Source organism: Crocuta crocuta, unplaced genomic scaffold (assembly GCF_008692635.1).
Source record: "Crocuta crocuta isolate KB4526 unplaced genomic scaffold, BGI_CrCroc_1.0 scaffold133, whole genome shotgun sequence".
Lineage (NCBI taxonomy): Eukaryota > Metazoa > Chordata > Mammalia > Carnivora > Hyaenidae > Crocuta > Crocuta crocuta.
Genome location: NW_027529438.1, coordinates 5,948,168 through 6,090,100, shown reverse-complemented (window position 1 = coordinate 6,090,100; position 141,933 = coordinate 5,948,168). Strand labels below are relative to the sequence as shown.

General features: G+C 41.9%; 7 protein-coding genes across 7 annotated transcripts; 1 reads left to right on the top strand and 6 right to left on the bottom strand.

The window, feature by feature from the left end:
• Positions 1–1,401: 1,401 nt before the first annotated feature.
• On the bottom strand, positions 1,402–2,013 carry OR10X1 (olfactory receptor family 10 subfamily X member 1). The gene is given in 1 exon segment (XM_077760034.1): positions 1,402–2,013. A coding segment is annotated over 1 exon segment (612 nt).
• Positions 2,014–24,392: 22,379 nt separating this feature from the next.
• On the top strand, positions 24,393–25,334 carry OR10Z1 (olfactory receptor family 10 subfamily Z member 1). Its single transcript, XM_077760004.1, has one exon. The coding sequence runs from the start codon at positions 24,393–24,395 to the stop codon at positions 25,332–25,334; it is 942 nt and encodes a 313-aa protein (XP_077616130.1).
• A 5,914-nt stretch (positions 25,335–31,248) lies between these two features.
• SPTA1 (spectrin alpha, erythrocytic 1) lies at positions 31,249–94,865 on the bottom strand. Its single transcript, XM_077760033.1, has 51 exons — positions 94,629–94,865; positions 93,239–93,364; positions 91,107–91,247; positions 90,240–90,386; positions 88,065–88,198; positions 87,366–87,510; positions 85,359–85,513; positions 84,275–84,410; positions 84,073–84,174; positions 82,489–82,626; positions 81,786–81,896; positions 80,218–80,295; positions 79,916–80,071; positions 78,369–78,573; positions 76,772–76,953; positions 75,203–75,446; positions 73,595–73,717; positions 70,203–70,420; positions 69,320–69,412; positions 67,493–67,630; positions 66,153–66,304; positions 65,155–65,341; positions 63,155–63,256; positions 61,990–62,081; positions 61,035–61,179; positions 60,089–60,270; positions 59,320–59,419; positions 59,008–59,205; positions 58,099–58,242; positions 57,349–57,452; positions 56,757–56,919; positions 56,114–56,245; positions 55,486–55,623; positions 55,217–55,321; positions 54,179–54,387; positions 52,738–52,858; positions 52,028–52,149; positions 51,130–51,262; positions 47,112–47,210; positions 46,250–46,412; positions 45,571–45,647; positions 41,942–42,151; positions 38,381–38,677; positions 37,421–37,533; positions 36,250–36,267; positions 35,702–35,753; positions 34,196–34,383; positions 33,243–33,296; positions 32,713–32,859; positions 31,939–32,083; positions 31,249–31,410 (listed from the first exon to the last, which is right to left on the bottom strand). The coding sequence occupies exons 1-51, from the start codon at positions 94,863–94,865 to the stop codon at positions 31,285–31,287; spliced, it is 7,227 nt and encodes a 2,408-aa protein (XP_077616159.1). The 3' UTR covers positions 31,249–31,284.
• Positions 94,866–106,901: 12,036 nt separating this feature from the next.
• Positions 106,902–107,867, bottom strand: LOC144228195 (olfactory receptor 6K2-like). Its single transcript, XM_077760002.1, has one exon. The coding sequence runs from the start codon at positions 107,865–107,867 to the stop codon at positions 106,902–106,904; it is 966 nt and encodes a 321-aa protein (XP_077616128.1).
• Positions 107,868–119,473: 11,606 nt separating this feature from the next.
• LOC144228226 (olfactory receptor 6K3-like) lies at positions 119,474–124,872 on the bottom strand. Its single transcript, XM_077760031.1, has 3 exons — positions 124,846–124,872; positions 122,046–122,138; positions 119,474–120,364 (listed from the first exon to the last, which is right to left on the bottom strand). Exons 1-3 carry the CDS (start codon positions 124,870–124,872, stop codon positions 119,474–119,476), a joined length of 1,011 nt encoding a protein of 336 aa, XP_077616157.1.
• Positions 124,873–126,574: 1,702 nt separating this feature from the next.
• On the bottom strand, positions 126,575–127,524 carry LOC144228194 (olfactory receptor 6K3-like). Its single transcript, XM_077760001.1, is given in 3 exon segments — positions 126,575–126,727; positions 126,729–127,106; positions 127,108–127,524. Coding segments are annotated over 3 exon segments (948 nt in total).
• A 3,692-nt stretch (positions 127,525–131,216) lies between these two features.
• On the bottom strand, positions 131,217–132,167 carry LOC144228225 (olfactory receptor 6K3-like). The gene has a single exon (XM_077760030.1). It carries the CDS (start codon positions 132,165–132,167, stop codon positions 131,217–131,219), a length of 951 nt encoding a protein of 316 aa, XP_077616156.1.
• Between the last annotated feature and the right edge of the window lie 9,766 nt (positions 132,168–141,933).

The following is a 141,933-nucleotide window of genomic DNA, read 5'->3' as shown; positions in this document are numbered from 1 at the left end:
TTACTGGCTCAAAAACTGAGTTGAGGAGTGTTTACTCTTTTCTTTTAAAAAGGTTTTTAAAGTTTTTATTGATATTTGAGAGATTGAGAGGAGAGACAGTGTGTGAGCAGAGGAGGGGGAGAGAGAGGATGACACAGAATCTGAAGCAGACACCAGGTTCTGAGCTGTCAGCACAGAGCCTAATGTCGGACTCAAACTCATGAACCAGGAGATCATGACCTGAACCAAAGTCAGATGCTCAATAGACTGAGCCACTCAGGTGCCCCTACTCTTTTCTATTCCAGGGAAGGTCTGGGTCACTTTTGGCATGACATCCAATTTAGAATTTTGGCAGAGTCTCCTGATGAGGCTTAAAGGTTCCAGTGGTTATTTGTTTGTCTGTTGTTAATGTAGAATATATGAATTAAAATTCTATTTCTTGAGACTTAGACTACTGGTCCCCAGGTCAGCTTTACTGTGTCTTCTCTAGGCATTTTCCCACCTTGTGTAAGTTCTCACATTAATGATTATGAGACCACTCACAGGATTCTCTCATCTTTTCTGTGGGTGTGACCTGAGAAATGGCCCAATTTCATTCCTATGATCCCCTAGTTACATTTCCTGTCACAATTTTTTCATCAGTCTCACCAGGGAACAATATGATTTATTGTTATTTTCAACATTCCACCTTTTGGCTTGTGAGCCAATAGTGTGTAGACTATAATTTATATTAATTTCTGCTCCTGTCTATTCATTTTATTCTTTGCAGTCTTTTTGTGATCACTTATTATTCCTTTCCCAAATTCTTAAGAGAAATGCTTAGTTTATTACTTTTCAACTGGTGAAGGTCTCTAATATGCCTTTTGGAAGCCATGTAAACACTGGAAAGCTATATCTTTTCAGGTTTGGACTGTAGAGTTTTCATTTTCTCCAATTCAAACAATTGTTTTAGGATTCTGAAGATTTTTATTTGATTCATGATTTTTTTTTAGGATGTGCATTTCTTGACTTTTACACATACAGGAATTTTCGAGCTCCCCTTCAGTTACTTATTTCTGTCTCAATAATGAATATTAAGTAGGCAACGGGCAATGCCTACAGTCACCATATCAGGTAGATGTAGGTTAATTGGTCCAAATTCAAGTTCATGAACTGGAGTCTACATTTCATCATTTTTTCTATGCCACCACGAGTGGGTAACTTCTTGGCATCTATCTGCAAGACTTTATGGCTTCCTTAGATTGGATAGTCAGTTCTCAGGGGTGGAACGAAAGTAGAAGAAACATTGTCATGGAGACAGTGAGGATGAATTGAAGAGGGAATATATTCTGTCTGCGCAAGATGGTCCCAGAGAAGAAAATAGGGTCATGGTAAGAGGTAACCATGATCTATATGTGTTAATAATTGTTTAAATCCATTATCTCATTTATNCACTGCCTGCATGTGGCAGAAGAAGTGATGGATGAGGTTGGGGTTGCAGAAAGAGCCCCCGAATATCAGTGCAGTCTCTGTCATAGAGACAAGGAAGCCTCCAGCCCAGGCAGAGACCACCAGTTGCCCACACACCGCATTGGTCATCAGCAGTGGATATCTGAGAGGGTTGCAGATGGCCAGAAAGCGATCATATCCCATCAAAGTGAGGATGATACAGTGAGTACCACCAAGTCCTAAGAAAAAATACATTTGCAAGCCACACCCCATGACCGAAATGCTTCTGTTCTCAGTCAGCAGATCTGCCAGCATCTTGGGGATGATGGTCAGTGTGTAGCAGGTCTCAGAGAAAGAGAGGGCGCGGAGGAAGAGGTACATAGGGGTGTGGAGAGATCTGTCCACCCAAGTGAGTCCCAGGATGGCCAGGTTACCTGCGAGGGTGAGAAGGTAGAGGGCAAAGAAGGCCACAAAGAGGAATCTCTGCACATGTGGGTACAAGGAGAAGCCAACGAGAATGAACTCTTTCAGGACTGTCTGGTTGGCCATCATTGTTTGCATGTGTGAAACCTGGAAGAAACAACAAATAAATATTCATTTCACCATTATTCTTTGAAAACAGTGGTGTGAATAAGATAGATGATCAGAGAGTTACCATTACCAATTCATTCTTCCATTTTTGTGGCAAACCACCATGTGTATGTAGCTTATGTGTTTTTCAAATATTTAATTCATTTCTTATACCTTTATTCAGTGACTAATATCTGATCACCTAGTGGATGAGAGAAGACTTATTCTCACTTATTTTTAAGAGAAGTTTATTGATTGGTATTATGATAAAGGAAAATACTGTAATTATATCTAGATAAAGGAAATTCACATGCATCTAGATTAGGAAATTCCATACCTAAACATGGATTAGATTCAAATACTCAAGCAATTACCAAGTAGCTAATAGACAGAGTCAGGGGCTGACAAATCAACTTCCACATATAATATTGTCTGTAAATATCTAATGAGTGAAGATTCCTAGTATGTTTGTTAGTAACTGGGGACCAAATTTAGACAATGGCTTGTAATTGTAAGGAAGCCCAATGTCATGATCTCTTCTTGCAGGAAACATTCTTAAGTAGTTCTTAAGTAGTTCATTCTTAAGGTAATGAACTTGTACCTTCCTTGTGCCCTGAGGAGAGGGAAGATTGAATAACTCTAGGACCCTCCAGATTAATAGTGATTCATGAGAGGATGTGGATGGTACGATAAACAGTCTTTTTTGCAAGATCAGTGGAGGTGGAGCAGAGATTTTGCCCATTCCTTCGATGCCAAGAACAGCATCTCAAAAGCATAAATGCTAGAGATTCTACAAATTCTTTGATCTTCTGCATCTATTTTAATCTCATCCTCCTCTGAAATCTACAATATGCTGTTTTTCCTTGTTTTAGACACGTTCTGTCAGCTTTGTATTATATTGGCCTACGGTGTTTCCTCTGCCGCAAGTAACTAAGATTTATAGGGTCTACATTTTGCTGGTTTCCTTCTAATGTTTATTGGTTTTATGAGTGACAAAGTTAATGAGAATGTGTAGGACCGCTGTGGAATGTGAATGGCAGCTGAGATTATTTTCCTCATTTTAGAAATAAGAGAGTTGTCTCTATGAAATTTCACATTTCTAGCTAAACCCAATTTTTAAAATTTAATTGTATATTCCTACAATTTATTTATGTATTCTCCTTCCGTAAAGAGTCTATGAATCATATATCTCTGTATTTCTTAGGGTGGTAATATGGAGCATTTTAGAAGGTAATGATATCCAATATATTTGCATGGATAGCTTAGTGATCGCAAAGAGGCTGAATCTGTAAACGTGTTCTGTTTTACCTTGTTATTCAGCACTGGGCAGAATGTTGAGCCTAGAGATAAACAATGTTTCCAGGAGTGCCTGGGTGGCTCAGTCGGTTGAGCGTCCGACTTTGGCTCAGGTCATGAACTCATGGATGATGGGTTCAAGCCCCGCATTGGGCTCTGTGCTAACAGCTGTCTCGGAGTCTGGAGCCTGGTTCAGATTCTGTGTCTCCCTCTCTCTCTGAACTACCCTGCTCATGCTGTCTCTCTCTCTCTCTCAGAAATAAATAAAACATTAAAAAATTAAAAACAAACAACAACAACAACACCAAGAAAACCCCAGGGTTTCCAGTCTTAAGCAGAAATGGTTGAGACTAAGATTAAGCATCTATCAGCAGAGTCAAGCTGGTCACTGACTGAAAAAGAGTAGAAAAATGGCCTGTATCATTATTTTTGGAAAAAGTTGTGAATTATAAGTAAATAATTTTCCTATATAAATATGTATAAATATAAATAAAATAAATATAGTGATAAAATAGTAACATTTCAGAATGAAAGGTGCAGCCCTGGGGACTCTACCTTGGAACTCTCCTTGATTTTTAGTCCTCTTCGACTTAACATGACTTCCATTCTTCCTCAGCCTCTCCTAACATGTCACCAATCTTTCTCTCCAACCTGTCTCCTATCCTGTTTCATGCTTTCCTTCTCTGATTCCACACCCCAACTTTGATAAGTGTGTAATTATATCTCCAAAAGAAGTCTGGACATTACTTTGCCTTCCTGCCTAAGGCTGTATTATGAGGGGCTGTGTCTAAATGATCCTCAGGCCTCCTTCTGAGGCCTTTTACAAAAACTTCCTTAGGATCCAAACTGAGTGTGAAACTCCTAGGGGTCCCCACCCACACTCGCAGATTGTTGGTCCACTTTGCCCTGATGGGGCCTTGTGAAAACTCTGGATTGTGTCAGAAGACTGTCTCCCCTCTCAGAAATACAAGGTGCCATATGCCCTTCCATTATCACTAAGCCATCGGGAAGATTTCCTCCTCAGTAGAACACTGTACTCACTCAAGTATCCAAATTCTCTCGACTCTCCCCAGGAACTCTGTAAGTAGAGCAATTAGATGGATTGTGGAACTAAAAGATTAACTAAGTACCCAAAGTGGGTGAGAGGGAGAGAACATTGGCAAAACTAGTAGTTTTGGTACCTGGGATCCATGGTGCAGAATCCGAGCTCTTCCTAACAGACGAATTGCAGGGCAGTCTGATTCCATACCATGTGCTTCATCCCCTCCTAAATAGCCAGAGAAGTTGTGTCCCCATCCATCATTCAATTCAGAAGCATTTTGAAAATGCAAAGAAGCAGCAATACATATTCCCAGACAACTCCTTCCTTCCCTAATCTCACCTCACTCGTGCGCTACAGGCCTACGTGGTGACACATCAGTAGTAGTGTATGCATTTCAGAATCTCCCCCTGTTCTGGCATACTCTGAATCTGTGAGCATGTACGGGTGTGAGAATATCATACCCCAGTCTACCCTCAATTATATCCGAAGCAGTCTCAAAATCAACTTGTATCAAATCAACTTGCAATATGGATAAACTGGTAAAAAATACACATCCTTTCCTGAATCACAAGGAAATGGTAATTTGGAAAAAGTCCAGGGACAGTTAATCATGAGGAAAACAGAGTCCAATCACCTAGAAGAATGTCCTACCTTGTGTGTTTTACCAGAGCCCCAAGGCCAGTTCAGTGTTAGGGTTATATTCTTCCACGATGGTCTTCACACTGAGGGAAGCATGCTTTGTTTTTCACTCAGAAGACACAGAGATCCACTTAGTATCAATGTCATTGGTCTAAGAGCCTGTGTTTTTAACTTTATCACTTTTAGTTTACTGACCTTAGCAAAGGCCTCATACTTTCTGGATCTAAATTTCCTNTCTTATCCCATACAGAAAAGGACATTCAAAATGGCTGAATTAAATGTGAGACAGGAAACCATCCAAATCCTAAAGGAGAACACAGGCAGCATCCTCCTCGACCTTGGCCAGAGCAACTTCTTACTAGACACATTGCCAAAGGCAAGGGAAACGAAAGCAAACATGAAGTATAAAGACTTCATCANGTTCCTGAGTGATATTTCAATATCCAATTTCTAGTATTTACTGGCTCAAAAACTGAGTTGAGGAGTGTTTACTCTTTTCTTTAAAAAGATTTTTAAAGTTTCTATTTATTTTTAGAGCGTGAGAGGAGAGACAGTGTGTGAGCGGTGGAGGGGCAGAGAAAGAGTGACACAGAATCTGAAGCAGACTCCAGGCTCCAAGCTGTCAGCACAGAGCCCAACATCAGACTCAAACTCATGAACCAAGAGATCATGACCTGAACCGAAGTCAGATGCTCAATAGATTGAGCTACCCAGGCGCCCCTACTCTTTTCTATTCCATGGAAGGTTTGGCCACATTTGGCATGACATCCAATTTAGAATTTTGGCAGAATCTCCTGGTGAGGCTTAAAGGTTCCAGAGGTTATTTGTGTGTCTGTTGTTAATGTAGAATATATGAATTAAAATTCTATTTCTTGAGACTTAGACTACTGGTCCCCAGGTCAGCTTTAATGTGTCTTCTTTAGGCATTTTCCCACCTTGTGTAAGTTCTCAAATCAATGATCATGAGACCACTCACAGGATTCTCTCATCTTTTCTGTGGGTGTGACCTGAGAAATGGCCCAATTTCATTCCTATGATCCCCTAGTTACATTTCCTGTCACAATTTTTTCATCAGTCTCACCAGGGAACAATATGATTTATTGTTATTTTCAACATTCCACCTTTTGGCTTGTAAGCCACTGTATGTATACTATAATTTATATTAATTTCTGCTCCTATCCATTTTATTCTTTGCAGTCTTTCTGTGTTCATTTATTATTACTTTCCCAAATTCTTGAGAGAAATTCTTAGGTTATTAATTTTCAACTGGTGAACTTCTCTCATGTGCATTTAGAAGCCATGTAAACACAGGAAACCTGTATCTTTTCAGGTTTGGACTGTAGAGTTTTCAGTTTCTCCAATTCAAACCATTATTATAGGATATTGAAGATTTTTATCTGATTCATGATTTTTTTTAGGAAGTGCACTTCTTGACTTTTACACATACAGGAATTTTCGAGCTCCCCTTCAGTTACTTATTTCTGTCTCAATAATGAATATTAAGTATTAAGTCGGCAACAGGCAATGCCTCTACAGTCACCATATCAAGTAGATGCAAGTTAATTGGTCCAAATTCAAGTTCAGGAACTAGAGTCTACATTTCATCATTTTTTCTTTGCCACCCTGAGTGGGTAACTTCTTGGCATCTATCTGCAAGACTTTATGGCTTCCTTAGATTGGATAGTCAGTTCTCAGGGGTGGAACGAAAGTAGAAGAAACATTGTCATGGAAGCAGTGAGGACAGATTGAAGAGGGAATATATTCTCTCTGCCCTAGATGGTCCCAGAGAAGAAAATAGGGTCATGGTAAGAGGTAACCGTGATCTATATGTGTTAATAATTGTTTAAATCCATTATCTCATTTACNTTGCAGATGGCCAGAAAGCGATCATATCCCATCAAAGTGAGGATGAAACAATGGGTACCACCAAATCCCAAGAAAAAATACATCTGCAAGCCACACCCCATGACCGAAATGCTTCTGTTCTCAGTCAGCAGATCTGCCAGCATCCTGGGGATGATGGTCAGTGTGTAGCAGGTCTCAGAGAAACAGAGGGCACGGAGGAAGAGGTACATAGGGGTGTGGAGAGATCTGTCCACCCAAGTGAGTCCCAGGATGGCCAGGTTACCTGCGAGGGTGAGCAGGTAGAGGGCAAAGAAGGCCACAAAGAGGAATCTCTGCACATGTGGGTACAAGGAGAAGCCAACGAGAATGAACTCTTTCAGGACTGTCTGGTTGGCCATCATTGTTTGCATGTGTGAAACCTGGAAGAAACAACAAATAAATATTCAATTCTTCGTTATTCTTTGAAAACAGTGGTGTGAAAAAGACAGATGATCAGAGAGATACAATTACCAGTTGATTCTTCCATCAAAACACCATGTGTATTTAGCTTATGTGTTTTTCTAGTTTTTCATTCATATCTTATGGCTTTATTCAGTGACTAATATCTGATCACCTAGTGGATGATAGAAGATTTATTCTCACTTATTTTTAAAGAGAAGTTTACTATTTGGTGTTATGATAATGGAAAAAATACTGTTTTTATATCTGGATAAAGGAAATTCACATGCATCTAGATTAAGAAATTCCACACTTAAACATGGATTAGACTGAAATACTCAAACAATTACCATGTAGTTAATAGGCAGAGTCAGGGTCTGAGAAAGCAACTTCCAGATATGATATTGTCTGTAAATACCTAATGAGTGAAGATTCCTAGTATGTTTGTTAGTAACTGGGGACCAAATTTAGACAATGGCTTGTAATTGTAAGGAAGCCCAATGTCATGATCTCTTCTTGCAGAAAATATTTTGGTCCTCATGTATTAAAAGAAGGTAATGAACTTGTACCTTCCTTGTGCTATGAGGAGAGGGAAGATGGAATACTCTAGGACCCTCCATATTAATAACGATTCATTAGAGAATGTGGATGGTACGATAAACAGGCTTTTTTGCAAGCTCTGTGCAGGTGGAGCTGAGATTTTGTCCATTCCTTCGATTCCAAACCAGCATCTCAAAAACATATGGGCACTTGTGAGGACGAGCACTGGGTGTTATGTGGAAACTAATTTGACAATAAACTATTTGTAAAAAAATAAATAAATAAATTCACATATAAGTGAAATTTAAAAAATAATAAAAAAAATAAGTGCTAGAGATTCTACAAATTCTTTGATCTTCTGCATCTATTTTAATCTCATCCTCCTCTGAAATCTACAATATGCTGTTTTTCCTTGTTTTAGACATGTTCTGTCAGCTTTGTATTATACTGACGTACGGTGTTTCCTCTGCTGCAAATAACTAACATTGATAGGGTCTACATTTTGCTAGTTTCCTTCTAATGTTTATTGGTTTTATGAGTGACAAAGTTAATGAGAATGTGTAGGACCGCTGTGGAATGTGAATGGCAGCTGAGATTATTTTCCTCATTTTAGAAATAAGAGAGTTGTCTCTATGAAATGTCACATTGTAGCTAGAATCTAATTTTTTTTACTTAATTATATATTGTTACAATTTATTTATGTATTCTCCTTCCGTAAAGAGTCTATGAATCATATATCTCTGTTTTTTTAGAGTGGTAATATGGAACATTTTAAGAAGGCAATGATATCCAATACATTTGCATGGATAGCTTAGTGATCGCAAAGAGGCTGAGTCTGTAAACAGATTCTGTTTTACCTTGTTATTCAGCACTGGGCAGAATGTTGAGCCTAGAGATAAACAGTGTTTCCAGGGGCGCCTGGGTGGCTCAGTCGGTTGAGCGTCTGACTTTGGCTCAGGTCATGAACTCACGGATGGTGGGTTCGAGCCCTGCATTTGGCTCTGTGCTAACAGCTGTCTCAGAGTCGGGAGCCTGCTTCAGATTCTGTGTCTCCCTCTCTCTCTGACCCTCACCTGCTCATGCTCTCTCTCTCTCTCAGAAATAAATAAAACATTAAAAAATTAAAACAAAAACAAAACAAAACAGTGTTTCCAGTCTTAAGCAGATTTGGTTGAGGCCAAGATTAAGCATCTGTCAGCAGAGTCAAGCTGGTCACTGACTGAAAAAGAGTAGAAAAGTGGCCTGAATCATTATTGTTTTTGGAAAAAGTTGTGAATTATAAGTAAATAATTTTCACATATAAATAAATATGTATAAATATAAATAAAATAAGTATAGTGATAAAATTATAATATTTCTAAATGAAAGATGCAGACCTGGGGACTCTACCTTAGAACTCTCCTGGATTCTTTAGTCCTCTTCAACTTGACATGACTTCCATGCTTCCTCAGCCTCTCCTAACATGTCACCAATCTTTATCTCCACCCTGTCTCCTTTCCTTTTCCATGCTTTCCTTCCATGTATCCACACCCCAACTTTGATAAGTGTTAATTATATCCCAAAAAGAAGTCTAGACCTTATTTTGTCTTCCTGCCTAAGGCTGTATTCTGAGAGGCTGTGTCTAAATGATCCTCGGGCTTCCTTCTGAGGCCTTTTACACAAACCTCCTTAGGATCCAAACTGAGTGTGAAACTCCTAGGGGTCCCCACCCACACTCGCAGATTGTTGGTCCACTTTGCCCTGATGGGGCCTCGTGAAAACTCTGGATTGTGTCAGAAGACTGTCTCCCCTCTCAGAAATACAAGGTGCCATATGCCCTTCCATTATCACTAAGCCATCGGGAAGATTTCCTGCTCAGTAGAACACTGCACTCACTCAAGTTTCCAAATTCTCTCGACTCTCCCCAGGAACTCTGTAAGTAGAGCACTTAGATGGATTGTGGAACTAAAAGATTAACTAAGTACCCAAAGTGGGTGAGAGGGAGAGGAAATTGGTAAAACTAGTAGTTTTAGTACCTGGGATCCATGGTGCAGAATCGAGCTCTTCCTAACAGACGAATTGCAGGACAGCCTGATTCCACACCATGTGCCTAAACAGCCAGAGAAATTGTGTTCCCATCCATCATTCAATTCAGAAGAATTTTGAAAATGCAAAGAATCTGTAATATATATTCACAGACAGCTCCTACCTTCCCTAATCTCACCTCACTCGTGTGCTAAAGGCCTACATGGTGACATATCAGTAGTAGATGTATGCATTTCAGAATCTCCCCCTGTTCTGGCATATTCCAATGTGTGAGTGTGTATGGGTGTGAGAGTTTTATACCCCTCAATTATGTCTGAAGCTGTCCCCAAGTCAACTTGTATCAAATTTAATTTGCAATATGGATCCACTGATAAAAAATACACATCCTTTCCTGAATCACAAGGAAATGGTAATTTGGAAAAAGTGCAGGGACAATTAATCATGAGGAAAACAGAGTCCAATCACCTAGAAGAATGTCCTACCTTGTGTGTTTTACCAGAGCCCCAAGGCCAGTTCAGTGTTAAGGCTATATTCTTCTATAATGGTCTTCACACTGAGGAAAGCATGCTTTGTTCTTCACTCAGAAGACACAGAGATCCACTTAGTATAAATGCCATTGGTCTAAAAGCCTGCGTTTTTAACTTTATCACTTTTAGTTTACTGACCTTAGCAAAGTCCTTGTACCTTCTGGATCTAAATTTCCCAGGTGGGAAGTGAGGAAAAGGGCCCTGGTTTGGTGCAAACTTCAGCTTTCTGGGGCCCTAGCGTTTCCCACATGAGCTGTGAGGCTGGGCCACACGGGCCATGGTCTGATTCTACCACTCACTGAACCACAGTGGCTAAGAACCTTTTCTTCCACCAGTTTGGAGATATTGTCTGATCACCATTAGGGCTTGTGGTTCCTCAGCTCTAGAGGTTTTGCTCTGGTTAGGAGGCCCTAAGGGATTCGTCTCTTCTTTCATCACGGGGAGCAAGAGAACTTTCTCCGTCACCTTTGTAATTTTCTCTCATTAGTTCCAGGGCTGTTTTGTAACATGTGACCAGGAAAACTCTGTGTGGAACCTCTGGGGATGTAAAACTTGCAGAGTTCATATCCAGTCCTTGCTAATTCCTAAGTTTTATTTGGCAGGGAAGGAAGTTATGCTCTCCCCCTCCCTCACACTGTGGTCCTTTCATCAGCAGCTTCCCCCTGGGTATTTAAGAAGGTCTTACAATCATGAAGACTGTACTCTGAGGAAACTTAGAGAATTAAAAGGAATGGTCTTTTCCTACAAGGAAATTATACCTTGACAAGGGAAAGAAAATGGAGCCAACTTGATTCTACTACACAACTTTTAAAATGTGTTAAAAGGAAAAAAGAAAGGATTCGCCATCATAGTGTTGGTTAAGATTGGAAGTAGCAGAACTCATAGACTACTGGGAATGTAAAAATTATTAAATGTTTAAAAATTGAGTCAAGTATTTTGTCAATTTATTAGCATATTCAATCTATTCAAGTCCAGAGAAAGTGGTCTACATTCCCATTTCTCAACTCCGCCCTCTAAATACAACTAAAAATTGTGGGAAAATCTAACAATCCTAAAATAACCTAAAAGAGGAATCATGGAAGATGGATTGGCCTGGGACCTCAGCTTGAAGAAAACCACCTCTGAGGGTTTCCAAGGGTCTCTTTTCATCCTCCATGTAGTCCGTCTGGGGTGTGGAGAGCCCTACAGCCTGCAATGGGCTAATGACCACAGGCAAAGGCCAAGGCCAAGGCAATCAAAAAAATAAAAACACAGTCTGTTTTCTCTGACAATGGACCAAGAAAGGGGAGACCAAGCAGGGACTTAGTAGGAGACCCACAGCTAAAGGCACTGGAAACCCTATTGGCTGTACCTGCAGGGTCAGCCCCACCTCACTCCAGCCAGCCAGGCCTCATCTGCTCACAGCAGTATCGCCAGCCTTGCCCAGGGGCCCTGGTAACCTATCCTAAATGTCACACCATGATCATCATATCCTGGGCTACAAGACTAACCAGAAGAATTTTCTTAAGTTGTTATTTTAATTCTAGTTCACTACCATGCAGTGTTATGTTAGTTTCAGGTGTAAGATATAGTGGTTGAACACACCCATCCTTCACCAGGTGCTCATCACAACAGGTGCACTTCTTAGTCTATTAACTGCAAGAAATGTAAGGGGAGGGAAATTATACAGAGGACCTTCTGGTTCTCTAACTATATTGGATTCAAGTTGTAAATCAAGTACAGAAGGACAGTAGGAAAACCTGTAAACACATGGAGATTAAATAATATTAAGCTATCTATCCATGGTCATAAGAGAGATCTCAGTAGAAATAAAAATAATTAATTGAAGCAAAATGAAATGACAACATATTCAAATGTGTGGGTTGCAACCAAAACATACTGAAAGGGTGTTTATAGCACATGAGAGAAGAAGAAAGGTCTCTAATAAATGATTTAAATTCCTATCTCAAGAAACTAGAAAAATATAACAATATTAATCCCCAATTTGATGTGTAGGCTAATGGCAATTCTTTTATTTATTTTTTAAAATATTTTTTACAATTTATTTCTAGGAGAGAGAGAGAGAGAGAGACAGCGTGAGCAGGGGAAGGCCAGAGAGAGAGGAACATACAGACTCTGAAATAGGCTCCAGGCTCTGAGCTGGCAGTCAGCACAGAGCCCGACGCGGGGCTCGAACCCACGAACCACGAGATCATGACCTAAGCCAAAGTCGGACGCTTAACCAACTAAGCCACCCAGGCGCCCCTAATGGCAATTCTTTTAAAATCTCCCCCAAAAATATTTTTGTGGACTGGAAATAAGCAACATTTATTATTTAATAACATTTAATATTATTAACATAATAATATGTAGTACATACATAGTTAATATAGTATTAAATAATAAATAATAAATTTATAAATGAGGGAACATAGAGGTTTGTGACTGCCACTGTAAATGCCTTTATTAGACATGTGAGGTTACCAGTCTGACCTCCAGATATATAAGGACATTATATTTAGGCCAGTCGCAGTCATTTAGGAGCTTAAAAATAACTTGATTTGATCTTAGAATTGAACAAAATCTTCTAGATCAGCTCAATCAGAAGTTCAGAAGCCTCTGCATATTCAACGAGAATATATTGTGTTTTTTTAAATTTTATTATTNCCAATTCTGATGCCTTTTATTTCCTTTTGTTGGCTGATGGCTGATGGCTAGGACTTCCAGCACTATGTTAAACAATAGTGGTGAGTGTGGAATCCCTGTCGTGTTCCTGATCTCAGGGAGAAAGCTCTCAGTTTTTCCCCGTTGAGGATGATGTTAGCTGAAGGCTTCTCATAGATGGCTTTTATGATGTTTAAGTAAGTTCTTTCTGTCCCGACTTTCTCGAGTGTCTTTATTAAGAAGGGATGCTGTATTTTGTCAAATGCTTTTTTCTGCACCTATCAAGAGGATCATATGATTTTTATCTTTTCTTTTGTTGATGTGATGTTTCACATTGATGGATTTGCGAATATTGAACCAGCACTGGAACCCAGGATAAATCACACTTGATCTTGGTGGATAATTCTTTTTATGTGCTGTTGGATTCGATTTGCAAGGTCTTGTTGAGGATTTTTGCATCCGTATTCATCAAGGATATTGGCCTGTAGTTCCCTTTTTTTGCTGAATCCCTGTCTGGCTTGGGNACTGATTCGATTTCCTCACTAGTTATGAGTCTGTTCAGATTTCCTACCTCTTCCCGTGTGAATTTTGGTAGTGAGTGTGTGTTTAGGAATTTGTCCATTTCTTCTAAATTGTCGAATTTGTTGGCATATAATTTTTTGTAGTATTCCCTGATAATTGCTTGTATTTTAGACGGGTTGGTTGTAATAAATCCCTTTTCATTCATGATTTTGTCTATTTGGGTGCTCTCTCTTTTCTTTTTGAGAAGCCTGGCTAGNAATTCTTTCAATTTCTGTTTATTTGGAAAGGTTTTTATCTCTCCTTCTATTTTGAATGATAGGCTTGCTGGTTAGAGGATTCTTGGCTGCATATTTTTTCTGTTCCTCACATTGAAGATCTCCTGCCATTCCTTTCTGGCCTGCCAAGTTTCAGTAGATAGGTCTGTCACCACTCTGATAGGTTTCCCTTTGTATGTTAGGGTCCTTTTCTCCCCAGCTGCTTTCAAAATTCTCTCTTTGTCCTTATATTTTGCCATTTTTACTATGATATGCCGTGCAGAAGATCGATTCAAATTACATCTGAGGGGAGTCCTCTGTGCCTCTCGTATTTCAATGTTTACTTCCTTCCCTAGGTTGGAGAAGTTCTCTGCTATAATTTGTTCCAGGAGTCCTTCAGCACCTTTCCCTCTCTCTTCCTATTCTGGGATTCCTATGATACGGATATTGTTGCATTTGACAGTATCACTGAGCTCTCGAACTCTTCTTTCATGTTCCTGGATCAGTTTGTCTCTTTTTTTTCTCAGTTTCCTCTTTTTCTTTAATGGTATCTTCTAAATCACTTATTCTCCTTTCTGTCTCTTCAACCCATGCATTGCACGACTCCAATTTATTATATATCTCATTTATCTCATTTTTTAATTCATCATGTCTATTTTTATGCTCCTGTTGTTTGTAGCCATAGTTTCTTTGATGTCCTCTATGATTTTTTCAAGTCCAGCTATTAATTTTATGATTATTGTTCTAAAATCTTGTTCAGTTATGCTGCTTATATCTGTTTTGAGCAGTTCTTCAGCTGTCAATTCTTCTTGGAATTTTTTTTGGAGGAGAGCTCTTTCGTTTCCTCATTTTGGTTAGTTTTCTAGCTCTTGTTAGTTTTAAAGCGTTTTTATGCTCTCTGCACCTGTGAGCGCTGCTGTACCCAAGAAGACTCTTTGACTGTCCAGGGCCTATCCGTTCAGAAAGTGTTTTTTGAATGGTATCTCTTTGTCTCTCTTGTTGAGACCTTATTTATTTTATTATCCCACACATAGTGGTATTTGGGACTCTCCACCATGTGTACTTTGGCTTGTTTCTTGAGGTAGCCCTGGAGAAGAAAACAGACAGACAAACACAGGGGACAGAGGCACACAAATGCACAGACAAATTGAACAAACATGCAAACCGAGAGGGAAAACGAAAAAGTAAAGAGAAAAGACGGAGGGGGGAAGGCGAAGAATAGAAAATAAAAATACATTAAAAAGTCAAAAAGAAGAAAAGAAAAGGAAAAAAGAAGAAAACCGATAGACAAAGAATGGTTAAAAGCATATAACCAGATTTCCCAGCTACAATTAAATAGCCGGGTTATGCAATGCTGGTTAAAGAGCATAGAGAAAGAGATAGATGACAGATGACAGGGCAAGGATGAGGCAAAACTGTAAATAGAATGAACAGGCAGAAGAGATAAGAAGCTTTTTTCAAAGAGCTAAAGGGTGGAATATGGTTGGAGAGGTGAGAGAAGGTTGCTGGTGTTATCCAGAGAAACTATATAGTCTAATTACTCCTGAGAGAAAGAGATGATAAGGTAGGTAGGTGTAGAATTTACATCTACAGAATGGACTAAATATGACTGTTTAAGCAAGCCGGTGACCAGAATTAATCAGGTCAGTGTTCCAGAAAAAAGAGAGAAAATAAAAAAAGAGGAGGGCAGCTCTCTAGTAGTGATGGGCGTGGTTTGATCTAATGAGACAGGTAGGAGTTTCGCTTTGGCCGTTGTGGGGAGAAGAGTGGCGGAGCTCCAGTCCCTTCTTAAGCCAAGGGCTGCACCTCAATTTTTGGGTGTGTAAACTCCCAGTGCCGGTGGCGCAGCCAACGTGGGTTGGGCTCTTTAACCCAGGCCAGGCCTAGTTTCCAAATCCCAGTCCGCGTGCCCCACTGAAATTGCCGTAGTCACAACCTCGCAGTCGATCCCCTCAGAGCAATTCCAAGCCTCTTGCCTATCCCTGGGAATGGAGCCAGAATTGCTGCTCCCTTCTCCTCCAGGTTGGGTTGGCGAGCAAGGACAGGGGTTAGCCTTGGGGGTGCCTCGGGTCCTGGAGAGGGGGAAACTGGGTCCCTCTGTGTCTCTTCAACCGAAACACAAACTTGTGGGCAAATCTCCCAGTTTTAAGCCCTTCGCCTCCCCCTAGGGGTCCAGCCGAGCCAGGAGCACAAAGGAGCGGTCGGCGCGCGGCCCCTCCAGGACGAGTTGGTGCGCGGAGATTTGGTGCGCAGGGATTTGGTGTGCACGCAATTGTTTTCCCAAGGATTGTTTGGGTCAGCTGGAGCGCCAGCGACCGTGTCCTGTGCCCCGAGCAGAGGTTTTTCTGTTCCCCAGCGACAGGGACCGTGTCTTGAGTAGTTTTGGCCTCTCTCTTTCCCCTCTCACTCCCCACAGAGGGGGATCTCCCCCGTCCCTGGAGTCTCCAATCCCGGCCAGATTTTATTCTCCCCAGTTCGCACTCACGTTAGGAGGCTTTCTCAGTGGATTCTGTGTCCTTTTTCTCCCAATCTCTTGGATTCTGTAAGGTTTCCTATGGCTTCAGATCTTTTCCATGTGAGATATGGTGGCAAGTGCAATGTACGAGTAATGTAAGAGCTCCCTACTTCTCCGCCATCTTGCCCCTCCCTCCAAAAAGATTTTTTGTAGAGAACAACAAACATATTCTAATTTATATGTAAAGTAACAAGTCCTTGAATACATATAACAATCTTGACAAAGAAGAATCAAATGGAAATCACTACTTCCAATATTAAATCCTACATTAATCATCAAGATAGAGAGATATTGGTAGAACTTACTAGAATCTGACTCTACTTTGTAGTTTTCTGACAGCTTTTATACTTTAAATCTCTCCCTCTTCCCTTCTGCCACACAGCTGGGCAAGATGTTGAGAAAGCCTGGTGTCCTGCCCTTGGGTGTCTGAAGGAGGCTGAAACCACAAGTTCTGCATGGAAAGCTTGCCTTGCATTCGCTCCCGAGCCATCACGAAAATGACCAGCCCGTCTCCTTCTGCTGGACATGGTCATTGCAGGTGGCCTGGGCAGTGCCCTACAGGTTGAGAGCTATCTCTATAATCATTTATGTGAGGATATATATATTTCTTTTGTTAAAATAAAGTCACCAAATATGTCAAGTTCCAGAAAGCATATATTGATATTTTCACCCCATTCTTTATAACTCATTAAAAGAAAAGTATTCAGTGCCATTTAGACGCGACATCATTTTGCTGTTTACATCTTCCAATTTAGAAAATATTCTTATTTTTCTCTAAGAACTTCTCTGATATAAGTGCACAAAATTATTTGTTTGTTCGTTTGTTTGTTTTTATACACTTTTGATGATCTCCTTAGCATACGTCTCTGCATCAAAAATCTTTATAGGTTGATTTTTTAAAATGTTTTTACCATAATTTATGTCCAAATAGAAATCTGATTAAATGTGAAAATTAAAGTTTTCAATGTTAGGGGCGCCTGTTTGGATCAGTCAGTTAAGTATCCAACTTTGCCTCAGGTCATGATCTCATGGATTCTGAGTTCAAGTCTCACGTCTGGCTCTGTGGTGACGGCTCAGAGCCTGGAGCCTCCTTCAGATTCTGTGTCTCCTCTCTCTGTCCCTAAAGAACTCACACTCTGTCTCTCTCTCAAAAATAAATAAAACACTAAAAATTATTAAAATTTTCAAAGTAAAATTCTATTTGAATGGAAGTGGTGCTTTAAAAATGACCTTGTATATATCAATGAATAATATTTGTTTTGCAGAAATGAGACAGCTCAGGATCAATTTCATTCCAAAAAATATTTTTTAAGATAAGCAGTGCTACTCAATTCTCTGAATTCTTTCTATGTTATGTTTCATTAATAGCCAAATGATCTATCATCAAAAGTTATTTTTAATAATCTATTGCAGTATAATTTTATCAGTTCCTTTTTACATTTTCTCCAAAACAATGGTATGGATTCTATTTGGCTTGAAAAAAATATTGTTGATTATTAACATTCAATTTTTTCATTTTCTGAAAAGTTTATCATATTTGGGTCCAGTTATTATAAAATGATTATTAGTTAAGATTGTTTGTCTATTAATTATAAACACATGACTAACTTTATGCATTCAGAAGTTTGGGGAAAATAAAAGCAGTGTTGAATTCAATCACCTTGGTCAGTAGATTTTTACTGAAACTTTCTGAGCCTGTAGAATACTGTGGCCGTCTATTTGTTTATCCGTCTATTTAGCTAACTTGAAAGGTTGGAGTTACAGATCTTATTCTGCCTATTTCAGAAACGTGATAAAGCCTAGCTGACAGGAGTAGGGCTTCCTCCTCGGTCCCTGGAGTAGAAAGACCTCACTTATTCCTCCCACTTAGTATAACAGAAAACTCTGGGCATCACACACAAGACATACGGAGACACACCTGAACTCTGAAAAGGATAAGAGCAGCCTGGGCCTTTGGGGACCCAAGAATAATATACTGACAAGCTCCCTGGGTCGTATTGTCTGCGTCCCCCAGTCTTAGAGTTGCTGGAGTCCACAAACTGGAAACAGCAATCAGACCCCCTCCAAACCTCACCAGTCAACGTAGAAACACCCCTGCTGCTAATTCTATCCATGTTCTCTTCCGTCTTTCTCATCCTTATTTACTTCTGCACCCTTTTTTCTTAGTTCCTCCCTTCTGCTGTCTTTGGGTTTAGTGCATTCTTTTTCTAGTTCTGTCAGGTGTGAAGATAGGTTATGTATTTGAGATCTTTCTTTCTTCTCAATGATGGTTATTTATCAATATAATTTTTTTTTTCTCTAACAGCTGCTTTTGCTGCATCTCAGAAGTTTTGGTATGCCGTTTGTGGCAAGTTATATATATATATAGATAGATATATATAGATATAGATATAGATATAGTTTCTCTTGTGAATTCTCCTCTGATCCACTGGTTATTCAGAAGAGTGTTTTTAATTTGTATTTTCATAACTAATCAAATCTGAGTTCAAGACCTGATACTTTCCCATCATTTCAGCAAGTTCCTTGATGCTCTTTTCCAATCAGAGCCACAGGGTTCATCAGGAAGGCCATATCAACAACCGTTATAAAACTTTCTTGTTCTTTGAATTCGGAAATGGAAATATAGTGTTTGAATGGTATTTCTTGTGACTTCTTTTACTCCTCCTAATGCTTCTGAGATTTTCTATGCTGTTTCATGTTTATTTCTTTTCATTTCTGGGTATTATTTCATCTCATGAATATTCCACAACTTAAGTTTATGTATTAACATGCTTATGGTCATTTGGGCTGCTCAAATTTTCAGTAAAGACAAATAAAGCAGCTAAAACATATTTATACAAATCTTTGTGTGGCAAAATGCTTACTAGCTCCCTCTTTAGCTTTGTAGACATTGGCATTTCTTGTTTTGTTGAAGGTTAGTCGGCCATATATTTGTGGGTCAATTTCTGGGTTTTCTACTCTGTTCCATTGATCTATGTGTCTGTTTTTGTGTCAATGACATACTGTCTTATTAACTATAGCTTCGTAATATAGCTTCAAGTCCATAATGTGATGCACTGAGCTATGATTTTCTTTGTCAAGTTTGCTTTGGCTATTTGGGATCTTTTCTGATTCCATACAAATTTTAGTCCTGTTTGTTTTAGCTCTGTGAAAAATGCTGGTGTTCTTTTGATAGGGGTTTAATTGAATGTTTAGATTTCTTTGGGTAGGAAAGACATTTCACAATGTTTGTTCTTCCAATCCATGAGCATTGATGTTTTTCATTCCTTGGTGTCCTCTTCAATTTCTTTCCTAGGATTTCTTTAATTTTCAACGTATAAATCTTTTATCTCTTTGGTTAGGTTTATTTCTACGTAACTTATGGTTTTTGATGCAGTCGTTCATGGGATAGATTTCTCCTCTTTCAGTTGCTTCATTATTGGTATATAGAAAGGCAAAGATTTCTGTATGTTCATTTCACATCCTGTGACTTTGCTGAATTCATGTATCAGTTCTAGCAATTACTTGGTAGAGTCTTTCAGGTTTTCCACGTGGAATGTTATATAACCTGCAAGTAGTGAAAATTTTACTTCTTCCTTGGCAGTTTATACACCCTTTCTTTTTTTTGTCTGATTGATAAGGCTTCCAGTACTATGTTAAATAGTAATGGTGAGAATGGACATCCCAGTCGTGTTCCAGACCATAGGGGAAAGAATTTCATCTTTTCCTCCATTGAAGAGAGTATTAGCTGTGAGCCACAATGAGCTGGGAGCTTGCTTGATTGCCTCTCTCTTTCTCTGCCCCTCTTCCCTGCTTGCAGACTCTCTCTCTTTCATAAAAAAGGTAATTTCTTATTTTTTTGCTAACTAATATGAAGAAAAACGATTGATTTGAGAACTCTCTAAGTGTACTTATTAGATTTTTAACCCTTCTGTAGCTTTAGTAAGATTTTTAAGGTACTCAGCAATGTTATCTGCAAATGAAGGGTTTTATCATCTCTTTTAAATCATTACATCTTTTATATCTGTTTCTTATATTATTACACAAGTTAGGTCTTCCAGTATGCTGTTATATAATGTGGTCAGAATGCTCATCGTAGGGAAAAGAGTTCAATATTTTACAATGTGGAAGGATAGCAGCTTTAGTTTTAAGTAGAAACAGAGGGGATTTTTGCATAAATCAAAGATATTGATTTTTCCAAATAATCTTTGTACAAATATTGAGTTGAGTAGTTTATCTTCTTCCATTAATTTGACTAATTTAGTGAATTATGTGAACATATTCTCAAATAGTAAATCCTGCATTCTTGGAATAAATCCCTTTTGTCCTGAAACATTATTCTTTTTTAAATATTGCTGGAATATATGTTTTTCATTAAATAGTCTCAACAGCATTTTGGAGATGATAGAAGAAAGGACTGATGAATTGAAAAATAAATCAATAGAAATAAGTTGATCTGAAGAAGAAAAAAACAGAGTTAAAATGAATCAATTCTGTGAAACTTTTGAGACAATATCAACTAGTCCAACATTTGTGTAATTGGAATATCAGAAGAAAATGAAAAGATACAGAGGAAGAAAATATTTCAAGAAATATTTCAAAAAGAATATTTTAATAATAGCTGAAAACTGCCCAAATTTTGTGGAACACAATGAGGTAGAAAGTCATGGTGTTCAATAAATCACAAGTAAGAAAAACAAAAAAGCATATGTAAACACACCATAAGCAAACTGATGAAAGCCAAAGGTAAAGAGAGAATATTGACACAACAAGGAACTTACACAGAATAAAATGACAATGTCATTAAGGACAGTATATGCATCAGAAACTATGCAGGACACAGACACTTGAAAATGGCATAGGAGAAGATGAAGAAAGGTACCCTGTGGGCTAGGAATTTTTTATCCAGCAAAGCTATATTTCACAAATGAAAGGAATATGAAGAAATTGTCAGATAAACAAAAATGAAGAGAGTTGCTAACCAGCATGCAATGTAAGGAATACTAAGAGAAGGTTCAAGACAAATGAAACTTATGGTAACTTGGATACACAAGAGAGAATGAAGAAACCTGAAACTGAATGTGAGGTTAAATATAAAATATCACACACACGTGTATAAGTAGTCTCTTAATTTCTTTAAAACAGCATATGCCGGTTTAAAAATGATAACAATGTGTTGGTGGATTTAAGTAAATGGAGCCATGTCATTGCAACTTTTCTATATTTTACTGGAAAGCATTCAATATTAAGTTTACATAGAATGTGTTAAATTAAAAATGCATGCCCTAATCTCTAGATCAACAGATTAAAACGATAACACGTGCTAGAAAAATTGCTAGAAAGTCAATGGTTGTACTCTTACACTAATTTCCACATCCTACTCATCTTTTGGGGCCTTAACTCTTGCTTTTGAGTTTATTTATTTATTTTAAGAGAGACAGAGAGAGAAGGAAGGGGAAGAGAGAGAGAGAGGAAGAGAGAGAATACCAAGCAGGCTCCACACTGTCAGTGAGGAGTTTGATGCAAGGCTTTGAACATCAGAATGCTGAGATCATGATCTGAGATCAAGAGTTGGATGCTTAACTGACTGATCCACTCAGACGCCCCCTCGGACCTGTTTTTTTTGTTTTTTTTTGTTGTTGTTGTTGTTTTTTTTTAGTTACTTGTTTTTATTTTTGAGAGAGACAGAGAGAGTGAGCGGGGTAAGGGCAGAGAGAGAGAGTAGGTGAGAGACAGAGAGAGAATTCCAAGCAGGCTCTGCACTGTCAGCATGGAACCCAGTGTGGGACTGGAACTCATGAACCGTGATATCATGACCTGAGCTGAAACCAAGAGTTGGTCCCTTAACCGACTGAGCCACCTGGGCGTCCCTGCCCTTTGACCCTTCTAACTGATGCTGGTCACTACAAATGACATGGTCGTTAAAATAAGGGTTCCTGAGTCCACTTGTTATTCTGTTGGGCCTTGTTGGGTCCTCTTCAGTAAGTCACTGACTTTTTCCATGCTTCAGTCTTCGTATCCAAAAAGGAAAGGTAATCAGAACAATCTTTAAATATTTTGAGTGCTCAATTCATCTAATGAAGTTAGCAAAATGTCTGGCAATGAATACACGTTAACAATCACTGTTATCATTTCTACTGAACCACCAAATGGGTTAAAATGTGTATTGGAGGTGTGGATTCACACTGCGAGTGTACTAGAGAGCGATGTACACTGAGTGAAGAGTTAGATAAGAGTATTAAGCCTGGACTTTCTGGATATTTTCAGGTTTCAAGACAGTCTGAATGATGTCTTGAAAATCTAGGTACAGCTCTTGCAGTATTGTGGAAAGATGGAAATAAAGTAAAGTTCCTTTTGAAGAGATGTGTCTGGGGGCACCTGCGTGGCTCAGTTGCTTAAGTGTCTGACTCTTGATTTCAGCTCAGGTCTTGATCTCACGTTTTGTGGGATTGAGTCCCACATCCGGCTCTGCATTCAGAGCGTGGAGCCTACTTGGGATTCTCTCTTTCCCTCTCTCTTTACCCATCCTTTGCACTCTCTATCTCTCCTTCTCTAAAAAAAAAAAAAAAAAAAAAACTTTAAAAAGATGTGTGTGAGAAAGTGGAGTGGACGGATGAGGACCGGTGAAGGAGGTATACCTGGGAAATGAGGGTGCTCTCAGTATGTGAACAGGAATGTGTGTGGCCTTTGGTACTGAACACAGATAAGAAACAGTCATCTCCAGCTCTTGAGATAACAGCAGGGGAAGGTGACTTCCTGTGTTCTTACACATCTTATAGGGAGACTCTAAGAGCATGAATCTGAGTTCTGTGATCTTGGGTGGGTCACTAGCCTCTGTTGGGCTCGGTTTCCTCTTCTGTAACACGCAACTGTCAACTCTTTCTCACCAGGTCATTTTAAGTTTTAAAAGAGATATAACATGGGAAAGTAATAAATATAATATTTAGCACATAATCGAATTGTTGTTTGAATAATGATGCTAGCATCTGTGTGTTCACATTTCATCTTCTGCTTTCCCCAAAAGAATATTCACAGTTAATGGCAAACACAACTGGAGGTGCTTCCTAACACCACACCCATGGGGACAGGGGGTGCTCAGAGAGAGAAGCTGTTTCCATGGAAGCAGAAATGATTCACCCCCTGGGTCCACAGGTGTGGAAGCTATCTTGTTATCACTTGGGAGCATCATCTTTTGCTCAGAGAAAGATCTCGGATCTCTTCCTGCAGGCAGGGTGGTGGAGAGGCATCTAGAGCATGGTCGCTGGGAAGCCAGGCTTGCCTCACCGTGAGCCTCTTTGGGTGAGTGGAGGGCTCTGGTGCCCAGTCTCCCAGAGGCAGCACCTGGCAGCTGATCTGGGTGCTGGGGGATCTGCTGCTTCCCTGAGCCCTGATGCTTCCTCCAGTGCTGTGCATGGACACACATGGAAAAGACTTCGGGGATAGTGGCACAGGCAAGGGATTCTTTCTGAGTTCCATGTTCATGGGAGTGCATGTCCCACAGTGTGAGAAGAGTCATCACTGGGGGGAAGGAATGTTAGATTAGAATTCAGACACTTTATCTCTAGTCTTTGTTCTGTTGCCTGACCCATAAAATAATATCCATCAAGCCACCCTACATCACGTTCTAACAGGCAATGTGTATATGTCCACAGGCATATTCTTATGCAGGTGTATGTATGATGTTGGTATGAATATATGTGTGGTTCACACATCTGCTTATTTATGTGATATCTCAATAGATGTGCATATATAACATATGTGCATGCCTGATGTATTTGTGGATATGGTCATTGATGGCAAATGTGCAGTGCACTGAGTTTTGAATGCAGGAAATATGCATGATTATGTGCAAGTGCTTTGTATGTGGTGTGTATGTATATGTGTATAACCATGTGTGTGTGCACATGTGTGCATATTGTGGGTCTTTGTGCATGCATGCACATGTATATACATGCATGTGAAAATGCATCTTTGCATCTAATGAGATAAATACCTTTCTGAGGTTTGATTGCTGTCTAAATTACAGCCATCTTTTTGAGTTCCAACAGGTACAAAGAAATGAGAATCCACCTCGTTCTGCCTTATAAAGAAGCTGGGCATCTACACGCAAGGTGGAAGGGATCAACACATCTATTAGGGTGCCGCCGAGGATGGGGCAGGCCAATGCGTCCACCTGGAGGGGCTTTGTCTTCCTGGGCTTCTCCAGCTTTGGGGAGCTACAGCTCTTGCTCTTTGTGCTGTTCTTCTCTCTGTATCTGGTCACCCTGACAAGCAATGTCTTCATTATTGTGGTCATCAGGCTGGACAGGCACCTGCATACCCCCATGTACCTCTTCCTTTCCTTCCTGTCTTTCTCTGAGACCTGCTACACCTTGGGCATCATCCCTAAGATGCTCTTCAGCCTGGTCATGGGGGGCCAGGCCATCTCCTATGAGGGCTGTGTTGCCCAGATGTTCTTCTCTGCCTCGTGGGCCTGTACCAACTGCTTCCTTCTGGCCGTCATGGGCTTTGACAGGTGTGTGGCCATCTGTGCCCCACTGCACTATGCCAGCCGCATGGATCCTACTTTCTGTGCCCAGCTGGTTGGCACCTCCTTCCTGAGTGGGTACCTCTTTGGGCTGGGAATGACACTGGTCATTTTCCACCTCCCATTCTGCGGCTCCCATGAGATCCAGCACTTTTTCTGTGACACACCACCAGTGCTGAGCCTGGCTTGTGGGGACACAGGCCCGAGTGAGTTGGGCATCCTCATCCTGAGCCTGCTGGTCCTCCTGGTCTCTTTCTCCTTCATCACCGTCTCCTACGCCTACATTCTGGCGGCTATCCTGCGGATTCCCTCCACTGAGGGGCGGAAGAAGGCCTTCTCCACCTGTGCCTCGCACCTCACAGTGGTCATTATCCACTATGGCTGTGCCTCCTTCATGTACTTGAGACCCAAAGCCAGTTATTCTCTTGAGCGAGATCAGCTTATTGCTGTCACTTATACTGTGGTGACCCCTCTTCTCAACCCTATTGTTTATAGTCTAAGGAATCAAGCTGTGCAAACAGCCCTGAGAAGTGCCTTCAAAGGGAGGTTGCTGGGTGGAGGATGAAGGCTCCCTGTGGCTCAGCCTCCTCTGTGTAGGCTGGATTGAGACCAGAAACCAGGCCAACTGGCCAGATGCTCCGGGTCTCAGGTCAAAGCTTCCCAACCTCAACCCTCTGGGAGAGCCCCATCCTGCTGCCCACACTTCCCGGGGGGAGGGGCAGGGGCTGCTGGGGGAAGAGGAGCAGGGCTTCCTTCTCTGTCCATGGTGCTTAACTCCCACTGAGCTCAGAATCTTAATTTCCACTTTCAGCCTCAGAGATGCTACCACTAGCTATGGAAGTCCCATTCATTAAGAATTATCCAGCTCGGCTGAACAAGAGGAGAGCAGCTTGGCACTTCAAGTTCAAAGCAGGGCTGGCTGGGGCTCTATCAGGGATACTGTAGAGATTTCTAAAATTCCTGCATAATTAGACTATCCTACCTAAAATGCTCTTCCAAGATCTGAAATTCGGTGAGAATCTATTTGACAGATTAGTTTGAATGCTCTGTTAAATGAAAAGGTAGGGTTTTTTTTCCTTTCCCCCATGGGGTGTCTTTCATCTCTTTATTATTTTTTTAATATCATTGTCCCATCTATCTCTGGCTCATTATTACTTTGTGCTCTTCCTTGTCACAGACAATCACTCATAGAAGACATATATGTCCTATTTTCGTTGATAATTGTTGTAGCCCTGTGATGGCCTCGTGATCTCTGGTGTTAAGAAGCTCCTTGCTTGGTTCACTCCCTAACATGGACACTGTCCTGTAGAATCTGTGGTGGACACACAGTCCTGCGTATTACACTTTGCACCTGCAATATCTCATGCACAGACATTCTCAAGGGTAAGTAAAGGTATAATGAATTCACATGGTTGTCAGGTAGGAGTTTGAATACAGGCCCTGTAACTAAGTATGTGATGCTGGGTAAGTTACATTACCTTCCTCGGCCTCAATGTCCTCATCTGTAAAAATGGTTGTAACTTCATTGTTTCACATGGCTTACTAAACAGAACCATGCATGTAAAGAATATAACACAGTACCTGGATCATAATGATCTTCCCATAAATGTTAGCTGCTGTCCTTAATAACGTGCTAAGCAAAGTGATATTGGCTTTTAGTTTGGGGAGAGGTTAATCCCAGGGGAGAATCAGAGGCTTTGAGGTTTCTCTGGAGAATCAGATGTTTCATGCCTAAGATGGTATTTGAATTAGTTTCTCACAGATGGGTAAATTTTAAATGCAGTCGGTGGGAAGAAAGTATATGCTAAAAGAGAAAATAGGGTAACTAAAGTCTCAATGGCAAGGCAATCTAGGCCTGTTTCAGACAGACTGAAAATGTGTCACCAGTGGTGTTGAAAAGTTGGTTTGGGTGAAGACATTTTTTGCGAACAGCAGTTTCAACACCTTGCTTCACGCTTGTTGGGATGAGCACTGGGTGTTATATGGAAACCAACTTGACAATAAACTATGAAAGAGACAAAAAAGGGGAAAAAAAGGAAAAAAACCCACCTTGCTTCAGGCTTGATGCCTTGGGCAGTGGGAGAGAGGATACAGCAAACCTCTGAGCAGAGAGCTGACTGGCATCTGGAAACTGATTTAGGAAAATTAATTCCGTAGCAGAGAGGATGACAGATCTCGGCAGAGAGAAAAAAGAGGCAAAGAGGTTAGTAAGAAATCCATCGTCATCACTCTAAAGAAAGGTGTGGAGACCAGAACATGGATAGTGGGGCTGGAAGCTGAAGAAAATTACAAAACATTAGAGGTTTTGAAAATGCAGGATTCGGGGCACCTGGGTGGCTCAGTCAGTTAAGCTTCCGACTTTGGCTCAGGTCATGATCTCACAGTTTGTGGGTTCGAGCCCCACATCAAGCTCTGTGCTGACAGCCAGCTCAGAGCCTGGAGCCTATTTCAGATTCTGTGTCTCCCTCTCTCTCTGACCCTCCCCTGCTCACACTGTCTCTATCTCTCTCTCAAAAATAAACGAAACATTAAAAAAAAAGAAAGAAAGAAAGAAAATGCAGGATTCACATAACTCTGCAATGAATGAGCAGTGGGGCAAGAGTTGAGAGAAACTTATGATGGGTTTTTGTTTTTGTTTTTTTCAAACAGGAATCCATATTTTCCCATGTTCTCAAGGGAGAAACACAGACTCTATTTAGAACTTTGTGGAAACTAAATTTGGGAGGAAGGGAGCCAGATCCCAGAGAAGAGAACAGATTGGGGAGAGATAGGCAAGTTAGTCAGATGGTAGAAAGGCCTGGGTCATTGGAGCGAAGTTGTGTACTCTCGTATCCTTTTCCCCATTGCACTGAGGCTGTCTGAGCAAATTCATTTCCAAAATCTCTTCAGTCCATTTAGCATGGCATTCCCTAAATGTGTACCAAGCAGTGGTGGGTAAAGATGTTCCAAGAATTACTAAGTAATACTCAAAAGTCCTGCTGACTTCCAAATGTAGTAGTCTTACATTTATATAAAAATCACATGGGAGAGGGAGAATTGTTCAGAATAGATGTTCCTGGGAGCAGCCCGACAGATGTACGCAATTGATCTGGGATGAGGACAGGCACAAATAGTTTACAAAATCTCTTAGGTGATTCAAATTCTCTCCTTTAGTTACAAAAGTGACCATGTGCTTCTTACAAAGAATAAATCATCCTTCCAGGCATGCACATGCATGCGTGCGCACACACACACACACACACACACACACACACAGCAAAGCAGAGGCCCCTCTGATGTGAACATGATCACATATGCCCAACTCATGGTTATTTAGGAACCCATTGAGACTGAAGGGTCTGGAATCTGACTTCCTAAGGTAAAAGCCTAGTTCTGCCATGTTTTACACATGTGACTGAGAGCAAGCTTCTCTCCCTTTCTGTGCCTCCGTTTCCCAGCCACAGAATGGAATGATAGTAGCATCTGCTTTCTATGGCTCTTTTGGTGAAGACTGATATAAAGTTTTCAGAACAGAGCCTGCCACACTCACAGAGCACTCAGTATAGCCATCTGTTATTGTCTGGAGCTTCTAGATAGCATCGCTTGAGGCCACCTTCCTTGTCCCCCACTGATGTTGGTGAAAGCAGGGACCAGCAGTGTCCTGCATCTTGCAAGCCATGATGTAACTGGACAAACAGGAATAAAGGGCTGTTGCTTGGCACACGTCTGACTGGAGAAAGGAGGAACCCGGATCCTGGGCCTTGAGAGGATTACAGATTGGGAAACTGGCCTGGAAACAGACATCTGACATCTTTCCAGTCAAATGTCTGGTGTCAGAAAGGTCCATTGAAAGTAAAGGGGGACATTCTTTTTGGGAGTAGAAGAGTTATGGAGACACATTGAGCAGTAGGGATCATGAAAAAAAAAAAAAANCCAGCAGGCATGTAGCCACAGGGCTGGGGCTCAGAAACAGGCTCCAGCCTATAGATTGTAAAGAAAAGAATTAATAGGAATAAGTCAGGGATTCCAGTTTACAGTAAGTGACCAGAAAGTTAAGAAAATTAAGAAAAGATGAGTACTGGGGTATCTGGGTGGCTCAGTTGGTTAAGCATCTGACTTTGGCTTAGGTCATGATCTTACAGTTCATGAGTTTGAGCCCCGCATTGGGCTCTGTGCTGGCAGCTCTTTCTCTGTCTCTGTCTCTGTCTCTCTCTCCCTCTCCTCTCTCTGTCTCTCTCTCAAATAAATAAAATGTTAAAATATTTTTAAAAAAAGAAAAGAAAAGATGAGTATCAGTTTGGAGGAACTTAAACCCAAATCACAAGAGACATTTGATATAAGTTCTAATTATTAAAAGCTGAGAATCTACAGGGATGTCTGAGGCTCAGTCGGTTAAGCGTCCGGCTTTGGCTCAGGTCATGATCTCACGGTTTCTGGGTTCGAGCCCCGCGTCGGGCTCTGTGCTCACAGCAAGCTCGGAGCCTGGAGCCTCTTTGGATTCTGCGTCTCCCTCTTTCTGTCCCTCTCCTGCTCATGCTGTCCCTCTCTCTCAAAAATAAATAAAACATAAAAAACTTTTGAGTATTTACAGACCCAACAAAATTATGTATTCTGCTTCCTCCATTTCCATTTTTATTTGTGTGCCTAGGGGGTCAGAATCTGACTTTGGAGGGAGCTGTATGTGACTCTGACAGCATCACCTTCTTATATTTTTGCTGATTCTTCAGATAAATATTATCTTCTCTGACCTCAATATTACCAATACCTTTTATAAAATGCTAACAGTCCTTTGCCTTAAAGAGCATTTCTTGATCCATCACATGCCTAATAATCTGATTTAGGCCTGGCAGATACTTGGCAGGGGTCAGGATGAGAATGGAACCATATTCATCTTTGCCTTTGGTCATGACAAGCACACATTTGCTAGATTCTCCATACTTCTTGGTAAGTGTGATATTAACGATACTGGTTTTTGATGGTCTATTGAGCTAGGTTTTTTTTTTTTTCAGCTGCAGTCATTCTTGGTAACTCATAATTAAGTGTTTTTGCAAATACTTTTTGATTTTTATGTTCAGTAGTATCCAAATGCTTAAGCAAAAATCAGTAAAAATGCTTACACATTATTAGCAGCAAAGATAGCTTTTTAGTTTTAACCAAAGATTCATTTAAATTTAAATGGTTCCTGGGATGGAATTTGTCCCTGACTGAGGAAGGACTGACTTTTGGGCAAAGGATGACTTGAAACAAGGTGATAATCAGGTGGCAGTATCCAGGGGTCTGCAGTGGACGCTGTTCAAGACACCAGCTGTTCCGTACAAGGTTCATGTGACCTAAGAATTCTCTCCAGCAAACGACACCATCGACTTTTACACGTCTGGACAGACCATCAGCTTTGACTTAACATCCTTTGGAGACAGCACCCCCTCTTTTTTTCTTAATTCTGCATTTTGTAAACAATTCTAGTAACTCTTACTTTAAAGGGAGTCAGAAGGAAATCAAAACTAATATTCTCTTCATCATATTAAAATGTAAGAGCAAATGTGAGGACACAGAGCACAAAAGGGAGCCCCATTCTGCCACGATCTCACCATTCTGAGACGAATGATATCCTCTTTCATGGAGAAGTATGGAAAAGGGACAGATGAAGAGGAAAACAGGTGCTGGCTTCTTCTTTTTCTACAGACTAAGACATGGGGGTTCTCCAGAATGTCATTCTTTGTTTCCAAACGCAAGAATTCTATTTATCTATGTATTTTGAGAAATACAGAGAGAGTGAGGGGGAGAGGAACAGAGAGAATCCCAAGCAGGCTTACTGCTGTCACCATAGAGCCCAACTCACAGCTCAAACTCACATAACTGTGAGATCATGACCTGAGCCAAAACCAAATCCGACGCTTAAGCGACAGAGCCACCCAGTTTCCCCCCAAAGGTAAGAATTTATACACATTCCAAAACTCAAGAGAAGCTGTTTGTAACTCATCTTGGACCTTATCCATTCTGCCATGACTCTTGTTTGCAGTGTAATCACCTGCCCGTGTTTAGATGTCTGTGCGATTCTCAGAAATACAGAAGCTCATGTGTGTCAGTAACATTTTACTTCACATTGAGGAAAGCACTTGTTGGGATGAGCACTGGGTGTTGTATGGAAGCCAAACTGACAATAAATTATATTAAATAAATAAATAAATACTTAAAAATGAAATTTTTTACAAAAGGAAATATTTTATTCTATAATCAGAACAAAACAACATTATAAAGATGTGTAGAACTCAACAAAAAAATTGAGACCCTGAGTAGTCACTGGTTGCATATGAAGTAAGCCTGTGATGCCTCCTCTCCTCCAACTCTCTTAATGTCTTATATCCCCCAAGCTTGAGATTTTTCCAGGTGCTCTAATAAGTGTAACACACACACACACACACACACACACACACACACACACGACTATCTCCCTCCCCCCATACTTGCTTGTTTCCTTCCTCCCCCAGTACTTCCCACCACACCAAGATTTTCTATGACCCAGAAAAAGATGCTTATCAGTTGCCAAAGTAGGAATTGGTAAAGCCCACATAGTCATAACCAGCAAGGTGGCTTCGGCCTCGTGGGTCCACATATTCTTGCATATGTGATGCACAGAACTGCACTTGTTCTGGGGTTAGGGCCTGAAATGAAAAAGAGATACCATCCTAGGGATGAACAATAGCTGACTCCTGGGGTTGGCAATATGCCCTGAACCCAGGGGCCCCAGAGACTTAGAAGCAGCAGCCAGCCCCATGCCCACCGCATACCTTCTCTGAAATCTCCAATTTCTTGTGAGTTGAACCAGCCCATCTTTTCAACCAGCCCTGACCCCAAGGCTCTCATCTCACTCGGACCACATGCTTTATCCCATTCCATAAACTTGGGTTATTAAAGACATGGGATAAGAAATAGCCTTAAAAATTGAGTTTCGGGTTTGGAATTGACTGTTACAGCCCTTAGAGGATGACCCTAAATTTTCAAGCTGGGACAAGACAAAATGAAGGGTAAATAAAGCAAATGTCAACTTGTCCAGTACAGTGTCTGCCTCAAGGGAAAAAAAAAGGTGGGTGGGGGAAGGTAGTTGCCAATGGGAGGCCACCAGGCCCGAGGTAAGCAAGCCCTGGGTTAGAATGATAGCATAGTGACCGTGCCTACAACTGCAATCTGACCTGCTTCATGTCCTCTTTGGTAATATAGGCCTTGCCCTCCGCCAGGGCTTGGAAGGCATTCTCTATTTCATCGCTGGACTTGATGTTCTCTGACTCCTTGTCGATCAGGAATGAGGTGTAGTCCTCCAGGGAGATGTAGCCCTTCCTGTGGGAGAAATGGGCTCAGCTCTCTGAGGATGTGGACTGCGATCTCTATTTTGACCCTACTCCCCACACCCTTGCAGCTAAGTAAATGCTGCTTCCCTGGCCCCAGCCTCTGCTCCCAGGTGAGTTTTCTGGCTGGATGCTCCTCACAGTCTGCAACTCTCCATCAGCCCCAGTCCCCAGGCACTTCAAGGTTTTCAAGTTGAATTGAAGGCCTCAATTTCTGGTTTTATGGCATCCTTGACATTAGAAAGAACTAGCGCCTCCATGACTGTCTCCACCCCCACGTGCACACAATCCCATCCCCACCAGTTGGGCTCCGAAACATTTGGGTCTCCTTAGGACTTTACATGGAAAGATTCTTCTCTCAAGGTCCATTCTCAGAGTCAGCTGAAATTCATAGATCAAATGTAAAAAGCAGGAATCGAGCAAATTGCAAAGGCTGTGCCTGAGTTTGAGTCAGTGCCATGCACTTCTGAGCTAATGCTACAAAGGCACCAAAAGCTGCCCAGTTCATGTATATATGGTTGTATCTTCCTATTCCCAACTGGGTTAATGGTCATGCTTTATGGATCATCTTATTCTCTATGCTGGTTCCTCCAAGCCCCATCCCTTTGGTCTCCTTCCTACCTCCCTGGATCGACAACATCCAGGAACTTCTCAAACTTGGGCTCAGGTTCATCATCCTCCACCATGGGCAAGAAGTAGTTGAGTCCTCTCAGGCAGGACCGGAAATCTTTGTGACTCAAGCGCCCTGTCAAATTCTCATCAAAATGTCTGAAAAACAAAAACATCTTATCAAGTTTCATAGAGAACCAGATAAGAAGGGAAAAGAACAGTTCTTGTTGGATTGGCTGAGGCTTTAACATGTCAGAGGGCATCAGAGGACTGAGTGGAGAACCTGCCTGTGTTTCTGCATGATTTTTAACCCAGTAGATGGAGCAAAGACAGTAAAATGTGAAACATGAGAGAAATGTATTTTCTAAAGTCAAGGAATTCTCAGAGACATATTAAAAGCCATGACATCAAGCTAATTAATACAACTACATCTTCATTTATGATCTTACCAAGCCACACTGAGGAGAAAAATTAGTTATGTGGAGATTCACTCTGAATGGGTTGGAAAACAAAGAACAGATCGACTATGAAGATCTACTCACTTATAGGTTGTGCTAAACTCCTTCAATGTCTCCTCACTCACACCTATGGTGTCTCTGAAAGGAAAAAAAATGGATTAACTCATGAAATAAAACAGAAAAACATCAGAAGACTTGCCATGTGGAATGGAGAGGGATGTCCGCGGATAATACGCTACTCAGATCATCTAGTTCAGGGCTTGGCAAACTATGACCCATGGGCCAAATCTAGTCTTCCATTTGCGTTTGTAGAGTTTAATGGGCTATGGGTGGTATTCATCTCTTTACAGGGTTGGAAATAATTAAAAGAAGAAGTGTTTCATTCAACATAAAAGTTGCATGAAATTCAAATTTCAGTGTCCATACATAGAATTTTATTGGGATATAGACACACTCCTGAACTTGTGGGTTATTAATAGCCCTTTCTCTCTACAACAGCATAGTGAGTAGTTACAACAGAGACCGCATGGCTCTCCGAGGCTGACACATTTATAATCAGTCTGTTTACAGGGAAAGTTTGCCAATCCCTGATCTAGAGATTATGCTGTCATTATCATCGAGACCAAAAGCTGCTTTGATGTAATTAATTTATGTAGAAAAACAAATGAATTCTGCTCTTCTGGCTCTCCACCTTGAATGTTTCTTGCATTCTAGACGTCTGAGACAGACTTGTATAAAAGGGATTGCTTCCTGAAGAGATCACATAAGACGAAAGAACTCTAAGAGCCAGATGGTGAGTAGCTTCCGGGGGATGGGGCTCTGTCTCCTGTCTCAAAATAGATTCCCATAGAAAGAGAAATAGTCATTCTGGGAGCAAGAGAGAGAGAGAAAGAGAATATTGATTCTGAAGATGGTGTGTGTCCTATCTCTGAAGCAGCTCCTTTATACAGTACCCCAAACTCTAGCCCTTGGGGCTAAGTTCCTGACACCTAGTAACACCCACACCCTGTCCAGCCCTGGTCATGGGTCCACAGTACTTGGCTTGGATCTGTTGCTCCAGGTTGTGCTGCATCCGCATTCCCAGTTGGTGGAGCTGGTCCCACTGCTGGGCCAGCCCGATGGTGCTGTACTTGATGTCCAGGACCAGAGCCTCCTCTAAATTGTCTCCCAGATCCTCAATCTTGGTCAACTGGCGCTTCATGGCCTGAATCTCCTTCTGTTTCCGCTGGAGAAGACAGAGAAAAGGAAAGAGCAGTCACACAGGGTAGCTCCAAACCAAGGGATGGTAGAGCTGATGAGTTTGGGTTTCCTTTGATTGGTCCTTCTTAATTATTTTCAGGCATCTTCCTGTCCTCTGTGAAAAATGAACTACTCAGGAAATCCACTTCTGTATTCCTTGTTTATGCGATGGTGGGGAGGTTAAGTGATGCAATGTCTGTCATTCTGGACATCTCTAATATATAAATCTAAGAGTTAGTGGTTATGTGCTACAGGAGAAAGGACTAGCATTTCCAGGATGCCTGTGTGGCTGGCTCCCAGTCATCCATGCCACGAGTTATCCACACTGGGGATTGTGGCCAACTCACGTCTCCCTACAGATGCGTGGGCAGACTTCCCTAGGATTTGGCTTGTTGTCCCGGCACATTAAAGGCCATGCTTTCTCAACGGGAAGTAGTTCTCCTGACTTGGGGAGGAGTGGCTGGGTTCTGAGGTGAGGGTGGGTGGACATAATGTCTTACCTCGTACAGTGGTTTGCGGCCCTCCAGTGATCACTGGTACCTGACAACATCTGGCTCTTTATTACTGAAGTTCTCTCATTAGGGAGTAATTAGATTTAATTAATTAAGTGTTCCCCTTGAAGTGGGGCTTCACTCAACTGTTGAGAGCTGCTCTAATTCAATTGTATTGTCTGCCCATGTCAAATGATAACAGTAATTGGGGAATGCTGCAATTGTAGGCTAGGAGTTTCTGCATCTGTTATTATTCTTTTTTTTTTTTTTTAGTTTATTTTTGAGAGAGAGAGAGACGGGGAGAGAGAGAGAGAGAGAGAGAGAGAGAGGACATGCACGTGGGTGCGCAGGCATGCACAGGCCCCGGGGAGGAGCAGAGAGGATGTGAAGGATCTGATGGGGACAGAGGATCTGAAGTGGGCTCCATGCTGACAGCAGACATCCCCACACAGCGCTCAGACCCACAAACCTCGAACCTTGAGATCATGACCTGAGCTGAAGTCAGACGCTTAACTGACAGCCATTCAGGTGCCCCCGTTCTCATTCTTAATCATCACAATGACCCTATGATGTAGGCATTATGAACTCCATGTATAGCTACAGAAATTCAGGTTCAGACATTGAAACAAACTGATGTCCTTGTCCATGAAGTGGCAGTCAATGGTTACAATGCAAATTGCTGGCAGGGTTGGGGCTAGAACCTCAAGCTCTTGACATCCAGGCCCAGGAGTTTACCTAAAAGTACTACTGGTTCTCCTTGCACTCCTTGTAATTTCCGGCAATATCCTCGGCTAATAAGCAAACATTACTTACTTTATTTGCTTCCAACTGGGATTCCAGGGTTCCTGTTTCTTTGAGCAAAGACCTAGTTATGAACCAGAGGAAAATGTTACTCATCATATCAGAGGTCAATATTTCACCCAGACAGACTGATTCGGACACACTACATTTCTCTACTTCTATATTTTATTGTATGGCCTCTTCAAAATGAATTCTCACAACAGATTTTCATGAAACCAAACCCTTCTGTCAATTAGCAAGTTGCTGGACAGATGAGAAGAAAAGGAAGGTCTGTTCTCATTCTTCTGTGCCTTACAGAAGGCTGCCACCCCCTTCCTGCTGCCCCCCCACCCTCATTCTTACTCTTGAATACACCCTTAACCTAACGAAGGTAAGTCTCCCCCTAGTGGGGTGCAGGGCAGGATGCTTTACCCTGTGCTTCTCTTCCCACCCCATGCTTCCCCTAAGGTGTCATCTCAGTCTGATGGTGATGATGACACAGATGTCCCATGCTAAGTCCTCCTGAAGTGACTGTTCAAGAGTCATATAATAAAACAAACACGGTAACATAAAATACTGACCCATCCAGAAAATAAGCCCTGGGCGTGGAGGTCAGGAGCAGGAATCAGAAGAGATAAAAGAGAAATCACAAGTTAACATGGATTACTTCAATGATCTTCTTTCCTCAGATCTATGATATATCTAAAGTCCTCTGTAACCAGTGTTTTGCACCGTCCCCAGAGTCTCTCCCACTCAGAAGAGCTCAGAGCCTCAATTCAGCTCCTCGTGTCCTAGGATGAAGAGCTGTCAGCTGTCAGATGTCAGATGACTGTGCTAGGTGTCAGGCCCTTGCTGCTGGGGGGTGGGACATTGGTGGTAAGGACCACATCAGAGGCAGAGGATGAAACATTTTGCTTCCTTTGCCTTCTGTCACATGAGTTTTGGTTATGACGCAGGATTTCTTTTGGCTCACTGTCTGGGCTTTCCTTGTTGTGTTTGTGGGAGCTGTATATATCATGGATTGTATAAACCACCACTTTGACCACATTTATGACCCACCTGCTGGATATGGCCTACAAACTTTGACATTTATTCTAACGTGTTACACCTTCTAAGTCTCTTCTTTTCCAGGTCATTTGCCCTGGAAGATGCGACAAATGTTATTTTCACCTATAGGACATTCTGCATTTAATAAAAGCAGTCAGCTCTTATTATCTCACTGATTTTCACCACGATTTTGTTTCGTTTTGTTTTTTAGCAATGGGGCAGCCTGAGAGCTTCATAGCAGGTGTTCACAGTAGGCTCTGCCTTTGGTCGTGCCCATAAATATATATGTGACCTGGAGCAAATAAACTTGTCTACAGATCTTCTTCCCACACTTGGAGCCAGAGCTTATCAAATCTGCTCTGTACAAATTTCAAGGTCACTCTGAGAGTTGAGGGAGGTAATGGATATAGAAGCACTTTGTAAAGTGCAAACATAAGGGACTGCTATGATTTTTAGACTTTAGTTACAGGTAACAGGGGAAAATGAGATCATCAAGGAGAGAACATGGAAGGATATGAAATTCTCATTTCCTGATTTTGCAAGGACTGATTTAGAAAACCATCAATTCCAAATGAAAAGCACAGACAGGATCTGGTGATTCTAAAACAACACACACGCTGTAGGACCCCCTCCTGCTCCCCTCAGATACACATTTCGCCGCCCTGGCGACACAGGGATCATGGGTTTGGGGGCGGCACCATGCACCTGGTCTCCAAGATCCACTGAAGGAAGGCGCTGGCATTCTGCTCAAACTCCTGGCACATCTCAAAGTTCTTGACCTGTCTCTCCTCTTCCTTTTGCAGCTCCTGCTCCCGTTCCTAAACTCCAAATCACAGAGAGTGGTGTGAACATTGAAGATCTTTCTTTGTAGTAAAATAGCTGGTGTCTAGCTATTCTCAGCTGTACATCCCCTCTCCCCCTGATCTAACAGAACATGTGCTCTGTGCTCCTATGTCATCCCGCCCACCTCTTCTCGCCTCCGAAGAGGAAGGAAGCTCCCATCATGCCCTGTAAGTACTTGCAGGACATCTTTAAGACCAAGCCCAGTGACAAATAAGCTAGTAATAAAGGCAAATCATCTCTCTTATTTTTTTTTGTCTGGTGAAATTTTCATTTAAATGAACATAAAAGCAGCCTTTTAAGGGAAAGCAGTCTTTTTTTAGGGAAAGGAAGTAATGAGAGTTGCCATCTAAAATTGGTGATATTTTCGTGAAATTTCTCTGTTGAGCTTTTTAATATTTTCCATAGTTTCTATGATGAATATCATTATAGACAAACAAAAACTAAATACAAACACATAAAAAAGGCACTTTGGAGATATGTATAAAATGAGTGCCTTGGATGGGGAAATTCTGTAGACTGTGGGCATATATACGAGTCTTGCGAACTTTTCATAGCCCATTTTTACAGCCACCTCCTGGAGCTTGTGTTTGCTTCCATGAGTCACTGCTCAAAACCCAGAAGCATGAGGGTGTCTGAGTGTAGGGCTATACCTTACTGTGAACATATTTCCAAAACTTTCTTAGACAGATTCCATTCATGACTGCTGTCCCAACGTGGTTATTAATAGTGTCCTTTCTTTCTCAAAAGGCCCCCCAACGTATATAATAAATTAGGTGGTCACGCTCACCCCAGTGAAAGGAAGTCTCTGCCGGGTGCTGTTACCTTGATGATGTCATGTAGGTGCCTCCAGACCTTCTCTAGCACCTCCATCGTCAACCAGGTATAAGGGCTGGAGGGCACATCTAAGGCCTTAATCTTCTGGTCTAGCTCCAGCAAATGGTTGAAGTCGGACTGGACCCCCACCAAGGAGGCCAGGAAGACCTCCTGGTCCTTCTGCAGCTGCCGAATCTCGTTCAGGGAGACACAGTGCACAGGCTCTGACAGGTCCTCCTCGGCATTCTCACACCAGTGGTTGAAAGCAGAAGCTTTGTGTGCAAATTCCATGAACAGCTCCTCAGCCTGCAGAGGAAAAAGTTACCTCCATCTTGCCCGGTAAAGCCTCTCGGCCAAAGAGAAAACTGAGGCTATAAAAAAGAAAAGTGGTCATCTTCAACTATTATGAGGGTCAGCACGGCAGGACGGCAGCACTGAAAGCGCCGAGGACCATGTGCTCAGCAGGCAGGCGGGCGAATTTGAGGCTGGAGCCCCGGTGTGAGACTAGTCAAGGCCTCCGTCCTCTACGAGTAAGGAGGCTGACGGACTCTTAGAGTTGTCTTAAATACAAGAGTCCAATAGAAGCAGGGGCCATTTTCAGGCATAGGATTTCATGATTTCTTACTCTGAAGGCTGTCTTCCAGTTCTACTTGGCACACAGGAAACATGCACACATCAGTGTTAAGTGAATGCACGGATGAACGTGTGAATAAGCAAATCATTTGTGGGATAAGCCAGTCTATCCACACCTCTCTGATGTCTCTTTGCCTGTACTGAGTTCTTTTCCTGCCTTCCTTCTAGAACTTGTTCAGGGCTCAGCTTATGCTTGAAGCCCCTGCTGAAACCCAGCTCTGCTGGGAGCTGCACTGGCCTCACTGGATGACGGTCTCAGCGAGGAAATGGCAGTGTTTGCACAGCTCCTGCCATGAGAAATGAAAACTGGTATCTCCTTCTGCTACTACTGACTCATGTTGGAAATGAGCCTGAGGGTATTGACCAGGCCTCACAATATTCCAAATCAGACCGATATTCCCCACACAGATTCTTCGTAAGGAAAAGCATATTCCTGCCTCTTCAAAAGAGATTTTAGATGAAAGCACAGTGGATGATTGTCAAAAGGCTCCTCCTATGGGCCTTGCAGATCCAAGACGTAGATAATATAGGGGGTTCAGAACACAAGAGTTACAATTGAGCCTGGCTCTGAGACAAAGAGCCTAATTTAGAATTAAGGAACAGATAAGGGCGGAGCTTAAATTAATACTTAACACCTTTTCTAACTGGTGAAGTATGACAGTCCCTTCCCTAAGGCCTACTTTCCGCAAACACCCTCCCTTACACTGGCAGCTGGGATGAGGATAGATAAGAGTAGCTACAACATGACCCAAAAAAGAGGCCGACACGTTTAAGGCCTCCATGGTGTTTACACATTCAGCATCAAGTCCAAAAAGCTTCCACAAACAATTTATTAACCAGCTCAAAACCATTCGTCCTCTTGTGAGTCAGACAGAATGACTCCTAGCCTGTCTATATACAACTTAACCTACGTCCTAATCCTAGCGTTATTAACTTAGAACAAATATGTATGTCATATTGTTTTTCACTAAGAACATCCTGTTATTTCCTTAGTTGTAAGATTTACTCAACCTCACTATGATTGGGGTAATTCTGCAAGAATACTTCCAAAAAACCCGTTTTTGTACACTTTTCAAAGTAACTTATCACAAAGAGTAAAATTCCTTTTTCTGATGCCATGTTATCATTTGACCAATAAATAAAGACACCAAAACTGACAGTGTGGAGATGCCTGCCTGGTGATCAGGAAGAATCTCAGGGCTCTCTCACTCTCTCTCGCCGACACCATCCATCCTTCATGGACCCCTGGACTGGCTGGAGCGAGTCTCCAGCACAGCTCCCACCCTCTGATCTGTACCCTTACTCCTACATCATGTCTGGAGTTCTCCATATGCTCTCATGACTCCAAATTGTCTGAATCTCTGAACAAGAGAAATAGTATGGACTGTTCCAAACACTGGGTGATCAAAAGTAGTTTTAGATTTAAAAGATATCATAGATTTGGGGCACCGGGGTGGCTCATTCAGTTGAGCATCTGACTCTTGATGTCAGGTCAGATCATGGTCTCGCATTGTGGGATTGAGCCCCACATCGGGCTCTGTGCTGACAGAGTGGAGCCTGCTTGGGATTCTCTCTCTCTCTCCCTCTGTCCCTCTCCCATACTCTCTCTCTCACTTTCCCTCTAAAATAATTACATACATACATACATACTCAGCAGTTTATACTTCCCAAGAGATTTATCTTAGGCAAATATGAAAATGAGGTTTCATCCCCAAATATGGAGGTTAAAGAGGAAAAAACTGGCCTAAATGGAAGAGGGTTTACAAAGGTTTTACACCATTACATCTTACCCTGTACTCACTTCGGTATTGTATATGCTAAAATAGACCAGTATGGAGAAATTGACATGGCCTCTATACAGGAAAGATACAAAAACCTATAAAATACTTCATATTACTTTTGGAATATTATGGATCAACTTGGTATTTTACAAAGATGTTATAATCAGAAAATAAAATAACAAATCTCTTTGCAGTTTGAAAATTAAGCAAAATAGAATCAGAATGTAAAGCATCTTTCTATCTCGAATGCATATATGTGTGTAAAGTTGCCCATGAACTGATTTGATTTTTCACTTGAGATTTATTTCTGTAGGTTCCATAGCAATAGAGTAATTAGCTAAGCATCCACACTGACTGATATTTGTCTGTGCGTTTGTTTCCTAATTCCCCTGCCTGCCTTAACTTGCTGCCCAGTACAATACTTCTTATGGTCTAGGAGTGCTCAGTAATTTCACTGGTCGTCCTGGCTTCCTTTTATTATTGGTATTTTTTATAACCAGCATCCAGTACCTTAGTGGCCACCATTAGAAAGAACATTGTCATCACTTATAACTACCTAGAACTTAGTGGTTTGCACTCCATTTTCAGATCCATTATCTCTGTTAATAGTCACAACAGACCAGCAGGAAACAGCGGTAACATGATCCAACTTCATAAATGGAGGAATCAAGGCTCAGAGATGTTAAGGGACATATACAAGGTCTCCCAGCTAAGAAAAGTCAACACAAGATGGGAACTCAAGTTTTACTTGTCGAGTGCTCCTTGTATCTGGATTAGAAAAAAGCCCAAGGACAGCCTTACCTCCTGCCTGCCAGTTTAGTGCTTCCAAACACTGGGACCTTCCACCCTTTGACCCACCTACCTCTTCTACTACATGTGCCTGGCTTCCCTCTCAAGTCAGCTGGATAAGTGACAGATCAGTCTTAAAACAAACAAACAAACAAACAAACAAACAAACAATCCCATCCTATCAATCTAAAAAAACCCACCCAATTACTTCTTGTTCAATAAGAATCCCTTCCTGATCCTTTCCATGCACTCACTCAAATGTCTCTAGATTACCCGAACACAGTTTCCAGTATCTATTTCTGGATTCCATGGCTAATATAATACACAGGTAGTGGACGCCTGATTATGGCTCTTTTTTCTTTTTAACCTTCTTTAGGGGCAGCTGCTTATCCAGCAAGTTCTGTCTGTGGGCTGCGGAGGCTTCCAGCAGCCCTTCCCAGCGCCGCAGCAGGGCAGCATGGCGCTCCTCAATGGCTTTGGTCTGGCTGTGCTGAGCGGCCACCAGCTGGTCCTTCAGGTCAGTTATCTCTGACAGCCTGTCTTCCTGGAAGCTATGTAGACTGGCATCCAATGTGTCCTGGAAAGACCCAGAGAGGAGCTGTGAGAGGAGAAACAAGGCAGATTCCCAGGGGCCAGTCACACCTGGGTTCTACCAGATCTTTTATCCTGGACAAGACAAGGTCTAGAGAGTGATGACCAAGCAGAAGGAAACATAACCTAGTGACTTACATGAATGTCTGTGGTTGAGAGTATGGCTGAGTTCTGGTGGATGTGTGTCTTATAATCAGAACTTAGGTTAGGTGTAAACTTAATATTAAGGGAATATTGGAGCATGGTATGATCTTCCATATTTCTTGAGTCAAAACTAAATGCTTCCTACAGCTCGCATCCTTTCTAAGACTCTGTTACATCCTCTGTTAGATTTTGTGCTCTGATTGGTAGCAGACAGTGCTCTCTCAGAGACCTTGGAGGTATACACACTGACAACAGACCTCTTGCAGGGCTTGGTTGTACGATGATTCATGTGTGAGCGCGTGTGCGTGCACACGTGTGTTGTTGATATCAGCATCGCAGAATTCTGGATACTGGACTTCCAGATTTGATAGGGTGGCTTGTATATGACTAATTCCCCCTTTGAGAGCAACTTTAGCTGCTGGATAAAAGTACAAAACATCAACTGTTTGAAAGAGATCAGAATGCAACTCAGGTAACTACACCTGAAGGGATCCAAATTCTAGAGAAGAGGAAGCAGAATTAAGGCCAGAGTAATAGTCTCTGCAACCTTTCCCTATGACGTGCCCCAGGTCAAGGGGTTGAGGGCAACACAGCTTCTCAGAGCTCTTGATAATCTCAGGAAGCAGAAGAGATGATTTTTGGGGAACTGGGAAGCCAGGGTGGGAAAAGAATTGCAGAAAAAAAGGTTCAATATTTTGCCCTTTTCCTCTCCAGGCGTCGATGGGTTCCTAAACTCTACCGGCCACGAGTCCTGGAAGCCAAGCAGAAAGAGTAGCAAAGAGTAAAAAATGCTAAGTAAGCTCCTAACTAATCTCCTAGAGCTGAGTTGAAAACACCAAAAGGGGAAGCCCCAGTGAAAGGCTTTTAGTTAAACCCTTGAAGGGCCTGAGGAGTAAGAGCCAATGAAAAAGGCAAGTCCTCAAAAAAAAAAAAAAGAAAAGAAAAAGAAATTATATCTCGAATTATTTCAGTTCCTGACCAAAAAGTAGGGGTTGGACGAGAGATGGAAGTGTTAAATTGTAAACGAGTAAATATTCATCAGTTACATTACTTTAAATGTAAATAGACTCAGGGCGCCTGGGTGGCCCAGTCAGTTAAGCATCTGACTTTGGCTCAGGTCATGATCTCGTGGTTCGTGAGTTCGAGCCCTGTGCCAGGCTCTGTGCTGACAGCTCAGAGCCTGGAGCCTGCTTTGGATTCTGTGCCTTCTTCTCTCTCTGTCCTCCCCCACTCACGCTCTGTCTCTGATTATCTCTCTCTTTCTAAAAAATAAATAAACATTAAAAAATTTTCAAATGTAAAGAGACTCACCCGTCCAATAAAATGATCAAATTAGATAAATAATGCTATCCCCACTGTGAAATTTATAGGAGATTCATCTAAAATATAAAGATACTCTGCACATCTATGTTTATTGCAAAATTGTTCGCATTAGCCAAGATTTGGAAACAACCTGAATGTCCGTCAACAAATAAACAGATAAAAAAGATGTAATGTGATGTGATGTGTATGTGTGTATAAAATGGAATATTATTCAGCCACGAGATGGAAAAAATCCTGCCATTTGTGACAATGTGGATGAAACTTGAGAGCATATGTTAAGTGAACTAAGTCAGATGGGGAAAGACAAACACTGCTTGATACTGCTCACAAGTAGAATCCAGAAGAGCTGAACTTCGAGAAACAGAGCAGACTGGTAGTTGCCATGGGCTGGAGGGTGGGGAAGATGGGAGGTACTGGTCATAGGATACAAGCTTCCAACTAAAAGATTGGCTAGTTCTGGGCATCTCATGTAGAACATGATGATTATAGCTAATAGTCTTGTATTAAATACTTAAAACTTAAGAGAGTAGATCTGAAATGTTCTCAGAAGGGGCAATTATGTGATAGGATGGAGGTCAGCTAGTGCTACAATGATGCAGAACGCTAATCATTTTGCATTCTGTACATGTATCAAATAAATAGCAAAAAATATAAAATATAAAACATAAATGTAAAAAAAAAAGAAAGAAAACAACCAAAGGATAGAAATAGATATAGACTGCAAACACTAAACAAACAAACAAACAAACAAAAAACACTGGTACTCTAGAATGTGAAAAAGAAGACTTTAAGTCAAGAAATGTTATTAGAAAGAACATTTCATAATTAAAAGTATTTCACTCATCAAGCAGACTTATAATTCTAAATGTCAACACAACCTTTAACTTAGGTTCAGAATGTACAGAAATAATGAAGTATTTAAACAACATGATTAACAACCAAAACCTGACAAGTAACAAAAACTTGCAAAATACACATTCTTTTCGACTGTACGTAGACTATTTACTGAAACAGACTATTTTCTAGATGTAAATCAAGCTTCTAAAATAATATGGAGTGTGTTTATAAAACAAAGCAGAATTAGACAAGATTTAAATGTCAAAAAAGATAGTAAGACAATTTCCAAATGTTTGGAAATTCAGCAAAATACACTATGGAATAAGCAATGGGTTAAATAAGAAATTAGAAATGACAGAAGCATTTTAACCGAGTGATAATAACAAAAGTAACATGTGAAATTGTGAGGTGCCGCTAAAGCTTTACTTAGAGGGAAATTCATATCCTTATATCAAAATATTAGAAAAGGAGAGTGGCTAAATATTTGACAATCTAAATATCCACCTCGAGAAATTTCTTTAAAGAAATAAGTTAATCCCAAGGAAAGTAAACGAAAATGAGAACGATATAAAAAGGTATTAATGGGGTATAATACAAAGACATAACAGAGAAAAAATGAAAAAACCAAAGTTGGTTCTCTGATAAAAAATGATGAGCACTGGAGCACCTGGGTGGCTCAGTCAGTTAAGTGTCCGACTTTGGCTCAGGTCATAATCTTGTGGTTCATTGGTTCGAGCCCCACGTTGGGCTCTGTGCTGACAGCTCAGAGCCTGGAGCCTGCTTCAGATTCTGTGTCTCCCTCTCTCTCTGATCCTCCCCTACTCACGCTGTCTCTCTCTCTCTCTCTCTCTCAGACATAAACAGAAAATATTAAAAAAAATTTTTTTAATGAGGAGCACCCAGCAGCCGCAGGACTGTGGGGAGGGAGAGAGAGAAAAAACTGGCAAATTACCAATATCAGGAAGAGAAAAAGGAACAACATTGCCGGTCCTGCAGTCAATAGAACCACAGAATTAGGGAATGGAATAATCCTAGTGTTGATCTTCCGTGCATGTGGGCTGTGACCCCACCGCACCTGCGCACAGGCAGCCCCATTCTCACCTGCTTTGCCAGGAGAGCAAGCGACGCGGCGAGGTCTGTACCATTCCCATTGGTCTTTAGACTTGCTTCCTTCTCAGCTAGAGAGCAAAGGCGATTAGTTAGAGGGGAAATATAGTTGCTCCTGAATCAGCTTTGGTAAGGAGAAAAGGAGTGTTCACTACAAGCCGTAGGAGAGCCTCTTGACCCTGCGAGTGAGTCATTTATTGGAATTTGGGAGCAGTGGGGGCCCATAGGTGGTCTCTCTGGACTTATGTGGTGTAGAACTGCCTGGAGCAGGGTTAGAACCAACACTTCTGGGTGATTTGGAAAACAAAGGAAAAAAGTAGTCAAACACACTATTTTCTTTAGAATGTTTTGCCATGACTCTGTCTTTCTGAATATCACACATGATATTCCCCAAATCCCCAAAAATGTGTTTTCTGGAATTCTGGTCCTCAGTCACGCCTCAGCACATTTTTGGGAGGGTGGGGTGGGGACGTGTGTGTGTGTGTGTGTGTGTGTGTGTGTGTGTGCACAGATGCATGCACATGTGAGTGTAACTGTGTCCAGAAAGGGTAGGAGTGGGTGATGAGGGACCATCTCTCTTCTCACTAGAAGTGAGAAAACCCCAGAATCTTTCTATCGATGGAATTTACCAGTATTTCTCACACCCAAGGACCTTGGTTCTCAAATGCCATACCTATCCAGGCCTCCACCACATCAGCCTTCCAGTTGAACTGCTGAAAGTCATAATCATCTTCCAGTTGCAACTTCCAAGCAGCTATTGCCTTAGTCAGAGAGGGAACTTTTTCATTCAGAGTCTGTATCTTGGTGGAAATCTGCTCAATGTGTTGACTTCTCTCCTGAGACCCCAAGATGGAGGGAAGTTAGGAACAGATATACATTGGTGGATGTTCAGGGCTAGAAATTGGAATTCTTTAGTATGATAAAAAAAAAAAAGGTAGTATCTCTGTCATGACAAATATGCAACTATTCTCCTCTGGGACCACTGCAGTTATTGTGTTATTGTATTTTTGATCCATGCTGGGAATGGTTATTTCCACTCTGGCATTTAGGAGATCTTCTCATGTGGGTCCCCATAAGTGTGACCTTCTTAGTTGGAATCCTCTCTGTTTGAGGTTCTTTGTAGAGTGCTTAGATCAGTGATGGTTTGTAAAAACAAGCATTTAAACCAAAGAATGATTCTCAAATTACAAACAGGGTTTCAGTGTGGTTCTCCTCCCTACAGGTGCACAAAGAAACTTCTTTACATTTTTACACAACTCTGTAACCAAAACACGTGATACCTATAAACGCCTTACAATGAGTAAGAGGGCCAACAAAGGATTTAAGGAAATCAGAAAGATATGCCTATAAGAACTTGATAGAAGCATTTCCAAAAAACAGGGACTGAATAGATGATTATTTGCTCAGAACAACAATAAGGTAGCTAGGAAGAGATTACTAAAAATCTGATGCATGATTTTAGCACTGCTCATGATTCAATATTTGGACCAATCCCTTTTGGAAAATGAACTTGGCCTGGAATGCCAGTTACTTACCTTATTCAAAATGTCTTCTCCTTGACCACACACATCTTGTACTCGGGTCTCATGGACAGCAAAGTCATTTTCCAGTGTTTCGTGCTTCTTTAGCAAGCTCTGTGGAAATGAGTTAGTGAGAATTGACACAGCCAAGCCTGGACAATCTAACCCCTCCCCCCCATATTTTCATTCCCATTGATGCTACCCACAGGGATGATTTGGCAACATTAGGGGAGCATCCACTTCTTCCTGCACAGAGCCACTAAATGCACTAAATTGCCCAAAAGGGCAATCCTACCAGAAAAGAAAGAAGTAAAAGAATACAGTGACACTGTTTCTAACTTACTATGGTGAACTTAAGCTTTTCTGGACTTTTGAATGAGAGTGTTGGTCAAGGTAATTCATATGGATTCCTCCATTTTGAAATGTATATATTCCATGAAATGTTGTATCTAGCAGAAAAATAAGAAGTATCATCCTATACTAGGAATGGATGTAAAAGCAGGTAAAGGGGACACTGAGCTGTTTTGAATCTCAGTCTTGAACTTCTCTGGGCCTAACTACTGCTGGTTGGAGAGGGAAAGGAGTGCAAGCAAAGCCCAGGAGTGGTATGTCTCCTCCTTCTTTGTATTCTCCCAAGTGTTCTCCAGACCAGCCAGCCCTGCCCACCGCCACCCTCCATCCACAAGGGCCTGGGTTGGATCAGGTCTCATGGCCTGGTCCTGTCCCAAAGGCACCCTGTCCACGTTTCCTTCTACATCGCATACTAACCCAGGCTACAGAAAGAAACGGATTTTGTGTAACTAATATACTTTTTAACTCCCACATTTTGAAAATAAAAGAATTTAGGATACAAGGTGTTCTTAGGCATTAAAATAAGATGGTTATTTCTTTAAATACAAGAAGGGCTACACGGTATTGGATGACTGTATTATATTTCATCTTTATGCAGAAACTATACATGGAGATTGGATACTGATCCACAAAATAAGATAGACTGATTTAGCCATGTTTCATACGTACATAATGCATGAAATAAAGTCTCTTTAACCTCATCTTCTGTTTCCAATCTCTTTTCTGTGTTCCCCCTTGGACACTTTGGACAGCTCAGGTGCCTCACATCTAATACTGTTTCCTTTAAGTAAATTCTAGGTGTCTCTCCTTCAAATATATTCCTAAGTCCTAAGTAGCCTCCTCAATGTTGTGTTAAAAGTTGACAAAGCCCGGGGTGCCTGGGTGGCTCAGTCGGTTGGGAATCCGACTTCGGCTCAAGAGATCTACGGTTCGTGGGTTTGAGCCCCGCATCGGGCTCTGTGCTGACAGCTAGCTCAGAGCCTGGAGCCTGTTTCAGATTCTGTGTCTCCCTCTCTCTCTGACCCTCCCCTACTCACGTTCTCTTTCTCTCTCTCTCTCTCTCTCTCTGAAATAAATAAAACATTAAAAAAAAAAGTTGACAAAGACAAAGCTTAAAAACATACTTTAAATAGATCTATTATGGTTCTTGTAGTTGTAATAAGTTGATCAGAAATATCTTCTCTTCTCCTCACATGTTAAACAGAGGGAGAATATGATATTGAGGGAAGGAAATCTAAATTCAACAACAGGTAGGCAACTCTTTTATGTTAGCCAATCTATGTGAGTCCGGAAACCCCAAAACTCAGAGGACCAATTTTTTTCTTCATAAAAGATGGCATAGACTGGGTAGGTGGATAGGTATCTTAAGGCAATATTGAGGATTATTAATAATAAAGCCTCATAAAATATTTTCCTGGAATTTGTATGTTAGTGCAAAAACTTTTCATTAAAACTAGTCTTTGAATGTGATGGTCCAAGTGTACCTACTGAAAGATTAAGATTGACTCAATGGATTTAAAATGTGACCCAACTATATGCTGTCTACAAAAGCTGCATTTCAAATAGAACAGCATGGGTGGGCATGAAAGTGACAGACTGGCCCACAGTGAAGGACACCTGTGGAACAAAGAGCCACTGGAGAGTCACAGGCCCAAAGATGAACCTCACCCTCGGTCTCACCTCAGACAACAGTGAGCTCAAAACGGATCATGGACTTAAAATGAAAATGTTAATCTCTAAACTTCTAGAAAAAGACATAGGAGAAGATTTTCCTATGATCTTGGGCTAGGCAAAAAGTTCAGATTTGACACAGAAGTGCAGAAGGTCAAGAGTTAAAGCAAACCAACATTACACTGAAGAAAATACACGGATAGCCAAGAAGCACATAAAAAATTAGCCATTCGGGAAATGAATATTAAAACCACAATGAGATACACTCCACTCTTATCAGATTGTGTAAAATAAAAATGGTGACGATACCAACTCTTGGCAAGGATGTGCAAGGGGCTGGCATCACTCACACTGCCAGTGAGGGGGTAAAATGGTACAGCCGCTCTGGAGATGGTTGAACCTTTTATGTTTTTATGTATTTTTTTTTTACAGAACCAAATACGCAGTTTATCCTACTGTGATTGAATTCCTGGATATTTATTCCCAAGAAATGAAGACTTATGTTTACATGGAAGTCTCTGCGTGGATACTGATAGCAGCTTTGCTTATAAGAACTCCAAAGTGGAAATAACCCAGATATCCTTCCACAGGTGAGTTATTAAACTGGTGCATCCATGGCATGAAATACAACTCAGCAAAGGCAGTGAATGAACTGTTGTTACACACAACCTGAGTGAATCACCAGGGAACTACACTGTGTGAGAAGCCAACGGCCCAAAGTTACACACTATACGAGTTCATTTATATGGCATTCTTGATACATCCAAAATTACAGAGGCGTAGAATAGATCAGAAGTTGCCTGGGATTAAGGATGGCGGGCAGAGGGAAGAGGGTGTTCTATAGGATGGTGATGGTGATGTGCTGCATTTGATTATCTCAGTGTCGAAGTCCTGGCAGGTATTACCATGGTAGGAAACTGTGTAAAACGTACATGGGATCTCTCTATATTGTTTCTTACAACTGCATGGGTACCTACAATTCTCAAAACAAAAGGTTTCATTTTAAAAAGTGAAGCCGTGAGAATGTGTGATATGAAACCTTAAACCACTCATACACATGCAGTGTGTGCACATGTCCCAATAGACGTTTCAAATGAGAGGAGCTAGCAGTGGGAATTTTATGCCATGCAGGTTCTAAGCTTTCCATCGCCAGTGTGACCCTTCCCCTATGTCATCATGTAAGAGTGAATTAATCTCCACAGAGAATTCTTGGTAAATCCCTGTATTAAGGCTACGAGGCACAGACCTCGAGGTCCCAAGAATATTATTATCTTATGATCACTCTCTCAAAAGCCCTGAAAATCCAACTTAACTCAAGATCACTTGCTCATTTCTTTATTGGGAACCTCAAAATTGTATTCATAAGGGTGTCTCTAAATGATAGAACTAGTCTACCTGCTAGGTCGCCCTTCTAAAATTATATTTTCTATAAATTGCAACCAATGGCCAGGCATGCGGATGTTTCCAATTAAGCATGACATTAGTATGTGAGGGAATCTTTAGGAAACCTACCCCTATGAGGGAAGGCCTATAAGCACGAAGGCTTGAACTCTTGGACAGATCTCAAATCATGGGACTGAGATAGGAGTCTTGTCTTCACACCTGATTGATTCCATGATCTCGGGCAAGTTACTTACATACTTGGACCCTGAATTTTATATTTAAAATTGGCAAGACTGTCCATATTTCCATCATCTTTTTCTCCCACCAAGAGAACAATACTTTCCATGGATGAAAATGTTGATGACTTAACAAAAGATTTAAATCAGGGGCACCTGGGTGGCTCAGTCGGTTGAGTGTCTGACTCTGGATTTCTGTTTAGCTCATGATCTCATAGTTCATGAGATTGAACCCCACATTGGGCTTTGTGCTGAGAGCATAGAGCCTGTCTGGGATTCTCTCTCTCTCTCTCTCTCTCTCTTTCTCAAAATAAATAAATAAACTTTTTTTAAAAAGAAAGAAAATATTCAAATCAAAAGGAAGAAAATCTATCATCCGGCCTGTTACTCACCTGAGTAGCGGCCAGTGTGTCTCCAGAACCCCCTCGGGCAACCATAGCTTCCTTTTCACTGATCCAAGCTTCTTCCTCCTCTGCATTCTCCATGAACTTCAGGTATTCTAGGGATTCTTCTAGTCGGAGCCCTCTGCAATAGCATGGTAAGCCCCAGTGAGGACAGGGCGAAGCCAGCCCACAGGGGAATGTGCCGAGCAGCACAGCCCAATAAGGCAGACGCACAGGAAAATCTGATCTGAGCTCTTGTGAACAGGGGGTGCCCCGGCCCCAGATGTTCTGTTTTGTGGCATCACCTGCTCTCTGGGAATCTTTGCTTCTGGGAGGGAGCCTCGTCCAACTGGAGTGCCCAGTTGGAGAATGGCATCAGTGAACTAAGGTCTCTTCCTATTCTGTGCCCTTCCTCTTATACAGTGAAGGCACCACAAAATGCTAGAAGTTTCCTTGTACCCCCCAGCAAGACACATTTTCTTACTGCAAACAGCTACGGAATTATAGGCAGAAATTATTTGATGTGGCTCTCTGGCTATAAGGGAGGAAATCTACCCCCATTCTTTCATTCCTAGGGCTCCACATAGCGCCTAGCTTGGGGGGTGGGGTGGGTCATACAAAGGAAAACGGACCTGAGGAGCATGGCCAGGTGAGAAGGATGGCTGACACGTGAGGACAGCCATGATAGCTGTAAGTGAGCTCAGAAGCAAGTGTGCGGCCACTTGGTGGCCATAGTGGTGGCAGCCGCCTGACTTCCTCCTGGGGTAAATGGGGGCAAGCTGAGTGCAACACTGACATCTGAACAGGGACTTTGGAGAGAAATAGAGCTGGGGAGCTGGGGAGAGCAGCCAGTGCTAAGCCAATGCCAATAACCCAAAAAGATAACAGCCTCCTATCCCCAACTCACCGAGTGCTGGCCAACTCTTTGAGCTTCTCCCATTGTTGAAAAAGATGAGCCAGGCGCTCCTGGATCTCCTCCCGTCCCACAGCAGCCTTGTCTCCCAGCCTTTCTGCTGCATCCAGAATATTCTGAAGAACACACCCCCAGGTCAGACTACTCCACGGCTTCTCTCTCCATTTAGTCATCGTTCCCCCCCAGCAAGGTACCCAGCCCTTCCTACCCTCCACATCATTTACAATCTCCCTGGTCCTTGGGCTGGTCCTGAAAATCTGGGAGAATGAAGACACTTGCAGTAAGGTCCACTGTGCTACACGTCCCCTCTGGTACCTCCAGTGCTCACACCCAGGCTACACTCCATGACCTGCTTTCTGGATTACTCAGAGTCCCAATGTCACCCTGCTGCCAAGCCAGAGCCAGACTTGTCTTCCACCCTTATGGCTTAGCCAAGGACAGCTTTTCCAGATGCCCCAGCCTACATCCTAATCACCCACAACAGTGCCTGGGGTGATGAAAATGCCCCTTCCAGGGGAAATCGTGGGTCCCTGCACAGAATCCATCTGTCCATAGGGGACAACATGCAGAGGAGGAAAGAACAGCTGTGAACTCCATTCCTAACTCTCTGGGAGCCTGCGGGCCACCTCCGCATGAGGCAGCATCACCCACTTCTCTGTGGCATGAGGGAAGGCTCGAGATCACCCCCTGCCCCCACTTCCTACCTGGATGGTGGGTTCGTGTGCCTGCAGTTCCCCTTCCAGGCGCTTGTGCTTCCTCAGCAGGTTCTGAACACTCTGCAGGTCCCTCCCATAGTCCTGGGAGCTCACTCGTAAGAGCTTCTCCCTGGGGCCAAGGAAGGACGCCCAAGATGCAGTTTAAACATGTGAGGACATCCTACAGCAAGGGTTTTCTAAGTGTGGGTCTGTAGCTGGGGGAATGAGGAGGCAGTAAATTCTGGTAAGCACAAAGATAATTAGTGCCAGAAGCTTTCTGCAAAACTCCTGACTTAGTCCAATTCAAATGAAAGTAACACACCGGGGGCACCTGGGTGGCTCAGTCGGTTAAGCGTCCGACTCTTGATTTCGGCTCAGGTCCCCATCTCATGGTTTGTAAGATTGAGCCCTGCATCTGGCTTTGTGCTGACAGTGCAGAGCCTGCTTGGGATCCTCTCCCTCTCTTTCTCCCCCCCCCTCTCTCTTTTGCTCTTCTCCCTCCCTGCTTGTGTGCTCTTTCTCAAAATAAATGAACATTAAAAAGTAACATACTGATTCCCACTGTACCCATGGCTGTAACAGCCTTCCCATTCATTCCCTTGCCTGTCTACCAACACATCTTTTCTTCTTTGCATAGAACATATGCTAATGTGTCTTTTTAAAAAAAATCATATGAACATCTACATATATGACTTTCATGGATATATTATTTTTCTCTATTAATATCAGTAATGAATTTAGGTTGCATGGGTGTAAAATGTTGATACTATAGGAGTCATGGCAGCTGGATTGGTTCCAAGTGTAAAACGTTTGAACCTCACCGCAAAGCACAAGGAAAGGCTACACAGACAAGATTATATTATCTCATTGTTTCTAAGGTTTTCTAGGATGTCCTCCACGCTGCCCTATACACAACACGTCCCTCTAATTCATTGATGACCAGCGACAATCAGCAGATTTGTAGAAGAGGAGCACGATGAGGCAGATTAAGTGGGAAATAGGGAAAATAATCTGATTTACTAAGATTTTCCCAATTGCCCCTTTTACAACGAAAGCAGAATTAGGAAGGGAACCACAGCAGGTCTTGTGTCCAGTTCAGTGGCACCTTTGACAACCAGGATAAACAGGGAATAAGGACAAAGATGTCATCAACTGAGTAAGTTGTAAAGGCCCGGCTGTCTCTGTCTGATACTGCACATGCTATGAATCCTCTAGAACACACATCCAGGGTTTCTTAATTTTGTTCCCAGAATGAATGTGAATTGCTCCCCACTTCTCCAAGCCTGTCTCCTTCTGCCTGCATTCAGTGAGGGGATCTGAGAAAAACAAAACCAATGTTAAATTTAGGCTCAGGCAAACATGATTAGGAAGTAACACCAACTTCGAGAAGCAATGGCATGTTTCATTTCAGCACAAAATAGGAACCTTTTCAACAGGCAGTAGTACATACTCTATCCATGATTCCTCATCGTCTAGATCCTGGAAGAACTGGAACAAGGCGTGGGCCTCTTTCAGTTTTTCATGGTGTGCAGCCGCTAAGTTCTGGACATTCAGGAAGCGCTCATTGACATCATTCCTTTCCTCCACAATCTGCTCAACATTGAAAGTTCCACTGGACAGCAGATCAGTCGCCAACTCATTCAGTTCCTTGAGTGCATCCTAGAAAGCCCAGGTGTGCTCAGTGAGCAGAACAGCACAGGTTTTAAGTAGATTCCAGATTTTAACTACCACTGGTTCATGTTCAAATGCTGGGTCAAATAGATTGCTTTTTTTAAAGTTTATTTATTTTTGAGAGACAGAGCATGAGCGGGGAAGGGATAGCGAGAGAGAGGGAGATGCAGAATCCAAAGCAGGCTCCAGACTTTGAGCTGTCAGCACAGAGCTCGATGAGGGGCTCAAACCCACGAGTTGTGAGATCATGATCTGAGCTGAAGTCTGAAGCTCAACCAACTGAGCCACCCGGGCACCCCATCAGATAGATTGCTTTTTCAGATAATTTGATGATACGTTCTTTTAACTCAGATCAGATAAGGGTAAAGTGAGTAACAGGACTATATTACTTAAACTGTACATTTTGCCTTTTGGTGTTCTCCTCTGCATTTTTCTCCTTTCCCCAACTGGAAAGTGAGTGTGAGGAAATGTGCGTCCCCAAACAGGATGGTCCTCTTTACAGTAGGACTGAATTGGCAGATGGATCAATAGAAGTATTCGAGAAGAACTACACTACCATAACATTCCTAGGCTGGTCATGTCTGGAAAACACCCAGCCTGTTCTGCCTGTTTTCATCTAACTCTGCCCTTCTAGTGATGTCATGGTGGGGGAATAGTATCATGGACTGTGAGATCATGACCTGAGCCGAAGTCAGACGCTTAACCGACTGAACCACCCAGGCACTGCTCATACTGAATAATTTTATATTATCAATTTTATTTGGTGACAGAGATATGCACATTCACCCAAGAGGACTGAGATTCCAACACCACTTACCTCTCGGGCTGACATCTCTGTTTCCAACAGCTGATGTTTCCTGAGCAAGTTTCCTGCCGAAGCCAAGTCCCTGGCCTGATCTTTCATGGCCAGCAGGGTCTCTGCCTGAAAAGAGAGGAATATGCAGTGAAGCTTCCAGATGAAAACAGTCCTTAAGGAGAACATTAGCAACCACGTCCCCCAACTTTCCCCAAGAGAGTCAAGGTAAATCCATTTAACGAACCACATTTATTAAGCTCCCATGCCCCCACCGTGCCAGGTGCAATTACCTCTGAGAGCCAGAACTTAAAATCCTGGATGCCTGTGTTGAACCTCTGTTGGCGACTCGCTTCATTGAGCTTCTGTCCTTTGTCAATCGTTTTCTCAAGCAGGTAGTCCCACTGTCCCTTCAGTTCCTGCAGCTGTTCCTGACCCAAAGAACCCTGACGGTCACTATGGCCTGCGGGATCCCGAGTGCTGTGACAACTTGAAAGGTTACGGTAGGGGGCTAGGAGTTAGGGATTAGTCCAAGTTGGCCAGCACTTGAGTGCCAGACATTTTAAGCCAGTCGTGCTTAACTGGGTAAACAACAGAAGGTGCTGGAAGAAAGTCTGAAGAAAGGGCCCTGGGTTGCTTATATAGACTGAGGCCTAACTGGCAAAACCCTTGGCAAGAGGGATGGAAGATGTCAAGCCAGCATGATATCATTTGGGCATTAAGCCTAAGGCTTTCTCAGAGTTTGACAAAAGTGATAAGGTCTGAGCGTCACAGTTTTCTCCCTTCTTTTATGCGGCAGCCGGAGGGAAGACTGTTAACCACAGGACACGCTCCACATCCCTACCCACAGAAACTCTGAAGGAGGAAGAGGTTTCTTTTCATGAGCCTTTTATCCCAAAACATCTAGAGCAGAACCCTTACCTTCACGGTTTCCTCATTGCCGTCACATGCCTCCCGCGCAATCAGAGAATTCCCCAAGTCGAGGACTCCCTTCACCTGCTCAGCTCGGCCCTGGACCTCATTTTCAAAGGCCTGGTGCTTCAGGTATTTCCTCTGAAGGGAAAGCAGAAACTAAATTACCCTGTAACCTAGGGAAGTGAGATAGATACATTCTGTGTAAAAGAAAGAGTTAACGTTCTGTCATAACTAAAGCTGTGAGTTCTGAAGGACTCACCCCCTCATGTTAGACTCGGAAGCCCCTGAGGGCAGGGCATGGATCTCAGCAATTAGAAAGCATTTAGTGTTAGGGAGAGACCCTTCATCCAGAAATCTGGTTATGCCAGAGTTTTCCAAGAATCCTTTTTAAAAACATTTTTAAATGTTTTATTTATTTCTGAGAGAGAGGGAGAGAGACAGAGAGAGAGAGACAGGGTGAGCAGGGGAGGGTCAGAGAGAGAGGGAGACACAGAATCTGAAGCAGGCTCCAGGTTCTGAGCTGTCAGCACAGAGCCTGACACAGGGCTCGAACCCACAAACCGTGAGGTCATGACCTGAGCCAAAGCTGGATGCTTAACCGACTGACCCCCCCACCCCAGTGCCCCCAAGAATCTTATTTTGAACTTGCCTGAATGTTGGTGGGATCTTTGTAGGATTCATCACAGGCTGTGGGCAGCTTCTCACTGATCCATTCCTCCAGGTCTTCGAGGTCACGGTAGAATTGTTTGAGGTCAGCATAGTTACCAAGTTTTGTCTGCTCAGCAACCAGTAGTTCTTTGAGAGCCTTCCATCTGGAGGAGGAGGATAGATCACTCTCTGCCCTTGACTTGTCCCCCAAGCTTTGATGCCATATCTACTAATCTTCCCATTGGCCAACCTGTGCCTTTCCCTTTTGTTATTTATAGGCTTATATGCTATATATAACATAGGTATATATTATATATTACATGTTTTATTATATTGTTGGGGTTAGTTGTAATGTAACTTCATTATTTTCAAATATAAGATACAGTGGTTAACTCAGGTAATTTTTTTTTTTTTAGGTTACCTTCCATGCCTTTCATTCTGTGAATCTCCGTCAGAAAGGTTTCTAAGTGTCAAGACAGTTTTAAGCATTTAGAAATGAAAAGAGCTCAGAGCATGACCCCATCCTCCATGCTAGCCAAGAGGCCACTTTGCTCTATCTTTCTTAGCTCACAAAACACTCACTCAGGACTGACCTGTCCAGTACCCGTTGTAACCGAGCAGCAATCTCCTCCTTGGCATAGTGGTCATCATCAATGAGTCGCTCTGCCATAGCACCTAGATCAGTGATCTTCATTTCCTAGACAGAGGAAAAGAAAAAAGCCCAGATGCCTGGAGATGAGGCCTCTGGGGCAATCCCAGACTCCCTCCTAGAAAAGAACAAAGACACCTTCTGTGGCTTCACCAAGGGGAAGAAAACCAGGGCCAGAGGGTAAATGCCTGCCAGGAAGGTGGAGTCCAACTCAACAGGAAGACAAACATTAACAATGGCACTAAGATGGGCTCCTTAGTACTGAGCTCCCTTGAAGAGCAAGCTCCTCCCATGGCCATTGTAGAGCCAGAGTCCTGCACTGGGTGGGATGTTGGCCTCAGCAGTACATAAAGTCACTTCCAATTCTACTATATGTGCTGCCGAAGCGAGCACTAGTCACTTCCAATCCTAAAAGTTAGGTTTTAAAAGGCNAAACTAATTTGACAATAAACTATTAAAAAAAAAAATAAAATAAAAATAAAAGGCTGGGCTTGCAGTAAGACACTCCGACGCCACGTGTGACTTGGGTAAGGCTAAGTCCCAGGGTCAAGTTCCCCTATCTACTGCAGAGATTTCTGTAAGAAGCAAAGGGGAATTAAAATACTTCTAAAGCATAAAATGACATGTTTGTATTAGTATTTCTGTTCTCATCACTAATCTTTATTATTGGAACTCTTATATTGGTTGTTACTACCTGGGCAGTGATTGCCTTGGCCAAATCCTCCCGTTTCTTCATCAAGGCCTCCAGACTGTCTAAGGGGCCCGCAGTGTCTGACCTCACGAAACTCTCTCGCGCCGTCATCCAGCTCTCAACCTGATCACAGCTTCCACGGAACAACTAGGGGAATGAAAGGCGAGTTTATATTCAATCCAAGACACCAAGGAAAGAATCTATCCCTCTCCTATGATACCGATATAAGAGATCTCATAAGGGGTGCTTGTATTCTTCCAAGAAACATTCATACCATGAATCTTAGTTATCCTGGACCTTTTACTCTTCCCTGAAACCACATCTTTTGTTTTTAAATAAGCTATAGTGTATATTTATATGGGTTCCATTCCCAGGGTACTGTTTCCCATACACTGCACCTGGTGGATGCTGGCTGGTTATTTCTCTAGGACTCTCATAAACAGTACCCTCACAGTCATCAACCTTCCCTCACTGGCGATAATCACTCCCTCTTCTTTGGCCTCAAAATATTCATACATTTTGCGTTATTAATAATCATCTTACTGTGCTGGAGTGGTCTGTCTACATGACTAATTTCACTATTTAAGAAAAGGGACATTATCTTACTAATCTTTCTGTTTCTGGGATTCTGCACACAGCAGAATAAGAATCAATCGACCAAACTCTCAATGAATAAATACATTATAATCATCCCATCCCATGCCAAGAGCTGACCCCCATTTTGTTTGGCTCTTCTAACAAGGGATCAGAGCAGAGAACACCACAATGATGAGACTACAATGGCAGATGGTGAAGAAATGTCCTTGTGCTTATGGTAAGCCCAGTGAAATGAGCACCTGGGGTAACTATGCCCACTGGCAGAGAAGGAACAGACTGAAGTTATCCTGCTGAACAGTGTCAAGTTTGCTTTACCTGCAACTCCAGACACTGATTTAGCATCTTCTTGCGTCGGTCCCAAGCTTTCTCCAAGTCACCTTTCTCTTGCCTGACCACTTCAAGCTTTTCTTGAATTTCAGGGCTGTCACGGTGCCCACTTCCTATAAGTTCTGCACCGAAGTCTTCTAAGGCCTGGAAGGTGGGATCCTGAGCCTCCATGTCAGCATAATGTCCCTGCGTTGGGAAAGGGAAGAGACTGGTGCCGCCAGTGACATCTCATCAGAGTCATAAAATCAGGGAAGGTTGGGAGGTCATGTGATCAGTGGCTGTGGCTTTTGTAGCCCATACCCAGTGTCGCTCCAGGAGGATCTCTGTGCCAGTTAAATCCTCAGCCAGCTCCTCTGATGACACCATGGCACCAATGCCACTCATCCAGTTCTCTAGGTCCCTAGAGAAACAGACATACTGGGATCGAGAAGACAACCTCGCAGCTTGTCACAGGGCTCTCTGTCCTTGGCCTGTCCCTTTCTGGAAAACATTTCCAGAGCAACACCTTCCATCTGTCTTTATCTGCCTCGTAGCTCTTAGTTGTGTTTACATTGTTTGACTTAATAATGGCAACCCCCATGTTTGAAACTGTCTTCACATATATTATCTCTTTCAGTTCTTGCAATAATCCTGTAGAGAATTCTGGGAACTGTTTTGTCCTCAGTTTACAGATGAGTAGGTCAGCCTGGGGAATGTAAGTGATGTTCTTATGTAGTGTAAGTAAAAATAGACATCTGGACTCGAACCCAGACACTCAAATCCTGGTCCCACACATAATCCATTACTCCTCCTGATTCTTGTCACTCAAAAGTAGATTCTTCAGTTTAAAGACCTATCTTACATGGAATCTCAAGGAAGGTATCTCTTTGCTTTTACTTTTATTCCTAATAGGATCCAGTATGTGCTCTGCCAGCACACGCTCATGTATGCATGTGTGTGCGCACGTGCGCGCGCACACACACGCGCACACACACACGCGCACACACATACTCCATGCTGTCATTGAGACCGGGACCCATTTCTTACTCCATTAGCAGTTAATAGGCATAGTCTGCCTCTGGAGCTTTACCTGGCTTTGTTGAGGAACATGTAGAATTTCCGGGCTTCATTTAAGTTGTGCTTACGGTCCTCCGTGCACCCTAGAAGCTCATCCCACACCGCCTTCAGCTCCATTCCCTTGTTCTGCAGGTCACCAGCGGCATCTGGGTGGGACTCACTCAGCCGCTCTGCCGTCTCCCTCAACATGGTCACCTGAGGAGGTGCAAGGACTGCATCTCAGCAAAATAACACTTCTGAGCCTTGCCCATGTTCACTCCTCAAAGAGACAACAGTGAGGTCCAAGAATATCTTACTAGTTCATAAAATAATGCCAACCCTTTTCGTACACATGGTAACTCCCCGAAGTAGTCAAACCTGACATTATCATCCTTGTTTTTAAGATAAGAAGGTGTCAGTTAAGTGACTTTGCTGGTTAGTGGCAACATCAGTTATGAGCCCCCAAGGGTCCTGACTTTTAATGTGAAGATCTTTTTAATATGGTCATTTTGTGTGCTCTTTTCACTCTGCATGAGAATGCCAAACCACATGTTGCCCCTGTGTTAGTCCAGAGTGCATCTGGCAAGTTCCAGAGCTTACTTTTAAGTTGGAGTGGGATTAAGTGTTGTCGGTTCCTCGCAAAGGAAACTGCAGCATGTGTGACCCGGGGCAAGGTGTGGGTGTGGGTGGCCAGCTCTCCCTCTGTCTGAGGCTGAGGTCCTCTCTATGGTCTAGGCCAGGAACCCACTATAGAGGGACTTGGACAATAGAAGTCACTACAATATGCTTTTCCCTCTGTGTTCATGGTCCTGGGCATGTCCTTTTGACATACCGTAGGGACAGATCTAAGAGCAAGTATGGAGGAAAATAAGGAGAAGTAGAAGAGTGAGGGACTGGGGAATAAAAGCAATGAGGAGGGCATGGAGAGGTGTAAATGAGGAAGGGGAGACATGGGGACAGCTCGGGAGCATACACCTCACCTTCTCTCCCAGAGGCGTAAGGTCTCTCTCAAAGACCTCATGCTGCCGCTGAAGGGCCTGAACGCTGAACAGGTCTGAGCCGGGATCAGCAGCCCTGAGGGCCTGGAGCTTCTTCTCAATCTGCTCCTTCATGTCATCTGCATCTCTGGTTCACAAGAGTAAAGGACTAGAGTGACAGCAGACTCCAGAGGCAGACCAGCTGGCTCAAAGGAAGTCATTTCTCCCATCATCCCCATCACCCTTTCTGATGTGCTAGAATGTAGGCTCACTGAATTGTCCCAACAGATACCTGAGGCATAGTTACAATGACCATTCCCATTTTCTATCAGCAAAACTCAACCATATGGGGGCCATTTTCTCAAGGTTATTCCACTGCCACACCGTGGAGCCTGTCTGTACCAGCTGGCCTGGCAGCGGAGTGCACACTTGATTGCTTCCTGGCTTTCCACCTTAAGTCTCTCTAAGCAGCCAGACCTGTCTGCATTTCCCTTTCTCTTCTCTGAGTGCCCAAAAATATATGTATACATGGTGAAGGCATTTGGTTGCCATTTTGTTTGTGTGTTTGCTTATTCACCTATGTGTGTGTAGACAAAGATTTGGAATCTGATGTACAAAAAACTAGTTGAATCAATAGAGTCGATGTGATACCTGTTGTCTACTGCTAGTCCAGAAATATCATGACTTAAACCCTTTGTTTCTACTCCATGCTTCATTAACTATCATGCAACCTACTAATTATGCATCAGGACCCAAGCCCAGGCACCAGGAAATCAGGTCTTCTTGTCTGTGAGGACCCAATGTGCCAAGTGAGGAATCTACTACTGAGACACCAGACCCCCTCTTAGCTCTGTCTCAGGGTAGCTGTACTGACAGCGACGCCTCCCTACAGTCATTAGACTTGGGGGTCTTTGAGTGGGTTATAGGGCAGCACTGCCTTTCTGGGTTCCCTCCTCACCTGTGAAACATCTCGACAGCATGGGCGCTGCCCAGCAGCTGTTGCTGCTCCTCCATAAGCCTCTGTAAGGAGTCCCAGCGATGATTCAACTCCTAAAAGAGGCAGACACAACAGGAGTCTGCTAGAAAGCTAACTCGGAGAGCTCAGTGTTGTCCAAAGACCAGATGAGCTCGCATCAGGGCTGTTTCCATGAGGTTGCTTCTGAAACTGCATAGGTCTCTTTCTTTCCTGGATAGTTTGAGCTTGGCCCTCATTCATGCCGTTAAGCAAGGGATAATTTTCCTTCCCCAGATGATGTTCCAGGGTGGAACCATCAGCCCCAGATCAGCAACTGATGTGTGCTCCCTCAGAGACTAATTACAATCTCCAAAAGATGAATGGAATGTGTTGCCTTAGTAGTTCAAAGTTTTTATGATATTTCTGCATCCTGGATTGACCAAACTACACAACCTCTTAGAGCTCTACTTTCTATAAAGAGTAAGCAAGTTATTCCTATGCACACCCCTTCTCCCTCTCACCCTGTGTCAACCACCATAAAAGGCAGAGAACACATCTTTCCTGGTTTATGACAGCCCAGATTGCTGGACTGGACATCCCCCTTATGTTTATCAGATCTTTTATGGAACCAGAGGTCTCAATCAAAATCAGGTCTAGAATGCCCCACCTCCCATCTCTACTGTCCTATATCTTTTCTCCTTCCTTCATCAGATCTCATCGGCACTAGTCTCTTCCACTGAGCTTTCCTGCTAACCCTTTTCTACTATCATAGCTTCTGATTTGCATTTTCTTCTTTTTTTTAATAGTTTATTGGTTTCCATATAACACTCAATGCTCATCTCCACAATGCCCTTCTCCATGCCCATCACCCCCCTCCCGCTTGCATTTTCTTTGTATTCATGGATTTGGGCATGAATTTTCTGTGTCTGTAAGCAAAGATGGAGGTATGTGCTGCGATCTCTAGATTTCAGATCAGTTTAAATATATATATGGTTGGATTGTTTGAACTATTGTCTTTGACTTTTTCTGAAGCCAGCTTTATACCTTCTGCCTATTCCAGCTCATCTGTGGAATAGACCGTTGAGTGTATTTAAGTGAAATGTAGACCCTGCCCCCCTCCCCAGATCTCAGCCTGGTGGCAAGGAGAAATGGAAGGAGCTTCACTTACCTGACGTATTTGAGCTCCTTCTGGCGTTAGAAGCTTTTCAAACAGAAGATCATCTGCCACCTTGTTAATATCCCTCAGCCGAGGCTCATTGGCCTTCAAATCCTGGGTGGGAAAATTTGTCCAAAGAGGTATAAATCCCCTTCTCAGGAATCTTCATATCTTCCTGTTCATCTCTGCCCACACTTGACTAATATTAAACATATTGCTAACCTTGCTCACGATGCACAAGGAGACGTCCTCTGATCTGCCACTAAGAAGAGTTACCTTAAACTCCCTGACCCTCAGTGGCTATTGAGAACTTGGCAAGAGGGCTGCTACTTTTCTGGAGTGTGAAGCACATTCAGTCTCCTAGATTCCTTAAAACTCTCTTGGGTTAAGTGAGGCCATCAGAGGGGTCTCTATCTGAGCTACATACTGTGTGCTTTCCAAGCAAAACAAATTCCTTTGCCTTCTGTAGAATTTCACAGAGTAAGCTGCAGTCTGCTTGGGCTAAGTCATGTTGTAAGAAACACCTCTGAGGAGCTCAGCACCACGCCTGTGGGGACGTTATTGTCCATTACCTTGTACAAAGGCTTCTATGAGCTTCCTTGTGGGAATGTCATTCTTGGCGTTCTTTTAATATTTTGTCCTTGACTCCCTTCTTTTCACTGTCCTCTTTTCTCTTTCCTTATGTGTTCTATGTGTGTGTATATAATCCTTATAATCCCTGTTATCTATCTATCTATCTATCTATCTATCTATCTATCTATCTATCTATCTATCATCTATCATCTATTTCTATTTATCTATCATCTATCTATCCATGTCTACCTATCTATTCTCTATGTATCTATGTATCTATCATCTTTCTTTCTTTCTTTCTTTCTTTCTTTCTTTCTTTCTTTCTTTCTTTCTTTCTTGTCTATCTATCTATTCATATGTCTGTGTATCTATCAATCTGCCCATATGTCTACCTATCTATCATCTATCTATCCATCATCTATCTATCTATCTATCATCTATTTCTATTTATCTGTCATCTATCTACCCATGTCTACCTATCTATTCTCTATGTATCTATCATTTTCTTTCTTGCTTTCTTTCTTTCTTTCTTTGTTCCTTCCTTCCTTCCTTTCCTTCTTTCTTTCTTTCTTTCTTTCTTTCTTTCTCTATTCATATGTCTATATATCTATCAATCTGCCCATATGTCTACCTATCTATCATCTATCCATCATCTATCTATCTATCTATCTATCTATCTATCTATCGATATGTCACCTTGAATTTTATCTCAAAGTCATCTTTAAAAAAAGAAAGGAAGAGGGGGGCACTTATATCCACTGCTAGCTAACAGATGGAATGAATGGAGGGTTTTAAGCAGGCAGAAAATTAAAAACTGTGTAGCTGTAGGGGTGCCTGGGTGGCTCAGTCAGTTAAGAGTCCAACTGTTGATTTTGGCTCAGGTCATGATCTCACAGTTTGTGGGATTGAGCCCTGTGTCAGGCTCTGTGCTGAGAGTTCTGGAGCCTGCTTGGGATTCTCTCTCCCTCTTTCTCTCTGTCCCTCTGTCTCCTAAAATAAGTAAATAAAAACTTAAAAAAAAAAAAAGAAAAGAAACAGTCTAGCTATAAAGTCAGGTTGTTCTTCCCACCTCCCCACCCCAACTTCTGCCCATAATTAGACCTTCCTCGGAGTCCCACAGCCTCCCACCTCAACCTGAGCTCCCAGAACACAGCGCAGGGTGGGGCAAATGCTGAAGAACTCACAGAGAAAAGCAATCCCAGGAGGGTCTGGGAGCAGCAGGGACCACAGGCTGCAGAGGCAGGGCCACTGGGCTCCTCTGCTTTTTCCTTTCAGCCCCAATACCCAGAAAGAGATTGGAAATGTGGGGCCCTCGGCAGCTCTGGGAAGGATATTAGCAAATGTGAAGTTGAGGAACCGCTCAGGAGCCAGCGTGGGGTATATGGAAACAGTAGTCACCATCAGAAAGCCATCTAGAGCGGAACATCGCTCGTTCTCACCTTTTGGAACTCGTCAACCTTCTTCTGCAGCTCCCAGACATCATCCAGCTCCACCCCTGTATTCTCTGCCTTTTTCTCTTGGATCCACTCCAGCATGTCGCCCGCCTCATAGGCCAGCAAGAACTCATTGTAGCGCTGCAGCAGGCGACGCCTGCGCTCTTCTGCCCTATCGAGGAGGGAGCGGTACCTGTGTGCGAACGGGAAGGCGTCATGAAACACGGAGGAGACACAGAAGGGTAGAGAGGGTGCGAGAGGGAGAGTGGAAGGACAAGAAGGAAAGAGAGGGAAAATCAAAAAGAAGAACAACAGAGGAGAGGAGGAAATAGAGCTGGGAGGAAACAGCCTTGAGAGCAGAGAGACACACACACACAGGGTTCCATTAAAAATGATAAAAATGTCAGGGTGTCTGAGTGGATCAGTCAGTTGGGTGTCATGATCTTGTGTGAGTTCAAGCCCCGCATTGGGCTCTGTGCGGACAGCTCAGAGCCTGGAGCCTGCTTTGGATTCTGTTTCCCTCTCTCTCTGCCCCACACCCCACTTGTGCTGTTTCCCTCTCAATCAAAAATAAACATTTAAAAAATTTAAAAAATAATAAAAATGTCAATGTTCCCATAGTGTGACTGGTAATGTCCATTCCCTACTTTATAGATGTGAGATTTTCATGTGACTTCTGATAGCTGGGTGAGAAACAGCCTGGTACAGTAAACAAAGTTCACGTGGAAATCGGAAGACCCTTCGATAACCCTCAGAACACTGGGCAGGGAGTCAGAAGATGTGGCTCTATTAAGTGTCTGACCTCAAGCAATCAACTTAATGGTTCTAGGGTTCCTTTCTTCATATGAAGTATCTGAAGGACCCTAAGTTTATTTTTAGCTCCTAGAATCTGTGAGTTTACAATGACATCTCTAATCAAACAGCTGCAGAGCCATGAAAAGTGTCTTTGCCAGTAAGAAATGGTCAGCCAAGTACTATCCAGTTCCACAGCCTCCAGAACTTACTGGTTCTCAATCTGTTCCTGGCGCTTGGTGATGCTGCCTGGTTCTTCTTGACGCCGCTGCGGGGGCGTAGGAAACTCGTCATGAGCCAGTTTCCTGACGTAGACAGCAGGCACAAAGCCTTGGTGGTCACCAGCTTCCACCTTCCACCAGTCCTGAGGAGAGAGAGAACCATGATCCTTCCTTAAGTCTTGGAAAAGCACAAATAGTCTTAGCAAAGCTCTCGTAATGAAGCCTGTAGGCACAGCCACAGACTGAGGGCAAGAGAAGCCAACCATTGCCTATGGCTGGCATGTTCAGGACTTGCAGGAATCGTACAAGTCAGGCTCTGAAATCAAGGAACTTGACGTGTGACATTAGACTTTTAACTATGGTGGAGGTTTTCAAAGATCAAAGACAGCTCTCCTAATGCTGGGGCACCTGGTCCACGAAGAACTCACGGAAAACACCATGGAGCCAGCATCAAACCAGGCTTCTTGGAGACGAAGCATCCATGTCTGACAATAGCATCCATGTCTGACAAGAATGACTTGTCTCCCTCCGCCTCCCAGAGTGACTAAAAGTTGTGCGTGGCTCTGAAACTCACTAATGTGGATGCTTTGTGCTTCAGTATCACCCTGGTCCCCACAGAGTGTTTTGGGGGGATGGGTGTTACTGGGCTAAAGCTCTGGAGTTAACGTCCTCAGAGCACAACGTGGTGATGGGGAGAAGCCTGGGCAAAGACAAAGTGAGACTGGCACATAGCTCATTTGATCATGGAACGTCCACCCTGCCTCTCAAAAATTCACTTGCCCTCATATTCTGAACTCTCTTCTTTTCTTCACAATACATTTTGGAAATTATTAGAATGTAAAAATGTTATTTGAGCTCTTTTAAAAAAGAGCCAATATTTTGTTACTTTCTCACAGCCTCTGTCTGACCCATTAAAGAAAAGCAAGTGGACAAAAGACTTCTTTTTATTCAGGATCCCCTTGACCCTGGCCATGGGTGTCCCATCACTAGGGTCATTGGCACAGAAGAGAGACAAGCAAGGAGATGAGAAGAAAGGGACAATTTAGTGTCACAGAATTGCCATTCATAGCTCATATGTCTTTGGGCTAATTACTGAACCTCTTTGAGTCTTCATTTTGTTAACTGTAATTTGTATGTAATCCCCACAGATATATACAGGATCTTACACAATATCTGGAGGGAAGCTACTACTTAATAAACTATGGTGATTTAAGACAGACAGCAATAGAAAGATGTTGATTGGCCGGTATATGGGTATATAGCAAGGTTGGGAGAGTTGGCTATGGAAGGGCCATCTTGCCAACAGGAAGAAGGCTGGAAGGAAGAGTCACCTTGTTGATGGAACTGAGCAGAGTTAAGATGTCATCTTTCTTCATGGTGACTTCTCGTTTGCTACGGGCCTCGAAGTCATACAAAGCCACCACCCTCTGTTCTCGGGCAGCTCCCTCCACTGGTGCAGCCTGTTGTTGCTAGACAAAAGCAGGAAGCAGATCATGTCAGGCACCTGTTGGACCCAAAGGTGGTGGGCTGTCCCTGGGCTGACCACAGGGGAGAGCCTCAGGCTCGATCCTCCCACATGGCTGCCAGTAAGAGAGAGATGGCGATATGTCATTCCCAGAGATATTCTTCACCCTGATATAAGAGAGGATGGGCAGGAGGGGGGATATGGACACAGAATGAGCAAGTGAGTATGTAGTTTGTCAGAAACATAGTAAATGCTCTAAGCCACCAGTTCGTAAAGCAGGTAATAAGGGATTAAATGCCTCAACATTTCAGAAGCTTGTTTGAGAAAATGAAAGACCCACTCTCATCACCTTCTCCATTTCCTGGGCCTCCACTGACCATCCTTCTGACCTCTTAGCCCTTAAATTATCATGTCAAGGAAACGTGGGCTTTTGTTTTTAGAGATGTTTTTCTACAGCACAGAAAAGGCCACAGAATTTCTTAAATTGAGACCATAAACTGGGATCAAAGATCTTGTATCTCTCTTTAGCAAGCAACTGCTCTCTCTCCAAGGGATTTGATTTTATCCTGATATACTTTCTGCCAATATCACACCTCAGAGAGAATGAACAAAATACGATCCCCCTTTGTAATCAATGACTCAGTCCTTCCTATCAGAATGGAGGATGTATAGCTCCCCTCACAGGCCCCTCTGGTTTTATAGACCTTGAGTACCGCATGTTTTCAACACACACAGGCACACATACCCGTCTGCTCGTGTTTACAGTCCGCCAAGCAAGCCAAGGAAGGCAGACTCATGGACTCTTTGCACATGTGGTTACTGGGCATGCGCTGCCCACATGTGTTGCCTGCTCCGGGCCTGTGAGTCCACAGCCTCTCCTTAGAAAGGCTGTTCCAGGTGTTTCTGTTGTTCCTTCTGCTGCCCCCAAGGAGGAGCCCCCACCACTCTTCTGGACAAGACTTCACTGCCAGCTTGGTTCCCGGCCAGCTGCACAGTCTCCACCGTTTGCATGTCCCGTCTCACAAACACACCTGGTCATTCTGTGCTTTGGTGCCTCTGCTCCCATAGCTTGTTGCCTGGAAAAGCCCTTCCTGTCCTCATCTGCACAGTATACCACCTTAAAAAAATAACTCAGATAAAGCGGTTCACCTCATCTGTGAGGATCTTCCTACTTTCCAACATGCTTGTTTCAGGAGAGGGGAGCACTCTTTTTTCTGAGACCCTTCCTTCTGTTCAGATATCTATCATATGCACTTATTTCCTGAAATTTCTGATCTCTTAATTGACCGGACTTTTCCTGCCATTGGGATTATTTTTTATTCCTGCTGGCACTGGGTAGATATTTAATGAGTCTAAGGGGGAAGACAATTAAGAAGGAAGAAAGGACTCAGGAAGGACTGTAATAATGAGATGAAAATAAAGAAGGCAGGAAAGAAACAGGAATGGAATTATAAAAGGAAGGAAAACGGAAAGCAAGAGTGAGTACATCAATGTGCACATGATTGCACTTTAATCCCTTCCGGATTCAATCTCTGCAAACATATGAAGAGACTTATCTGCTGAAATGGACCCTAGAATTTAGTATTTTCTTTGCAATTGTTTCCTAGGTTATTGGAAGTAACAGCCAGCAATAAAGAGAGTCCAGTTTCCTCCCACGGGGAGTGTGGCTCCTGGCATCTTGAAGCCTTCTCACCTGGCAGACCTCCGCCTGGTCCCTCAGGGCTTGCATACTGTTCCCAAAGGCACTCAGGTCCACCAGGAAAGCTTCGTGCTTCTTTAGAAGAGCCTGGATTTGTTGAGGAAGGATCATCAGAATTGAATACGAGGAGATCACTAGGCATCCCTCGGGGTGTTGGGGCTATTCTTGGGGGTTATATCAGTCATTCTAATTCTCAGTAAGAGACATTTTCCATCTATAATAAAAAGGTCTTTTGTCAACTCTAAATGTACAAGTATCAGGAAAATAGGAGTGAGAAGATCAACAATTTTGATATATTTGCTTAATCAAAACTAACTCAAAATTGCACAAATGTTTTATCAACACGCATCACAGCGAGAAGGGGGTGTTGCTATGATGTTACTGTGTAGGATTCAACATCAGTGTACTTTAGATGCCCACCGCAATTATCCGTAGAGCTGAAGGTTTGCTAAATACTATACCAGCTTATCATAAGGCAATGCACAAAACATAGAAGATAATTACGACCCTTGGGGTACATGGCTACCTGATTTTATTTCAATAAAGTAGTGATAGTGCATAGACCTTACAACTGTGGCTGGATTGTGAAATTCAAGGTTAGCCTGAAAAGTTTAGGGCGGGTCCAAGACAGGCATGGATCTCTGGTTATGCCTTTTTGGGGTTAGATCATCTTTAAGGAATCTACAGATCTCTGTGGGATCAGGAAAATGTAGCGTGCCTTTTAGGATCCATGTCAACTCCAAGGTTGTCCCAACTGGTGAAGGCCAAATGTATTTACTCTGGAAACCCCAAGTAATCTAGCAGAACATGTAGCCATCACAACGTCTGGTAGCATTTGGTGAGCCCTAGACAGTGTCCACCCCCGTGCCCCCTGTACCCCAGCTGCTTCTTCATTGGCCCCATAGTTAGTGTTGTCTACAATAGGCTCCTTCTCTTGAATCCAGGCTTCTGCTTCATGCAGGTCAGCCAGGTACTGCTGGAACTGGACATTGGCCTCCAGGTCATTCCGCCGTCTCGCTGCTCGAGCCTGAAGAGACTCCATGTTGTCATTCAAACTCTTGACCCTGGAGGCCACATCTTCTGCAGCAAAGTGCCCTATGGAGTAGTTAGAGGAAGGGGGAGTATTCCCTTCGTTAACATCACTATACTTCAATCCTTTTGGTGACCCAGAAGAGAGAAGGGGGATAGGAGGATGCTACCGTGTACAGTCCCTGTGGCCATTTGCCTAACTTCCTGGAAACTGGGCTGTAGTGAGACTGAGGATCAAGAGGTGCTAACGGAGGCTGGGTGGATGTGTGTGATGGTGAATGAGGTGGTATAGTCTGTAGTATACAGACCTGGAACAGAGTACCTAGATCTGGGTCCTGCTCAGAGTTCCAAAAACACACTGTCTAGAGTCAACAGAAAATCCAACAGATGTCCTTTGTGCCCAGAAGGGCCTTTGTACCGCAGGAACACCCTAACGACTAGAAAACAGGGCAAATTGCAGGATACGATGATGTTCAGACAGCAGGCAGAGGATCGTGACTCAGGAGAGAAGGGAAAGAAATGAGATGTCCCCCCACACATGGGGGAGTCTCGAGGCTGTGCCGGAGGCTGGAGCCAAGCAGAACTGGCTGTCAAACTGAGCTGAGCAGGCAGCCCAGAGCCGGGGCTCCCGGAGCAGAGGGCTGAAGAAGGGCACCACACAGAGATGGGGCTTCAGAGGCGTGTGGTCGGATCCCCTCCTGACTTAGACTGATGACCCCTTGCACGCGTGTGTGAGGAGACTCCTCCAGGTGAGGGAAAGGTGACTCCAAAGCAGGAGACCCCAAATCCCTTAGGCCCACGTAGGGCTGCAGATAAAGTCAGCGCCGCCGCAAAGTGCGCCGGGCTCATAACACAGGAGGCGGGTTCTCAGCGGAATCACACCCCAGTAGGGGCACCAATTCGCAACCAGTTCCAGGCTGCAGTCTTCCCTAGAGGTTCCAAGAGGGTCGATGATTGCCTCACCCAACAAACAAACATTGATTGTCAAACCACACCAAATTATACTGTCATCAAATTTCCAAAAACCAGTGATTAAACGCTTAAAAGGGTAAGAGAGAAAAGAGACACATTCCACACGGGGGAGCAGAGATCATGGTGAGAGCAGACTTCACATCAGAAACTCCGTAAGTCAAAAGACAATTCAGCAGCGTCTTTAACGTACGGAAAGAGAGAAATTTCCTCTCAAGAATTTTATGTACCCTGAAAATGTGTTTTAAAATGAAGGCAAAGGGCCCCTGGATGGCTCAGCCAGTTAGGCATCCAACTCTTGATTTTGGCGCAGGTCATGATCTCATAGTTTCGGGTTTGAACCCCATATTTGGCTGTGCTCTGACAGTGCACAGCCTGCTGAGGATTCTCTATGTCTCTCTCTCTGTCTCTCTCTCTGCCCCTCCCCTACTCTCCCGTTCTTAAAATAAATAAATAAACTTTAAAAATTATTTAATGGTCACCCTTTCAGAAGTTGAAACCGAGGTTTTTAAAACAAAAGAATATACAAGTATATATTCTATTAACCATTAGAGCAAAGGCATTATCACCCATCATGCAGAAAACTTCACTGTGCACTTAGGAAAGAATGGATATGAGAAAGGCAAGTAATGTCTTAGCATTAGTATGAAACCCACAAAACCACAAGTGGAGAATCACTACTCTAAAATAAACACACATACACACAACTCCCCTATAATATAACCTACAGAACTATAGCTACTCAATTAATATGGAGAAAAAAATGGAATCACGCATGAAAACTTAATCCAAAGACAGTGGAAACTGATGGACAAAGAGAAACAAATAGCAAGATGCTAGATTTAAGCTTAACCATACTGATAATTGCTTTAACTGTAAATGGTCCAAACAATCCCATTAACAGGGAGAGATTACCAGATTGCATACCATAAAATCAAAGCTTAACTATATGCTGTCTATAAGAAATCTGCTTTATATAAAGTAACAGAGTGTAAGCAAAGATAGAGACATACATATTGTGTAAAGATGAATCAAAGACAGCTGGTGTGACACTATTAAAGTCACACTGAGTAGGCTTCAGGGCATGACCAGGGGTATGGAGAGCTATACCATAATGTTAAAGATTTAAATTCATCAAGAAGACACGACAAACCTAAATATACATGCACACAATTAACACAGCTTCAAAATACATGAAACAGAAACTGATAGAACTGAAAGACATAGATAAGATCCACAATTACAATTGGAGATTTTGAGAAAAAAAATAAGGCGAATCACTATAGTAAAATAGCAACCACGAATAAATCACTGCTGAGATCTGACTTTTTGCAACGTGAATTTTAAACTATACTTTTGATAACGGGATGGTGGCTGGCAACAATTTATTCTTTTTCTTGGCCACAATTTATTCTTGAATCAAGGGAGGAACAATCCCAGTGTAATCTACTGTTGCTTGTAACATACTTGGAAATTGATGCTTGGTTTTGAACATCGTATTTAAGCAGTACCGTTTTCTGAAGACCGGAGACCAGGAGGAAGGTACATACCGAAAGGATACAAAGTAAGGGATTTAAATAAATGGTGCTATTTACCATCAAGACTATAAGACACTGAGAACCTTCACAGGTTCTTTTTTTTTTTTTTAAATTTCTGAGACAGAAAGAGAGAGAGAGAGAGACCGCATGAGCAGGGGAGGGTCAGAGAAAGAGGGAGACACAGAATCCGAAGACAGGCTGCAGGTTCTGAGCTAGCTGTCAGCACAGAGCCCAACGTGGGGCTCGAACCCACGAACTGTGAGATCATGACCTGAGCCAAAGTCGGATGCTTAACCAACTGAGTCACCCAGGTGCCCGAACCTTCACAGGTTATTAAGGGACTTAAGGGAAGTCTTCACAGGTCTGGAAGTTCCCAAGTGGGAAAAGGGGGTGATTTGTTTTTGGGGCTTTAGAACTTCAATTCTAAATTCTGTAACTTCTACAGAAGAGTATATTGGTTATTGGCTTAAAGTATTTTATTTAACGATTTTGGCTTAACTGAAAAACAGAAATGACTGGTTTGTGAGGTAGGAGAGTTCCTATTATTGGAATACATAAGCAACATTGTGTCATCATTGTACTTGTCAGAAATGCCCAAGGCAACTTTCTGCACTGAAGGAGAAGGTGGATCATACATAGTTTTAAATACCCATGAAGCCCTAAAATTGAACAATCTTCTTCCCTTAAGTTTAGCATGGTGATGGTTGGCCAATTCAGCCTGAACCATACATACCTTCCTCTACCATTTTGTTTCCCCTCTCCGTTATCATTCGGATGTGGGGCTCATGACTGGCAATGTCATCCTGGATAATTTGGTGTCTGTTCAGAAGTTTCTTAGAGGCAATCAGGTCCTTGCCTACAAAGAAAAATAATTTCAAGGCCTGGTGTTGTTCTAGTGTATGGAATAAAAAGAGACTACTCGACTTTTCATAACTCTTGGACCTACAAGTTCTTCCTTCTGAGGTTGTGATCACTGAGTGCACTTTCTGAACTTTATACCATTTGCCTGAATTAACTATCCTCAGTGTTGCTTTTTCCCTTGCTTCTTTGTAATAGGAAAATTCAATTCCTTATTTTACAAAAGATAATAAATGAGTCACTATTCTGTTCGGAAGATAAGTAGAAAGGCAAGTAACTCTTCAGATAAAACTTCCAACATCATGCAACCAATGGTCTTTCTTCATATTACTTTCTTTTTTTAAAATATAATTTATTGTCAAATTAGCTTCCATACAACACCCAGTGCTCTTCCCAAAAAGTACCCTCGTCAATGCCCATCACCTGCTTTCCCCTCTCTCCCACCCCCATCAACCTTCAGTTAGTTCTCTGTCTTTAAGAGTCTCTTATGATTTGCCTCCCTCCCTCCTCTCTGTAACTTTTTTTCCCCCTTCCCTCCCCCCATGGTCTTCTGTTAAGTTTCTCAAGATCCACGTTCATCATATTACTTTCCAAAAGACAGGATCTTCCACTTACTAATTAATTCTCATGGGTTCAGAACATTATTAAATCTTCTAATTTAGGTTTTATTCACCAAAAAAAAAATGGCATGTTATCTGTTTTGAAGTTTTCTTTGTAAAGATTAAAAATAGCACATAAATGCTTCCCTTGTGGTTAGCATTCACCAGCACCTACTAACTGGTGTGTATTGTTCGTTTTCCTCCATCTTCTAGCTCCCCAGTTCCAGGGGTTGATTTTATTCTCCCTTGTCTCCCATCCACAGGGCCTTCAACATCCCTTTCCTATCCCTTTCCTAAACTTCCCACTAAATGAATTTCCAGAAACTGTGCCCATAGACCCTTCAAAGAGGTCTTTTATCTTCTAGAAGTTTTTCCAGACTGCCATTATTATCAGCTCCTCATAGATGTCCCCTGTACATGGACACTGAGTTTGCCTTCCAACCGTGGCTGGCACTGGCCTGACAGGTCTTGAAGGAAAGGGAAGTCTACTTTCTCTGCTCTTCCATCCCCTGTTATCCTTGTAGTAGCTCCAATCATTACAAAAGGGAGGCACTAACACTACAGACAAAATCACTTGGTACCTCAAACCATGGCTGCTCAGCCAACGACCCTGGCAATAAGTTAGAATAAGTAGCGAAAGCTGAGCACTCCAGCTCTTCCCAGAGGTCTTCAGGTCATGGCACTGTTTGTGTCTTATTCTAAGAGGTAAACTTTTCAGTATGATTAAAAAAAAAAAAAACTCCTATAGAGGACTGGAAAATGTTTTCCTGAGTGTGAGGAGAGCGAGCTGAGAGCAAACTCTGCAGAGAGATCCCAGATCTCTCAAACAGTCTGCACGCCTTGTTCTTTGCCCAAGCTCAGCCTGTTCATGTTCAAGGACTCACCAAGGTAGGTGGAAGCCACTGAGGGCTCTGTCTCTTGGATCCAGGCTTCCTCGTCCTCTGTGTCCCTGCAGAGCTGCAGCAGGTGCAGAAGGTCAATGAGCTTCTTTTTCCGGGTGGCCAGGGGCTCCTTCAGGGCTTCAAACCGGGACACCAGGGACTCCTTCCTTGCTTGTATGTCGCCAGCATTGGGATGGCCTATTTCTTCAAAATAGGCTGCCAGGTCTGTGAGGGTGTCCACCTGATCCTGGGAGAGAGAGAGAGAATGGGTGTCAGGAAATCCCATCATTCGGTAGAAAGGGGAGGGAGTCAGCATGGGGAGGTCACTCCCATAGGTACCACGTGATGACTTCTAACCACATCCATGAGGCAGTGTGGTAGGGCTTGCTATATTGAGGACCATTTCATCACCAAAGAGCTATTTATAGGAAAGTAATTCTTAAACCACATTTCAGAAGGACTGAATATGTATAGAGTGTGCCAAGAAGATCAGGGAACCCACAATAATCAGAGCCTTAACTGTTGGGGAGTGTTAATAAATTGTGGCCCCAAAGAAAGCAGAGGGAGAGTTTCTCTCTCAGCTCCCCTTTCACCCTCTTTCTCTCCCTTTAACCTGAGCTGCAGCTGTAACTAACACGGAACTTCCCACGCTCAACTTTGTTGTGCAGCAGGAATAATGCCCAAGGGATGATATGTGAGGCTTCCAAAAGGAATGCCACTATTTTTGTTACTTTATTTCACCCCTGACCTCCAGAGCAATTTAAGAGTCTGGGTTTGTTTCATGTTTTCTTTTCTTGTAGATTACCCTGCCTTTACTATTTAACCCAAAGAGCAGACATCATCAAAGTGTATTTTAATAAGACAGATCAGTAGGACTTTCTAAGGAACAACAGGGTCATTTTAAAATACAAGCTAGGACCCCTCAGATATGAAAGTGAGTCAGCTAGAAGTGTGTTCTCCACTGGGTTCTCTGGAAAATCACACAGTGTCTACACTCTAACAACTTAGTGGATAAGCTTAAGTCCCAGTCTGGTGGGATGTCCCTGAAACTAAGAGCCTACACATCTGCATCATAGCCCTCACCCCACTGCCAATGTTCTCTGTGACCTCATGGAAGTCATGTCGCTGCTATGGGTGTCAGTGTTCTTAACTAAAAAATAAAGAAGTGGGATTGAAGATATTTTCAAACTTTGAATCATGGAGTACTGGAACAGGAAGAGGCAATGTTGTCCAAACCTTCTTGTACAGGTGAGTCAGGTGAAAAGACACACCAAAGGTGACCTAACTAGTAAGTGATGAGCTGGAATATGAAGCTCAGGTTTTGGGGAGGGACAGTGTGATGCCAAAGGTGGGAGAGTCCACAAAGCTACACCAGCCACGGGGTTCTGACAGAGGCCATGGGCACCAGGGACAATGGCTACATTAGAGAAGGTCTTAGGAAGGGGCAGCTGACCACCTAAACCTTTGGAATCTTTACCTTTGGTTTCTTGCTTTCTCTTTCAAGAGTTACTTATCATAAGTGTGCTTGAAGCCTGTAGGGGTGCCCTGGCCTCCAAAGAGCTGGTGACCGACCTGGCGAGGGGTCACAGCGGACTCCAGGAGGGTGTGTTTCCGGAGCAGGTTTTGGATGTCTGCCAGGCCTTTCCCATAGTCCTCGGACGTGGCCTGCTCCTCCACCTTGTCCAGCCAGTGCTCCAGATCCGCTGCGTTGTTCCTGAATTGTAGCTCCTGGTTAGCTTCATGCAGCTGTGTCCCTGGAAGAAGACATTCGGAATGAGACAGGCGCCATTGCTCTTTCTTGTTACACAATAGCACACCTTCCATCAACATAAGGAGAAACACAGTATTTTGATATTCTAATAAGAAAATATATATATATACCCATCTCACGTGTGATTATACAAAAAAAAAAATCACCTTGAATTTGTAGATTTCGGATGGCATTTGTTTTTACGTAGAGTAGCATTCATTCTCAAAACAAAGATAAGCAGCCAGTTTATTCCCTGGTGAGTTACAGTCTCCCTGTATTAAATTTTAACCATCCTGGGTATTTTCCTATGACATTTGTTACTCTCTAACGAGACCTCCTTTTCAAAGAGATTCAAACCCAAATATCGCATTTCCCAAGAGAAGTATAAAATTGGGAGTGGTTCCATTTAAAAGATGGAGGTGCCTCTTTTTTTTTTTTTTTTTTTAAATAAATGTCTGCCTCAGAACATTGCCAGGCCTTCTCAGTCCCCATCATGAGCCATGCCTCATAATTTTCTCTTCCAGAAAATGGCTTGACTATCCACACTGTTCTCAGCTAAGCTCTTCATTCTTTGGCCTTATGACAATTATTTGCATTATATCTGTGAGGCAATTAATGTGTCTCCTGATGGTAGGGAATAGTAGTGATGTCTTACTGTTACTGTTGGGTGGGATTTTTTCTTAAACCCCAAATCAGGATACTACACAACAGAGTCAGCATGGATGATCTCTTCTATAACTAGGGCAGAGCCGTGTCTATAGACAGAGTCTGCATCTAACAAGGAGAATAATGACGGGAAAACCTCATTATTTGTGTTAATTACTACACCTGACTGATTTTCTAGAGGGAGGAAGTTAACGGTAAGTAGAGATTATTCAAGTAGACATGTGGGGATTTGTTTTTAAGAGCTTGCAGCTGAGCCTGAACTCTCTCAAAGAGGGGGAAAAAGCAAGTTGTCAAGCCTTATTTATAAGAATAAATTTAGAAGGAATATCAGCTGCGGTGCTGACAGTCTTAATGTCTAATTGAATAGCCTGGGTCATAATATCTTGTCTCATCTATAGAACCCAAATATGTGAAACCTAATTTAAGGACTCTAGTTTTAGGTGCATAGCCAATTTGCTGGATTCATGGATCCAGGATATTTATTCGGGAGAAAGAAGAAAAAAAGTGGGAGCAAAGTGAAGAAAACAAAAGTAATTTCACTTAAACGTACATACATGAAGAAAACATAAAGTTGCCCATTTTTAATCCTGTGATAACTTTAGGTTGGATTATAAACCCCCCTCGATCAATACAGGAAGAAATGAGTGGTGTTCCTTCTCAGAGTGGTCACAGAACAATTCAAGGTGGTGAAGATGAAAATGGCAGTTTTCAGAATCTAGGAATTAGCCGTTCACCAAAACCTCTGCTTCTAACCTTTCTGCTCCATAGCCTCCAGCAACTCCTTCCAGAGGCCGACAACCTCAGCCACACGAGCAGCCACCTTGTTGGAGGCATAGTGATCAGCCTCAATCATTTCCTGGCCAGTTTTCTCCAGCGTATTGAGCAGCCGTTGATTATCTTTCAATTCATTTTTAAAGTCTTCCTGCTTTTTAACCCGGCTCTTCAAGTTCTGAGTATCCTGAGACAAGACCAAAAACAAGGAGGCTGTTAATCTGAAGAATGGACAGCAGGGATTTTGAGGATAGGGGTTCCTTGTCACTATAAGTACAACTGCATTAAGGAAAGGACACAAGGGAACAGTGGTAGTCCAAGTACCGAGCCAGAGAATGTTAGCAAACTCATGTGGCCGTTCCGTCTATCCACACGGCACACGATAGACTAATCGATTCTTGCATGTATTTCTACAGAGTGTAGATAGTTCCTGAAGATCATTTTGAATAAGGCACCCCATGCAACTATGAACAATCAGAGAGCTGTCATGAAAGATGACAATGTTTTTCTCATTCCTGTCTTGATACTTGAACCATTCACCCCTTGGCCCCATCTGGAGAAGATCTGTTTACCCTCCGTTCCCTGGAGCTACAGGTCCTCTAAAGAACACAGATTATTGAATCTCACAAAATGGAAGGTACAGATAAGATGCTCATAGTTCTATAAAGATACAGAAACAAGAGGATCAGGTATACATTGAAGACCAAATGAAGTCAAGAAAAGTAAATATTATGAATAGATATTGGCCTAGAAATTAAGAGACTAATTCTAGCCTTGACTGTAAATGTGAATGTTTATGAATATGTATACATGTACATAATAGTTTATATTACATGACACTTAGAAGTGAAAGGAATGCATTTTACACAACCCCAAGGTAGAGAAATCTATGGTTCCGAGGTAGCTCAAGAATTCCCCTAGGTCATGTACACCAAGACAGAACAGGGAGAGAATTTAAACCCAGGTTCACCTTCTCCAGAATTCATGCTTCTAATGCTTCTTTTAAACTGCCTTCTAAATAACTGGTTAACTTTGGGCAATTGACTTTCCAATTCAAATGCTTGGTTTCTCATCAATAAAGATAAGGAGCTGTTCCCTTCTAGATACAAAACTGTGTAACTCTATTACATCAGACCTTGAGGTTACATTTGGGTTCCTAGTAGCTTTCAATAAATGTGAACATCCACCGGGATTGGACAGAGAGCGTTCCTATTCTAAGGGTGCCAAGCAGAGTAGCAGAGGGGGTCAAGGGACAAGAAGCAGCCAAATGAAAAAACAGTCCCTCCCTTTCCCCATTAGTTACAGAACTTGAGAAGCTGAGCCAGAGAAGAGGTGGGAGACAGCAGGGCATGGGAGATCCAGAAGTTGGAGTCTTGGCTTCCAGTTGAACACCATGTCTTGAGAGACTTAGGGTCCTCCTCTGTAAAGGAGGCTTGCCCACTGAACACTACCATCCTTTCCACTCTAAGACCTCTGTCCCCCAGATTCAGCCCTGATGAGTGTGTCCTGGGTCTGAAAACCCTGCTTACCTTGTAGTCTTCATCGTCTGCCAGCTTTTTCTTCTTGTTGATCCAGTTCTTTAGGTCATCTGAGTCCTCATACAGTTTCTGCAGAAGCCACGAATCCTCCAGGAGTTTGCGCCTCCTGGCAGCCCGGGCACGTAGGGCATCCCGCCGGGACAAGAGCTGCAAAAGCCATGACCAGGTGCGAGGTCAGCAAAGCCAAATACGGACACATCAGATTCACTGTCCATCTCGGTGCCCATGCCCCGCCACCCCCCCTGGCCCCTTGGCACAGGCGGGCAGACGTGCATCTGCGGCCTTGGACATACGCTATCTCGGAGAGCAGCGATCTTCTCGGAGTCATAATGGTCATTGTCGATCAGCTTGGTGGCAGTGCTCTCTAAGGTCTGAAAAACAAAACCAATAAACACTGGAGTGGTTTTTCTCCAGGGGTCCCTGAGTCAGTGGCCAGCGTTTGGCTAACTGTGTCGAGAGGAAGCCTGCAAGTGTGGGAAGAGAACAAGTTTCAGGGTCGGAGATCTGGGTCCTAGTTCTGACTTCTGTCACAAGTTATAATTCAAAAATGCATATCTGGCAAATTAATTACCTTCTTTATTCCATAATATTTTAAAAGTCTAGGTTATAGTATATGAATTTTTATATCACTTGAAGGTGAATAGCTGATCTGTTCTTAAATTTTCAGGAGGAAAGACTGTGGATATTGTCAAATCTAGGGGCCAGTGCTTGCTCTCTTTCTCTCTCTCTTTCCCTCTATCTGTTATGTATATTTATATCTACACCTGTATCTCTAGCTATGTGGAAACAAGTATCTGAAATGTTTACTCATATTCATTCATTAATTCCCCAGATTTTTAGAACTCAAAATGGGTTAAGTGATCAGAAATAGGAAAATAATCTAAAATAAATGATAGCTTTGGGGCAGCTGAGTGGCTCAGTCAGCTAAGCGTCCAACTTCAGCTCAGGTCACGATCCCACAGTTTGTGGGTTCTGCACTGACAGCTCAGAATCCGCTTGGGATTCTCTCTCTCATCCTCTCTCTCTCTGCCTCTCTCTCTCTCTAAGATAAATAAACATTTAAAAATGATCGCATTTTAAAAAGAATAAATTATTTTTGCTTTTACCAATGACAATCAACAGAGTAATCCTATGGATTGATAAGGGACATAGTAATCTCCATATTGACTGAAGATTGATGGACTGGCTTGAAATTTTATTGTGAGGGTTGTTGCTGCTGGTGATGGTCCTATATGCAGACATGTGTGAGTTAAAAGCCAGCACCAGCCTAGGAGACAACCAAAGACATATGGTACATTGGACCAATAAAATCTTCCTACACTTGTCTGAGCCTTGTTTATATGTTGACCAGTTTCTGGGACGTTGTAAGGTAGGGCTGACAGGAAAACTGTGGTCGCATTAGATGAGAAACACAAAGCTGAGGATATACAGGAAAAGAATAGATGTTACTTAGGCATCTAGATTTTACTAGAGAAAACTAAATGGAGATGCTCTTGGAGAAGATAAAACTAAATAAGTAATACATTATAAGTAAACTGTCTCTCAAACTTCTAAGTAATGATTCTCTATCAGATATGGATCCAATAATAACCATTTACACTGCAGATAAAATAAGACAGTCATGCAATTCATCAGAAAATGCAAATGGCTACAAGTCTTTAAAAACTTTCTAAATACGTTTTGTGGAATAAATAATGTGATGACAAAAATGGGTATGATTACTTTTCTGGATGTTTTCTCTTCTAAAAATGGCCCTTGTGTTATGTCTGGCAGTGACAAGTGGTCCTCTCTGAGGATGGGCACGGTCTGATGACCCAAATAAACATGGAGGCCGTGCCCACACCAGGGGCCCACTTCTTACTGTGATCTTCTCCTCCTGGGCGTTAAAGGCTCTCTCAAAGTCATCATGCTTCTGCAGAAGAATATCCACACTGCCCAGGGAGTTCCCCAGGTCCTCGTTTTCCAGGAAGGCCTATAGGAGACAGAGAGACACATCTCACTTCTTCATCACTGCTGAGAACCATGGCCTTTGCAACATCTCTGACATAAGAACTAAGGACAGAAAGGAGGCAGTGGGAGAGCAAGGTGGGATTAACACATGGCAGGATGGCGTTTAGCGACCAACCTCGAACAGCAGGAACTTCAGATCCCTTCCCAATCCTCCGGCACCACTTTACCAACTTTTCTCTAGGTCCATCCACATAGAATCCTTCCAGCCAATTGAGGCACCATTCTGAAACCCCAACACTGCCTCAGGAGGACCACTCACTTCCTTCAGGAAATCTCTGGTTAACCCTGACTCATCACAACTTTCTATTCCTGACCCCCTAGCAATTTGATATGCAGTTGGCCTTATGTTGAGTTGCAGTGAATGCCCCTCTGCTGGGTATGTAGGTAGTTTTCTAGGCTTCTGTTCATGAGGGAATTGTAAGAGCCTCACGGAAAGGGCCACTCTCTTCTTCCCCTCATGGATTACTCTCCAGGTCCTAGGACAGCCCCCAGCCCTCAGTAGCGGTCATGAGGGTGCCGATGGTAGTCCTGTGGTAAAAGGGCCCTCCTGTTACCTCTTGTCTGCTCATCCAGCTGTCCACCTGCTCACTGTCACGATAGAAGAGGTGCAAGTACAAGCACTGCTCATACTGATGTTGCCGCTGGTCCCACAGCTCCCGCAGGGCGGCCCAGTCGTTGGCCAGTATTGTCATCTTTGGAAAAGGGGAGACAACATGAGCATCCAATCAATGCAAGGCCTTTGGAAGGGCACACAAATGAACAAAATGAACAAGAAGCAGGCTTTACTCTGAAGACTTCAATGTCTAGGTGAACAACGTAGCATGGAAAATAGGGCAAATGCCATAACAGAGGCACAACAATACCCTTGATACGTAGAAATGAAGAAGAGATGACTTCCGATTGGAAGAAGCAGGGAATGAAGTGTGGCAGGTATTGTACCAAACAGGGATTTAAAGGGTGGGGTGGGGAACGGGATCATAGGAGGGCTACTGCAAGAGCATCATTTCTCCAAGTAATTGTTAGATAGCACATAGATAGTACAGTGCTCCAGAGCCAAGTGCAGTGTCTAAAAAGGTGGAAACTTAAGGAAGGTGAAGTTTATACAGCACTCAAATGAACATTCTGAGAGGTATGCATTCTCTCCTGAAAGCAAACAAACCCCCAAGAAAAGAGAAAGCTGACATTCTCAAACCCATAAGAGCCTTTGTTTCCTGATCACACATCTGCGCAAAGAATTCCAGTTTATCAGCAACGCTGCCGTGTTAATTCCAGCAAAAAGGCAGCAGAGATTTCTCAGAATCCCAGGATAATAGATACATTTGCAAGAATCTAGGTTTCCTTTGGCAGAAAATGGTTAAAAAATATACGTTCATCTTTTTAATTTTTCCCATAGAGTCCTGGGTGAATTCAAAATATGGCAGTCTCAACCCCACTCATCCCCCAGCACTGGAGGCTGTGATTGGAATCTAATAAAATGCAAAGAGCCTGCAAATCTTATTTTAGTTATCAACCCAAGGAGTTCCTGTGACTCTGCGTCTGAAGCAAAATCTCTCAGGGATCAGGGAGTTGAGGTGAGTCCTCGTGATTCAGGAGATGAGGGTCATGGCAAACCTGATTATTCAGTGGGTGGGATTCTGACTGTTTAAAGCTTTCTTGCTATTTAATGTCGATTTGAGAAGCCCAGGTATAGGAAAATCAATGCGATTTGAGACTGTAGAGAGGAGAGGAGAAAGCCAACCATGTGCCAGGCACCTTAGGGAATCCAAAGATGAGTAGGTACGGTCCTCAGAGAATTTATAATCTAGAGGTGAGAGTAGAAAAACAATAAAAAAAGAGCATGTCTGACAAGGCCAAGATGGTGCAGAGGTTTTGAATTAGGTAGAAGGCAGGTTGATGAAATTAGGTAGGTTCAGGAAATAAAGATTCAGAGGTGAGGAAGCACCCATCGCATCTTGAGAATTTCAAATAACTCAATTTAGCTAAAGCAATATGTGAAGGAAGCAGTGTGAAACTTGGGGTCAATATTGAGATGTCAATATGACTTCCACTCTTTTCCTGTTCAGAGATTATCATACTAGTATGAGATTAAGTGAGGCTAACTATGTATCATAATTTCACACCCTGTTAAAGTGGATTACCTTTTCCCGAACTTCATCAGAGGCTTCATGACCAAGGTCCAGCAGATCCCGACCGGTCTCATCAGCAGATTGGAATCGGTCATCATAAGAGTCAATCTCGTGCTAGGGCCACAAGATGAAATGCCTTCAAATGCAGCAAGAAACCTTCTGGGGGGCTTGGCACCTCCCTCTTCCCCCTCCCAGGGAGGCTTTTCTTATCTACCTTGTGCTGCCCATGCCTGTCCAGTAGAGCCTCCCCGCCAGCCACATCTGTGGGCAGCTCGTCAGCATTGATGAGTGAAGTCTTCTCCTTCATCCAGCCCGAGAGCTCCTCATAGTCAGATAAGAAGCGCTGATACCTGCAGGAAAGGTAAGGTAAAGAGCGGGAAAGAGAAACCAGGTAGGTGTAAGTGGACTTGGAGCCTAGAGTTAGGGTCGGAGTGAGCTGAGATGGGCAATGTGCTCCTCACCCTAATCCTCGCCCGCCCCCGCCTCCCAACTCCCCTGATGTGCTTCCTGTTCCCTTAGTGGTGAGGACTGTCCTTCACTCCAAGCTGCAGACACCAGGGGATGGGTGTGTCAATGTGTGATGAATCGCAGGGGCATTGCTCGAAGCAACATCCCAACGTCACACCTACCCGAGAAGCACTTGAACTAAAGTACTGCCAATGAGGCCACTGTATCAGCCATGACATATAAATAACAGGAAGCACCTGGTAGGAAAGGGGCAGAGCTGGGGCTAGGAGCCCTCGTGTACCGTAGCTCACTCTGGACCCTATTAATAAACACAAAACCACTAAAACAATTACTTAGTTAAACAGTTAAATGCTCACCAGTTAATTTGGGATCATAAAAGTAAGATAAACACCGTCTTCTGGGTTTTAATGACACACTATAAAAATTAACTACCGAAATGATGCCCAGCTTTTCGGCAAGCTAACCCCCATCGCATTCAGGATATAATTCTAGATTTATTTTTTACTCCCTTCCACCTGGAAGTTTATTTTGGTGCCTCAGGATTTTGGTGTTTCTTCAGCTGCTTTTCCAGGTCCTTGGGCGACTTGCTAGCCTCCCACACGTGTGCAAGTGAAGGAAGGCACATGGGGTGCCATGAGGGGAGGTGCCATTCTGTCACGTCACACTACAGAGGACTCCTCCAAACAAACAAAGCTTCTTTTGCCTCAACCATTGAGGAGGCAGGAGGGCTGGTTCCCTCATTATGTTGTCTCATCCACTCTTAATTTCTGCTTTTGATGTTATACCCAAACACTATAGAGATAGAGCAAGAGAGAGGAGGGGTTTCCCACCAATAAGAAGCTTGCAGCTTTGCATATCTTCTGGTCGCCACGGTACGAATGTGCTCCCAGTTGGAGAGCAGATCCTCTTTCATCTGTTGGATCTGAGCTGCATCTGAAGGGTGGGAAAGCATCAGCTTGTCTGCTTTGGCACACAACTCCTTTACCTTTGGGATGAAAAAGAAACCCAGTGGGCAATCCAAGCACTCTGATTTGTCCTGGCAAAGTTTTATGGGAGAGAGCTGACAAAGCAGCCACATGAGCCCTAATAGATTAATACGTTTACATTGATTCTTTTATGTTACTATGTGAATGTACTATAACAGCATTAGTAATTGACTGACCACGTTTGTTTCTTATTGTGCTTAACACTTTACATGCTTTTGCTTGCTTTAGAGTCTTTTAAAAATGATACTCAGAGGTAGAAACTGTTCATAATCCCCTTTTATATGAAAACCAGGAGCAAGGTTTAGACCCCAGGCTGTCCTTCACACCCTCTATACTGTTTCCATAAATATCATTGTAGAAATAAGACATGTTTGCCCAGGAGAATTTCTGCCACGAATTCCAGCAATGCCAGGCTATTCTGAGCACAATTACCAAGAAGCAGAACCACTGGCCCTCCTACACTGTTGGTGGAAATGTAAACTAGGAATGTAAACTGGAAAACAGTATGGAGGTTCCTCAAAAAATTAACAATAGAACTCCCCTATGAGCCAGCAATAGCACTGCTAGGAATTGACCCAAGGGATACAGGAGTGCTGATGCACAGGGGCACATGGACCCCAATGTTCATAGCAGCACTTTCAACAATAGCTAAAACATGGAAGGAGCCTAAGTGTCCATCAACGGACAAATGGATCAAGAAGATGTGGTTTATCTATACCATGGAATACTATACAGCAATGAGAAAGAATGAAATCTGGCCATTTGTAGCAAAGTGGATGGAACTCGAGGGTGTTATGCTAAGTGAAATAAGTCAGGCAGAGAAGGATAGATACCATATGTTTTCACTCATAAGTGGAACAGGAGAGACTTAACAGAGGACCATGGAGGAGGAAAAGGGGGGGAAAACAGTTAAGAGGGAGGGAGGCAAACCATAAGAGACTCTTAAATATAAAGAACAAACTGAGAGTGGCTGGAGGGGCGGTGGGTGGGGGGATGGGCTAAATGGGTGATGGGCATTAAGGAGGGCACATGTTGGGTGAGCGCTGGGTGCGACATGTGAGTGACCAGTCAGTGGGTTCTACTCCTAAACCCAATACTATACTGTATGTTAATTAACTTGAAGTTTTTAAAAATAACTTTTTTTTTAATGTTTTATTTATTTCTAGGAGAGAGAGAGAGAGACAGCGTGAGCAGGGGAGGGTCAGAGAGAGAGGGAGTCACAGACTGAAACAGGCTCCAGGCTCTGAGCTGGCTGTCAGCACAAAGCCCGACGCGGGGCTCAAACCCACGAACCGCGAGATCATGACCTAAGCGAAAGTCAGACGCTTAACCGACTAAGCCACCCAGGCACCCCAAAAATAACTTTTTTTAAAAAAGAAAAAGAGAACCCAAAGGTGGGCCTAATAACATGCCCCAGGGTGTCTCTGAGTTTATTATAGAAGAACAAGAAGAAACAACTTCAATTATTGACTGAGTCCAGGAGAAAAAGAAACAGGGTTCAGCTGCAACTGACAAGTGTGGTTTAATGAGAAAGGAAAGATTCTCTGGCTGCAGGTACAGAGTGAGATTACCTCATCCTTGGAGGTAGATTTTTTTTGTTTGTTTTTAAATCATGAAATTCATTCCCCAAAAGCACACAAGAGTATATAAAACATCTATGTATCTTTAAAGAAAAATAAAGGACATCCAATATCCATGTATAGGTTATGAACAAGAATGAGAAGAAGATGCAGGGCCAAGGAATTTCTCCTTCGTTGAAATAGTGAATTTACTGTGCCCTCTGGAGGCAAGATGGCCACCAAATGCCTCTTCTAGTGCAGGAGGCCAGCCGTTCTTCCAGCAGTGGCTTACCTTGTCCTGCATCACCGCAAGGTTCCTCTCAAGGCCCTTGTGACTGTGAAACAGCGCCTCAGAGCTAATGAGGTCTTTGCCATAGTCCTCAGAGGTGAGTTGAGGTTCCTTCTCCTTGATCCACTGGATGGCTTCCGTCACGTCCCTGCCGGACAGCCACATGAGCTCCGACAAAGAAAATGGCAGGAATTCCAGGGCAAACAACACACACAGCCAACACCACGCTGGTTCACTCAGCTAGTAATTACCTTGAATTCCTACCAACTATCAAATAGTAATGCAAAGAGTTCTTGCTTTTAATGGTTTCCATGACATGTAGAGGCCTGGGCATCTACCTGGTCATTGGGCCTCTGGATATACTTCCCATATCTGGGTCAGCTCTTAATGAGTCTTTCTTCTTCCCAACTCACCCCTCCACTCCCATCCAGTTCCTGATAACGCTTTCCTTGCTTTTGCAGCCTTTCCATTGCTAACTGTGGGCTAGTTGTATTGCTTTGGGCTCCTGTCATCACACACTTGGCTATGAAGTGGGTTGCAGTTGTCTTAACTGTGCTCTCCCTTGCTGCCTTAAAGGCAAGCACATGATTTCCTTTGATTTGAGGTACTGGCCAGTAATTGCTGACCGTAGACAGAGGCTAGCACAGTTATAGATGTGGCACTGTTGTAGAAATTCCCATAAAATGTGGGCCAAGTTCATACCTTTTGAATCGCTGGAGGTCTGCAGCATTGGCCAATGTTTCCTGTCGCTGCCCAGCCAGAGTGAGAAGACGGTCCCAGGCAGTATTCACCTCATCCTGCTTTAGCTTAATCAAAGGCAGTTCAGGATGGCTTTCCTGTGGGAGGAGACCAGTGCTGGCATTAGGCAAAGGTGGGATTATTCCAAAAATCATTTGACATTCTCATTGCACACTAGTCTGTGCTTTGCCAGGCATAGAGAGTGACCATTTAGCCAGATACCAATCTTCACCTTAGCCCTGCGCCCTTGCTTTAACCCGACCCACATTATCAAATCTAAAAGCCAACCCGCCAGATACTGTCTCTTTCACTCATAGCACCCTATTAATACAGATTGCCCATCCGTGGTGTTATTTTCAGAATTCCACCTTGTTGGTGCCTGCTAAGTTTCCCCCACCCCCAAATCCTGAAAAGCAAGGAAGAAAAAGTCCCTTCTGTGAAATATGACGTTATTTTCCAAAACTCTTCTACTGTGGTTCTGAACTCCTCTGGGGTCCTGATGCCTTTGAGAAGCTAATGAGAGATTATACAGAATTATACACGCATGTATACACATTTAATTTTGCAAAGAAACTTCATAGATTGTTGCAAACCATCTGAAGCAAGGAGATTTATGAATGCTACATTAAGTTAATAGCATCAGCCTATTTTGACACTTGGCAATTTCAAATAACTCCCATGTGCCTGTCTTTCTGCTCCTCCTGTCCCTGTCTCTTCATAGTTCCATTTCCAATTCTGAAGCTTCTCCAGACAGAATGTTCTACATTCTCCTTCCCAGATGTATGGCCCTTTCTGTTTGGAGCTGTGTGGGTCCCGGTCCAAAAGAGCAAAGGACACGCTGTCTGCTGGGTTGATCCTTCCCATGGGAGGTTAGATAAATTGCCATGCTATTTTGCCATGAAGCCCACCTTTCAAGATGTGAAGTCCATTTCCTCATTCTTTGGATCTGGGTTGGCCTCTGACTTGCCTACCATAGAATGTGCCAGAAATGATATGAGCTCCTGCACTTTTCAGCTTCTGTTCTTACCTTTTGGAACATTGACACATAAAAAGGCATGCTCTACTGGAAAATGAAAGACCATATGAAGAAAGGCCTCATTATTCTCACCAAGACCACCAAAATGGGAGCAAGGCCATTTTAAACCCTCCACCCCCAACTGAGCCACCAAATAACTGCAGCCACTTAAGAAACCCAGGTGGGATCAGGAACATTGCTTAGCTGAACAGCTGAACCACTGAATCCAGAAGAATAAAGTGGTTGTCGTTTTCAGTTTTGTGTTGGTTTGAGAGAGAGCAGTGAATAGCTTAGAAACTTCCACAACAAGACAAAGGTGGCAGAAAGAGAAAATTTAGAGACTGTTGGAAACATGACCTGGAAAAAAATTCAGAGGGAAGTTCTTTCCCCACTCTGGTACCCATTCATCCTGAAATCTCAGTTCCGTTAGTATAGAAGGATTGTTACCATTCCGGAGATGCAGTGAGGATGAAACCATATGGGAAAGCACAACAGACAACACTTCGAGTTTCTAATTTCTTTACATCCACATAAAATTTCCTTTATATACAAATAAAATCAGACTGGCTTCCTAATTTTCTTACACATCCTACGGTTATTTAGCCCCGCACTAAATTGTCTACTCTGATATCAAAAACTTATTTAAATATTTTCTTAAGTAAATGAAAGTAAATATACCTCCCTTTCCCTTCCCCCACTCACAAGAATCATGTATAATGACATCATCTATATTACAATAGCCCATCATTATTTTACACTCTTTGCTACTTTACTTGGATTCTTCTTCATGAGGAAAGGGTGCCACGTAAAAGCGAGTGGTTGACTGATTGGTGCTCTGCACAGGATCTACCTGGCTGTGGGTCTAATTCTTCTGTAAACATGCACAAGCACACCCACAGGCATGAACACATACACTCCCCCTCCCACTCACACCTCTACTTGCACAGGCTGGCAAGGGAAGGACCCAGACAGGAGAGGAAGCCGTCTTGGACCTGTTACTACAAGGACACGCAGCCTTGTTCTCTCCCAATGCCCCATGTCCTTGACATCCCACCTACTGATGGCCGGCAGGTTTTGGCTATCAGAAGCTCTTCCCTGCATTGACCCTTTGCTCCCCACCTCACCTCAGCACTCTTGTTGGCATACTGGTTCATCCCATCCACTTTTCTTTGCTGAGTTGCCAGGTCCGTCTGGAACTCCTCAAACTTCTTATGCAGGACCTCTGTGCGCTCCCAGTCCTCACCCAGCTCCACTGAGGTCACGAGAGCCTCCTGTGCACCAGGAAAGTCTGTCAAGCCACCAGCAAATATTTTGGAAGTCCTGCAGTTCAAATGCCCAAAATCATTACCCACACTCCCAGGAAATCTCAAGGAGAGATTGGTGGAACCTGGGAGAGGCCTTGAGGAAAGAGCCAGAAGCAGGAGTGTATGTCTGGAAGGGGCACTCTGGCCCAGGGGACCGCACCCTTTGGGGTAATCCTCCAGAAAGACCAGGGACGATGTTGGCCATGGCTCCCGGAGGCACCCTTTGTACTTCGGAACTTGAGAAATAAATTAGTCCTGCGTCTACTCAATTCAACACACTGAGTGTTCACAAAAGGGCTGCACTAAGCACTTGCTTGGGTGTATCTTCAGTCCTAACTACAGGATCATTCTTTCAGCGTCTAGAAAAATAGCTCCAGGTTCTGATAGGCAGCCCTTAGGGAAGGAGCCGGCAACACTGCCAGCCTGGAACCAGAGTAAGAGCAAAAATTTAGGAGAGGGAGCTAAGAGTCACGGAAAGTAGACGGAGACTGTCCTAGAGCATTTCCCCCCACACCGCAATGTCAGCAGTCTCCAGGATGCCCCTAAATCTTCACCAGAATTCCTTCTCTCCGGGAACAAAGTCCAGGAACAGCCGCCCAGAACCACTTTATGAATAGCTTGCATTCAGTTGCTATGGGCTGCCTGGGAGGCAGACGGGATTTCCTCTGTGTCCTGCGTGGGTCCTACCTTGTCTCCAATCCACTCCAAGATGTCCGCGCACTCTTGCAGGTACTGCTGCAGCCTCAGGGCCCGCAGCAGCAGGGCACCTCTCTCCTGGGTCAGCTCCAGCAGCAGGTCCCACAGCTTGCGCAGCTCTACCAGATGGGCCTTTGGGAGCAGATACAAAACCGCTTAGGGGCCGCACCTGCCGCGGGGCAGCTAGGACAGGTGCAGACTCAGAGACCTGTACTCCAGGGGGCCTGGATGAAAATGTCATTCGTTCATGTGTTACTTGCTCAATAAACCTTTAAAGGAGGAAATCGATATACATGGGAGTAGCTGCTCAGCCAAGCCAAATATGATCTACCATAAGAGAAAAAAATGTAAACATGCTTTGAGGTTTTACAGGATGAAATGATTACCAACAACAAGACAGGATGGAATAAAAATTCATGTAAGAGTGCTCATTGAATTGAACCTTGAGGAACAGATAGGATTTAGAAAGGTCCGTGATAGGCAGAGGGCATTCTAAGTACCAGCAAAGTCAGAGAAGAAATGTAGCATGAACTGTTTGCCAGGGGAGTAAGGGCTACAAGTTTGCTAACTTGTAATGGAAATTAATGGCACCAAAGCATTAAGAGAATTTTTGGACTCTGCAGGTGAAGGCTTTGATGCCAGGATAGATTAGAAGATCATGTATTACATAACTCGTAAAACTAAAGGTATCGTCTATGTCATGTCCTCAAGAATCTTATATTTTTCAACTAGTCCATTGCCTAAGGTAGCACGTGTACCACATTTCTCTCCGAATCCTATAATGGTGCAGTCTTATAGGGTGCGGTGAGTCTGATAGTTGCAAAAATATCTCAAATATTGCTCATATATTGTAATTAATGTAGGGGATCTGTGGCACACAGAGCTGTGAATAATACAAAGATGATTTCACTTTTATACCAATATGTAAGTTTTAAGGTTTTTCTTGTTACAGATTCTTCAATAAGGTTCTTTTCTGATTAAAGTCTGGTTAAAATATGACCTATTTTCTTGATAGTAAAATGGACTAGAATTTATATGCTAAATGTGGAAAGACTAGACCCAATTTTTAAATATGGAAAGTAAATCTGGTCTGACAATTCCAAAACAAAACAAAACAAAAACACTCAATAAGTGAAAGAAAGAAAGAAAGAAAGAGAAAGAAAGAAAGAAAGAAAGAAAGAAAGAAAGAAAGAAAGAAAGAAAGAAAGAAAGAAAGAATCCACTCATACAGAAGAGATCCTGAGTTGACTTTATCAACCAAGCATGTTGGAAGAGTGTGAAAATGAAGTCAGAAAAGAATTGATCCATTAGTAATGGATTCCAAAGTGGTGGTGGTCTTCAGTTCTCAGTGTTCAGGGAGGATTTTCTGAAGACAAGGATTTGGGAAGCAGGTGTAGAGAACCACAATAGTAGTCACAGCATGTGGGCTGTGAAGAGAAGGAGGCATCACTGACAGAGATATTTAGGAGAAGATTCAAATGGCAGAGCAACGCTTGTTTGAAGAGTCTAAGGAACAAGGACCCTGCGGTCACAAAAAAAAAATATTAGAAATGACATTTGGGAGGGGCTCCTGGGTGGCTCAGTTGGTTGAACATCTGACTCCTAATTTAGGCTCAGGTCATGATCCCAGGATCGTAGGATCAAGCCCTGCATTGGGCTCTAAGCTTAGCATGGAGCCTGCTTGGGTTTCTCTGTCTACCTCTGATCTCCCCCACTCACACCCTCTTTCTGTAAAATTTTTAAAAAGCGGGGGGGATAAAATTAAAAAAAAAAACCAGAAATGACATTTGGGAAAGCCAGTTCATCTGGGACATGTGGAACTGGGCTGAAGAAGACTTGATCTTCAGCGAAGTTATCCTGCGGTGGCCAAGGAGGAATGTGATGCTGTCCCAAGATAGCTTTTGTATCATAGCTCTTCTCCCCACCCCAGGGAACAGGAGGACGTCCCCCCATTTTTCCTACACCATCCCAGGACATCCCAGGGCTTCCTACCTAGAAGATCAGAGGCAGAACCCCAGTTCCAAGCCAGCCACATTGAGCTTTATACCTGGCATAGTCAGTGAAAACTGATAACATAATCAACAGCTGGACTCATCTCTTCCAGAGCCATATTGTACAGTTACCTTGGTGTCCTCATGGGCAAAATGCCCCTCGGCAAACCGGGTTTCTCTGATTTCTTCCAGTTCAGGAATGACCCTGGATTTTGCTTGCACTTCTGCCTCGAAGGATTCATGCTTCCGATACTTGCCCTGAAGTTTAGAAATCAGAGGACATGGCTAATGAAGCCTGGCATCCCTGAGCCATAAGGGTGTTCTTCTGTTCCTTTTCTTACTTTTGGGCAGAACTCCTTGCTTCACAACCTAGATTAAGTGGTAACCCATGACCAGGGCTGGAGGAGTCACATCCTACAAGAAATGGTCACTCCAGGCCCACCCAGGCTCAAAGTCAAGGGCCATAGAGAAATGTTTTGTTCCTGTTCCCATTGCCTTTGGGGAGTTTCCAGTAAATACTTTGTTATTTTTAAGTCTCCACTGCCATTGGTGGAAATGAAAAGATGCCCCATATTTGTTCCTCTTCAGAAAAGAGGAAGTAAGTGCTATGGAAAGTTGAATGCAATGAAGAAGATGATTATTACAATAATAGCTTTTTTTTAAACTGAGAGATTTTTGCTTATTAGACTATGTTCTTATTTTCATATATAAGTGGATACACTTAATATATGTCACTTTGTTTTTGATCCAGTGCTTGCTCTCAAGCATCAAGTACCCCTTTTAGGCAAGTTACTCTTTCCCCTGGTCATTACTCTGTCACATGCTATAATACAAGGAGGAGAGGAGCTTCCACCAAAGCTGTCCTCCTGACACCTGTCCTGTGGACTTATCAAGGGCACGAATGGCCCCTTAGGAGAAACCCAGGGAAAAGTCCATTTAACTCCAACCTTCTGAGCAGAGTGAAGGGCAACTGACTCAGAAGCACTGATGTTTCTTTACCTCAAAATATTAAAATTACATAATGCGTCAAAAATTCTTTGAACTCTCAGTCACTGTTTTGCTCGTGGCTTAATTTCAGACTAAGAATACATTCATAGAGGGGTGCCTGGGTGGCTCAGCAGTTAAGTGTCTGACTGTTGGTTTCGGATCAGGTCATGATCTCATGGTTTGCGAGTTCGAGGCCTCCATTGGGCTCGGCACTGTCAGTGCAGAGCCTGCTTGGGATTCTCTCCCTCTCCCTCTCTGCCACCCCCCTCTGTTTCTATCTCAAAAATAAATAAATAAATGTAAAAAAAAAAGAATCCATTCATAGAGTGAGTTTCCTTTGTAAACAAGGCACTGAGGCTTAAGAAATTGAAGACACAGGCAACTTAGAAGCAGAATTATGGTCCCTAATAGGCAGTCTGATCTTTCTCTCACATTATCTCCTTACGGTTAACTAACTATGCACTTATATTACAAGAATGTTACCCTCCCTGGAGATCTCAGAGTCTGCTCTGGGGAAGTCAAATGAACTGAGTACCTGGATGTTAGTAGGGTCTTCATAGCTCTTATCATCTGCAGTCTTGAGTTTCTCCAAGATCCACTTCTCCAGGTCATCTGCATCCCGTCTGAAAACCTGGTAGTGATAGGATTCTTCGAGCTTCTGACCTCTTTCCGCAACCATCTCCTTGAACCTCTGGTACCGAGTCAGCACCTCCTGACGTCTCTCCTGGATTGCCTCTGCTGTTTCCAGCACTTTTGGGCCACTACTCTCCATGGCCTGAAAGTTAAAATTCTTCTCTTACTGGTTCTTAAATCTCTATGATGTCCCTATTATATGTCCCAAGGCCTTTACTCTTGTCGGACTTACATCCGGAATTCTTGAAGCCTGTAAAAGCCTAGTGTTACTAGGGTCTAGCGTATGTAGCTACCCTTTCAGCTAATAATTCCTTAACATTCAGAACATCCTTCCACCTTTTCACATAAATGTGTGCCAACATTTATCACATTCTGTAAATAGAATGAATTTGGGTTACTGATGGAAGACAAGTTTACGTTACCTAAAATCATGTATTTCAGATACATAAAAAAATAAATATAATTTTCTTTTCAAAGGCTAAAAAATGTTGACATAGACTGATCATTCTGAATTTATTTCATGAACAAACATGGCTTGTAGTAAACTTGATGAATGGCATACACAAACATTTGGAGAATTTTTTCACATAGGATATAGATTGCTCATATATGTTTACCTTTTTTATTTGCTTTATTTAAAAACATTACAAATAAAAAGACCAGCATACATTTTATCCAATTATCATACATATCAAATTATTAACATCTCAGTAATTGGCTTTTGCAACATAAAACATTATATTGTTAAACAACATAAGTAGGACCAAACTACTTGGGGCAGTAACTTGCAAAATCTCTATAGGGGTTACCTTCATTCATCTGGATTTGGGCAGTTTCCCCTACCTTATCTCAGTCAGAACACTGAATATCAAGTTTAAACTTTACTCTTCCTCTGAAATATAATTGCTACTCTGTATATGGCTTTTACTAGTTGGGCTACAGATTCAAGTCATTCTATACAAACCAAATCTTTCTTGTGTAGTATTTTTCTCCATATTACCTACTTGTTTTCTACATGGACCCTTGTAAACAGGTCATTGCTAGATTTTCATGCTAGAAGCCACAAGCTTAAGGTCATGATTTAAAGTGGGATACTCACAAGAAGAGAGTCAAAATTAAACTTCTCTACTTCTTAAAGGCCAAGAAACAATTCTTACAGATTCTGTCCAAGATAGCACAGAAAGGTCAAAAGAGACAGCTTTCCCAATTATATCAATGACAGACTGTACTATAAAGAATTCTGTACTCACGGTTTCCTTTGGAAAGCGTTTCACTCTTTGTAAAAGTCAAGAACCTGGCAAGATAAAATGTGTCCCAAAGAGAGAGGAATAGAGAGAAAGAGAGAGAGAATTCACATGGAATTGTTTAGTCTTCTTCAGATAAAGATGAAAGAAATGTGACATATGTGGAAGAGTCAAAAATAAAAAAAAAAAAAAGGGAAAAGAAAAGCCTTGGGCCCAGACTCCCGCCAGCTAGAGTCTATGTTATCTTCAGAAGGCAGGAGACTCATCCAGCTGAGGCAGCTGTTAACTTGTATAGATGCTGGGTGACTCAGCAGTTCAGAGAGACTATAGCTCTAAAAGTTTCTCAGTAGGATTTCATAGGAAATAAAAGTAAGGTTCTTTTCTTTAAATGAAAAATTAGAAAGGAAGAACAGTTATAGATGGGTGCAAGATGGAGAGGCTGTGTTGAAATTCTGTGTCGTTTCTTTGATTCGTCTTAGATTCTCTGTCTGAGAATGGCAAATCAGGATGGAATTCTGGGTGGTCTGGTCTCTGGACTCTGCAGAATTACAAGAACTCAGGGCACACATAGATTCTTGTTCCAGCCTATCTCTAGGGAATACAACTCAAAGCCTTCATGAAAGCCCAGAAGCAGATTTTTAACAGCCTTTAAATCAATAAGCTATCCTAATTCTTGCTGTAGAGCCTGTGCAAAAATAGGATGAGAATTGTATTCCTGGCCTCACAGGCTGGGTTTTTAAAAATCTCATTTAGCTGTTCCCTAAATGGAAGGAACGAAAGAAGCAGGATATGTGTGTGTTCATTTCTATTTCCTGAAGCAAAAATGAGGATACCTCATTTGACAAACTAATAAAATCACAAAATATTTGAGAATGGGACAGAGTTCTAAAATGTGGGGTAAATGTCACCCTGCTTTATGAATTGTTCTTAATGGAGAGTAAAGGAAGCAGAAATCATTCCCCAAAGGCATAGTTCTTTTTGGCAACGTTCCCAAAATGAAACAAACAAAGAGAAAATGCTGTGTTAGCTTCTGACCCTCTTACAACACAGGGGACTGCCTGCAACAGGTATGCAACCCACACTTCATTCCCGGCTGGATCTTACTCGAATAACCAAGCTTTCATGGTCTGTTAGGATAGAGCAAGGTTCTATACCTCTGCTTTCCCTCTTTCCTCTTCTTCAACCAAAACAACTGAGAGAGCTTCAAATTCTCTTCTTGAACGTCTAGTATTATTTTACTCTTCCATATAGCTGCATTCTACTCAAATCAAATAGGGTATTTAAGGCAGGAACACAAATCGTAGTGGATGTGTTATATCACATGCACCAAGGAAGCTCCGACTGGAGGTGAGGTGGACAGACGACATTTAAAAATCTTTATCTAAGAGATAAAAACCACCACCAATTGCCTATCTTAAGGTACATATAATTTATATATTGACATGACTCATTCACATTAATTTCTAACCTTTAGAAGATTCCGTGAAGCAGGTATTATATTCCCCACTTTCATATGAGAACAGATGGTGTCTGAGAGGGATCCCATCCCAATGGCTTATGCTTGCACATAAACAAGGAGTCAAGTCCCCCTGAGGACCACCATCATGCCACCCTGCTCTCCATCTGTTCTAGCCAAGCTTCATCAATATTTCTGGTTGTCGCATTCTGGAATCTTCCCAGCGACAGTGCCAACCACGTGATAACCTTGGGGCCAAAGAAATAACAGGCCCCCATCAGCAGGACTGGTCACCAGGAAATAATAAAACTGGGTAAGAACAATCGCCTTTAGAGCAGGTAGCGATGTGATGTGAAAATGCACAGGAGTCAGGGAAGAGGTTTTAGGTATCAAAATGCAACATTCTTTGACTTCTTCATCACAGCAGCCAGAGGGGCCCATGCTACAAGCTCTGTCCGCGGTCTGGCTGCCAGGGCGGCAGCTACCAGCTATGTTCCTCCCTAGCCCATCTTCTCAGGCCCTCTAGTGGATCAAGCCTCTGCAGTCTCAGAGGACCACCGATGTTGGGGTGAGTATCAGGGTGCCCTTGGGATTGACAGAGAGACATGACCAGAAAATCTTTGATCCTGGTGGCTTAACTCTTGAAACCCCGACCCTTCTTGATCCTTTTATAGCTTTCCAAGAACACCCATCATCTCTGATGACAGACAGACTCTGATTCCAGAACTCAGGTAAAGAACGCAAATAGAGTGGAGGTTTAGAATCGTGTACAATCTTTAAAATTGCGTGTTGCTCTGAATGTGAGTGAGGGCTGAGAAGTTTCAGAGGCAGCTTGAGTGTATCCCAGACAGCTTCCTCAGAGATGAGTCTCACGTTCAGTTGTGCAAGGGCGGGAATAAAGGACAGGGCCCTTGCATGGGTCATGGCTATCAGCTCTGGGCAGATCTGTACTTCACACAGCGGTTTAATCAGCTCTGCCCAGCTTCCCTGGGGCCTCCCCTCTGTTATCAGATCTTTTCCTGGGCCCTGAAGCCCAGAGAGGTGCTCCACACCCCAAATTCTGAGGCCCACAGCACTCAGCGCTCTCCAGCCCACAGAACTAACACCCCTATCATGTTAACTGGATTTTCAGGAGTCCCACTTCCTCAGCTTACTTACCAACAAGGAAAGCTATGTTAATTTTAGTGTAAGTCTAATCTTTTCTTCCATGGGATAAAGGTCATTATTATTTTATCATTTAAACATTTGTATTTTTTTGTTTCTCTGGAATTAGTTCTCATTTTAAAACGTCTCTACTTTTGGGGCACCCGGGTGGCTCAGTCAGTTAAGCGTCCGACTTTAGCTCAGGTCATGATCTCATGGTTCGTGGGTTTGAGCCCTGTGTTGGGCTGTGTGCTGACAGCTCGGAGCCTGGAGCCTGCTTCAGATTCTGTATCTTCTTTTCTCTCTGACTCTCCCCTGCTCATGCGGTCTCTCTCTGTTTCTCAGAAATAAATAAAACATTAACATTAAAAAAAAAGTCTCTGCTTTTTTTTTGCCTCTTATACGGGCTAGAATATTAGATAATATAATTCAAAAACATAAAATTATCTATTTGCAGTTAACCGTATCCATGTTAATTGTTAGTGCTGCTGATCGTCTAAAGTTATTTGGAATATGTATTGTTCAAGTTTGCAATCCTATAATAAAAGAAATATAATTCTTTTCCCCCTACCACAGTCTTCTCTCACTCTCCCTTAGGTATTTTATTCTATTTTTTTTAACTTGGTCTCCCTGCATAGAATAAGGAAAAACAAAACCCATGACGTGTGTTTTCCACGATGAACCATGTGATTGAGGCAGGAGGGAAAAGTTGGGATAATGGCAAAAACACTGGATCTCAAACTGAACCATCTAACTTGAAAGCTTGATTCTTCCACTTAATAACCCGATGAGCACTGGAAATTTGCTTAAATTTTGTTAAGTATATAATGGGGATAGCAATGACTAATCTACCTATTTTGGGAACTCACTTTACGTTTCAGTTATAGGTCATACATTTTATTGTGAATCATTAATTTTGAAAATCAGAATGTAAAGAGCAAGGACAGACTGTGGGATAATTCCTCATAAAGCTAAGCACTTATCTTTTAAAGGATGATTTGCAATGCACCATTTAAAAGTCTTACATAAAACTGTTTGATGTTCCCATCCACTAATAATTTTCTTTGAGTACAGCAACCCTAAAGGAAACCATAAAAACCTAAGTCCTTATAAACTTTATAAAGATAGCAGGTTCAGTGCCATGGCCCCACTCAGGGAAAAAAAAAAGAGCTCAACTAAAAATATTATTTCTCATTAAAATAAAGGAAAGTATGAGCCAAGTGCCAAGACTGAACATATTTTTTCCTTCGCAGTCATGATTAAACTATGAAGTTTAGTTCTTATATTTAATGGACTAGAGTCCCAAGATATCAGTGAAAATTCTATTTAACATCTCAATATATGTTGGTCACAGAACTTTTAGTGGATTATCTGTGACATGGCTTTATTTCATTCTTGAAAAATTGCTATGTGCATATATATCACATACCTTGCCTTTATCCATTAGTTCCCCCTCCTTTGCCATATCCAAGAGAGTGTGGGAATGGTCTGAGTTTTTCCTATAACTTAACTTTTTTTATAACTTCTAATTTGTCAAGAAACATAGGCTATCTCTCTTTTAAAACTTTGCACTTTCGGGGGCACTTGAGTGACTCAGTCGGTTAAGCATCCGACTTCGGCTCAGGTTATGATCTCACAGCTTATGAGTTCGAGCCCTGCGTCGGGCTCTGTGCTGACAGCTCAGAGCCTGGACCTTGGTTCAGATTCAATGCCTCCCTCTCTCTCTGCACCCCCACTCTCACAAATGAATAAACATTTTAAAAATTTTTTTAAAAAAACTTTACACTTTCAGCAAACCATTCTTGAGCATTTCCCTGGATAAAGAAATCTAACAGGAGTTGGGAACATAGAGGTGACCAAAGCAAGATGGCTGCTCTCCAGGAGTTTACAAACCAGAACGTGCACTTTCACATGACATGTACAATAACCATATGCTAATGGCCCCTGCACTGATAGCTGGCTGCATACAAAATACATGCGCTGCAAGCAAATTAACATCAGTAACACTGGATTCTCTACAAAAAGATGTAAGCATAGTTTGTAATTGCAAATATAAGCCACTTGACAGGGACATTTGTAAATCGGTCACTGAAAGATGCGTTTTCGTGTTTACACCAAAGTTTCCATTATGTCATCCCTTCCCCGTTTCTAAAACAAATTAAAAGGTAATACGGCATCTTGATCAGTGAGCCTCATAGGATCCAGAGGAATTTCAGTGAAGGGAATTTCAGTACTTTTGAGGTGACTTTGGGGAAAATTTAGTACTGCTTGACAGTCTTTCAAAAATCTGGTCCAGGGGCGCCTGGGTGGCTCAGTCGCTTAAGTGTCTGGCTTTGGCTCAAGTCATGATCTCATGGTTCGTGGGTTCGCTCATGGTTCGTGGGTTCGAGCCCGCGTCGGGCTCTGTGCTGACAGCTCAGAGCCTGGAGCTGCTTCGGATTCTGTGTCTCCCTCTCTCTCTGACCCTCCCCTGCTCTTTCTCTCTCTCTCTCTCAAATAAATAAAACATTAAAAATAAACAAACAAACAAACAAAAAACAAAAATCTGGTCCAGAGATGAGCCTTCTCATTGCGCATGTCAATGTGAGCGGAAGCAAGAGTAAGCAACCCGAGGCATTAGGAGGAAGGCGGTGACAGCCGGAGACTCCAAAAGAAAGGAAGTGAAGCTCTGATTTCTTGAACGGCCATGTCGTTTCGTCAAGAGGGCGACACCAGGGTAAGACATGCGATAAATATCTTCCTTCGAGATAACCCTTATTTAACAGACAATAGACACTTGGTAAATCTTTTCTAAAATAAAGAATGAATGAATGAGTAAAGATAACTGTATCTATTATAGATGTCAAAAATTTAATTGGAAACAATTTTTAGCACTCATTTACCCCCAATACACTCCGGGTGTGTCAGCTCCTGCTTTTACTTGGAACTATTGAGAACGTTATGTAGAAAGAAGCTTTTATTCGTCCCAGAGAAAGTTCTGTCTCACCGTTATTGGGGATGACATAGGGCAAGGTATTCCTTAAAAGCAATCCATTGTCTGTCCTTGGTTTGTGTCAAGAACATTTCCTAAATTAAATGGGGATGCAGATCTAAAGGTAAACCAACAAACATAAAGAAACAGTAAAGGTTCTGCATGTCTCAGAAGAAATAGAATTTCTCTTCGAAGTTTTTCTTGATCATCCAAGCATAATTACTACCTTTAAAAAATTTTTTTAATTATTATTTTTGAGAGACAGAGACAGAACACGAGTGAGGGAGGGGCAGAGAGAGATGGAAACACTGAATCTGAAGCAGCGCCAGGCTCTGAGCTGTCAGCACAGAGCCCCACACCGGGCTAGAACCCAGGAACAGTGAGGTCATGACCTGAGCTGACGTCGGACACTTTAACCTACTGAGCTACCCAGGCACCCGCATAGTTACTACTTCTGTTGTGATTTTATGAATTTTGTTATTATCTTTTAAATGTTTTTTACTTATTTCTGAAAGAGAGAGAGGGAGAACAGGGGAGGGGCAGAGAGAGAGGGAGACACAGAATCTGAAGCAGGCTCCAGGCTCTGAGCTGTCAGCACAGAGCCCGAAGCGGCACTCGAGCCCACGAATCGTGAAATCACGACCTGAGCCAAAGCCAGACTTTTCCGACTGAGCCACCCAGGCACCCCTGTTATTACTTTTTTTTTTTTTTAAATGTTTTATTTATTTCTAGGAGAGAGAGACAGCGTGAGCAGGGGAGGGTCAGAGAGAGAGGGAGTCACAGACTGAAACAGGCTCCAGGCTCCGAGCTGGCAGTCAGCACAGAGCCCGACGCGGGGCTCGAACCCACAAACCGCGAGATCATGACCTAAGCGAAAGTCGGAAAGTCGGTCGCTTAACCGACTAAGCCACCCAGGTGCCCCAACCCCTGTTATTACTTTTATATTGTGCTTTTACAGGCCTCTCTCTCCAGTTTTTCAGTGGAAACTCTTTGTTCAGAACCTACCAATGCCTGATCTTTAAGAACTGGTCAGTAAGGAATTGTTCAGTAAATCCAGGCGGATGAGATTTCAGATATTTTTAAAAATGTTAACAACGTTAACAGCGAACATAAATACCTTCAAATTAAATGTTGAATTAGTTATGAGGCATTTTCAATATGTAATTATATATAATAAACATAATAAACTCTAATATGCAGGCTGATGGGGGGGGTAACCAGGGGAGGGCTCTGTCGCGTTCTCACAGTGTGGATGCAGGGACCCTGCAGGGAAGCACACAGATCCCTTCTAAGTGGAACCCTCGCCTTTGCCCACACCACTGATGGACATCCAATCCAGACTCGAGACTGGAGCAAAGCCCCAGAAGATACTTTCGATGGGATGCTGATGTTCAGCTTGGGCCCCAGTGCAGTATGTTGGTTAGCTATTGTGTCTGATAACTTCACAAAAGCAGCAGCCACGGTTTGGAATTTGGAGTCACGGGGTTGCGCAGTGGGGGAGGTGACAGACAACCTTAGTGCTCAGTGCAGCCCCTTCCGAGATTCCAAGTATTGGAGAAAAAAATACCTTTTCAGGGTAAGGTCTTATAGCATCTCTGTGTTGGTTTGCAGGCTCCTGGAGGGCTCCGCAGGTGTAATCTGGAAGGGTCCCCATATTTGGAGGGCAAGGAGAGACCCAGTAAGAGGAAGGCCATCCGGATGGGTAGGTGGTGGGTGTAATAGGCAAAGGCAACTTAACATACAAGGCTTGTTTTGGGCTCCTACAGGCTCCTCATACCCCCTGGCCAGAGCCTTAAAAGTTTATAATGAGACATTAACAGGGTTCAGCTGGGTATACTGGCCAGAAGCTGGGAGCATCTGGGTCCTTGGCCAACCTCCGGGGTGGGGAGGGGGAAGTACAAGCAGAACCCACATTACAAGGACGGGGAGGGGGTATTGACCTCTTATCACCTGGATCCGGCTCAGGTCAACTGAAGTCATGTCCTCGTGATGACCTTTCCTAATTCTATGTGCTTCTTTTTAGTCATCAGTTTGGACCACATCTCTGATTCTGTTGTAACAACTTTCCAAGAAGGACAAAGCAGGAGTTCAAAGGTGGGTGGGGTGAGGAGATAGAAATTAAGTATCAAAACCATAAAAGTCATTAGATTTCCAGTAGCAACTTACAGTACAAAACCACTAGAAATACTATTCTGTTTTCTATTCTCCATCACCTTAGTCATATCCTCCTAAATATAAACAGCTGTTTGTATGTTTGTTTTTTACCTTGTTTTGTGATTAAGGAGTAATCACGTAGCTGAACTCCACCATGCCAACAATGAGAACAAATGTGAAGCCAGCTTCATGTTTTAATTGAAGTAATTTATTCCATCCCACCACTTACAGAAGACCCTCGCTAATCTTACGCATGTTGATTTTTTTTAAATGTCGACAAAATTGAATGGTTTCTTACTGGATGAGGAAAAGCAAAATAAATATTTCAGCTTCCTGCATTTGTTAAACTCTGAAACTAGATTGTGTGTGAGCTTTGCACATCAGAGAATGTGCCTCATGCCAGTATTATTCCAACACACACGACTTTTCCCTGCATATAGTAGATAATTTTTAAGTTTCTTGAAGAAATAGATGAAGTATTTCAGTAGCACTTACAAGAACCTCAGGGATGGTCTATGCTGTGTAGCTTCTGAGAAGCAAGTCTTCCCCATCTCTGTTTTCTCAGGAATATGGACACAATGTTAGGAATATAGTATGGTGGTTAAGAGCAAGGCTTTTGAAATAAAATAGAACGGGGTTCAAATCACAGTCCGGCCTCTTACTAAATGTATGTCCTTAGACGAATCACTTAACCCCTATGAGTCACAGTGTTCTCACTTATAAGAATGGTAATAATACCTATTGCTTAGGATTGTTACCAAGTAACATATATACAGGAGACATTTATTACAATGTCATATATAAAATGTATTCCCATTAAGAAGAAATTGTATTATTGTTACTATTAATATATATAATTACAACTGGAATATATAAGATGTAATTTTATTATTAGAAGTGAAAGTGTGGTTAATAAACGCAGCACACTTGGGAACAGAAATGTATTTTAAATTAACAAGAATGAGTTAGCTGCTCCTGCGCTCACCAAGTCAGAAGCCTTGGATTTCCTTAACCCCCAGCATTTACTAAGGGCACAGTTACAAAGTAACACATAAATGTCAACACACGGTGAACTTTGTTTTTCTATTTCTTTTGCTTTTGTTTTTCCCTCAGCTTGGAATTTTCTTTATTCCACACATACCCACATCCACCATTCCTCCACACACACACAGAACTTACCTAGTAAAATTCTATTCACACTCTGCAGCAGGGTGGGTCTAATCATAGGATTTCAAGCAAAGTAATGAAGTGATCAGATCTAAGCTTTAAAAAATAATTCAGCCTCTCTTGGGAGATCAGCTTGATGGTGGAAAAGTATGGGTGTAAGTGAGATCGTTTTAGCTATATTAATTTTTAGGGACATTGATAATATCTAGGAAAGGATTATATAATATAAAATTAAAAAGTGGAGAAAACAGATAAGAAAACTATGTAACCCTTTCCCATGCCAGAGATTTATGTGTATCAGTTTTCTAACAAACAATATTGTACTTGGAAAAGTACAGTTAAAATAACTAGTCAGTCAATCAGTGGCGTAATTCCATTCCTGATTTTTCTGGAAAAACATGAGAAATAGATACATTAGTTAAACTCAGCAACGCTACTTGTTTCCCTTTTTCTCTATTCCCTCATAGTTTTATACCAAGTATTCCCTGAAGACTTCCCATGTCAAGATGTCTCCACCCACAACCTATAGCTTTTCTCTCATTTACTTTCTCTTCGCCATCTAAGCTCTTTATGAGCTAGTATTAGCCTCTTCTTATAAGCCTTTTCCCCTTTCTCCTGTCCACAGAGCCTGACACGGGGCTTGAACTCATGAACCGCGAGACCATGACTTGAACTGAAATCAAGAGTTGGACGCTTAACCAATTGAGCCACCCAGGCACCACTTCATCACATCCTAACTGAGGTGTGAGCCCTGGAGAAAATCACCCTTTATGAAACGTGTAAGAAGAGTCAGCAAGACAGAGCCCTCAAACAAAGTAGGGCAGGAAGAACCCTGCATCCTCAAAGCCAAGGGAAAAGAGATTAAAAAGGGAAGAGTTTCTCAATACCACTGAGCAGTTGGCTGGATCATTCAGAATGCAGCGTGGCCATATTGGTTTATTCATTCAATGGGTATTTAGTGATGTTGTTGCTTAATTAATATAATACCTTCAATTACATTGAAAACAAAGATTAAGTTTTTCAATTTACTATGAGAAAAACACTGATTCACTAATGAATAGATTAGTTATATTTCTGTACTGTTTCGAAGGCCAAGTTACTTTTGTTTGTTTTGTTTTGTTTTTGCTTTTAAAGTATTCAGTGATCTTCTTGGCCTAAGATTCTTTGTGATGATCTTTAACCACGACTCAACTGCAGCCAACTACTTTGTTGGGTCTCCTTCCCTGTCAGTTCTACAGAGGCCTACTCATTCTCCTAGTTTCTCAGGGCCACCAATACACATGAAGTTGATTTGGTGTTGAGCACAATGGCTTCAACTAGCTTCACACATTACAATTGTTCGCAATCACATGACAATGGCCTTGACTCATTATTGACCCAGACATGGAGCTCACCTTGCATAGTGTTGCTAAGGTACAAATGGAGCAAGGGAGTCATAGTAGAACCTGATCAAATATGCCTATTTGGCTATTTATCAATAATGAATATTCAAGTTAGGAATTAGGATTGTTTTTCAAATATATGAAGACCATGGAGAAAACTTAGTCTTATGAAGATGATTTTTCCATTACCATATCTTACAAACAAATACTTTGACAATGTTAAAATTAAGTGTTTACCCAGGTCATTTCCACAAAGTCAATTTATCTTGACTAAATTGAGTGGCACAAAGCTTAATTAATGAAGTCAGATCCAAGTGCACTTGACATATTGTTTGATCTGACTTTGTTAAGGAGGGCACTTGTTGGGATGAGCACTGGGTGTTGTATGTAAGAGATCAATCACTGGGTTCCATCCCTGAAACTGATACCACACTGTATGTTACCTAACTTGAATTTAAATAAATAAATTATATACTCTAAAAAATCTGTCAAGTTGGATAAAGAGCACAGGAAACCACTGAATTCAGCTATTAGTGAATTTTGTTTCTCGGTGACCTCTGTAAGGCCAGTTTCAGTAAACGGCTGATGGGAAAAGACAGATCACAGAGTTGAGGAAGAAAAGGCATCAAGAGCCATATAGACTTCCAATAATTAGATCTTACTGGAGGTCCTTGGTCTTATGAAAAAATACCTCAGCTTGACCCAAGTGTTTTTTTATAGCTTCCTTTATCTCTTTGTTCCTCAGACTATAGATTATGGGATTGAAGAAAGGAGACAGGACTGCAAAGGACAGAGCAATGGCTGTGTCCCAAAATAAGGAGTAGGTGGCAGAGAACCGTAGGTACATGAGGGCCACACTGCCAAAGAAGAGAAAAAAGACAGTGAGGTGGGAGGCGCACGTGGAAAAGGCCTTGCGACGGCCTTCAGCTGACTGAATACGTAGAATTACAGCCACAATACCAACATAGGACATGAAAATGAGCATTACCGCTGTAATAATCTCCACCGCATGGACAATGTCCACTACCTGAATCATGATGATGGCCTGAGTGTCTGTGCAGGCCAAGCGTAGCACGGGGAGGAAGTCACAGAAGATATGCTCAAGGCGGTTAGAGCCACAAAACGGCAGTGTCGAGATCCAGGCAATCTCAGGGAGGGGTGTGAGAAAGCCACAAAGACAGCAGCTTAAAGTCAGTTGGGCACACAGCCTGGGGGTCATGATAGTGGGATAATGAAGAGGGCTGCAGATGGCGAGGTAGCGGTCAAAGGCCATAGCTGTCAAGAGGCAAACCTCACTGATGCCAGTAGAATGGAAGAAATACATCTGCAGGAGACAACCATTTAAAGAAATGCTCTTCTTCTCGCTGAGCAGACTGGCAAGCATCTTTGGTATGGTCGCTGTGGTGTACCAGATCTCCAGGAAAGAGAGGGCGCTGATAAAGAAGTACATGGGCGTGTGGAGGGGAGCATTCAGCTGGACCACTGTGATGATGACAAGGTTTCCAATGACAATGAAGGTGTAAATGAAGAGCAGGGGAATAAAACAGGTGACAGAACTTCCCCAGGAACAAGGGAAAGCAGAGAAGATGAACTCCTGAGTGGCACTTTGATTGGCGCTCTCCATTTTCTAGTTGAAAACAAGGACTTCCAGCTCTCAGTGCATTCAAGCCTTGTAGGAGGTGCCTACTGTTGGTCAGGGAGCAAACATGCTTACTGAATGCTAGCACTGTGTAGAGCCCTGTACTGAGGATTCAGAGGGAGACAAAGGAAGAAAGAAATAGTCCATATTCCATAGATGCTGACAACTAAGGCTGTAGTATAGAAAAATATCTAGGCAGAAAGCAGAGTCAACATTATAGAGCAGTGATTCTCACATTTTAGCATCCATCAGAGCCAGATGGAGGGCTTATTAAAACACAGATTGCTGGTCCATATCCTGAATGTTTCTAACTCAGTAGATCTGGGACAAGGCCAAACTATTTGCATGTCTGACACATTTCCAGGTGATGCTAATCTTACTGGTCGGGGGGCCCTGTTTTAAAACAATTGTGTTTATTTATTTATATTTTTAATGCTTTATTTATTTCTGAGAGAGAGAGAGAGAAAGAGAGAGAGAGAGAGTGAGCAGGGGAGGGTCAGAGAGGGAGGGAGACACAAAATCTGAAGACAGGCTCCAAGCTCTGAGCTAACTGTCAGCACAAAGCCCGATGTGAGGCTCGAACTCATGAACCGTGAGATCATGAACTGAGCTGAAGTCAGATGCTTTACCGACTGAGCCACCCAAGGGCCCCAAAACCATTGTGTTTAGACAAAGAAAGAATTAGACAAGGCAGCGAGGGAAGAGCTAGGTGATGTTTTTTCTGTATTCAAGTCTTACTGGTTCCCTGATAAACTGCCCAAAACCATTTCAACATTCTTTCCTCAAACTCTCAATTCCTCATCTAATTCTTGGCATATGATCTAATTGAATATTGTAATGGCAAAGAAACCATCACTGGTGAATTTCACCCTCTTCCTTCCCTTTCTGCCTCTAAATAAGACATACTCTGTCTCTCTCTTTCTCTCTTCCTCCCTCCCTCTGTATACATATGCATAATATACATAATATGTATTTAAATACATATTTAACAATATTCAGAGAATATTCAAATGTTTTTCTTTTTTTAAAAAAGATGGGTCATTCTACAATTTCCCATTCCTTCCCTTCCCCCTCTTCTAGAAAAATGGCTCTCAAGTGTGTTTCGTGACAGAAGGCTTTGGTCAAATGACATAATTCATGGAAAGTGACTATGTGAAGCCACAAATGAAGAGCTGCTCTAGTGGGATTGTATGGGGCCCTGGGGTGGACAGGGGGCTGGAGGCTCCATGAAATGCAATTTAAACTCAATATGTTGCAGGATATGGTCCTATTAATTGGTTCCCTTTTGGGAGACTTTTGTTTTATTTTCTTCATTGATTCTCTCTTTTCTGCTATCAAATGGCCACAAATCTTATCCTGAGAGAAAAGTACTATCTCTACACAGACGATTTATTTCCTTTGTATCAACATCGTTTCCCCCTAATACATTAATACATATTTATTAACTTCATTCCCTCCTGAATCCTTTTGGGTTTATTTGTTTTGTTTTGCTTTGTTTTGTTTTCTGAATCCTATTGAATCAATGATCTGCTCTCAATTCTCCATATCTCTTTTCTTAAAGTATATCAGTGGCTATCTGATGAAAAGTTTGATTGCTCTCTTCTCTCTTCTCAATATCTCTTTTCTTAAAGTACATCTCAATTCTCCATATCTCTTTTCTTAAAGTATATCAGTGGCTATCTGATGAAAAGTTTGATTGCTCTCTTCTCTCTTCTCAATATCTCTTTTCTTAAAGTACATCTCAATTCTCCATATCTCTTTTCTTAAAGTATATCAGTGGCTATCTGATGAAAAGTTTGATTGCTCTCTTCTCTCTTCATTGCCACTAACCTCCAGAGGTCAATCGCCTGATCATTGAAAGTCTTTCCTTTTTTGCCTTTTTGACACCACATTATCCTGATTTCCCTCACTGGCTATTCTGTCTTCCACCTCCCCGATTTCTATCTTTGTTTATTGTTTCTTATTCCATATTTTTTTCACATAAAGATCTTGTATATTCAAGATTGTTTATCGCCGTCTATTGGCCGCCTACTCTCATGAACTACCATGGCTCCAGAATTCCTTCTTGTGGATCTCTCTCCAGAGATCCACATTTCTTCAGAACCTTCCCACTTAGGGGTCTCACCTTGACCCAAACCTGCCATCTCCACCTGTTACAGGTTGAATTCCATCCTCCCAAAGTTTACCTGTTGCCATTCTAACCCCCGGTACCTCAGAATGTGACTCTATTTGGAGAAAAGGTCTTAAAGGAGATAATTAAGTCAAAACGAGGTCCTAGGGTGGGTCCTAATCCAGTATGACTGGTGGACATCCAAGAAGAGGAGATGTGGACACAGACAGTCTCAGAGGGAGGACCACAGGAAGACTCAGGGGGAAGACAGCCATCTACAAACCACACACAAAGGCCTCATGAGAAAGCAACTCTGCCCAAACCTGGATCTCAGACTTCTAGCTCTCTGAATTATAAGAAAATAAATTCCTGATGTTTAAGCCACTCAGTCTGTGATACCTCATCACCGCAGGCTGGGCAAACTAATGCACCATCCTCACCCAGAGCTCCCCACCAGTTTCCCTTTGCTGAATTTCTTATTTTTGTTCATCTAGAGAACAAAGTGGCTCACTCCTCTACACATTGTGCCCTCATTTCTCAAACCCAGTTAATCATCAAGGTCTGCTTTACTGATTTTTTTTCTTGCTATATCACTAATATCTTTTATTCCCATTGCCTTCACCCTAATTTGATGCCTACTCATAATGCTTACACCATTGTAGTAGGTTTCCAGAGCTCTTACTTTTCCATACAAGATTCCATTCCTTCAAAGTGTGTGCCTTGCTATAGCATCAGTTTACACACGTGACTTCCTTCCATCTTGTACTGGAGATTCATACTCTCACCATTCTCTTCTTCCAAGAAGAGAAGTCGCCGTACACGGGCGCCTAGGGGGCTCAGTAGGTTAGGCATCCGACTTCGGCTCAGGTCATGATCTCACAGTTAGTGGGTCCAAGCCCTACGTCGGGCTCTGTGCCGACAGCTAGCTCAGAGCCTGGAAACTGTTTCAGATTCTGTGTCTCCTTCTGTCTCTGACTCTCCCCTGCTCATGCTCGCTCGCTCTAGCTCTCTCTCTCTCTCAGAAATAAATTTAAAAAACATTAAAAACTTGTTTTTAAATAAAAAGGTACCAACTCAAGTTCTCTAGGATGGCATTTTCTCCCTGTATTGTCTGTCACTCATTAGGGTCTTGCCGTGTGTGTGTGTGTGTGTGTGTGTGTGTGTGTGTATCCCTAAAGAAAATCTCTCCTACCTGAAATATCCTCATCTTCCTTCCAAACTCTGCCTTCTTATTAACTTCACCAAATTCTACATGTGTCTTTTCTAGTTTCAATAAACTAATCCCACATGTCTTGATCACTCTCTTTCTATTCCCTGTGATCTATCTCTATTATCTCTCAATTATTTATCTATATCTATCTATCTATCTCTATATCTATCTATCTATCTATCTATCTATCTATCTATCATCTATTTATCTATCATCATCCATCATCTATCTATTCCTTTTAAAATCTTTTTCCTTTAGGTGCTCTTTATTTTTCATAGACATATTTGATCTTTCCCAATCTTGATGTCTCCAGTGATAGTCACCGAATCTTCTAACTATGGCCCTCAGGGTAGGGTTCTACAAATTAAACCAAGCTACTAGTTGAAGAAGGTGCCTCTGAGCAGACTAAGGCCTAATTCCCTAATGTCCTGAAGAGATATGGTCAAGCCAGAAAAAAAGGATAAGGAAGATATAAATCCAAAGTAAAAACCATTAGACTTTCCCCACTGAAACCACTTCTATCTTCATCCAAAACTTAGTAATCCTAAGTCTAGTGCAAATGTTAAATGTTAATGACATTAATGCCAAATAGCTATCTGGAAATCTCACTTGATTCCCGAAACATTGATTCCTGAAACATTTCAGAAATCAATCACTATGATCATTTGTAGTTTTAAAGCAATCACTTAAGCTTTGACCCCATTTACATCCCATACATATCCTTAGAAACTTTCATATTTTAATATTTAATCCTGGGAAGCTTTTATGCTTTGTATGAACTTGTCCTATAACTTTTTTTCCTAATTCCTCCTTGCTCCAAATCGTCTCAACCGATATTCACAGTATCTGCGTGCACTCTAAGGTTACCCATTCTTATGCAGGTGGATTATTCTTTTCTTAGATGCCTCCAATTCCTCACAATTCGTTAACTTACTGACCTTGCTGCTGATCGGTTCCAAAATCGGACAAACATTGAGAAGACTCAATCTTTCTCTCCAGCCATATAGAGACACCGAGACAGACTTCCTTTGCCCTTCTGCTCCGTTTCTACCCCGAGTCCTCCAACTAAACTGCATTCCCTTCACCAGGCAATGACTTATAGATCTGATGCTGCCTGTAGAACACTCTCTTTGCCCCAACGCGGTGTGTGTGTGTGTGTGTGTGTGTGTGTGTGTGTGTGTGTGTGTGTGTATCTTTTTCTGAGCATAGCTTGCACGGGAAGACGGACTCTCTTGGGGATTTTACACAGGCCAATTAAGATAAATAAGAAAATTGCTCCCATAATAGCCCCAATTAGGAAAAAACAGTTCAGCCTGGCAATGAGGAGAGCCCAGCCCCAGAGAATTCCAGTCCAGGACAAATGAGATAGTCTGGAAGCCTGAAGCATTGGGATAAATGTATTTTTTAAATTAAATAATAATTAATTTAGAGATTATGGGGAAGAAAGAGAGAGGGAGGCAGTGGGAGAATCCCAAGTAGTTTCCACACTCAGCACAAGACCCGACCTGGGACTCCATCCCACGACCACGAGATAACAACCTGAGCCAATCTCAAGAGTTGGGCACTCAACCAACTGAGCCACAAAGGAACTCCAGAATGAATATATTAAAAAAAATTTTTTTAATGTTTTATTTATTTTTGAAATAGAGACAGCGTGATCAGGGAAGGGTCAGAGAAAGAGGGAGAGACAGAATCCAAAGACAAGCTCCAGGCTCTGAGCTAGCTGTCAGCACAGAGCCCTGTGCAGGGCTCAAACCCACAAACCATGAGATCATGACCTGAGCCGAAGTCGGACGTCTAACCGACTGAGCCACCCAGGCACCCCAGAATGAATATATTTTTAAAAACTTCCTTTTCTATGGTACTTTTGGTTGGATTGACTTTTAAATGAATCAAACTACTGAAAATCCAAGATTCAGATTTGAAGGAAGTTGATTCAGCAGAGAGGAAGAGATTGGTAGCATAATGAAAAGTGGGATCTAGACTTCCATTCTGATTACTTATTTCCAGCCATTAAGCCAAAGTTAGGAAAAAGCAACCTTGCTTTTAAGCCATAAGACATTTCATTCTCTCTTTGAATTTCTCCTTCTTGTGTTATGAGCTAAGCTCTTCTCTAAAAAGTTCGAATTCTGTTATTAAAAACGACTATTAGAAACCCAAATCTGAGAGACTCTTGAATGTTGAGGACAAACTGAGGGCTGATGGGTATGAGGGAGAGGGGAAGGGGGGTGATAGGCATGGAGGAGGGCACTTGTGGGGATGAGCACTGGGTGTTATATGGAAACCAACTTGACAATAAACTATTAAAAAAAAAAAAAGAAACCCAAATCTGAATTTTAGGAAATTACATTCTTTTAGTGTACTTTACATGGGAATTGACAGCTAATAACATATTTTCCTAAAAATTGTGTGTTCACATTGACAAGTTCAACTGGATGCTAACATTGTACTTCAAAAAATGGCTGTTATTGATTCTTACTCTATAATTAAACTCTTCTTTACACTTATATCAGTTAGGAATGCTCCTTGCTTATTTGACCCCAAACAGACAAGTCATTCTCTTGGACTTTTCCTTAAGGTTGCAAAATAGATCTCTAAGTACCAGGCATCATTTCCACGCTCAGGCAAAAAAGTTGTGTGACTGAGAATCCACCAGCAATAGCTTTCCCACAAATCCTAGCAACTTGTGGCCAACATCTCCATGCTGGGAACCCCTTCACAGATGTGGGCAAAATAGGTTTAGCAATGGGTCTTGTATTAGACAAATGAGCCAACAGTATCTGCTATATCTCTTTTTATCTTAAGATACTACTCTGGAAGTTAAATTGGATTTTAAAGTTCTGTCTAATTTGAAGCATTGTGTTTGTTTTAGAAGACTCCATAAAAGGTTATTTACATGGAAACAAATTTACTTGAAAACCCATGATGATGTTCAATTCCCAACTCAGGCAATGGTTCCCTTCAAGAACATGAAGTCATATCAAAGAAATTTATATGGTTGCAGCCATTTTAGATTTATTGAAAAAAATCCACTGTTTTCATAAATTTCATTACATTATAATATGAAAGTATAAATTATTTTTAATGTTTGAAGCATGATAACAACAATGAAATATGTATTCATTTTTTCAATGAATGAAATTTTGTGAAACAAACAGCTCAATAGAAAAGTTGTCAACATGTAGGGGCACCTGGGTGGCTCAGTCTGTTAAGTATCTGACTCTTGGTTTCCAGCTCTGGTATCATGACTCAGGTTCGTGAGTTTGAGGCTCGTGTCAGACTCTGCACTGACAGTGCAGAGCATGCTTGGGATTCTTTCTCTCTCTCCCTCTCTTTCTGCCCCTCCTGCATTCTCTCTTTCTCTCTCTCTCAAAAATAAATTAATAAAGTTTAAAATTAAATTAATGTTTATTTATTTTGAGAGAGTGAACGCAAGTGGGTGAGAGGCAGATAAGAGAGGGAGACAGAGAATCCGAAGCAGCTCCAGGCTCTGAGATGTCAGCACAGAGCCTCTTGCAGGGCTCAAACTCATGAACTGTGAGATCATGACCTGAGCTGAAGTTAGAAGCTTGACTGACTGAGCTATCTAGGTGCCCCATCAAAATAAATGAATAATTTTTAAAGGGTATTAAAAAAAGAAAAAGAAAAATCACCAACTCATCATAATTAAGAGTTAAAGATCTGCACTGGTTATTAAATATATGCAAAATTATTCCAATGATTCTCAAATAAATGTATGTTTGCATTTCTTTTGTTTTGTCTTCTTAGGCTGGCAAAGAATATATCAAGGAATACATGCTACATGGGGTAATGTGTTGAAATATAAACTCTCTATGTTGCTGGCTGTATAAATTTTTATGATATTTAGAATGGTGATTTGGCATTATCTATTTCATTTTTAAATCATGAATACTATTGAATAATGCAGCTATATTTCTTGTGTGTGTGTGTGTGTTGTATGTTTTTATTCCTCTGCTTTATATGGAGACTTCCTACCAAAATATTAAACACATAGAATCAAGAATTGCATGCTGTATATAAAAATAAATAAAATATACAGAGCCTTCAAATAAATGGTCACTGTATTTTACTTATAACCAATAATGTTCCATGATCAAGGCATATGAAATATTGTATTTAAATCACTTTTTGCAGCTATATTTCTAGGAATTAATTTTACAACAATATTGCAGTCTATAAACTTACATGTCGTTTTTCACTGCGACATGATTTCACTGTGACATGTTTATGATTAGATGTGATTGAAATAAACTTAAATCTGCAGCAATAAGGATAAGAGGTACAACCATAATACAAAATGCTATGCTGCAGTTATTTGATATGGAAATAATAGACCTTTGTGCTGTGACTTGGAAAGACATAAACAAATGTATTGTTAACTCTGATGGAATATGATTTTTTTAGTTTATTTATTTATTTTGAGGGGGGAGGGGCAGAGAGATAGGGAGAGAGAAAACCCCAAGCAGGCTCTGTCCCATTAGTGCAGAGCCTGATGCAGGGCTTGATCTCATGAACTGTCAGATCATGGCTTGAGCCAAAATCAAGAGTTGGATGCTTAACCAACTGAGCCAACCAGGCACCTCAGTGATCTGCTTTTATGAAAGAAAGAAAGAAAGAAAGAGAAAGAAAAAAAGAAAGAAGGAAGGAAAGAGACAAGAAAAAATTAATATGGGAATTTATTTTTGTTTATTTTACTTAATTTTCATTCTTCCTCCTATTTTCTCCATATAAAGCTAGTTAATTTATTTAATTTTATTTTTAAAAATTTTAATTTTAACATATATTCTGTAGGTATGTTTCCTTGCAAAATATGCATTTGTGTTTCTTGTACATGTACTTTTTGTTCACATCAATTGTATGGAATTGATTTCATTGCATTGTTGACTTTTTCTTCACTCAGCATTATGTTTTAGTTATTTATATTTCTTTGTGTTTATTGAGTTTATACTATCTAGCACCTAGATGATCCTCTGAAATATTCATTCCTCATATTTAATGCAACTCTTTTCCCCATAATAGGTCACAGATTCCTTCCAACTTCCCAACACCCAACCAACATCTTCATTCATGTTGATTTATTAACACAGATGAAAATGTCTTTGAAACATATTCTTAGAAGCAGGAGAGAATACACTAGAATTTAAATTCTACCAGATTTTTCTCCAGAATGGCTACACTACTTTGTTACCTTCTGAGCATGTGTGTTTCTTTGTCTCTACGTTGTCTGAGCCTTAATAAAGAGTTTATGCATGTTTCTTTTTTTTTGAGAGAGAGAAAGGGAGAGTGCATGTGAGCAGGGGAGGGGCAGTGAGAGGGAGAGAGAGAATCCACACTGTCAACATGGAGCTAGATGCAGGGCTCAAACTCATGAACTGTGAGATCATGACTTGAGCCAAAGAGTAGGATGCTTACCTGACTAGCCACCCAGGTACCCCAGAGTTTAAGCATCTTTTTATGTAATTATGAGCCTTTTGCATTTATCTTATTTTAAACTACTTGCCTATATTTGTTGCTGATTTTCTTCTAAGTTTCTTTTCTTTTTTCTGTTTTTTTAAAGTAATATTTTTCTTTAAGTATAATGATTTTTTCTCACCCCAAGTAAATGAAACAAATATACAATAAGAAATGGTGTTATGGTTTCAGAAAAAGACACACTCACCAATTTACCTAATATAGCAGCTTCTAGTTAGAGACTATCAGAGAGAATTCACAGGAACTTTATGCTATGTTTAGATAACACAAAATATTTTGCTTATGCACATAAGCAACCAGAATACAAATGTGGTGGGTGCTTGAGTGGCTCAGTCGTTAAGCATCCAACTTCGACCCAGGTTATGATCTCTGGGTTCGTGAGTTCGAGTCCCACATCGGGCTCTGTGCTGACAGCTTGGAGCCTGGAGCCTGCTTCCGATTCTGTGTCTCCCTCTCTCGCTCTGCCCCTATCCTGCTCATGCTCTGTCTCTCAAAAATAAAGGTTAAAAAATTTTTGAAGAATACCAAAAAAAAAAAGAATACAAAAGTAGAATTTCTACAGTTCTTTAATGTGTTGTGTATATTGTTTTTTATTTTCACATTGTTTTAAAAGCTTTTGTATTTAACTTGTGTTCTACCTTAAAAGAAGTTTAATGCAGTAACTTTATTTCCAAGGACTGATCAAGTGCAAGATGACTATAAGCCACAAAATGGTGAAGAAAATGGTATAGAAAAGAGAATGGCTCTCTTGCATATACCTGCCTCCCCATCCCCCCTTCCCTCCCTGCTGCAGGTCTCCAGCACCTTCTCGGTTTCTAAATGATTAAAAAATCCCTTTAATGTGTAAAATATCTTAAACACACACACCCACACCCAGGTACCATGGTTAAATAACTACATATTTGATGCAGATAATCTTTCTGAAAATTATAGAATTATTAAAAACTAATTAACTATACAATTCTAAAATACTTAAAACCCAAAAGAAAATCTTAAGATTCAGATAGTGTGGACTAGTTATTAAATTTCAACAATTCAGGGCTGTTATGGTGCCTGACAAAGTCCACACACAGCAGAATGCAGGAACTTATTAAGTATTTCACACACGGGTATTAAAACAATAATCATTTAGCCTCCTACTGATGAGTCTGTTCATCAGCTGCAACAAGGTGAGTTAGGCTGGAACTCTGGCTCTGGACTCTGTTTCTGGACTCCAGGCACCAGGCTTCGGGCAGGTTTTGGTGCAGGTCAGTCCCACATGTCTCTAATTCTCTGAAAGAGGGGCTCTCAGGCACACCGCCTCCTGGGTCCAATCCTGCAAGGGAAGCAGCTACCAAAGCAAATCCAACCACAAAGGCACAGATTCAACCTCAGTTAGGTCTGTGGACATCCCAATAGTCAGAAAAAAGAAAAAGGCCGATCCAAAGTTACGGGGCAGGAAAGTATACTCTACCCACCCTGAGTCCATTCATTGCAGATATGTGAATTTATAATTCTGTTTCGGGGATGTGAAGCACCGAGACCAATAACTCAATTTATCGCTGCCCCTTATTCTAGTCGCACTGTAATTTCAACTTGTCCGTGATAGAATCACAGCTTCACAGAATAGCGAGACTTCTTATTTAATCTACATATTGCTGCGCTACCAAACTTGTGTTGAAAGTGTCACATTGATGCATTACTAGTGCAACCATTTGCAAAAACAATATTGTTACCAACAGCTATAAATGTATTAGCACATTACTTTAATATGTCAACTTCTTGAAATTTATCTTGAAACAAGTTTTGAAAACGGAAACAAATTTCTGCAAAAAAAGATAATTGCCATATTTATAAGAATGGTGATAGGAAACAATATAAAGTCTCAAAATAGAGAAATAATTTGTACATTCAATCCAATATTTTGCCATAATTAAACTGATAGTTCTAAGTGCTTTATAGAAACATGAATATGCTTTAGTATATAATTTTGATTTAAAAACTTCTTATTTCCAAGTCACATAGGTATTAGATGAACACTACTACACAAAATATATATTTTAGCATTGATATGGGAAAATAGACAATTTCTTAGAGGGTTGGGTTAAATCATCAATAAATTTCATTGGCTATAAACGTGAATATATGCATTTATTATGTCAACATTTTCTCACACTGATCCTACATGAGATGGTTAAGTTCCCATGGGGAAGGATCTGATCTACTCAATCATCCTTTACAATTGTTGACATAACTGCAAATACAGTTCTTGACCCCCCTGTTCATGACAGCATCATGTGCAGGGCACACCAGTACGAAGATCTTAAAGTGCCAGCAAGGCTGACTGGAAAGGAAGCAAAGAGGGAGAATCACATCTATGGTCTGGGTGCCGGAAACTCTTGCTCCTGCTTAATGTCCAATAACTCCCAGAGAGACCTTGGACCAGTCATCTCAGTGTCATGGAGAGTGAGCTACATGGACCCCATGTAGTCACTGGGAGCTTTGGAAAGACATTAGATACCAAGACAGGCGATACCCAGGAATATTGTTAATATTTATACAATGAATCATCTTGAAGTAAAAGACCAAATTAAAATCAAAGGCACTACATGAGAGATACAGAAAAGGAAATGGTATTTTTCCATTTCTGTAGGTCCTCACAGGACTTTCTCCGTCAGTCTTCTCACCAACTCATGGAGAAGAAATTTGGACTAATTATGTCATTATTTTAAGTTCTAACATTTGTGGGGTTGATATTTTGTGAAGAAGTCCCATCTGTCTAGGTGATTGCTTCTTAAGTTAGCTACCACGTACATGAAATACCTTTTGAGGGCAAAGGAGCTTCTTAATAGCATCTTTCATATCCTTATTCCTGAGGCTGTATATCATGGGATTGAAAAGGGGAGAAAGGACAGAGAATGCTAGAGCAATGGCCGTGTCCCAGAACGGCGTAAAAGTGGCAGAGAATCTGAGATACATGATGGCCACACTGCCGAAAAACAGCAGGAAAACGGCAATGTGGGCAATGCAAGTGGAGAAGGCTTTTTTACGACCCTCTGCTGAAGGGATTCCCAGAATAACAACCACAATTCTGATGTATGAAAGGGAAATAATCAGACTTGTTATCAGAATGGCCAAAGCATGAATCACATCTTGCACTAGGATCACAGACGCATCTGTACAGGCTAATTTTAATAATGGTGTGAAATCACAGAAGATCTGATGGATTTGGTTGGGACCACAGAAAGGTAGAGTAGAAATCCACACGATCTCAGGTAGAAGGATGAGGAAACCAAAGATACAAGAGCCTGCAGAAAGCTGAGCACATAGTCGGGGTGTCATGATGGTCAGGTAGTGGAGTGGGTTGCAGATGGCGACATACCTGTCAATGGCCATGACGGTCAGCAAGGTTCCTTCAGTGTTTCCCAGGGAATGGAAGAAGTACATCTGCAAGAGGCAGCCAGTAAAAGAGATCGTCTTTTGGCTGCTGATGAGGTTGGAGAGCATCTTGGGAATGGTGGCAGTGGTGTACCAGATCTCCAGCAAGGAGAAGATGCTGATGAAATTGTACATGGGGTTGTGGAGACGGGTGTCCAGCCGGACAGCAAAGAAGATCATTAGGTTCCCAATGACAATAAAGGTGTAGATGAAAAGCAAGGGGAAGAAGTACAGGAGGCCACCATCCTGGAGCTGCGGGAAGCCAGTGAAGATAAATTCAGTCACAGCTGATAGATTCCTCTCTCCATATCCCCAGAAGAGCTTCCTGTGAATGAAGGAGAGGTTATACCCAACTAACAGAGAAGGAAATCAATGCAGTGTAAACATAAGTATGATTTTGGTTCCTTGGTGTTTTTGTGTTTTGACATCTCCCAGGTTCAAAATAACCAGTGGGTTGTCTGTGTCTGTAATCCTTATATGGGAGACAGGATAGCATAGTGATTAATAGCATGGGTCCAAATCAAACATATTGAGCCCGAATTCTCATCCTGCTGCCTATTAGTTGGGTGATAATGGACAAGTCACACAATCTCTCTGAGATTCAGCATCTTCTTCTGTCGGTGAAAACATATTAGTTGTATTAAATGAATTAATGTATCAAAGTCCCTGGCATTCGTGATCAATATCTGTTATCGTTTCTTTCCTAGATCAACTTTCTGGAAGAGTAATATTAACAAGATCTCATTCAGATCTTGTTCACTCTTCAACCATTTGCTGCATGGATTCTTTCTGTTCTCCCACTTACAGAGGACATTTTGTCCTATGTGTCAGTGACATGATAATTGCAAAACAATGTAAACGTTTCAGTTATTGTATGATGAGTACACTTTTGCACCAGAAACTCCTGATTATTACTACTTGAAGATTTTTCTCCCTTGGCTCTCATGAAACCCCACTCCAGGTTTGCCCTGTTCCTATGTGGAAGCTTCTTCTCTGGCGTTTGTTAGATCATTGTTTCCTTATGTGTGTTAGGGACCCATCTTCTTTACCCATTCTGCACATGGCCCTGTATGTCAAGTTCTTGCTGTGGCCCCTAAAGTCAGTCCGTCCTCACTGTCTGTGGATGAATAATACATAGTCATCAAGGTTCTGTCTCCACCACAGGTGTGTTTCCCAGACTTCAGACCTGCACCCCCAGCATCCCCACCTGTCACTCCCTCCTGCTGCACGTAGGGAGTTTTTAGGATCTACTTCCAATTCCCCATGACCACTGCCTTGTGAATGTCACCACTCTTTTTAGAAGGCATTCAGACTCACTCTTCTTCACCAGGATGCTTCTGGGCTTCCTTTGGGTTTCAGCTCAGCCCTTGCCTCCTGTCAGAAGTGCTCTCGTGCCCTTCCCCACATTCACATACACACGCACACACGTACACATACACTCTGGGTTTATTCTCATCTCTGTGTCTTCCACACAGCCCCTGCCATTAACTGGACTATGGTTCAGTGTAATTCTTGTTATTTTTTTTTTTTACTTCACTAGATTGTGAGCTTCCATTGGGGCAGGATGAGTGTTCTGTCTTTCAAGACCCCTAGTATGTATCAAGCACTTGAAAGTAGCTTCTTTCATAATGACTAGGTTTGGCTCTGACTTGCAAATATCATTAAAGCCAGAAAAATCCAGAAACAAGGCAGGTAGAAAGGAGAGGATGAACATTCATTTCTTGGATTATCACACGGTCTGAATAACTGGATGTAATTTCTGATTGGAAATATGCAGAGCCTGGAGCTCCAAAGGTGGAACTTTCTCAGAAGCCCAAGTCCAATGACCAAATTCAAGCCTCCCCAGATCTTCACTGAGTCTTTATAATGTGTTTCATCCTAAGCGTAGGAAATGGATCCTTTCTCCCCAGCCCTCAAGTGACCCTAAACTCACCTCTGCCAAATACAGGAGGGCTCTTCCTTTTCCCCGGGTCTCGGCATTACCGAATGTTCTTTCACTGCCTCTGAAAGTGTCATTATAGCCATCCTACAAAAGACACTAAAGGGAAAATGAGCTCCACTGAGGTTTTATCCCTCGGTAATAAGTAGAAAGCAATCTATTCCCTCATGGGGTCAATTATCAGACCCCTCTGCAATGTCTTCTCATTAGACCTTCAGGTCAAAGTGAAATCAGTGTTCCAAAGAAGACTCACAGTTCCTGGTGACCATAGTTTCCACCATTTTCTTGTCACAGTTATGATTTAACCAGTCAGTCTCCATCTTGGTATGGAATCTGGAGGTTCCATACAAAGAACAGCTTTGACAGAACTCTACCCTCACAAAAACATACAAGAAATAGAACAGTGTTGGGGCGCCTGAGTGGCTGAGTTGGTTAAGTGTCCAACTTCAGCTCAGACCATGATATGGTTCATGAGTTCAAGCCCTGCATTGAGCTCTGTGCTGACAGCTCAGAGCCTGGAGCCTGCTTTGGATTCTGTGTCTCCCTCTCTCTCTGCCCCTCTCCTGCTCATGCTTGCTCTCTCTCTCTCTCTCTCTCAAAAATAAATAAAAACCTCAAAAAATTTTAAAAAAAGAAGAACAGTGTTGAAGGTGATTTACTGGCATGTCAAGTTTTGTGGATATATTAGTGAAGAAAAAAGAGAACAATTTCTGGGAAAACATGTCATTGGAAAAATGAGGTAGTCCTAAAGAAGACGATGGGAAAAAAACACACACTTTTTTCTTCCAACAATAATTTGAAGGCTCTCCTTCAAAATATTCCTATTGATTCTGATGAATTCTTTAAATTTCCTATTTTTTCCCTACAAATATATGAAAGACCGGTGTTGTGTACCACTTCATTAAGGGTGTTTCAAGCACTGTAAAATACAACAACATGTATATTAACTTGTTTTCTATTCACGATTCTTATAGAAAATATCTTAGAAATTTCTTGATATGGTAGCAAAGCAATGGGGTCACATCTTTCATGTGAATGTGGTTATGCAGCATGGCTCAAGAATGCACAAGGTTAGGAAGAAGGACTTCTCATCTCTATTAATGAAATTTGGTGACTTGGAATACTTTATAAAAATAAATTCATATTAATGACAATTATGTAAGATATATTTATTTTTAACCACTGAAAATTATCAGATTTTTTTCCTTCATGTTTCTCTTGAGTGTAGTACTATTACAGAAACTTATTGCTAAGAGGTATTTTATATGCTGCTTTGAATACGCAATTTCATCTAGATTGTCTATTTTTCCTCCGTGAAAACCAACCTGTTTTTAGTATCAGCAACACTTGGCAAGTTTACTTTTCAGATATAATCTTTGGTTCATCTGCTCACTTTTTCTGGACATAAAATTTTTTCTATGAGAAAACGCATAAATTAGCAAGAAAGGAGAGTGACTTAATTTGCTTTAAGGAAACGAAATGTTGGGGCACCTGAGTGGCTCAGTTGGTTAAGTGTCTGACTCTTGGTTTTGTCTTAGGTCATGATCTCATAGTTCGTGAGTTTGCGCCCTGTGTCGGACTCTGTGCTGACAGCACAGAGCCTGCTTGGGATTCTCTCTCTCTCTCTCTCTCTCTCTCTCTCTACCTCTCTCTGATCCTCCCCTACTCATGCTCTCCACCTCTCCTCTCTCTCTCTCTCTCAGAATAAATAAATAAAGCTTTTAAAAAAAAGAGAAAAGAAATGTTTAGTCTGTATTTGCCCTTATCCAGGTGTTAGGAAATCTAGAAATTGAAAAAGTTGAATGACAATGGTGCCCCCATTTTTAACCTAACAGAATAGCCTTTACCGTGGACTTGAATCATAAAGCATTGTCGTACTGTAACCCAAGTGAATGTCCAGTTAGCAAATGGGCACCATAGCAGCAATGTGGAGAGACATATTGCACAGTCTGTATTCTCTGATTCCAGTAAGTTTGTTGCTTTCCGAAACAAGAAAAAATTTCTTCGCCCTGCTCTTTTTTCAAATGTATCACAAGAAAAGTATAAAGAGTTGGGCTAAGGCAAACCCTTTGGGACACTTGGAGAAATAAGTACACTTTTAGATTGGCAGGATCATTTTTAAACCTTTTGATTTGTTTTCCTTCAGTATGGAAAGTTATATAATACTTAATTGATAAGAGCAAGTGTTCATATGTGGGAGCGCAGCTTGGATGGGACATACGCCCTCTACTCCTGTGGCTTCTGCTGCCTTCCTGGTGCATTTCTCTTTCCAACACCTATTCCTCCAAACTTAGGAATGCTAACCTGACCATTTGAATCCTGGCTGCCCACGGAACAGGAATAAAATTTTCTGGCAAGGCTATAGTGAAGCCATGAAGTATAATCATTCGTCAAGCACAGGTTTTGTTAGATAATTTCTTGTTTCCTTATCTTCTTTTGTTTGTGTTTGTTATTTATGATTAATTTGGCCCATGTTCAAAATCACTGGGTTCAGTTTCGGAGGCTGTGGAGGACTTAAGTTTGTATGCAACTGCATCCGAAGCCTCCTCTCCACTTCCTGGTGCTTTTAGCAGCGGCCCTTTAATTTAACTGGTTTCCTTGGTAGGAATCAAACTCTATTCTTATGGCAAATATTGGTATAGAGCAAGTCTAGTACCTGCAGTCACTAACATGCATCTTTTCTCTGTTGGTTGTGGAATCCTAAACTCAGACTTCTGAAGCAAAGATGTCCCAAGTTCACTTAGTGTGCCTTCTGCCAAAGGAGTCCCAAGGGATAAACAGCTAAAGTCCCCACTTGAACAGAGATGTTGCAGATACCCATCGACGAGCCCCCGTCCCAGTGCATATCTATCAAAATCCAACCTCTGTGTGGAACTTCCTATACTTTTATCAAAAAAAAAAAAAAAAGATGACTGCAAAATATTTCCCAGATAGGGACTTCTTTTGCCTGTATTAAATTCCCTTAAATTTTGTTTCATATATACTATGACTTTAAGAGGTTATTTACATTTTGTCTATTGAATTCACCTTTCCTTGTTTTTCATGACTTACAGTTTTGTTGCTTTGGGTTTTTTTTTCCCCTGGAAGGACGCATGTGATGTAAGCTGAGCAGTTGTTTAGTGTTTTGTGTGCCTTTGGGGCTTTGGGTCTCTAAAGAAACTATTATACACCTGGTTTGGGTCATTTTATTGGACTATCGAAGAAGAAGATTTATGCACGTAGGATAAAATTGCTTTTTTCACACCAAAATTTTTGTGCATGTGTTTTATAAAGATAAATGTGTCAATTATGATAGAAACTTAAGGCAATTTGCACCGGATATGGCAAAGACAGGGAAGTTTCTTAGAGCTGTTTGGTTAAAAAATCAAATGAATCATGTTATTTAAAACTGCCATTTCCATAGATGCAAAGAAAACTTTTGTCTTAAAGAAAGTGAAGATGCTTAGCCCCAGGAAGGCAAGCAATAACTAACATTCCTATCTGTGTGTATCTGTGCACTGAAGTGTGTAGGCATAAACAGTATCCTACATGGTAGTTTTCTTGGAAACACGTCTGGCAACAGGAATCATTTAGTCTTACTAAATGTATATGCTTATTATTCTAACGAAGAGTTAATTACTTAGCTAAAAATAAAAATATTCTTCCTTCACTTCACTTCCTTAAGTATTATTATTATTATTATTATTATTATTATTATTTAAGATACCTGCTTCCCAGAGCCCCTGGGTGGCTCATTGAGTTAAGCGTCTGACTCTTGGTTTCAGCTCAGGTCATGATCTCATGGTTTGTGAGTTTGAGCCCCATGTCAGGCTCTGTGCTGGCAGTGTGGAGCCTGCTTGGGATACTCTCTCTCTCTCTCTGCCTCTCCCCTGCTTATGCTTTTTCTCTCTTTCTCTCTCTCTCTCTCTAAATAAATTAATTTCAAAAACTTAAAAAAAATCTGCTTCCCAAAAATATCTAATCAGGTAATCCATGATTTGCAATGAAATAGAAAAGTTTTCCAAGATCTATTCTCTGAATGAGGCACTTGGGTGGCTCAGTCGGTTAAGCTTCCAATTTCAGCTCAGGTCATGATCTCACGGTCTGTGAGTTCGAGCCCCACGTCAGGCTCTGTGCTGACAGCTCAGAGCCTGGAGCTTGCTTCAGATGGTGTCTCCCTTTCTTTCTGCCCCTCCTCTGCTTGTGCTTTGTCTATCTCTCAAAATTAAATAAACATTAAAAAAATAAAAGATCTAGTCCCTGAAGCACATGACCAGCTTCTGAAACAATGAGTGAGTTTTCCTTTAATGACAACTGGTCAGACAAAAGCAAGCAAATCAACCCCATAATAAAGTTCTTGACCATATATACATCAGTATTAATAGCTATGCCCTAGAATATTAATGTGTTATCCTAGATATCAGGGAAAATAAAGAAGAGAACAGACAGAAAGTTCAGTGTGACAAAGAACCATGTATAGAGTAGTTTCCCTGTTTTAATCTGTTAGAGAAATAATAAGATAGTGGGAGAAGTGTGGCTCAGAATTAACCTCCAAACGTGTTCAACGTTTTCCGAAGATGGAAGAGTTTTCTGATCGCATTCTTCGTGTCCTTGTTTCTCAGACTATAGATGATGGGATTGAAGAATGGGGCAAGGACAGTAAACATCAGTGCAATTGCTGTGTCCAGGACTGGGGGGGTAGGTGGCATTGAATCGCAAGTACATAAGGGACACACTGCCAAAGAAAATCAGGAACACAGCAAGATGGCCTGCACAGGTAGAAAAGGCCTTTTGCTGGCCTTCAGCAGAGGGGATCCTCAAGATCACAGTGACAATTCTGATATAGGACAGGGCAATGATTAGGACGGTAATGATGATGGCCACAGCATGGATCACATCTTCAACCAGAATCATGGACGTGTCTGTACAGGCCAGGCTCAGGACAGGGACTAAGTCACAGAAGATCTGATGGATTTGGTTGGGGCCACAGAAAGGCAGTGTGGAAATCATTACAATCTCAGGAAGCAGGATGAGGAAGCCAAAGATGCAGGAGCCTGCAGAGAGCTGAGCGCACAGCTAGGGGGGTCATGATCAACTGGTAATGGAGAGGGTTGCAGATGGCAACGTACCTGTCAATGGCCATGGTGATGAGCAATATTCCCTCTGTGTTTCCCAGGGAATGGAAGAAGTATATCTGCAGGAGGCAGCCAGTAATGGAGATGATTTTCTTCTCACTGATGAGGTTGGAGAGCATCTTGGGAATGGTGGCAGTGGTGTACCAGATCTCCAGCAAGGAGAAGATGCTGATGAAATTGTACATGGGGTTGTGGAGACGGGTGTCCAGCCGGACAGCGAAGAAGATCAATAGATTCCCAATGACAATAAAAGTGTAGATGAAAAGTAAGGGGAAGAAGTACAGGAGGCCACCATCCTGGAGCTGCGGGAAGCCAGTGAAGATAAATTCAGTCACTGCTGACAGGTTTCCACTCTCCATATGCCCAGCGGATCTCCCTATGAATGAAGGAAAGGGCACACACCAGCTCACAAGGAGGCGGAGAAGAAAGAATGGTGTACAACTAAACAACTTGAATGAATAACAAGAAATAACTTGAAGGTTTTGGTTTTTCCTAATTTCACACTCTTGTGCATGTTGACTAGTATTTGACATTTTTTTCTCACCTCCTTCAGAGGCACAATCACAGAAACAGCTGTCTCCAAATGTTTTTTAAGTTTTTTATTTATTATTTATTTTTGAGAAAGACAGAGAGAGTGGGAGCGGGGGGGGGCAGAGAGAAGGAGAATCTCAAGCAGGCTCTGTGCTGTCAGGGCAGAGCCTGATGCAGGGCTCAAACTCATGAAACCATGAGATCTTGACCTGAATGGAAGGAAACCAAGAGTCAGATGCTTAACCGATGGAGCCACCCAAGGCGCCCCTCCAACTGTTTTTAATGGTGCAATTATGTTTAGCTTAACCTGTAATACAACTATTTGCANACATACACATCCTATATCATTGTCTAATAATTCAAAATATATGTCTATATTATAATAATGTATTTTAGAAATAAGAGGCATGAAAAAAAAAGGGGGCACCTGGGTGGCTTAGTTGGTTAAGCATCTGACTTTCACTTAGGTCATGATCTCGCGGTTTGTGGGTTCGAGCCCCGCATCNAAATAAGAGGCATGAATAAAAATAAACATAATGGAAGTTACATTACCTATTCCCAGCGGCTCTCAGAGGTGGTTCTGGCTTGGGCTTTTTCTTTTGTTCCACGTATTTTTATTTATTCTATCATCCCTACTCTTATTTCTCCTCTTCTCTCTACTATTAACGTGCCTGCTTCTCTTAAATTCTTCCCCAAGTGCTCATTTCTGTCAGGCTCTCTGCTCTCCATTCTCTTTGCTCACCCAATGGCTCTCGATTATTCTATCTGCTCCTGTGGCGATCTTGTCCACTTACAAGATCTCAACTACTGCGACTTGTAGATATCGTTCTCCAGCCAACTTTCCTTCGTAAGCTCAAAACTCACACACTTGAATTGAACTTGGCCCAGCATCTCCTCCAGGTGTCCCAAATGCTGCTACCCTACAGTCCTCTCGTGCACACTGCTTTGTGGGATCACCATAGGCTCCCACCTGTATCTCGGCCTCTGTCTGCAGGGTAGCCACTGTTCCTTGACATGCCCTCTCTCCTGAAGCAAAAGCAATAGATAAATACTGGTCAAAAGTCTGAATATTAGAAACAGATGCTCTCCACCGCTTACAACCCCCCTGGCTTATCTCAAGTTACTTAGCCCTTCCATGCCTTTAATTTCTCATTTGTAAGATGGAGAAAATATTAATACTAACATGCAAGGGTTTGAGAATGACTAAACACTACAATAACAAGGACAGCATTGCATAGTGTGCTGGGGTATCGAGTCAGTCACTGTGGCAAGCACCACCCCAAGCATAAGCTATATTTTTTACCAAATCCTCGAGATGCTCTAATGAGGTAAGATCGTCTCCATTTTACAGAGAGCACTTAGGCACAGGCAGGTTAAACACTTTTCCAAGGGATTCTCACCTGAAGTCAGAAAGTAAACCTGTGCACCGTATCTCTTGGTGAAGCGCTTGAACCCACAGACACGTGACTGCCTCCACCAACATGTGTAAACATACTTTCAATGCTTAGAGTAGTGTCAGGAATACAGTGAACACTTCTGAATATTGGGCACTATTACACTGGCATTTCTGGATTGTAGAAATCATGTTTCATCATCAACTACTTGCTTTACCTTCTTTATTTTTTTAAATGTTGATTTATTTATTTTGAGAGAGAGAATACACAAGAGTGACTGGGGAGGGGGTAAGAGAGAGAGACAGAGAGACAGAGATGGAGAGAGATAGAATCCTGAGCAGGGTTCACACTGTCAGCGCCGAGCCCAACTCAGGGCTCAATCTCATGACCTTGAGATCATGACCTGAGCCCAAACCAAGAGTTGGACGCTTAATCAACTGAGCCACTCAGGCGCCCTGTTCTTCTTTCTTTCTTTAGACTGGGCTCTTCCTTCAGGGCAGTAACCTAAAANTCAGGTTTTGTAAGGTTTCCAATGGCTTCAGATCTTTTCTGTGTGATGTATGGGCGCGAGTGCAAGTACGGAGCTCCTTACTTCTCCGCCATCTTGCCAGCAATCTAAAAAAATTTTTTTAATAAATAAATAAAGTCTTGAAGGAAACATACTTGAAAAAAAACTTGAAAAAATATTTAATAGAAAATAAGACGATTTCATAACAGACACGTCATTGGGATTTTGTGCCAATATTGAAGTGAGGGGGCAATGTCATTTTTTTTCTCACGCCGCAAATGCGTGTGAATCTCTCTCACCCTAAACAATCCACATGGGCCCTGCTGACCTCTCTAGTGACCGTCAGTGTCTCACCATTTTTCACAGGATTATTCTGTACTCCACGTGCTCAATCCACTGCTCTCTTGAAAACTCAAAGTTGTTGTTGTTTTCCTTTTCCTCCTCCTTCTTCTTCCTCCTCTTCATCTCTTTCTCCTCCTACTCCCTCTTCTTCTTCGCCTCCTCCTCCTCCTCCAGCTGCTGCTGCTGCTGCTGCTTCTTCTTCCTCTCCTCCTCTTCCTCCTCCTACTCCTTCTTCTTCTTCTTCTTCTTCTTCTTCTTCTTCTTCTTCTCCTCTTTCCTCTTCTTCTTCTCCTTCCTCTTCTTCTTCTTCATCTAGTTGCTTTTACCATGTAATCCCCTTTGGAAATATGGGTCAAATTTTGGATGGGAATATGTGCTTTCTTTCTCTCTTGAGTTTTGTCTAACATTCCTTCCTGTGACATAGGGACCTAATTTTCTTGTCTAACTACTTATAATATACTTCTTCAAATTCCAAAATAATAATAAGTCATTGGAATACAAGGTCCAGCCTAGGGAAGATAGCACTGTATGATGACAGATGGTGACTACAGTCGTGGGGAGCACGATGTAAGGTTTAGAGGTATTGAACCACTATGTTGTACAGCTGGGACTAATGTAACATTATGTATCAACTACACTCAAATTAAAGAAAAAAATCACATGAGAAGATCTGGAAAGACATTAATTGGAAATATTGTAACATCTAATCATTTACTATAGCACAAAATATTCTATTTTATTTTTAACGGCTTTATTGAGGTATTCTTTGTATACAAAGAACATACCTAATGTGTACAATGTGATGAATATGAATGTATGCAACCATCATATATAAGCCCCACAGTGAAGATAATAGATGTACCCAAAACCTCTCAGAATTGCTTCTTATTTAAGGTCACAAAGCTTGTATGTAGTACAGTAAAATATGAACCTCTTTCTATAGACCTTATGTTCTTAACCACTATATTTTATAATCTGTATTTGTTACTAATGCTTATGGAATAATAAGAATAATACTTACATAATAACAATAAGATTAATGTTTACAAGATATATTTTAATGGCTTAAACATCATATTTCTTCTCTATTAGCTATCCATCTACACAACTCTGAACAGGTAGGCCGTGATACATTAAACATGCATAAATAAAATAAACATGGGAAGAAATGGAATACAAAGAAAATATCAGTGTGACAATGAATATGTTATATGTTAATCTTGTGGTTTAATATGTTAGAGTAACATCCAAAGAAAGAGGTGCCTATGAGCTAGCATCAACTTGCGGATGCATTAAACCCCTTCTGAAGGCAGAGAAGTTTCTTAATCGCAATCTTCATATCTTTGTTTCTCAAGCTATAGATGATAGGGTTGAAAAAGGGAGCAAGAACGGCAAACATCAGTGCAATGACTGTGTCCAATGTTGGTGGGAAAGTGGCGGAGAAACGCAGGTACATGAGGGACACACTGCCATAGAACATCAGAAAGACACCAAGATGAGATGCACAGGTAGAAAAGGCCTTCTGGCGGCCTTCAACAGAAGGGATCCTCAGAATCACAGTGATGATTCTGACGTAAGAGAGAGTGATAATCAGGACAGAGAAGATGATGGCCACAGCATGGATCACGTCCTCAACCAGAATCATGGACGTGTCTGTACAAGCCAAGCGCAGTACAGGTTCAAAGTCACAGAATATCTGATGGATTTGGTTGGGCCCACAGAAGGGCAGTGTGGAAATCCACACAATCTCTGGGAGCAACACAAGAAAGCCAAAGACGCAGGAGCCTGCAGAGAGCTGAGTGCACAGCTGGGGGGTCATAATGGTCACGTAGCGGAGAGGGTTGCAGATGGCAACATACCTGTCAATGGCCATGGTGGTCAACAAAATTCCCTCTGCGTTTCCCAGGGAATGGAAGAAATACATCTGCAGGAGGCAGCCAGTAATGGAGATGGTCTTCTTCTCACTGATGAGGTTGGAGAGCATCTTGGGGATGGTGGCAGTGGTGTACCAGATCTCCAGGAAGGAGAAGATGCTGATGAAATTGTACATGGGGTTGTGGAGATGGGTGTCCATCCTGACTGCAAAAAATACAATGAGATTTCCAATCACAATGAATATGTAGATGATGAACAAAGGAATGAAGAAGAGAAGGCTACCATCTTCAAACTGGGGGAATCCAGAGAAGAGAAACTCTGTCACTGTAGAAGTTCGGTTATTTCTTACCATGGTCTTAACAGCCTTAAGCGTCTGGGTAGAAAGACACAGCTCACTCCCTAGATGAAATATAAAGAGTTAGATATCTTGGTTCATGTAAGCATTTCAAGGGAAGAAATGCTTTAAGTGGTGATTTATCCCTATCATTCTTGTATTAATTAAACATATCCATTTAGTATCTACTATGTGCCAAGCACAACTGTAGGCTTGTTGAATTCAGTAGTGAAGAAAACACTCCATTTTCATGGAGCTTATCTTCCAATGAAGGAGACAAAGAAGAATAAATAAGATTGCATAATGTCATCTTTATAAGCTACACTAACTAAAACAAAGTAAGATATTAGGGGTCCTACTAATAATCTTTTTTTATAAGAATTCCCCAAATCATTTTGAATCACATACCAGATAAATTCTCTAATGTTTCTTGGCTATACAGTAGACAATCAAAACTCTTAGTTATTTTCCTCTCTACATAGTTATTGTAAAGTTGCATTCTGCATTTTCTGGAAAATCCCCAATTTTCAGTATTCAATTCCTTTATCAGACCACAGAGGAGTTCTGAGCGAAGTTAAAGATAAGGGTGAGCTTTTTAGGCAAATATTTCAAAGTGAAGCTATGGTAGGAAACTATTCCCAGCAGTGGAAGAGATAAAGCTAGTGAAAACTGGCTAGCACAGAGGTAAGGGAAATTCCAGAAACGGAGCTCTAGAATGTTCTGGAAGAACAAAGAAGGCCCAGGGTGTGAACAGGGAGTTCTCTCTTGAGAACCTGGTTCTTGAAATCTTTCAATCACACTTCTATATATCAGTCCACCAGAGATATTAAAAAGAAGCAGAGAGCTTTGCTGAGCTAGCTACATCTCCCTGCACAGACTATTTATAGTCTGACAAAGACCATCAAGGAATGAGAAGGTGAAAGCCAAAATGTGACATCCCAGCACAATTTGTGTCCCTTGAAATTGCATGAAGTATGAAGAGACCTCTAAAAGTAGTGCAAGAAATCTCTTCAAATGCAATTCGTACTATTTCCCAGCAATTCAGACACCTGAACTGAAAATGAGTCAAAGAGAAATGTTGAGAACACAAAGGAATTTGAAAGATAAGTTCTCTTTTGATATCATGTAGAGCCGTTTAAAAATGAACTCCTCATGGGATGCATGGGTGGCTCAGTCAGTTGAGCATCTGACTCTTGATTTCAGCATGGGTCATGAACCCAGTCTCGTGAGATCAAGCCCAGATTTAGGCTCTGTGCTTAGCATGGAGCCTGCTTAAGATTCTCTCTCTTTCTCTCTCTGCCCCTCTCTGCTGCTCTCTCTCTCTCTCTCTTTTTTTCTCATAAAAAATAGTAAATGAAGTTAGGACACTTGATCATGCTCTATGCCAATATTTCCTAGAAAGATGGCAGAATATTTCCTCTGAGTTAATACTACTTGAAAATTTACTTGTATGCAGAATCAATGTTAAGCTTACAACTTTATTAAAGAATACCATTTGAAATTCCAAATTAAAATGAGGCATTTGAAACATAGAGCCAATGAAAAATATTTGGCTCATTCTGAGATTTTTCAGAGATCTTATTACAAAACTAAATATATATCTTGAAAATGTTCTTTTAAGAACTGCTTTATACAGACTAACTCTGACAAATATCACTTTGGCTGCTTCTAGTAAACAAAGTGGCACAGAGAATTCATAAATGTTTATTATTCTTATACATGCAAATCTCTCACATTTTCATAAATTAAGAGTATTATAAAAGTTCTAAAGAAATTAATTGTCATTAACTTTTCTATTTATAGAAAATGCATATATATAATGTATATATACATACAATGATGTATGTATAATATATATTTTCATTCAATGCAATCTCAAATTCCAGGTGGGTTTTTTAAAATAGATATTAAGAAGCTAATTCTGAAATATGAATGAAAAAGCAAGGGACAAAGAAAAACGTCTTGATGAAAGAGAACAAACTGGAGGACTCAGAACTGCTAGTGTACATTTCCACACAAGACAGTGTAGTATTGTCAAGAAAATAGACACAAAGATCAATGGAACTAAGTACAGTACAAAAAGAAATACTCACATATATGGTCAAGCAATTCAGTAAAGAAAATAAAGTATTTTTGGCAAATGGCACTGGGCAAACTGGACACATGTGTGCTAATAAAATCTTGCATCATACACAAGAACGAACACAACATGGATCATAAATCCCAATGTAAAACAAAAAGCCATAAACTATCATCCAGAAAATAGAAGAGAACATCTTTATGACATTTGGTGCAACAAAAGTATATATGCTGGAACATCAAAAGCTCAATATGTATAAGAATAAACCGATAAACTGAACCTTGTCAAAATTGATTGCCCCTAAGAATGAAAAAAAAAAAGCCATTGTGGGAGAAAATATGTGTGAGACATGTATCTGCCTAAAAACATTTCCAGAAAACGTGAAAATTCAAAACTCTCTTAAAACCACAATGAGCTACATCAGGCTTACACATTTCTAAGAACAATTACCTTTCTTTTTTAACAAAACAGCTGGCAATTCCAAGCACTGGAGAGGATGTGGAACAACTAGTTCTCTCCTGTAGTGCTGGCGGGAACACAGAATGGTGTAGCCACTGTGGAAAAGAGTTTAGCAGTTTCTTGTAAATTCAAACATGCACTCAACATATCATCCAGCAGCCCCACTCCTAAGTATTTACCCCAAAGAAAGTCTATGATCACACTAAAACCCACAAACAAATATGTATAGTGGCTTTATTTATAAAACCATAAACAACCCAAATGGCCTCCAACTGGTGAATGGATAAACAAACTTGGTACATCTGTATAATGACCTACTATTCAGCCAGGAAAATGAATGACATACACACATGTGGTTTCATCTCAAATGCATTGTGTTAAGGGAGAGAAGTCAAAGGCTACACATTGGATGATTCCATTGATATGACTGTTCTGGAATGAATGGTTTTGCTCCCTGCCCTTCAGATTCACATCACCAATGTGATGGGGTTAGGAGAGGGGGCCTTGGGGAGGTAATAAGAATTAGAAGAGGTCATGAACACAAGAGGCATTAGTACCCTTCTGAGAGTCTCGAGAAAATAGCTCCTCTCTGTCACCTGCCATGTTAAGGTTCAGAGAGGAGCAGTCATCTACAAATCAGACACCAAATCTTCCTGACCTGGGCCTCAGTTCCCCAGGCCACAGAGGTGCTGCATTGTTTAAGCCTTCCAGTCTGTGACCCTTCTGTCATGGCAGCCTGGATGAACTAAGACAGAAACTGATACTGAGAAGTAGGGGTGTTCCTCTAATGAATACCTGAAAATGTAGAAGCAGCCTTGGGACTGGCCAATAGGCAGAGACCAGAAGAGTTTAAAAGAAAGTACTTTTTGCCTAAGAAATCTCAGTCCCGGGTGGATGGACAGTTGCCATGACCCACATCTGTGGGGAAACCATTGGTAGTAACTGTGACTCATCACTCCTGCCAAACCCAACGACAGATAGAGGAGAGCGGTATGGGTCTGGGGAAGTCCGTTGGAACAGACTTGCCCTACTCGGCCTTCTGGACTCTGTGAAGCTTAGCAGGGGTGAATGGAGGGGCTTGGAGAAAGGCCTTCCAGAAAGGATGAATGAGCAGGGCTGAACTGAAACTCCCAGAAAGGCTAGGCTGGACCAAGACCCAAGCAGATGCAATCAGCTTTGCTTGAGAAAGAGAAAAGATAAAAGTTATGCAAAAGCTTCAAATAAAGGACTTTAGAGTCCAAGGCATAGAAATAAAAGAAAAAGGGAACAAATCTCTCCTACTCTACGCTCCGCCTCAAAAATACAAGTGCACTGAGGAGTCTGGCATCTGGCGGAAAACCTGTATGAGTTCCAGCCCTGACTGCAGGCGATTACATACGCTTTCCCAGGCTGGCCTCCCAGGTCACGCCGCCCCATCGGCACTGGACTTGGTCCTGACCTGTGGACCACAGACTAAGAGGGTTGCAGCAAAGGGCTATGGCTCCTGTCCCCCATCATGCCCTTTGTGTGTTTCCTTTCAGCCCTGCACCCGTACTCCGACGTCTCTATCTGTAGCCTTGGGCCAAGGTCCTCTTCAGGAACCTCCGCTGATGCCTCTCCAGAGGACCAGGGAGAGAAGTAGAGTCACTTGCTCCCCACCCCCCACTCTGACTCAGTCCACCCTGTATCCCCCTCCATCTCAGGGGCCCTAAAACTGCTGGAGCCTTTTGTTCAGGGATTCCCGCACCACAGAAATGACCCTCAGGCCTGCTCAGCTGCACCTGACCCCGGATCAGTGCTCAGTTTCACTGCTAAGAAATGGGCTGGCGGGAAGCGCTTTCTTTGTTTTCAACCTTGGGCTCATGCTGTCACAGTAAATGACTTACACGATAAGTGATCAAAAGCTTTGCGGTTACTTTCATCTGGGCTCAGCGTTTCCATCTGCTGCTCTCTTGGCTCAGCTGCACCCCTGGCACACGTGTAGAGATTCAAGGAAGGAGCAAAGAAGGTTCATACCTATCTCCAGTTGCAAATCAGTACAAACATGACTTCAACTACTCTTTTAGAACTGAGATATTTTGGACCTTCCGAGCAGACAAGTTACCGTCTCACTGTGCTTCTGGTGCCTCTATTTATTTCTCCTAAGTGAGTGATGATAATCTTTTTAATAGAATCTGGGTCCTTATGTTTTAGCAAAATCAATGTTCTACTCGACAGAAATTAATGTGCCAATTCAAAGTTTAACTGTTGGAAGCTGGAAGGAGACAAAATGAGCTGACCCAATCCCACCATGGGAAAGGAAGAAGAGTGTAAAAAATTAGTCAGGGGTTGGGGGGTACAGACTGTGTTCAGTTTGAATCCCCTGAAATAAGATGTTCAGGAATAGGTTCCTCAGCTATGTCTGAACTCTTTATTCATGATCCCATTGGTTTATAATCATCTGACTGGGAGCAGAGACTCCTCGATGGGAATTAATTTTGATAAAATCTGAGGATGTACAAATAGAGGAACAATATCATGACTGGGGGAAAAGTTTTATTCATCCATCATGCCCCAGACAAAATATAACATCATCACTAATTGGTTTTTTGTTTTTTGTTTTGTTTTTTTTTGAGAGAGAGGTGGGGGGGCAAACGTAAGCAGGGGAGGGGCAGGGGGGAGAGGCAGAGAGAGAGGGAGAGAGAAAGTCCCTATCAGGCTCCACACTGACAGTGCAGAGACCAATTTGGGGCTTGAACTCACAAACCATGAGATCAAGAACTGAGTGAAATTCAACAGTCTGATGCTTAACTGACTGAAACACACTGGCACCCCCATCAGCACTAATTTTTAATCCTATAAGTGTATCCCCTCCTGTTTGAGCCCAATTGTATTCGGCCATTCACGCAATCTCAAATATGTCCCCAGATTTTGTTATTTAAGTCAACATAAGGAGCACAAGCTAAGTGTCCTTTTTTTCTACCCAGTAGGCAATTCACTTTCTCCTTGACGCAGGACAAGCCTACACCTAGGACCCACATACCTTTTTTTCTTACCTCTGGCAGATATGAAAGGGGTTCTTTCCTGGTTTTATGCAGCCCAAGTCCCTTCAGTTCATCAGGTGGACTATTGTGCCTTTCTAAAATCCTCTTGGGAAGATTTCTCTACTGGAGTTTTCCCTCAATAACTAGATAAAAACATCAATCCCATTTCCCCACAGATTAATTAATGGGACCTCCTTCTCTCGTCTTTCCTCATTAGTTCTCCTTAATGAGAGGAACTCCGAGAGTCCTTTTAAAATATGAGCGTCCTTTGATAGATTGACTCCGAATTAATAGATTATATACATACATATTATTTTTTCCAGTTTTATTGAGAAAAATTGACATTCATCGGTGTATAAGTTTCAGGCGTAGGGCATCATGGTTTGATTTATATCTGTTGTGAAATGAATACACGGTAGGTCCAGCTAACACCTATCTTACCATGTAGATACAATGCAACGAAAAGAAGAAAAAAAGGGGGGAAATTTCTCCTTGTGATGAGAAATCTTAGAATTTCCTCTCTTAACTTTTCTGTATACTGTAAAGCAGTGTTAGCTCTAGCCATCATGTTGTGCGTTACATGCCTAGGGCTTATCTGTGTCATAACTGGAAGGTTGTGCCTTCTAAAGAACACCTTCTTCAGTTGCCCTTCCCCACCCCTCCCCCTCTAGCAGAGTGTGATCTCTTTCTAGGAGTTTTTTTTTTTATTCCACATATAAGTAAGGTTATATAGTACTTGTCTTTCTCTGTTTGGCTTGTATCACTTAGCATCATGTCGTTAAGGTACATTCCTGTGTGGCATATGGTAGGATTTCCTCTTTTTCATAAGTAATATTCCACTATCTATCATCTATCTATCTATCTATCATCATCTATCTAATTATCTGTCTACCAATATAGATGTAGACATAGATATATAGAAAATGTATATATTTATATGCGATATATGTCACATTTTCTTTATCCATGAATCCACTGATGGACACGTAAGTTGTTTCCATGTCTTGGCTATTGTAAATAATGCTGCTATGATTCGAGTTAGTGTTGTCATGTTCTCTGGATACATTCTCAGAAGTGGAATTGCTGGAACAAATGGCAGTTGCATTTTTAATTTTTTGAGGACCCTCCATATTGTTTTCCACAGTGGCTGCACCAATGTACAGTCCCACCCACGGTGCTACAGTGCACGAGGGTTCCCTTTCCTCCACATCCTCATCAACACTTACTATCTCCTGTCTTTTTTTGAAGATGATCATTCTAACAGGTCTGAGGTGATATCTCATTGTGGTTTTGACTCGCATTTTCCTAATGACTAGTGATGTCAAGCCCCTTTTCATGTACCCGTTACCCTTCCATTTATCTTCTCTGGAGAAATATCTGCTCAGGTCCTTTACCCATGTTTTAATTGGGTTGAGTTTTTTGCTTTTTAGTTGCATGAATTATTTATATATTTTGGATATTAACACCCTATCAGCCATACGGTTTCCAATTTTTTTTCTCATTCTATAGGTTGTCGTTTCACTTTGTTGATGGCTTCTTTTGCTGGTTGTGTGCTACCCCGTCCCAGTTTTCTTTTCCCACTGGAGGAACCCACAGCTAAGAGAAACTTCTCTGAATGCTGGCCTTCAGGAAGGATGATGGGTCAATTTGTAGCCACTTCTCTTGCCCTTCTAGAGCCTCAGTCTGTCGTGGTCTCTGTGGTACAGGCCTGCTTCAGACCTACCCCTGAGTTCTAGGGTTCTCTCAGTGGCGCCTTATTTTTTGAATAGTTTTCATTTGTTTTTACAGTGAGGAGTGAAGCCAGGGACCACCTATGTCATCATCTTGGTGATGTCACTCCTGACTCCACATTTTAATGAAGAATGGCTTTCAACTGGATTAAGGATTTTTTTCCTCTTTACTCTCTAAAAGAGTAGTAGCATTTTTCAAGTTCTGTTTAGTTTCCCGGACACTCAATTTCCATGGCAATAACATTGTTGACTATGTGATAGGCAATGTCAAGAAAGGTTTGTTTACTTTGCTGAAGATATTCTTTTACCACCAGTTCTAAATATAGGCCATGCCCCCCCTTTTGAGCCCATATATGTGATTAGTTCCAGTGGTTCCAATGAAGATCTCAACACAATGTGAGAACATCAATACTCCACATTGCAAAGCAAATGGCCCAATCCTAACTCTTCCCTGTGTTCATACCCCTTATAAGGTGATTTGCACCTTGATTTTCGCACCAAGAGGTGGAGTCTCTTTCCCTCCTAGGAGTCCGTCTTGTGATGTGATTTAGTCACCAAATGCAAGGAAGAACGTCGGGGGCTAGTTCTGAGCCTCATCCTCAAGAAGTCCTACATACTTATGTTCTATCTCAACACCCATACCAGCTGCTGTGTGAACAACACAGACTAGCCTGTGGAAGGTGAAGGAACACAGGGAAGAGAGTACGATTGTCTTAGCTAATGCCAGCCAGGTTCAGCCCAGTGTTTCTGGCCAGCTGCTGACCCTGGATACATGAGTGAACCAGGACAAGAAGAACCACCTATTAGATTCCAGGCCAAATTGTCAACCTATAATTTAAGAGACAAATAGTTTCTGTCTTAAGTCACTAATTTTGGGGATGTTTTCTTTCTGTAGTGAAAAGCAATTGATATGGTCTCTTAAACCACCCTTTCTGTCAGTATTTGACTCCACGCTGATCAACTATCAATACAACAATAGAAATGTGATTCTAAAAATGTAATTGTTTGAATGTTGAGAACAAACTGAGGACTGATGGGTATGGGGGGGAGGGGAAGGGAGGTGATGGGCATGGAGGAGGGCACTTGTGGGGATGAGCACTGGGTGTTATATGGAAATCAACTTGACAATAAACTATTTAAAAATAAATAAATAAACAATTTTAAAAAATAAAAAAATAAAATCACCTGACTTTTCAAAAAAAAAAAAGAATGTAATTGCTTACTTAAATCTTTCCAGTGTCCCCACTTGGCAATTGGGATAAATTCCAATATCTCACAACATGGCCTCCAAGGTTCTGAATATTTTGCCTCTAGCCTTCATTTCATGACTCTTACTGTGTCCCATTTGCATATATCTGTGTTTGGTTCTTATAGCGCATTCAGCTGTTTAGCACCTCAAGGCATTTGCACAAATGATTTCCCTTACACAATTTCCTGGCTGATTCTTTCTCAGTTTTCAAGGTCAACTTAAATGCTCCTTCATCAAAGAAGACTTCTCTGGTCCTACTTCTAAATAGATATCCATGTTCATTAATTCTTTGGACACATTTTGTTAAATCGCTCTAGAAAAGATTGTCATTTTGACAACTCATCAGTACTGTTGGAGAGTGTATGTTTTCTTTATCACATTTAAACTATCACCTTTAAAGGTAAAACTTGGTTTTTAATAAAATGCAATAGTCTATTATAAATAAATTAGAAACTATAGGTAAATACAAAGGTAAAAATAGAAACAACCTGTTAAAATATGTATCCAAAGGTAATTAGAGTTACCTGTGTTCTCCTTTCAGATTTTGATGGTTTCCTGTGTCACGTTTAGGTCTTTGAATTTATTTTTTGTGTATGGTGTAAGAAAGTGGTCCAGTTCGATTCTTTTGCATGTTGCTGTCCAGTTTTCCCAGCACCATTTGTTGAAGAGACTGTCTTTTTTTCACTGGATACTCTTTCTTGCTTTGTCAAAGATCAGTTGACCATATAGTTGTGGGTCCATTTCTTGGTTTTCCACTCTGTTCCATTGATCTATGTGTCTGTTTTTTGCCAATACAATACTGTCTTGATGACTACAGCTTTGTAATATACCATGAACTCTGGAATCATGATTTCTCCAGTTTTGATTTCCTTTTCAGGATTGTTTTGGATATTATGGGTATTTTGTGGTTGTATGTAAATTTTAGGATTGTTCTAGCTCTCTGATATGCTGGTGGTCTTTTAATAGGTATTGTATTAAATGTATAGATTAAATGTGCTTTGCAGGTGTTGATGAATATGCAGAGAAAGAGGAACCCTCTTGCACTGCTGGTGGGAATTTAAACTGGTGCAGCCACTCTAGAGAACAGTATGGAGGTTCCTCAAAAACCTGAAAATAGAACTACCCTAATCAAGCAACTGCACTATTAGGTATTTACCCAAAGGATACAAAATTACAGATTTGAAGGGGCACATGCACACCAATGCATACAGCAACATTATCAACAATAGCCAAATTATGGAGACAGTGCAAATATCCATCCACT

Excerpts from the sequence above, each read along its gene's own strand:
- OR10Z1 (XM_077760004.1), top strand. The coding sequence starts at position 24,393 with ATGGGGCAGGCCAATGCGTCCACCTGGAGGGGCTTTGTCTTCCTGGGC.
- SPTA1 (XM_077760033.1), bottom strand. The coding sequence starts at position 94,865 with ATGGAGAGTAGTGGCCCAAAAGTGCTGGAAACAGCAGAGGCAATCCAG. Across the intron at positions 52,150-52,737 it reads CACACGAACCCACCATCCAG|AATATTCTGGATGCAGCAGA; the intron begins GTAGGAAGTGGG and ends TGTGTTCTTCAG. Across the intron at positions 51,263-52,027 it reads AAAGAGTTGGCCAGCACTCG|AGGGCTCCGACTAGAAGAAT; the intron begins GTGAGTTGGGGA and ends ATGCTATTGCAG.
- LOC144228195 (XM_077760002.1), bottom strand. The coding sequence starts at position 107,867 with ATGGAGAGCGCCAATCAAAGTGCCACTCAGGAGTTCATCTTCTCTGCT.
- LOC144228226 (XM_077760031.1), bottom strand. The coding sequence starts at position 124,872 with ATGGGTATCTGCAACATCTCTGTTCAA. Across the intron at positions 122,139-124,845 it reads TCTGCAACATCTCTGTTCAA|GATGGCTATAATGACACTTT; the intron begins GTGGGGACTTTA and ends TGTCTTTTGTAG. Across the intron at positions 120,365-122,045 it reads CCCTCCTGTATTTGGCAGAG|CTCCAGGATGGTGGCCTCCT; the intron begins GTGAGTTTAGGG and ends GGCTTCCCGCAG.
- LOC144228225 (XM_077760030.1), bottom strand. The coding sequence starts at position 132,167 with ATGGTAAGAAATAACCGAACTTCTACAGTGACAGAGTTTCTCTTCTCT.